We start from the raw sequence: 121,590 nt of genomic DNA on the forward strand, positions 1-121,590 counted from the left end.
CATAAAATGAGCACATTTCTTGATGATTTTAAACCCGAAAGTTTACAGCCGGGAACGGTGATCGAGACTTGAAAATGTCAGGACTTGTTATCCGCTTTGCCTCCGTGATGTGCCTGCTTGTGATGCTTACAGGACCAAGCTCTGCAGCTTTTAGGCAAATAGGTGAAAAAAATATTTGAAACTTTGAATAAATCGGTTAATCTTCTTTTTTTTTTCTTTAATAAAATAGTTTTCTATTGGTCAAGATAGGAAAACTCTGACCTTCAAAGCTTCTCTTACGAGTATGCTTTTTTGCCTAGTTCTCAGGCCTCGATGTTTCGCCTCGGTCAATCTTTTCGGGTCACGTGGGCCGACTCGGATACCTCACCGAAATCAATTGACTGTGAAGGCCCGGGAGAAAGCCGTACAGGAACTAGGCAACAGAGGTGTAACAGCTCTCGTAAGCTTTTAATTCTTTTGTTTGTTAACAGCTGTTATTGTTTTGGGGCTAGGTGCATTGTTTCTGTTGTTTGTCCTCTTAAAGAGTGGCAAACCAGTCATGTGAGACCTTACGAGATCTGCTACATTACCCTTTTCAAAGACCTCCCCTTTCTGTATGAAATCAGGTTGTCTAATCCTCAATAATTCCACTGTGGTAATGGCCAATTCACAAGTTTCTGCTCCTTTGGCCACCACATAATTTTCTCTAATTCTTATTAAACGTATTTGCATCTGATTTTGCGTTTTTGTTAATAGACCAGTTTACAGTTGTCTGTTCAGTGACCTGGCCTTTGAATGGCAGCGAGGCTGGAGGTGACCTTGTTTTGATAAAGACCTCACTGTTTTTGTTGTGTAAATCAAGTTGTTCTTGTCTTATGCTAACTAGTTAGTATTTACATGAGAAAAGTAGAGAGGTCTGTATCAAAGTAGACTACGAGTAGTCCCTCTATCGCTTAGTCCGTCGTGCGTGACGCGAAAGAAAACCGGGAGAAAAAGAATGGCCGCGTCAAATCGTGGAGGCGAGGATTTGGCGCGGCCATTTTTTTGTCGCGGTTTTCTTTCGCGTCACGCACGACGGACTAAGCGAAAGAGGGACTACTCGTAGTCTAGTATCAAAGCAAGGTCACCTCCAGCCTCGCTTGCGGTCATAGGCCAGGTAACTAAGCGCAGAGCTGTATGCTGCCGCAGTGAGTGAGCCTGAAGCGAACAAACGAGATTACACTATATCGGAGAAATCCACCACTTTTCGTGCAAAACGCAAGGAGTTGTGGTTATGCGGGAATGGAAGAATTGAGATGCGCTGTTTTCCATGTGCTTTCTTCGATCGATGAAAGCAAGGATGAAAGCTATCGGGAACAAGAGGAGCATCAGTCCATAATATCCAACAAAACACTCTTGTGGAGTCTCAACTAATACTAACACAAGTCATGTGGAAAATTACAGAAATGAAGCAGTTAATAGGTCAAAGGCGCCCGCCGTGATAGAGAACCAAGTCAGTTTTCAAAATTTTATCGTTAGCTTACCTTAAGTATTAAAACACAAGTGAATATATGAAAGATCACATATATGAAGACATGATTGATCATGGGAGTTACACACACAACTTGAGCAGTTGTGAAATTTTGAAAGCCTAAACGGGATTCGAACCAATTTCCCCCGCGATGCCGGTGCAGCGCTCCACCAACCGAGCCACCAAGCCAACTGGGAGCTGGAAAATCTCTCCAACAGATTAATGGATCGCGCACGTGGGTCATGTGGGGAGACGAACATGATACGCAAGGGGCGGTAACGGAATTGAATGAAGTCAATTAAATCAAATTAACAATTAAAACAGCCACGAAGCTACTTAGATATTTAACAAATTATTCCATGAGCGCGCGTTGGATATGAGATGGTAAATAGCCAACGAGGCCTGTAGAAGCCGAGTTGGCTATAACCAATCTCATATCCAACAAGCGCGAATGGAATAATTGTTTTATTAAATTCGGTGCGTTTGTATACTTGGAAATTATAGTTTAATTTTATTGGATTTTGATTTTACAAAGCGACCGGAAGTCGATGTGGCAAAAACAAAAACAAGTTGGAAATCACATGACATGCGCGCCGTTTGTAAAATTAGTTGAATGAAAAATTTGAAAGCGAAGCAAGCGAATTTGCTGAATGAAATTACAATCAAGTAGGATTCAAGGAACGTCTATCAAATGAACCTTGGTCAGAAAGTTTGAATAGTGTTCAAGTTCGAGTCATGGAGAAGAGCCGAATAATTGTGCACTTACACATTGCCATTGTAATAAAGCTGCGGAAAACTTTGATCGCCATGTGACACAGACGTTGTGCCAAAATTATTCTCGACAAGATCTCTTTCAGGATTCCCTTGCTTTGAAAGCCTGGGCATTTCGAGCTGTATGTGTGGAGCTCATTATTGGCCAGATTCAGAGTCAGGGACAGAAACTATCTTAGCGTCAGATTCATTTTCAGAATCTCCGAGGCCACCCTGATGGTTTTTCGTGGCTGGTAAAGAACCGGGCTTACTTCGATTCAGCTCAAAACACTCAACTTCTTGAGGTGTTTTTCGCAAGGACATCGGAATTGTTGGCGCTAGCTGTCGTTGATTCTCTCGTCCCCGTCGGCCAAAAAAGAGACCGGGATAAAACTAGGTCGTCCTCTGTAGCTGTGCGGGATTTTTGCTCTCGGCCGATTCGAGCTTGCTTCAGTCGAACAGTTTCCTCATCTGCTCATTGGAAATTAGTTTCTTATGGACTACGCCGGCAATGATGCCTGTTTTCCTGACGCCTGTTACAAATGTTCTAATAATTTATTTGCCTGGTCAGAGATAGTGAAAAACGGTTTGTTGTGTGGCGACGAGCGACAGTTTTTTGTACAGTAGAAAACCTGTTTGCCGGACAGGTCGGCGCACGCACGCAAACCTGTCACACTCTCCCTCTTCCACTGATAAATTTATTGACTACAGCAGTTGAATAATAAATCTCTTATTAGGTGTTTTGGTGTGTAGTATCGTTTTTATTACATAGACACGTGTGTTTCACTGGAAAATACACCACTCGCAAAATTCATACGAAACCACATCCGGGACTCTAGTGGCGTATTTTCCATATCCTCACTAGTGAAGATATCGATGATTTCACTGATATCAAGTTTGTCTCTTAAATTGTACTTAATTTCGTTGATGTATCATCGAAACATCTTCGGATCTTCCTCGAAAGTCCTCGGCAATCTTCGGTAATCTTCGGAAATTTTCGAAAATGCTCGACAACGTTCGTGTGATCTTCGGACAAGTTTTGGAGAATCTTCGGAAATCTTCGGAACGTGGTCGGAAATCTTCGGAAAATCGTCAAAAACGCCGTTATCAGTATGTCTATATAATAAAAGGAACATTACACGTTGGTCGAAGATGAGAATTTCATGCTCTCGTGGCAAGAACAATATCTCACTTGTTCGCTGCGCTCACTCGTGAGATATTGTTCTTGCCACTCGAACATAAAATTCATATCTTCTCGCCAACGTGTAATATCCTCTGTATATTTTTACTCGTTTGTATTTTGATTCGCCTTACGGGCTCGTCAAAATACGGCACAACTCGTAAAAATATACAGCGATACTACACACCAAAACGTCTAATGAGATATATATCTGTCCGATTTTCCAAAATCATGCCCGCAGATTTGAACCCCTCCATTCCGTTAGCTTGTGATTTTTTTTTTTTGAGGGGGGAGGGGTAGGGGCCTTTCCTAATTGCAGCAGCTTGTAGAGCTTACCTAGCATGAAATGTAGAGAACTTCTTGCTGCTATCTATTCTTTATTATTATTATTATTTAACGCTATCCACTCCCCTGCTTTTTTTTAATTGGTGAGCCCAGGCTACACTCGTCTGAATTTCAGTTCGCGCGGTGACCCTGACAAGGAGCCGACCGATTAGCGTTCTATAACTGCGCACTGTCTAAAGGAAGTCTACCCGAGGACATCCTTAAGTCCAATGAAGCTGCAAGTTTAACGATTAGCTAGCAAGCGTCGTCCATTATAGTACATGAGAGGGCCCTGAGATGTACTAAAACGGGACGTCATTTAGCCCCGTAATATTAAGCCGTTTGCACTGTGGTGGTAAAGGTGTGCTTGCTTTAGACAACAACGAGCTTTAGCCACATCAATTTAGGACTTAGACGTGCAATGGACTAGACATTTCTTGCTGCTGTTGGCGTTATTTGGTCTGAAATTTGATGTAGCTAAAGACTTCCAAACAAGACACAGGCTGTATCTGCCAGAGATCTTTCCAGTTGACATCATGAGTTTACCACAATACCTTTGTTCATATACAAGTTCAGTCGGCAGTCAACTGAAAACTTGACGAAAATTAGAAGAAGTGATACAACAGACCAGTAAGTCCAAAGAAAAACGACAACCAGGCCAGAGAGGTGTTAAATGTTATTCTACCAACTTTAAACCCACAACGCCTGTCCTTAGCGTAAGAAATAAACAGAGCGATGTTACGGCGATCCCTGAACGGATGGGCTTCATTCCAATCATCAGATGTGATGCAATTGATTCTCTCGTAGATTCCTTCAAACGTGAAGAAAGCAATCAATAATTGAAGCAGTTGTCACTTTGTACTTTGTTTTTGTTTGTTTGTTTGTTTGTTTGTTTGTTTGGTTTTTTGCTTACGATTGATAAAAGTAATTAATAAAACTACTGGGCAATATACTTCGGGACACTAGCCAGTCAAATACTTAAAGAATATTCGACCGCAATAGAACAATCTGATTGGTTAATCTTAGTTATTGGCCTTCTGAACTACCTTTTTGGTGGTGTAATAGAGTTATCTCCTGGGACGAGGTGAAGCAAATATGATGATTTGTCTAGATTTTGACCAGATTTATTTAAGCGTCGGTCCATGGAGGCACTGAAAATACTGTTGATGTCAAGTTCACAGAAACTGAGACTGTTTCAAGTAACTGCGCAGGAGAGCCAAACCTGAGAAGAGCCCAAGAGGGTAGTAAGGATGGAAATTCCCCATCACCCACCTTTTACACCTTTCCAATTTATTTTTGTTACCGGTAGTTATCAGCGATGGGAAGAGTAACTTTCTACAGGTATTCTTAGGTAGTCTGATATCAGACATACAATGCCTCATGACAATTTTTATCGTTAGTCACTGTTATATATTTTTTCGTTCATGCTAGATATGAGAATTTCGCGATAACTCAAAGCAATACCACGATTATTTCTTTATTCTCACCGCTGTCTGCTTGCTGCTACGAACTGACGCTTTTTTCAGGTCCAGTCTCGAATGAGTCGAGATCACTAAATAAAACAAATGTGATCACGAACGCATCTGCAGAGACTTAGTCTCATTCATTCGGAAGTATTTATAATTTTGTAATACCAAAGATAGTCTAGATGGCTTTAACTGATGCTGAGAAACCACGAATTTTATAACAGAGATCTGGAAAATCTACTGATAGCCGAGAAATGGTGTGAAATCCCTTCATCCATACCATCATGAGAGCACGAACTCTTTACCACTCTGCATTGTTTTATCATACACCATTGGTTTACCCTTGTATATATTAGTTAATATTTGCGTCTGAAGTATTTTCATTCTGCGGTCTTAGAGTATTTTCTTACCTGTGCAACTGCTTGTAATCCTGGCGGCAAACAAACAGGGAAGAAGAAACAGATAGAGATGGCATAGGAAGAACAAGCCGAGATACACTAGGTTTATGGTTGCAGTGCTATATTTGTTCCTCGAAAGCAATTCTTTGGATATGTAGATGACAGATAAAACAACGCCTACTCCGTAAGTAAACCAGTGCACCACGAACCACACGCTGTAAGCTGACACTGTATTCAAAACAACTGTACACAGCTCTTCGTGAATTCTTATGACGTCATCCAGGGTTCTATTCTGCTCGTCCCGGATACGCCTGAAGGCGTCTTGTGCAATAGTACCTGGAATAAATATCTAATTAGACATCGTTTATCGTTTGGCATCACACCAATGTTCAAGCTTCGTAGGTGTGACCAGTTTTGAGCTGTAAATTATTTTATAAGCTACTCAGAAACTAAACGCATTTTCGTTGATACATTGAATTTGCTACTACCCGCCAGTGAAAGTGCGGATGACCCTAAAAGCATCTTGTACAAGGGTACTTGAAGAATGTATAATATCAAAAGCAAATAAAAAGACAAGTTGTAGCAGTTCACTAGACCAACCTCAAAAGAACAAGCAAACGTTGAAAAGACCAGAAAATCAGTAACACCGAACGAAGTAACTAATAACAGATATTTTGCTACCGTTGCCTTAAATTACAATAGCTGGTGAGTTATTTTCAATCATTAGTCCTTTTTTGAGTTGATATCTTAATTTGACGTTCACGAATTAAAAATAAGCAGAGTGACCCTCCTATAACCACGTGTCAATCAGACGGAGATAAAAATAGCTATTACATCATTCCGATGATTACATGCATGGGTAGGTTCTCTTATTATCATTTCTGGAGAACACACCAGAAGGTACGTTTTAACTTACGACAAGAAACAAAAAGCGTCATGCGATATTCCGCACAGAAGGAAGCGTTGCTCACTCCCTCGCGGAACAAGGAATGTTATTCGCTCTGTAAAACTTGTTTCCCACCTTTGGTGCGGGTAGGAGCCCATGTGTTCGTGTAACTCCACCTCTGGTGCCAGTAACGTCTCTGCCCAGGTTCTCGTTTGTTCACTGAGTCGTTATCATTTTATCTAACGGACCGTTTTGATCGCTTATCTGGTTGCTTACCATTTGTCAGAATAAACCGGTTGGAATGACCTTTGGAATAATGGTAGGGTTTTTTTTTTCCAAAATCAGTAAACCAGACAAACCAACCGAAAGACACGACGCTTACCATTTACAATTCGATTTCCTGGGAGGATACTCCCAGAAAACTTTGGTGGGGGCGGTGTGCGCGGTCCGCTTGCCGAAACCCTCACCCTATTTATGATCAAAATCTGCAATCTTCCCTACCCTATTTATGACCCGACCAAAAATTCGATAACCTATTTATGACCGTTGCGACAGGCACAGTTGCTCTAAACATAATTTATGAAGGCCTTTTGTTGATGGTCTTATTGATAATGATGAAAAAGTAGCTTCTTCTAAAAAACATACTGAATTAAAGACCAGAGTGCAAAACTATACCCTATTTATGACCAAAACAACTGAAAAACCATACCCTTTGGGGCCGCACATGCATATATATAGCCCATATAAGGAAATACCTCTCCCGGTTCGATTTCCCGTTTTTGTTTTTGGCTGATAAAGGTCGCCGCACACAAGCCGACAAAAAATCTTCACTTGTCGGCTAGTGTGCGGTGAATTTAGACAAGTCTGCGACAAGATCGGGGTTTGTCGGGCGATATCTGACAGCGCTAGATCTCAAAACGTCTTGTCGGGCCTTGTCGGCTAGTGTGTGGTGGACCAAGACAATTTGTCGGGGCTCGCGCGCTCCTCAACCAATTAGGAAATGTTACGAGAGTCACGTCAGCGGAATAGGCGCCATCTTGAGTTTGGATGGCTCGGCCCCAAGCCTCAACGCGGTTAGGGGTGACAAAAATTCGACTAGCGTGCGGCAAGCTGATGGCCCGACAAATTTTAACGCGATTTGACCCCAACAAAAATCTGCAGTTCTACGGCAAAAATTCGTCTAATGTGCGGCAGCCTTGAGAGACTGCAAACTCGAAAATGTAGCAAATGGAAACGAAATTTCCGAAAACTTCCACCGTTCCGTTCTGAACGGAAAAAGAGGATTATCTCTGTAGGTAGCCTAACGATTTCCCAACGGATTTCCCGGAAAATTACCGTTCCATTTGACTTTCAACCGAAATTTCCAGCTTTTTGGCTTAATGGTAAGCACCCTTACACTCTACAATTAAAAACCGCTCTGTACGAACACAACTCACCAAGTGTAAAGGAACTGACGGCAAACACGTGACAAGTAGTTATTGCGGTCCACTGCGCCAAAAGTTGCATACCCACTCCTGTGGCAAGAATATCGAAGTACGAATTTCGTGGCTGACTCCATATGATGGCGTAAAACATAGCCACCGATGTTAAATAAAGCACTGTTATAATAACAAATGCAAAATACAAGCACCAGACATTCGGTGTCTCGAGGTCTTCCTGCAGTGATTCGGAGGGTGCTACTAAAGCCGAATCCTTGCGTCGGGCTACAATGAAACAACCTATGAAAAGGACATACGAAACCACAGCTGCGAGGGAAACTATAGTGTACACAGTATTGGCAATCTGACGGTCGTCTTTGTGGTGAGAAGGCTTTTTAGAATCCGTGGAGTTTTGTAAGAAGCTGCAATCAAAACCGTGACATCCTAGCACAACATAGAAATCGTAAACGACTTGATAAACGCAAATAGCGGTGACTAGCACGCGAGGAATGAAGTTCCAAGCCTGATGACTCCATAATCCAAGCAAACAGAAGGTAACTTTGAAGATATTTAACACAAATCCTTTGCGTTTATCGACATCATGTTGCTCTCGGCCAAGCCGGAAGTACACATAAGTTGGTGGTGGCGGAGGAATGAGATGTTGTTCTTCATCATTTGCTAGCGCATTATTACCTTCCATGACCTCATCTTGTCTAGCCATCCCCGCATTTTCATGTTAGGACCAAAGATTTAACGTATTCTTTTAACCTCTTAACGTCCATTTAACGGAAACATACACGTAAATAATTGGAAATCGACTTCCTTTGTATTTATTTGTGACTCAAGTTATTTTCATTTCCATTTTCTATAATCTCGTACGCGTGCGCAGTGGAAGAACAGGAAAATTATTCAGTCACGCAGTCAAATATCAAATAAGATCTATTTACTATAACCAGATCTTCCACGTTACGTCTGCCTAAATCAGTAATAACATCTTATACTAAGCGAGCGCGAGTGCTGCAGTGGAGAATATTGGCCCGAGGTCGTGGCGGACCTACCGATTGCAGTCGAGGAGCCAACATTCCCCAGTAAGGGTCGAGAAAGTAACGTTAGTGAGCAGTTTATCACGTGGAACTCGGCCCATACTTGCTTCAAATTTGCCGGCTTTCAAACCAATAACTACACGGCTTATGACCGTTTCCGTGAGGCAAAATCCCGACCAAGAAAGAACCAAAAGAAACGATTGGATTTACCTCAATTAAGACTGCTTTGCCATATAGCAAAGTACCTCTTCACATGAAAAACCTTCTTAGTAAAATTTCTAGCTTGCGTGGCAGTCGTAAATTTGGGAAGGGGAGAGGATAGAGGGGGGGGGGAGGGGGGGTTGGCTCGATTTTCGCTGCTCTGTCGCGTCCAGTCTTGGACTCGAGACTAAGGTGGAGGGGTTGGGGGTGGGGGCAAAACACGAAAAACTCTCCCACCTCTTGAATACAATCCCCGTCCTCCCCCCTTGTCTCCCCCATTTTATACTCTGTTTCCATTTGATCGCAGGGAGTGCTGAACTCTTTTCAGTAATCTTGGCGATCCGCGCAGCGATCATATAGAAACCAGCTTTTAGGGCATGCACATAGCTAGACTGGATCGGTGTAATCTTTAGAAACCAGGCAAGGGCCCTCTCTCCTTCGCAGAGGCTCAAAGGGGTTTTTCGGGTGGGGAGATTCCGCTGAACGCTATGAGCGGAGGCGTGTTTTTGCGCATGCACTCATCTCGCACAGCCGCCTTCTATTAAACGTTTCGCACCTCTGAGGAGGAGAAACTGTACAGCAATACTCTTAAGATGTCCGCTCAGAATTGTCTTTTTTTTTCTTTTCACAATTGTTTCATTATTTAGAAACGGTTCTGAAAAAACAAGGAAAAACTGTCGGTGACGGTGAGATTGAACTTCCATTTTAGAAGCTGTCCACAGCCTCCTTGATGTCTATAACTGAAGGCAACTGCTCTTTTTACAATATCTGTCTGATTTCTCGTGCGCTGGCTCATTTTTATCATCAATAAGAGTACAGATGGATGATAAAATTTTAATTTATGCAAGCTTTGAAGTTCAACTTACAGCTGTCAAATTGTCAACTTTTTAACCAATGAGATTTTGTGGCCTTTTTTAAGTAGCCAATCAAAAAGCGAGAAAAGCTATTGACAGTTCACGTAATTTTGAATAAAATTCACTTATCTTTGTTTTACGGCAGGGTTACGGCGTGTTTTCCCCTCATTTATTCCCGGCATTTGACCATTTTGGGGTCTTCTTATTGCAAAAAAATATATTGATGTCAGTTTTTTTATGCATCTGTCCTCTTATTGATGATAAATTTCGTCATAACATTGTCAAAGTTTACCGCGGAACCACTCGCCTGCGGCTCGTGGATCCACAGCCATTTTGACAATGTTATGACGCAATTTATCATCAATAAGAGGACAGACGCATAAAAAACTGACGTCAATTTGTTAATTTTCTGTAGTAGAAAAAATAAGATGTGAAGCAGCAAAGCTGGAAGTCCAAAGAAAAAGGAAAGTGTTAACGCGCACTTTCAGTTCTGTACATATCGGAATGTATTTGAAAAAGGAGTAAGTCTGCCGGTAGGAACCATGTGGCCCATCAGGCCGGAGTTTATCGCGGTTTCTGTGGCATGAATCGAAGCGACTAGGACTATTTCTGCAGCTTCCCCTGACTGGGATGCTAGTCTATCGCAGGGTTACCCCCAGCATTAAATTCACTGGTACCCATTTACACACCTGGGTGGAGAGAGGCACTGTGAGAGTAAAGTGTCTTGCCCAAGAACAAAACGCAATGTTCCCAGCCAGGGTTCGATACCAAACCGTTCGATGCGGAGACGAGCGCAGTAACCATGAGGCCACCGCGTCTCCGGACAAAGAAGTAAGATGGAACATAACTCAGGAGAATTCCAGTTTAAATTTAAACAGAGTCTGTCTAACGATGCTCATTAGTGGCCAATCAATGCCAATCTTAGAGATAAGCAGTCCAACAACTCGATATTCTTGTGTTAGATGGTTTGTCTCCAGCGTATCCTCGTCTTATAAAGAAAGGTACCAGGTATTGACCGTTTCAATCATGTCGTTTTCATAATCTAATTGTAACATACAAATTATTTATTATGTTTATCACATATAGATCGAAACAGCGATACACTCAACCTAGAAAGCTGCACGAGCAACTGGAAACAACCAATCGGATTCGACAATGTAGTTACTGACACGATTTTGTTAATACTATATACATTACCTCCATTCTCAATGACGGAAGGCATTACAAAGCTAACGATCTTCATTACTTCAAAGATCTATTACTCGTAAGAGAACTTTTGCATTTTTTTTCCAACAACCAACTTGGGATAGACAGAAAAACCTTCAATTTTAATAAATCGTTTCAAAGTTAATAGAGGGGAATGGTTAGGAAACCTGGCAAACTTCTTTGTTGTATGTTTTTGTTGTCCATTTTGGAGGTTGCCCATGCTCAAAACCGGGCAAAGTACAACAGATGGTTATGTGTGCTCATGCAACTAACCAGTCTTAAGAAAATACGCGCACTGATTGGTTAAAAATCGTGTTTCTATTTAAGAAATAGAAAAAATGTACCGTGTTTCTATCGAGTTTTAGTATAAATCTACTAGCGTTCTATCACCAATGTCGTTCGCTGATTGGCTACGCTACTCACTATCTATTCTGTGATAGATAGTGAGTGGCGTAGCAGTGTGCTCTTGTTAACAAAATGACGGCTGTTTCTTGGCGTTTTCGAAGTGTCTGTGAAGAGGATTTAGATTAAGTTTTGAACGACTGGTAGATTTATACTAAAACAATTAGATTATTCGCTCTCGAGTTCAATGCGTGAAAGTTGACGAAGGCGCAGCGATAGAAATTCGAGCTCATAATCTAATTGCTTAATAGAAATACGATTTTTAACCAATCAGCGCGTGTATTTTCTTAAGGCTGTTTTCTAAGTAACAATTAGATTGTGAGCTCGAGGTTTCTATCACGCATAGAAACCCTTGATGGATTTCCTGCTACTAACAAAATCTCGTTGGGCCTTTTTGGTCCTTAGCATCTTTTAAATTCAAAATGGCGGCTTTTTTAACCAACTGGAAATGATGTTTCGTTTACAGATTTTTCAATTTGCAACCTAAGGTTTCCTGACAACCCTAGCCGTCTTTTTCTCGATCGTGTTAGTTTTTTAATTGCAAAAAGTGAAACAGCAAAGCAGTTAGTCCAAGAAAAAAGGAAACCCAGGTCAGAGCAGTATCAAACGTGATTCTACAAACTTTAAACCCACAGCGCCTGTCCTTAGCGTAGGAAATAAACAGAGCGATGTTGCGGCGATCTGTGAACGGATGGCCTTCATTCCAGTCATCAGATGTGGTGCAGTTGATTCTCTCGTAGATTCCTTTGAAAAAGAAGGGAAAAGGCAATACAGTATTGAAGAAGCCAAATATAGAGCGATGACACAGGTACCGGCTCATCCACAGTCGTTCTTGTAAAGTAATTTGAGACGGCCAGAGATAAGAATAAAGACACGGGTATTAGAATTTTAAGGATCTTCAAAGCGGTTTATGTCAGCCTACTGTTTGCAATAGACCGCTTGTATAAATGCTGCCCAAATTTGAATAGCAATACTTTATCCTTAGCCTCGTAGGTATGTTTCCAGACAAAGGATTTTTCACATGAATGTGAGGCTTAGGATGTAGTAAAGAATTGGTTCATGCTTAGCGTACGTATATTGGAAATTTGGAAAGCACGAGAGAAGCGAAAGAGTTGCTCGAGGCAATAGCCGAGAGTAACTCTAGCTTCTTGAGTGCTCTCCAAACTTTCCAAGTGTATCCGTAACTCGATATACGCACAGCTGAAAGCATCAACCAATTCTTTTTTAACATGGCGACAACAACATGGGGGTTCTCGCGATGCACGGTGAAGGAAAACAAAGGTCATTAGAATCAGTTGAGTAACAGTTGAACGAAAACGCTTAACCTGGTTCCTAAAATTGTCAACGAAAAATTCGCTTCTTCGAATTAATTAAAATGAAAACGTAGACAAACAAAGTCAAAATGCTCAAGCTTAAATAAACATCTTAGCCAGGTAAAGGTCAAAGGCTCGAAGTAGGGTTTGGATTGTGCAGAATAATCTTCACATTGCCGAAACTTAAACAAAAGGAATTTGCTCTAAATTCGACGGAAATTTTGTACCTAAACTAAAACTGCACACTTCATGTTATATACGCACGGCCGTGCGTATATAGAGATTTCGTTCATGATGGCTCAATAGGAATTAGACAGGTTACAAAAAAAGTATTAGTAGATTTAGGATCCTAATGACCTTTGTTTTCCTTCACCATACATTGTGAGAACTTTGTAGTCAATCACAAACGAAACATGTTTTAGCGCCCAAGTTGTTGTCGCCATGTTATAAAAGAATTGGTTCATGCTTTTAGCTGTGCCCATATCGAGTTATGGATGCACGTGGAAAGTTCGTAGAGCACAGATAACTGATCTGCAAATACATTGACAAATCACGATATTTTGCGATAATGATAAATCGAGTCCAATAATTGTTTATCATTCGATCACCATGTTTGTTTTGATATTTACATCACTATCGTCAGCTCAGGGAAGCGACCTGCCATTTTTCGCCAAGAGTGCGGTTACAATTACCCATGAGTAGAATATTATTTGCAGCAAAACACATTTAGACGAAATTGCGCATGAGCAGACCATTTTTTGTAGGCAGTCATTGCAGGTCACGCGGTGGCCTCTCGGACAATGAAAAGGAAGACAAAATGTAACGAATGATAATATAAATTATTACTTTCTCATCGTTAATTGTTGTCTACATAAAAGCTCTTACCAGCACAGCTACTTGTGATCCTGGCCGCACAGAAACAGGGTAATACAAACAGGTATAGAAGACCAACAAAGGCTAAAGCGAGGAAGACCCTTCTGACAAAAGTATGACGGTAACAACGACGGCTGCTCCATAAGTAAACCAGTGTAGCACAAACCAAACGCTGTAAGCTGATACTGTATTGAAAACAACTGTACACAGATGTTCATGAATTCTTATCACGTCATCAAGGGTTCCATTCTGAACATCCCGGATTAGCCTGAAGGCGTCTTGTGCAATAGTACCTGGAATAGATTTTTACAGTAATACAGACATTATTTATCGTTTGGCATCATGCCCATGTTCAAGCTACGTAGGTATGGCCAGGTTTGAGTTGTAAATGCATTTTCTTTGATACTTTGAGCCTGCTACTACCAACCAGTGAACGTACATTCATGCAGGTATATATTCGCAAAAACATGCCCGCATTGAATCAAAGACAGTCCCACCAGCCAGAAGTCATCTGACCACTCCCCTGGCTAGGAGATTGGCCCCTCACGCATGCACGTGGCATGGACCACTCCAGCAGGGTGCCATGTCAACACAAAACCCTCAAACAAGGTTCAACAACTGAGTAAAATACAAAGAAACACAGTCAATATCAAGGTTATTTAACACTGAAAACTCAGTCTAGCTAGGTGGGGGTGTCAGTACAAGACACCCTCCCCTACCCCTACTTTTGACAGCTGGCTGCCAGCAAACCATTAGCAAATAGGCCAGTGACTGGGCCATGTGCCCTGAGCCATGCCGTGACAGAGGGTTGTGCCTAAATCCTACTGCTCAGAAGGACAACCGAGGAGTACTAGGAGCGAGTTTCCGAGTCGAGCAGTTTTCGGAAATTGTCGGCTATTCCAATATGGCGGACTATACCAATCACATAAATATGTGAATTGCCAGTGGTAAAACTATGTTGATCAACAAGACAAGTACGTTTTTATTCACCTGACAAGTTAAGAATAATGTGTAGAGAGTAAAGCAGTGAGTTGTTCGGCAAATGCTGTATATTTCTTTAGATCTCTTCCCGTCTAGTTCGTAAACCGTAAATTTGTAAGCCGGCTAACACATTACACTGTAGACGTCTTTGACTTATAATAGGCACAAGCGTTTTGAAATACGTCGTTCCTTCAGGACGAATATCTTTATTGATTCGGCGGATCCCCGAATTCAAACTTCCTTTGCCTTGTCCCTCTGGCCGGTAGGATCTTGGAAATACTGCCGTCCAGAGGGACAGCTTGTGTATAAGGTAATTGGACTTAAGTCCATGCACAGTTTTATTTGTAGAATAGTTTGATACATTGCTCCTTAGCCTAACACGACACTAGATTATCACTCTACAGTAATATTTCAGTTTTCTGTGATCTTGTCCCTCTGGCCGGTAGGATCTTGAAAATACTACCGGCCAGAGGGACAGCTTGTGAACAAGGTAATTGGACTTAAGTTCATGCTCAGTTTTATTTGTACAATAGTTTGATACATTGCTCTTAAGTTTTATACTAGACTAGAATCACTCTACAGTTGAATCTTTTCAGTTTTTTGTGATCTTGTCCCTCTGGCTGGTAGGATCTTGAAAATACTACCGGCCAGAGGGACAGCTTGTGTATAAGGTAGTTGGACTCAAGTCGATGCACAGTCTTATTTGTAGAATAGTTTGATACATTGCTCTTTAGTCTTACACTACACTAGATTATCACTCTACAGTAACATTTTCAGTTTTCTGTAATCTTGTCCCTTTAGCCAGTAGGATCTTGAAAATACTACTGGCCAGGGGGACAGCTGCTTGTGTAAAAGGTAATTGGACTCGAGTCCATGCTCAGTTTTATTTGTACAATAGCTTGATACATTGCTCTTTAGTCTTACACTACACTAGATTATCACTCTACAGTAGTATTTTCAGTTTTCTGTGATCTTGTCCCTCTGGCCGGTAGGATCTTGAAAATACTACCGGCCAGACGGACAGCTTGTGTATAAGGTAATTGGACTCAAGTCGATGCACAGTTTTATTTGTAGAATAGTTTGATACATTGCTCTTTAGTCTTACACTACACTAGATTATCACTCTACAGTAATATTTTCAGTTTTCTGTAATCTTGTCCCTCTAGCCGGTAGGATCTTGAAAATACTACCGGCCAGAAGGACAGGTTGTGTATAAGGTAATTGGACTCAAGTCCATGCACAGTTTTGTTTGTACAATAGCTTGATACATTGCTCTTTAGTCTTACACTACATTAGATTATCACTCTACAGTAATATCTTCAATTTTCTGTGATCTTGTCCCTCTGGCCGGTAGGATCTTGAAAATACTACCGGCCAGAGGGACAGCTTGTGTATAAGGTAATTGGACTCAAGTCGATACACAGTTTTATTTGTAGAATAGTTTGATACATTGCTCTTTAGTCTTACACTACACTAGATTATCACTCTACAGTAATATTTTCAGTTTTCTGTAATCTTGTCCCTCTAGCCGGTAGGATCTTGAAAATACTACCGGCCAGAAGGACAGGTTGTGTATAAGGTAATTGGACTCAAGTCCATGCACAGTTTTGTTTGTACAATAGCTTGATACATTGCTCTTTAGTCTTACACTACATTAGATTATCACTCTACAGTAATATCTTCAATTTTCTGTGATCTTGTCCCTCTGGCCGGTAGGATCTTGAAAATACTACGGGCCAGAAGGACAGCTTGTGTATAAGGTAATTGGACTCAAGTCGATGCACAGTTTTATTTGTACAATAGTTTGATAATTGCTCTTATTGCTTAAGTCATAAAGCAGGCTAGAATATTGAGGATTCCCATTTATATGAAGGTTATCAGGCACTTGAATTCAGTGCCTTAAGAAAATTTACTTTGCATTCACTCCAAGTGAAACAGAGTGCCAGGCAGTTCTAGGACACATTTCTGACATGTCCAGTGGGCTCAAGTTGTATACATCAATATTTAATATATTATTTTGAGACTTGAATACTCTGTGTAAGGATAAAGGAATCTCTTCAGGAGGATTGTTAAACTTAAAGAGTTGGATACTGTTCCTTAGCATTGTAAGACTATTTGTTTATGGAATAAACACAAATTAAAGTAATGAAAATGTCCTTCTATTATTTTTTTTTGTGAATGGTGTTTACCTTTAAACAAAATAGGTTTAAGGAATCCTTTATTTAACCAAAACATATTGCTTAAAGGACACTGACCTGACATACTCAGAAAGCTACTCTCATTGCAAAATTTCTAGTCTATTTCCGTCATGTTTATTAATCCTGTATCCCGCAAAGGATAAGTCACTTCTAAAATGAGGCTTTCTAAACGACAAGTGTAAATAAGTGTAACCCCAGTTACCCTAAAAATTAATCAGATTGAATAGTTTGCTGAGTTTGCATATTTGGGCACCCATGAGTAAAATTGGGGGGGGGGGGGGGGCCGAGGGGCAGGAGCCCCAGAAGATTAGGGGGCAGGAGGCAGGAGAACAAAGGGTGAGAAGTGGGAGTTCTACGAAGACGGGAATCATTTATTAAGCATTAAAATACTTTCAAAAACAAGAACCCAAATGTTTTTTGACTTACACTTAGCTTATCTTGAGACTTCTGGACTGAAGGAAAAATTAAATCTGTCCTTGGACTGAAAAACTGAGGCCAACTTCTGGTAAAATTGGAAACCCTTTTACAGTGGTTACAACATAGGTCATAAATGTTGTCATTTAAACGGTCAAAAGACGTGAAGAGCTAGAGGAGCAAGGTTGAAAACAAAGGAAAAAAGGAAAAGAAACGCCAAAGGATCGTGCAGCTAAAGGACAAGTATGTGTTTTGAGTGTCCTTATCTACAGGGGACAGGGCGAAAAGGAATAAGGCGGGAGTCAAGAGATGAAAGTACGGGAAGTGGGAGAACTGGGAGTTTCTGACCCCCTTTCGCGCTCCCCCCCCCCCCCCCACCACCCCCCGCCAAAAAAATTGTTCCACAACAACTTAATTGAACCTGATTAAAATTTTTAGTCAGCCCACAAAACAATTATACTGTAAATGGAACAAATAGAGCTACAGTTGCATTAGAACGCTTATAGGGGTCCTTATGATGTAGGTAACAGAGTTAATAATCTCCCACCCCCAGTAACTAATCGCAGACAATGTAAATGGCATGTGATGAAATTGGTGCGAAATAGGCAGAAAATTCAAGTGACAAAGACTCTGGCGGCCATGTTGGATGACAAGAACAATAAACTAGGCTAATTCTTTTGTTAATGGTCATCCAACATGGCAGCGATGGTGTCAGTTAGATATATGCCAGTTAGTTAGATTTATGGTAATATAAATGTGCCAAGCTCTTTGTCTGCACTTAGTCCACACAAGCTCGGGCTCTTTTGACTGAACATTTTCTTACACATTTTAATTCAATCCCTATACATGGGATACACCTAAGCAAAAAAATGATTATGATTGTGGTGTCTTTGTCTGTATGGTAAGTTGTGCAAATACCATATTCTATCAATTACCATGTCTCTTTAAATAATCAGCTTGGCTTGAGTTAATTCAAATCAAAGTGTTCATCTTTACCTGAACTGATCACTTGTGCTAGTGATACATTTTAAATTCATTGGTATTATCTATGTTTAGTTTCTACAGCATCTCAGCAGGGGAGAAACTCCTAATTTCAACCAGGTATTTTGAATCGAAAGCAAGTATCAACACTTCTCATTGCATGACAAAGTAATGGAAAATCAATTTAAACCAAACTACATGGATACCAACTACACATCTCCTATTTATAACACTTTCTTGCAGAAATTCACTATGTTTGTCTTATTTTCCAGGATGACATTCTCTCTTTCCATGAAGTGATGAAAATGCAGATCTTACAGCAAATGCTACCAAACTGAAGGAATGTACATTCAAAAGAACTCAAAAGTTTTCATCAATAGTAAAATATTAATTTTGCTTGAAAAGGATTCGTCTCCATATTTCCTTAACCAGTTGTACATATATATAACAGTTTCCCTCACTAAATAAACACTCTAAATCCATCATTCAACTTAAGATTCCACACTGATACTGTCATGTTCACTGACTTTTTACAGACACCATGAACTTAAGTCCAATTACCTTATACACAAGCTGTCCCTCTGGCCAGTAGTATTTTCAAGATCCCACCGGCCAGGGGGACAAGATCACAGAGAACTGAAAATATTACTGCAGAGTGATTGTAGTGTAGTGTAAGACTAAGCAATCAATCAAACTATTCTACAAATAAAACTGAGCATGGGCTTAAGTCCAGTTACCTTATGCACAACCTGTCCTTCTGGCCGGTAGTATTTTCAAGATCCTACCGGCTAGAGAGACAAGATCACAGAAAACTGAAACTATTACTGTAGAGTGATTCTAGTGTAGTGTAAGACTAAAGAGTAATGTATCAAACTATTCTACAAATAAAACTGTGCATCGACTTGAGTCCAATTACCTTATACACAAGCTGTCCCTCTAGTCGGTAGTATTTTCAAGATCCTACAGGCTAGAGGGACAAGATCACAGAAAACTGAAATGTTTCTATAGAGTGATAATCTAGTGTGGTGTAAGACTAAAGAACAATGTATCAAACTATGGTACAAATAAAATTGTGCATGGACTTAATTCCAATTACCTTACATGTATACACAAGCTGTCCCTCTAGCCGGTAGTATTTTCAAGATCCTACCAGCCAGAGGGACAAGATCACAGAGAACTGAAATATTACCGTAGAGTGATAATCTAGTGTAGTGTAAAGCTAAAGAGCAATGTATCAAACTATTCTACAAGTAAAATTATGTGCATGGACTCAAGTCCAATTACCTTACATGTATACCTACCTGCAGTTTTGAAAAAGGGGTCTGTTAATTGTGCTGTGAAGTTATTTTTGTTGGTAAACTTTTCAAACCAGTTTGACTTGATTAATAGTCTTTTGGATTTTCTTGTTTTCATTTTCAATTTGAGTCTGGTTTTTCTAGATGAAGGTAGGGGCTGTAGATCATAAACATGCCACACTGTCAAAATCAAACTGGTTTGTTATAAAGTTGAAGCCAAAGGTAAATTTTGTAGGCAAAACGGGGTTGCTATAATGTACTGATCTTACCTCTCCAAGCTGACGGGCGGGTCAACCCTAAATGGGCTCAGACAGTGACTTAATCTGAGTGCAAAAGGACATGTTGTTTTACAGAAAATGCATGACCTGGAAACATAGAGCCATTACAATTGCACTTTTCCTTGAAGTTTTGAAAAACGCATACCTAATTGTACTCCACGAGCTGTGCTGAAATCGATGGCGCAGGCATCGATTTCAGCTTAGCGTAGCACATTATTTTCCAGGGGGGGCTCCGTTACCGGAAAGTCTGGAGACATCTACAGGAGTGTGGCTAATTGTGGATACCTCTTTGGGGTCCCTGGCCCTTAATCCAGGGGGGTGGGGTCGGTTTGAACTTGTGTCCATAGTCTCAAGTCAGTCTGACGGCTGGGTATGTACTTAGCTGTCCGACGTGACACAATCCTTAAAGTGCACGGAATTTCCCAAAGCTGAGTGGGTTTATTGCCTTGGCAGAAGGTTCCACTATTGTCGTGAGGGGGGGGGGCTGCTATGTGCGGAGTGGTACCTGACCCCCGGGGGGAGGGGAAGATTTCAAGGCATTTTAGTTTGCTGTCATTAAGTTATGCTTGCAAAGAGCTTTTATCTGATATGATGACAGTTAAGCCTGAATTCATCCACAGGTGGCCCAGAGATTCTAGTGTCATTTCCTTTTTACACAAGATGAAATGTGGAGTGCAGAACTTGGTAAGCACTGCTTACATGACTCTATTAGGCACCAGCTGTTATTGGGCTGTTCGGACCTGGTTTTCAAAACATCAGGTATATACACAAGCTGTCCCTCTGGCCAGTAGTATTTTCAAGATCCTACAGACCAGAGGGACAAGATCACAGAGAACTGAAAATATTTAACTGTAGAGTGATTCTAGTTTAGTATAAAACTAAAGAGCAATGTATCAAACTATTCTACAAATAAAACTGTGCATCGACTTGAGTCCAATTACCTTATACACAAGCTGTCCCTCTGGTCAGTAGTATTTCCAAGATCCTACCGGTCAGAGGGACAAGGCAAGGAAGTTTGAATTCGGGGATCCGCCGAATCAATAAAGATATTCGTCCTGAAGGAACGATGTATTTAAAAACGCTTGTGCTTATTATAAGTCAAAGACGTCTACAGTGTAATGTGTTAGCCGGCTTACAAATTTACGGTTTACGAACTAGACGGGAAGAGATCTAAAGAAATATACAGCATTTGCCGAACAACTCACTGCTTTACTCTCTACACATTATTCTTAACTTGTCAGGTGAATAAAAACGTACTTGTCTTGTTGATCAACATAGTTTTACCACTGGCAATTCGCATATTTATGTGATTGGTATAGTCCGCCATATTGGAATAGCCGACAATTTCCGAAAACTGCTCGACTCGGAAACTCGCTCCTGGTACTCCTTGGTTGTCCTTCTGAGCAGTAGGATTTAGGCACAACCGTGACAGAGTCCCCTCTGGATTTAAAGTTGCTGGCTTAGCCTGGATTCGGGCTGCAATCCAGGCGAAAACCTAGTGGGCATGTTTTTGCGAAATCACTCAGATATATGACTGGATTTAAGAAAACCGTGTCATTACTTTGCACCAGAGGACCTTGATTTCAAGACTCCTAAAGACCTTAAAATCACATCAAGGGATAAGAAAAACAAACAAAAATAAGAGGAAAACAAACGCCTATGCGGGAGAGACGTTCTTTAACACTGTTTTCATAAATCCAGACATATATTATATATATCACAGAATTTATAGGCTTTCTAGCTAGTTCATTTGCACAATCACATGCCAGTAACTAACACACAGCCACATTCTTAGAAATTTTGTCAGGTTTCCCACGCTACCTTCTTATTTGATACTGGTATATGTAATAGAATTTATCATCAATGACAACCCTGGGTCGTTGCCTTCTTAATCTAGTATTGATAGAGATATCTTTTTGGTATACGGTAGTATTTCATTGTGACTAGTTTTATTCATTTTTGAGTTATTTTTTTGTAAAAAAAAAATACCTCTTAGTCGGCGCGTCGGGTATGTTATGGACGGGTCAATGGGTGAGTGAGTGAGTGAGTGAGTGAGTGAGTGAGTGAGTGAGTGAGTGAATGAGAGATGTATGTATGTCACACCAATCAGATTGGATCTACTATAAACAGCCAATCAAATTTCTTGTTGTAAAGGTAAATGGTATGCGAGAAGATTTGATCCCGATAGAGTTCAGAACGGCCATATTTATTCTTCTATAAAAGAGGAGGAAGTATTCATATATTGGGTTTACTTCGACATTTTCTGTTGGTTAGGCCGAGGATTTTAGTTAAATGAACGAGATGAGCCTTGAGGTTTGAAACAGTTCGTGAGTTAGTAGTATGCAAATGCAACGAGATATTTTTATTTTTGGTTACAAAGGTAATTTGATACTTTTGTTTTTCACAAGGAGTAAATTCAATTAGAGGTCACGAATCGTCGCGTCTAGTTCTTAGGACATGTTTTAGAGGGGACGAGACTTTAGATTTGAAACAGTTCTAACGTTTACAATAGTAAGTGCGGGTAACAATTGCTTTGTTCTTGTTGCATGCAAATATAACGAGACATTTTTGTTTTTTAGTTACAAAGTGTAATTTGACACTCTTGTTTTTCACAAGGGAGTAAATTCAATTAGAGCTGACGAATCGTCACCACTCTTTCCCACGAGGTGTTTGCTATCTTTAGTAACAAATGGTAACTTAACACTTTTGTTTTTTATATGGGAGTAAATTCAATTAGAGCTGACAAGTTATCGGCTATTGTTTCCAGGATATTAAACAAAAAAGAAGGTTTCGTTTCTGGACGGTTTTTACGTCTCTGCAGTAGCAGTTTAATAGTTTTATTTGATGACACTCATTTCAGTTCGATATTTTTAAAGGTAAAAAGTATGAAAACTGTTCAAATGTTCTTTGAAGACTGCGTGGCACCAAGTTAAAGTGCATTTAATTAGATCAGACTTTCAACGTGTCAGAGGTTTTTTTTCTCTTTCTTTCTGGTTTCGGTGAAGTTGTGTTGTGTTGTGTTGTGCTGTCTGAAAAGGTAAACTTACGACTTGTATAAAATGCGAAAAAGTCTCTAAATTAACTTGAGTATTTTTGAGCAAAAATTTCTCTTGGGGGTTGGAAGGGTTACGTGATCGGTGAGCGAGGGAGTTATGCATGTGCGCGTGTCACACCAATCACAGTGCGGGTTGTATTAAAGAGCGAATCAAATTGCCTGTTAGAAAATAAGATGGTATCTACATTAATCTGGAAACGTGTCAGATTACTGTAGTTTGTTCAGTCAAACATTTTATGGCTTACTATTTAGCTATCTTACCATGACCGATGTAACATCGCAACCAAAAAAACTTATCAAATTAACCAAATCATTACTGTACCATGAATGTTTCTATCTCCAAAACTTCACAGAAAAAAATAACTCTTGCACGCCTTGCGTGCCTATGTTTTTTTTCTGTTTGTGTTGCTGACCTAGTTAATTATTTATATTTTGTTGTAATACTGAGGCTGTCTTAGTTCAAACCCAATTTTGCAGATTTTGGAAACCTTTACAATCTTACTACACCACACAACAAAATTAGGTGGGAAAGTTGTAAAACTATTTTTGATAACAATACGTTTTCAATGTAACTGAATTTTAAAGTATACCATACACGGACCCAGATGATCCACAGTTAGTTTTTGCGCTATACGATGAGTGGGATCTGGGTACGATATAACGAGATCTGCCTCCCGCCTTTCTCCATTCTTGTCCCTCTAGCCCTGTAGGGCCTTGAGGACGTATGGAAACACCAAATCCAGAAACGGAAACAAAAACAAAAACGGAACCGGAATATAACTGAAAAGATTGAAAAATTCTATGTGCTTTTAATTTGTAGCTCAGTGTTTCATGCATTTCCATTAGAAAGAAAGCCAGCAGCAAATGGTGGCAGACTACTGATGTCAGTTATTCGATCCCAAGTTGCATCATTCACATGTAATGGAAATTCTCAAAGAAAAAGTTCGCCCCGGACAAAAAAGCAACCGTGACATCAGGAAAATGAATAAAACATATGGAAATGAAAAGTCTTACAAGAGCAGTTGTCAGTAACACCCTCAAAATATCTCCAATTTGTGGTTCCAGTTCCATTTTCGGTTCCAGTTCCGGTTTCGTTTCCGAATTCCGGATTCCAGATTCCCTTTTTTCTATACGCCTTTCTCCCTATAGATATCGGAGAACAATGACCAGTAATTATTTGCTCGAAGCTTTATTCAAGAGCGAAGGCTAGGGAAAGAATGAAATGGCCTGACTTCGTGATGCATATCAAATTCATTGCGACGTTTGCCATACACAGTATCGCGTGACCCCGACGTCTGGTAATTTTAAAATTGTTCCAAAAACACGCTACTTTGAGTGGAATATTGCTTCTCTTTCCCAAAGTAGTATTTCTTTCTCAAATGTACCACCAGAAATAAGTTGAAAAATATGTAACCTACTATCGATAATAAACTGAAGGATTTTGTCGCGATTTAAACATGGCATTTTTAACACTTTCTTACGTGGGTTTGACGGTAAATTTATAAAAGCGTCACCGGCCGGGAAACCACTGCACCGAGGAAAACTGGGCTTGTTCGATAGCGCATACTTGGAATAATAAATGTACCGCCAAATTTAAACACAGGAATAAATTTGCTGCATTTTGATATGTAGTTCGTGGAGGTTGGCATCAATTACGGCATAGCAAAATAACTTCGAAAATCTCCTATCTTGTTTTCTTTGTTGTATTTGCGTGTTGCATGGCGGTGACCGCCGTAGGTGATCATTCTGGAGGTCAAAATGACGATTCAAACGCGAAATTCAGCCGGCAGAATATTCCTTCGTATACTTACGAGATCAACAAGTAAGTAAACTTATAAATATTTATTATATTTTTTTTTCGAACATTCAATCGTTAAAATTTCCTCTCTCAATGTAACTTCCCGTTGCCTGACCAAGTTCAGTGTCAAACACATCCTGTTCTACTGGCAACTCTATTCTGAACTCCTACCGTCCGGGTACTTCTTTCCTGTCAGACCACAGTTTTCGCTTAATCGCGCTATATGAATTGCCGTCAAACATTTACTTTCTGCTTTCTAACGTTTCTTCGTCTGGAACATAAGTTTTTTCGAGGCGGACAAATGGTAACTGATCACTGTCGATTTGAAATCACGCCACTCATCAAATTCATTTCCATGGCCGACATGAATCTTCATGCATTTTTTGTCCTTGTCCACCACGGTCACTTCAACATCGTAGAGGTTATTGTCCTTTTTTGGCTTTTTTTTTTTTTTATAGCACAAGGCTTTGGTTGCTCAACTTTGTCAATAAAACTCTTCGGTGGTTGCGATTCTACTTTTGGACGAGCCGCCATCTTGAATTTTGGTCACAACGAGCAAGCGTAATAGTACCACCTTCATGCCTTCATGTAAGAGTCACCAATTTTGTGGGTAATGATTTTGATATGTAAATAAAGTAACTTACCGAGTGTAAAGGAACTGACAGCGAAGACGAGACAAGTGGTGACTGATGTCCAATGAGCCAAATACTGTACTGTAAAAGCCGCTTCATCAGGGACATCGGTGGGTTGTATTTTGAGAGAAAGGACCCACGTGCTTAAAAAAGAAATAATAATGAAAACAAAAGCGAGAAATAACAAGAAGATGTCCGTTCTTTGAATATCCAGCATCATCGTTTCAGATGGAGATACCAAGGCCGAGTCTTTACGCCCCGCTGCGATAAAACAATCAGTGAAAACAATATAAGAGAGAAGACCGGCAAGAGGAACTAATAATGTAAAACATATTATTTCAGCACTAGTATCAGGCGTAGTAATATCTTGACGAGAAATTCTGTTGAAATTGAAGATCCAAAAAACGGTGGGAAAAATACAAATTGCGCTGAATAGAACTCGAGGAATGTAGTTCCATGTTTGATGTCCCCACAATCCAAGCGAGCAGAAGGTAACTTTAAAAACAGACAGGACGAATGCAGTGAATCTATTAGCCTGCTGTGGTTCTCTGCCAGGCCGGAAGTGTAAGTAAGTTGCTGATGACTCGGGCCGAAGAAGTGGTTCTGTTTCATTCTGAGTTTCACTCAGTTCATCAAGCCTTTGGTCTTCCATTTTGTATAAAATGGTGTCGATGTTCATATCCTTTCAGCGTTTAAGTCATTCGGTGGAAGTATAAATCGTGATTCTTAATATTCCCGGAACCTGCGTCTGGTTTCGTTTTCAAACAGCATATAATCACGTGATAGATCACGCATGCATTCTGACGGCTTTCCGGAAAGGAAATTGTAACGTAAAGAGAGTCGTGACGTTACCCCTTTTTAGTGAACATTATCGCAAACTATCTTGTGTAACCGGTTACAGGGTAAATTTAAAAATTCCCTGTTTGACGAAACTATTATTAAACATGCAACACTGGAAGTTCCAGAGTGTGAGGCGTTTAGCCTATTTATGACTAGAGCAATTTTCAATTGAGAACCAAAACAGTCACTTAGCAATTTAGACTACTCGGTCAATCTGAAAGCGCAGTAAAACCAAAACCAAAACCAAAGTAATTGCTTGATAACTTTCGATACTCAATGTTGAAAACCGCTTAATAGTCAGGTCACGCTAGGTGATAATTGGACCGTGAAATAATAATAATAATAATAAAATAGATAAATAAACTGATAACTTTATAGGGTAAACACAACTACTGGTTTCTCAGTACTTTACATCGTGGCCCTTTTAGATAAACAAAACAAATATATTGTAAGTAAACAGAAACGCGTGTTAAAAACTAGTGGGAGGCAGACCAGTTGCCGGCTATTTACAAGACGTGGAGGAGTTGAATTCGAGACCACCGTCGCTTTCACTTGACAATAAAAGAACCCAAGACCTAAAATTACTAAAAACCTCACAGGAATATTCAGGGAGTAGAAATCTGCTATATAGATATTGAGCACTGAGAGAACGTAACATACACTGTATCCCGGGGTGACTTACCGTTAAACAATCGTTGGAAATTTTGAAAGCAATCCATAAAAGGTACCTGTATGATTGTTTTATGGACGTGTCAGTTCTTTCTTACAAACCGTTCCTTTCGCACTTTTTACCAGCTTACTATCAGAGCCAAAAGGTACTGGAATGTCTCTGGTCATCAGTTCATTTCATGTTTAAACCAACTAATCAACTTGAAAGATTGAAGGGCATGAGAGAAGCTATCGTAAATGTTAAAGTTGCTCTTGGCTGCGTCCCAAGCAACTCTTACGCTTCTCTCGTGCTCTCCAAACACTAACTCTTACTTGTAATAGGGAAAATAAGCAATTCTGTAACAGTCTATTAACTACATTTTTAACGAGCTGCTGGCAGATAATTAACTAACTTACTGATGTGCGGATAATTTTAGCTCCGTCATTTTTTTTTTTTTTTTTTGTATTTTTTTATTTACAAACACAATATACATACAAAAAAACTGCGAATAACGTCCGGTGGATTTTTAGAATTTTCTGGCAAACAAAATAACTTTATGCAAAAAAAAATTAAAACAGTCTTCGAATCAGATCGTTTTGCTAAAGCCAGGGCGTCACTTACGTGTTGTCAAACATAACTAGCGGAGGTAACATAAACTGTGTGAGTGCTTTTCCTGTAAGACGGAGGTTAGAAAAAATGAAATAGCAAAGCCGTTAATCCGAAGAAAAAGGAAAGCCAGGCTAAAGAAGTGTTAAACGTGATCCTGCCAACTTTGAACCCACAACCCGTGTCCTTAGCGTAGGAAACGAACAGAGCGATGTTACGGCGATCCCTGAACGTGTGGCCTTCCTTCCAGTCATTAGATGTCGTGCAGTTGATTCTCTCGTAGATTCCTTAGAAAACGAACAAAAGGAAAACTATAAAATAACACAATGTTACAGAAGCCTATGTGCCAGAGATACCGTTGTTAGATTTGTTTAAAAAAAAAACCCGAATTCAAGCTTTTAGATAAAATTAATCTAGAGAAAAGTTTTCAAAGACAGTATACTGACACATCTACTTTGTTCGGTAATATGGGAGGCTTCACTGAAAATTGTCCTCATATTCGAGTAATGTTAAACTTTTAAGTGGTCTGTATTGGTGCTGTAGTTGAGCGGTATATATTCCTAAACCCTTCATACTCCCTTGTCAGTGGATATTTTCGGAAAGGAATCCACCGTTGAATTTGTCAAAATCATAGTCCAAGAATGTTAGCCAATCAAATATCATGTGTCTCAGAGCCACTTTTCCTCGCGCCAAACAACTACTGGCTATGAGCAAGAGAGGATGATTACTTGCTAAGAGGGACGGACGGTTTCTGTCAGTAGAGTGCTCTGGGAGCTAGGTAAAATAAATAATAAATTACATTATCATTGGATGCATTTTCTTCCTTTTCATTATCCGAGAGCCAACCACATGCCTGCAAATAAATGCCCACAAATAATGGGCTGCTTATAGGTAGTACCGTCTAAATGTGTTTTGCTGCAGATAATATTCTGCTCACGCGTAATTGTAACCATGATCTCTGGTGAAAAATGGCAGATTGCTCCGCTGAGCTGCCAGAGAGTGATTTAAATAAGAAAACAAAACTGGTGATCGATTTATAAAACCATTATTGAACTCGGTTATCGCAAAATATCGTGATTTGTCAGAGTCTCGCAGACCAATTATTTGCCTCAGCTTCCGGCTTCGGCAAATAATTGATCTGCTCTCCACTGACGAATCACGATATTTTGCTCACTGCTCGTCCAATAATTGTTAAATATTTAGAGAGAAAGCCACATCAGTTTTAGCTGGTTTTCACGCATGTCCTCTGATCTATCCTGGTCGATTTGGAATTTGGAGTGTTTGTTTTGTATAGGGCGGAGGGAAACCTGAGAACCTGGAGAAAAACCCTCGAGGCAAGGCGAGTACCAACAACAAACTCAGCCCACTCCGGGTCGGAATCGAACCCAGGCCACATTGGTGAGAGGCGAGCACTCTCACCACTGCGCCAACTTTGTCGGACCTGTTGTAAGGGCATAAATTAATCGTCCAAGTAAGTGATCAATTCATCAATGTTTTGTACTCTTAATCTATACTTTTTTCCCTATAAACTTCTCTTACCGTTGCATTTACTTGTAATCCTGGCAGCGTAGAAACATGGGAGTGTGAAGAGATAGAGAACACCGACCAAGATTAAATAAAGGGAGATCTTGAAAGTAGCTGGGGTGTCAGCTGGGGTAGGATTACTGTCCCGGTCCGTCATGATTTCCTTAGATATTAATATGACGTCTACGACCATGCCTGCTCCAAAAGTAAACCAGTGCAGCACAAACCACACGCTGCAAGCTGATACTGTATCAGAAACAACTGTACACAGATTTTCGTGAATTCTTATGACGTCATCGAGGTTTCCGTCATCGAGGTCCCGGATGAGCCTGACGCAATCTTCCGCAAAAGTACCTGAAGTAAAAAAGCGATGAGCGCTCTTTTGACAAGGTTTATAACTGTAATTGGCACGTTATTTTATATAATCCTTCAATGAGCCAGGGGTTGTTTTACCCTACCAGGAAGCTCTCTCACTTGGTTTTTTGCGAGATTCTCAAAAATGAAATATAACGTGTTAATCCTACCTACTGGGACGCGGTGAAAATTGATGCATACTTACCTCCTTCTGTATTTAATTGCACCTGGTCATGAACACAAATTTTGAAGAAGGTGCAGTAGCCTATTCCTGTTGCGTAATCTAATCCATTCAGTGGCAAAGCCACATTTGTTTTAATCAGCAAGTACAGAATATCAGAGCCCACCATTCTTTCTTTTTACCTGAACTAAGGTCGAGAGCTGTTGTTTATCCCACATATTACTTGGAGTTTGCCCAGAGCATTTGTTTTCTTTTAGTTGCGATTTTCTCTTGATTTGTCTTTATACCGGCTACAGGGTGTAATCATGTCAGAGGAAAGATCAGTTCTGGTCTGGTCTCGTTCTCGCCACTTTGGTGCTGACTAAAACGGTAGCGGGCTCAGAGGAAGAGATTGAAAGAAACGGTATATGGCTTTGTTGAAAGTGCTCAGCATTCCAACCTTGAAAGGACTTTTCAGTTTAAATAGAATTGTCATACGGCTTCCTCAGAAACCTGTCGGATTTCGTTTGCTTCCAGAATGAATGCGATAACGTAAGCTTTCGCCCTTTCAAAGAAAAAGTGTTTCAGCACTGAATACTTACCGAGAGATAAAGAACTGATTGCGAACACGTGACAGGTGTTGAAAGATGCCCAGTGCGTTAATACTACTGCTGCTGCAATAACAGCGTACGCGGACTTTAAATTGTCTTGAATATCATTACTTTTAAGCTGAACGCTGAACAACAAGACCATTCCACTTAAAAACGACGCCATAATGATAATGAAAATAAAAAATAACAGGGTGATCTCCTTCCTGTCAACAACGTCCGCCATTGATTTGCAGGGAGACATCATGGATGAGACTGTACTCCTGGAGGCTGTTAAACAAACAAGGAAAATCGAATATGAGAAGAAAGCTGCTAGAGAAAACATAGTAAAGCACATTCTTCTTGTTTTAGGGAACTCCTCAGTCTTGTTATGATGTGTCTTGTTGAAGTAGCTGCAGTCAAAGTATGGGCAGCCCCAGTCAACAGAGATCTGGTAACCGGCTTGAGTTAAACAACTCATAACAAATAGGACACGCGGAATGTAGTTCCATTTTTGATGTCCCCATAGTCCAAGTGAACAGAACACAACCTTGAAAACAGGCAAAATAAGTCTAGAGCATACGGACCATCCGCCAGCATTCTGTGGCTGTCGACCTTGCCGGAAGAGCAAGTAAGGCGGCGGAATAAGCGGCTCACTCTCACTACGAACTCCATCCACTCCGCCACAGCCTTGTTCTCCGTTGTCTGCCATCTACGCTAAAAGCGTCAGTGCAACTTCACAGTCTTTTTGTCAACGAGTACGATGAATCACGGACCTAAGCTTTATCGCGATATTTCCGGAGTCAGCCGTGCCAAGGCAGTTTCGCTTTCGATTCGCCCCAGGTCACCCGGACGCCTTCAGTCATGGTGTCACGTATAACGCAATTTTGCATGAAACCCGAAGTGAATACACCGTCTTTCGAACACCTCTCCCCCTGCTCGGGGGCATTTTTTCTTTCTTTTCTTCGGTAACCGCACTGTAGGGGCCTAAAGTGGCTGAACTAAGACAACTAAACTGAACATTTGCAAAAGTTCAATTCCGAGAAGTAAAGTTATCTTTTACCTTTATTGACTCAGTTTCTTTCAAATGACTCGTGCCTTGTCATCGATGTCAATCGTCAGAGGAGATTAGCCAAGTATGTTACACTGAAGGCCATTGAAACAGGTCTATAACGCAAATGTTTCACGTGTTTTTCGCTGGCAATTATTTATCGCGAGTTCAGATTGCCAGTGACTTCTTCTTTGGCTCTAACGGAGGGGCAAAACTTGCCTTTGAAATTAAAACAGAAGGTTGCTTGAACAAGAGAGGTTATCTGTACCCCCGGGTGGGGGGGCTACTCCCAGAAAAATCGGGTTGGAGTCTGCGGCCCGCTTCCCAAAACTCTTACCCTATTTATGACCAAAATCTGCGATATTCCCTACCCTATTCATGACCTGACCAAAAATTCGAAACCCTATTTATGACCTAACCCTTAAATCAAAACCCTGTTTCAGACCTGCGTTATCATAAGTTCTCTAGTTCAGACCAATGTTAAATTACCGTAAACATAATTTGTGAAGGGCTTTTGTTGATTTTCTTTTCGATAATGACGAAAAAGTGGCGTCTTTTTAAAAACATACCCATATCAAGGCTAGAGTGCAAAAAGCATACCCTATTTATGACCAAAATGGCAAAAATCGGCTAAAATCGATACCCTATTTATGACCAAAACAGCTGAAAAACCATACCCTTTGGGGCCGCACATACCTATATAGCCCATATAAGGGATTACCCACCCCCCCCCCCCCCCACCTCGGTTCTGCATCATGATTCATGATCAAGAGACCTTTTTCGCTTGGGCGGTTTATTGTTCCATTACAGACCACGTGACATTCTCTAGAGAATTGTTCTTTTATCCATTTAAAAATTATTTATTCATATACACGCAAATATTTAAAAATCTGAAAGGAAGAATTCCCAAGAGTATCATCACGTGGTCTGAAATGGGGCAACAAACCGTCCAGTCGAAAAAGGTCTACACTATATAGGGCATTTAGATAAAGGTCGATACGGTATGTTTGTGTGATTGTTTGACGCTTGCGTGACATTTTAATAATTTAATAAGAGAACTGATTTTCGTTTAATTTAAGGAAATGGCTGTCAAAATACGTAACTAATTAATCTACACACAGGCGGACCACTATATGTGTTCGTGGTTAATAATTGTTTATATGAAACGAACAGAATCTTCGAGGGTTATGGCTAACGCTGAGGGTCTCCTAGGGGTTTTGGGGAACAAGGGAACATTGGCAAAATATCGAAGGGAACAAGGGAACATTAGCCATTTTTCGGGAACAGGGGAACAAAATTCGAAAAATTACAGAGGGGAACAAATAACGAAAATGTGTGGGAACATGGGAACATAGGGCAATTTTGGAAGGGAACAAGGGAACAAAGACCCCCCTGGGAGACCCTCAACACTCTGAAAAAGACCGGCCGAAAGTAATTTCGTAAAAAGACGCCTCAGACGGCCCAGGAAAGCGAAAAAACACCACACGAGTCGATGGGATATTCAGACCGAGTTGTAATTTAGATATGCAATTTTCAGAGCTTTATTCATAACCTTCATAGATTCTTTTCGCTTCATTTAAACAATTATTAACCACGAACACATAGAGTGGTCCACCCGTGACATGATCGGATTAGGTTAAATCATAGTATCGTCGCTTTCGGAACGTTCATGAGGTTTGCTTTTGCACGTAATCCTTTTGATGTTTAGATGAAACGTGGCATCCTTTCACGAAGTAAGTTTGCTTGATCTTTCTGTTTTGGTATTGTATGCTTGCTATCGAGCGTCGTTAACTCGGCAAAAAGCAAGTATTATTGACCGTGTATATATCGCAATTGTGTTGTACTTTTATTTTCGTTTTGCATAGCTGTTTTTTCGTTAATTACCGTTGTGTACTTGGTGGTGATTCAATTCCAGATCGAATATCAATCATTAAACAACATTATACGTTTGGAATTCGGTGGTTTCTTTGCTCTTTCTGGGATTTCCACCCCACTGGATCAGGTAAATTAATTAAAATGGTAAAAAAAAAAAAAAAAGTTTAAGAAATATAAAGCGGTAAGGAAATAAACTTTATTTGTGAGCGGTGGCCAAATTAGCAAGAGCTTTCTGGTTGGCCACCGTCAACATTTCAAAAACGTTGCCAGCTCTGGCTGTCAGGTCCTTTCTAGTTCAAACACTTCAGCCTTTAGCCTTGAAATTCAGGTGCTAACTACATTGATTCACAAAAATTCAATTAATGGAGAATAACCAAAAAACTAAATAACTTTCAATCCGAGAACTCAATCCTTGATTGTGTCCATCAGTTTCAGACTCTGAGGCGCTCTATCTTCTATATTACGACAATACAATACACTACAGACCTTTTATTTATATATACACGATAACAAATTAAAGCTAAAAGCTGTCGCTTGAGGGGTCGTGTTACTAAGTTAAAATGTTAATTTACAAATACTAATTAAAAAATACTAAAATACTGAAAAATGTTTATTATACTAATACTAAATTTACTTACAGATATCCAATAAATTTCTCCCTAATACACAATAAAATTGACTACTTTTCAATACTTTGATTCTCATGAATTTGAATGTCCGAGATGTCATGCCGACATGTGTTGTGTGCTCGTTCAAGCAGTCTGAGTGATTGGGAGCTATCAGTTTTAAGAACTCAAAGAGCTCGCGAGCAATACTGCTTTCCTCAGAGGCGTTCACAGCTTACCTGTGTACAGATGGCTAACGACCCAAACTCGTTTTTTCATAGGAATATTTTTTCTCCGGCCAAGGCTGAATATTCTTATTTCTCTACCGATTTTAGGCTGAAAATATTCTTGCCAATGTTCCGAGATAATAGCGTATGGCATTTTGTATTGACTTTGACGGTGTTGGAATCATTTTGGAGCTAGCCTGCAGGGAGTAAAGCCTGATCTGACACACATAACTTCTCAGCAGAAATGTTATTATAGCATCGAGCCTACGGCTAGTGTTATTCTTCTTGTTTTTTTTTTTTTTTTACTAGTTCTGCAGTTTAGAGGAGGGCAAAATATTATACTGTTTAATTAAAAACATGTAATAATTGTATTGTATATACAAATTTTCAACACACAAAAAATAAAAAGACATATTGAGTGATCATCGCAGTAAATATATTCTGCTCAAAAAATCTCAGCCTCGGGTTTATTCTTAAAATTTCTTAAATTTCAGCCACGATATTCTTACATAATATATTGTTATACAGATAAAGGGTGAAGCTATCCCTTCGCACTATTGCGTATTCTCGGTATTGGACTGGAACTAGCTCGCAATGGAGGCTCATGCGGGGGGAAAGAGTCTCTGCATTAGCCTCACTTGCAAGCTAGTTCCAGTCCAATACCGAGTATACGAATATGACCTATTCAGCTTTGTACTCAGATCCAGACCACCGAATCATCTCCCCCCTCTCCTCTCTTGGTGCGAGTCAGGTTTCAGTTGCCTTCACCGGCTGGAGCTAAGAGCGTAACGTGAAAGACTGCCTGCTGGAATAAAAACTGAGTTGAGTCTGATATTCAGGTCATACAGTCGAGCTTTATCGTAGCAGTCTGTGACTTGTTTCTCAGTTGACCTTTGGATTGCACATCGTTGTGAGTGAATGTAGCCAAGCAAACGCCACTCCATTGCGAGATGGCGTTTGTCGTCTTTGTCTGTGAGCTGTATCGCTGTTTTTACATAATCTTCCGCCTTTCTAAGGAGGGGGAACAGGTCTCTGCGTTCTCTAGCTCCTACTTTAGGCTCTCTGCTGGATGCTTTGCGTTGTTTGAATTCGAGGTCTTTCTGTGTATTTAAGACGTACAGGTTGAACTTACAGGATGCAAATTGGAAGGACACCGAGGCATCTGTGAGGGCAAGATCACCCATTGCCTCAAAGATTTTATGGGCGTTCTGCTGGACTCCCAGTTGTGGTCGTCCTTGATCGTCTTTCAGCCCGCACAGGTCAAACACCTTTGGTACAACACGAGAAACATCAGCGAAAACTGCATCTTCTTCCACAAGCTCCGTGACAAGTTTGACCGCGGTGGATATGTTCAGTGTTTCACTTTCACACCATTTGGCCAGTTGTTCTTTTAGAGGAATGCGTCTTTGCTTTCTCTCTGCAAGAAACTTTTGATACTGAGCGACGTTTGGATCGTCCTCATCATCCTCAACGTGCAGCAGTTCAATCAATTTGGTAAGTAAAGTTTCAGACCACATGCTTGAATTCTTCTCAAGGAATTCCTCGATGAGCTTCACTGCCTCTGCCTAGTTTCCCGTTGCACAGAGATAATCAACTCTACCTCTTATTGACTGAACAATGTACTTCGGGTGTCTAGGAAGACGTACACGAAAGTATCCTGGGCCAAAATCAAACTGAGGTTTGGGATTCTTGCTCTCTTTCATGGAAGTAAAAATAGTACCGACACCAGTATACATTCCTTCGGCGAGTTTCAATGATTTCAAAAAATCTGCTATCCTCCTGTTCCTGTGCTGTACAGGTGGTACTTTATTTTCTGAGAAGTCTTCGGGCTTCAGAGTTGGATCTGGACCAGGGTAGCTGATGATGTCGATGAATTCTGGTTTGACGTGAATTTTGACTGGATCGGGGTAGGAGACTTCATAGCTTCTGTGATAAAACGCATTCACGACTGCTTCACGAAGAGCTCGGTCGGGACAGGCAGAAAATGCATGGCACGCAACGCCTTTTTTTGGTTTCTCCAGGATAAAGGACAAACACCCTTCAATCTGTTGGTCTATTGGGCCAGTCATTTTTTTTCGCTCTTCCAGGTAATTGTCATGGGAGAATATTGCAATTTCTGCCCTTGCCCCTTTGAAAAATTTATGAGGTTCAGGATTAAAAAAAGTAGGGCCACATTTAGTGGTGCAAAAACTGGAACCAACTGCTTTTTGACTACCTTATCTGATGTACTCTTTACCAAATCCATTTTTTGGTAAATAGTTATTGGTTCACCCGTATGACGGGCCAGTTTACTGTCGGTATCCTTCAAGTACTTCAGCACAAGGCCTTTGTCTATATCTTCTTCAGACAGGATACGACCGGTTCCTATTGATGGAAGAGAGGAGAACAACTTTCATTACTATCCTGTATAATTGTGCCTGATCAGAAGCACACAAAAAAGGATAAATAACAGAATACTGAAGAGTCGATGTCAGGGTTACATGGGGGCCGCCCATGACGCCCCTTAAGGCTGGTTTTTACTAGCGACGGCTGGGAGTTGTAGTCGGAGTCGCAATCAGAAGCGTAGAGTAATACCATCTAGTGAAAAACAAACTGACAGAGTCGAAAGCAGAACACCGCATCTGCCTACAATTCGGCGTCGCTTACTATCCAGTGAAAACTAGATTGTCGAAGTTGCAGGCAGAAGCGGAAGAATAAACCAATCACAATGTTCGTTTCCGGGCCTTGTGATTGGTTGGTTCTTCCGTTTCTGCTCCCGACTCCGACAATGTAGTTTTCACTGGATCATAAACGACGGAGTCGTAAACGGGATCGGAAGAAATGGAAACGTTCTGATTCTTCCAACTCCGATTCCGTCGAGCTTATGACTCCGCTTACGATTCTGATTTTCAGTTTACACTAGGTCGTAAGTTCTCTTACGACTCCGACTACGACTCCGACTCCGTCGCTAGTGAAAACCAGCCTTTAAGTAGATCCCTAGGTGTTCCATTTCTTTTCATTTTTGAGACAAACAGAGATCCTTTTCCGATGCATTTCGATGCTGGCTCCCCTCCCCCTCCCCCCCCCCCCCCCCAAAAAAAAAAATGCTTAGAATAAGGCTCGAAATGACAAGGATATACACTGCTGAACAAGGATGATTACGGAGTACTTAGTTTTGCAATTTCTTAAAAGGAAACGACGAAAACACAGAAAGCAGTGAATGCTTTCAAGACATTTACAGCTGAATGTGATTCATTTACTGGGTCTCTTATAGACTTGCGTCATGTCCAGCAAGTAAATTGCTTTTGGTTCACTGCACTGTTTTCCAGGATGTTCTTTTTTTTTTTAACAAAGAATCGATTCAAGTTGAAAGGAATCAATGAAAGCCGATGCAATCATTGAAAGTTAAAGTCAATCATGTGTTAAGTGAAAAACAAATTTTTCTGGATCGTCGATGGGTCTTCCATTTCCAATATAATTCGATTGAGGTCGCGTTTTTACATGTGGAAAAACTCGTAGCGGTTGGAGTCTCATACTCGCTTAAAATGGCAGCGGCACATAAAATATAATACTTTATAGCTAAACTTGGTATTATAATTTGCATTTCACACCATTGTAAAATGGCGAGCACAGCACCGTGCCGAAAAGAGTATGCATTAATTGTGTACGCCACGTGCTCTTGCATAATAACAATAATAATAATAATGATAATAATAATAATAATAATAATATAATAACTTCTAGAGCGCTTTTTACATTTACTGATCAGCAGCGCTTTTAAAACTTAAAATACTACAATAAAATTAATATTTGTAAAACTAATTTCATGTATAATGATAAAATAGAATATTTTATAATAACATAATTTATGCGTCGTATTCTTCTCGGTATGGTACTCCATTCGGTATTTTACATGTGTTTTCAACTGAGCTATTCATATACTGCCATCTAATCTCAAGGGTGATAAGTTAATTAAACTTAATGTCAAACCCCAAAATTCAAGATAACTGAAAATAGGTAAATCAGACTTAGAGGAAGTTCTGAAATAATTTATCCACGGACATATTTTCCGAGCTCAACTACTCAGTTGAATCGATCAACCGCGCAGTCAAGCTCCGCCGAAGTTTTCGACGAGTTATCTCACACTTTTCAAGACCAGTAAAATAATTTATACATATGTTAGTAAATTCAATTTCAACACTTAGGTCTCCCAGCTAATCTCACAGCCTCGCATTTACAATTCGAAATCCTACTGCTAATGTAATTTCATTGCTATAAGTTTTCTTACCGCTGTCACTCGCCGTTCTGTCATCAAATGGAGTACTATTCTCTTGACACAGTCGCTTTATTTCCTGGTCTTGAGCTACCTTGGTTTCTGCGGCCTGTCTAATGTAATATTTCATTTCTCCTTTGTCGCTTTCTCTGCACATATGCGGTCTGGCTTCTGAGGGCTTGACCCAGATCACGAGAACTTCCTTTCTCCCTTCCTCGGAGTCGACGACTTCAGGTTGTAGTCTGGGAACATGCGGTGGCTTAATATTACCGCGGCAGGTCCCCGCTATCTCTTTCTGTATATTTTCCAGGTTCCCTTGAATACCATATGGAACAGCGTCTCGGTTATTTGGTGAATCCCAGTTTTCCTTTTCTTCTACTCCGATGATGATGTATCCGCCGTTAACATTGTAATAGTCGTTAGCGAGGGCGGAAATGGTGTGGATAATTTGCCAGTATGGACCGCCTTTAATTCGTGGATTGTTGTGCCACGCTTTTTTGAACTCTACTCGTTGTGACTCAACTCCCTGAAGAGCGAGGAGATCATTTATGTTTATCGGAATACATGAGGGGTACGATTGTGCGGCAGCCATTTGTCCGAAATTCCTTCGCTTCTTTCACGCGACCCTCGGGGCTTCTAGAATCCAGTTTAGGGGGGTGGGGTGTTGCTCAATTAAATTCGACAGTCTTATAGTGACACTCAGTTTATGACCCAGAACCCCCTTTTGGACTGCTTGTTTAAAGTTATTGTGACCTATAATGCGTACTTCATCTACTGTCGATCATGACGTGACGTCATGTATTTTGAGACTGGTGCAAGAAATAACAAAAGCCCTAATACCCAATGACAAGTCCACTTCCATTTACAACTCATTGTTCAATTTTCCGAACTCCAGCCTTACCTTACTTCTTTCCGAACAATGTTCAGCGCAATGCACCGGGGGGTGGGGAGGGAGAAACGTTAGGTGTCTCCGAGGGCCATTGTAGCTTTGCAATTATCGAAATATTAGCCACTTGGCTCAATTTGGTTGACAATGTCAAAATTAAGGCAATCGCGGATTTTTATGAAGTGTAAACAGGGCTTTAAAACAAGGATAACGAGGCTTGAGTGGAAATGGGAAAGTTTATATCAACGTGCCCAATATCCCGTTCATAATTTACGTGCTTTGCATACAATTATAGCAGGCCGATCACTTAATTAACATATGCAACCTGATGATTACTTGAGGCCAAAAGGTCCGCGATGTAATGGCAACAAAAAATATAGCAGGAACGCAGTTTTGATACGGTAAGAATTATCATATTCGATATTTCGCAGATCACATTAGCTCACATTACGAGCTAACGGTCCTACCGGTAGCAGATATCGGTGGAAGACAACTTCTCTGACTACGATCTTGAAAGGGAATAGCTTCTCCGAAGGTGATCGTAAACTCCCGCTACTGAACGCAATTGACAATATCCGTGACTATAAAACCTACGTACGATTAAAACATAAGACGGCTTGGCTAAACTCACGTGATCGAGAAAATGCAATTGGTTCACCTATATTACCTTGCTCGTTGGCCTCAGTTCGTTTCCGAAGCTCGTTTTCCTGTCAAAATAGTTTGACACTGCAGTTTGTTCTCAAAAGCGTCACGGATGAGAAATCACCAGAAAAATCGAAAGATGCAATTGAAATGCAAGAAGTGAGGAATAAAATTATTTTATAGTGAAGACTGAAAGAATTTAATGTATTTAGTGCCAAGATTGAATATTTAAATTATTATCAAAGTTAGAAGCAATGCAGTGGTTCTCTTTTGTTGCATGTTGACATGTTTTGATTATACGTGACACTAAAGCAAATGTTTACTGACGTATATGTACACCCCAGCGCTTTGATGTACTCCTTCAACAGTGTCAAAATTAATCACATATTTTTTAATTAATATAATGCCGAATTTTTTCAATAAAACCCGCTTGATAAAGGAAAAAAAAAATTTTTTCAATCCATCAATGACACTTTTTTTTTTCTAAATACATCTAATTTACTCGATCTTTCCTATCCTCGAAAGAAATGGTTTTGGCTAGCCGTGATGAGCACTGGACGGAGGGGTTTTTGTTCGCCTCCCCCGTTTCAGTTACTTAGAACATAGCCGGAATATAGCCCTCGTGGGAATGGTTTCCACTCGTTGCAGAACACTTGAATACAGCTAGGGGCTCAATACCCCCCTCCCCCTCCCCCACGTTAGTATACTCAGTCAGACTTTAGAGGCCTCTAGAGAAATGAAGAATACAAAAGCAAAAACCGACACAACGTAGGATGATTTTTTGAAGGTGTACTATATTTCGGCTGGCCAAACCAGCCTTCTTCAGGTACAATGGAAAATTTTCCATTGTACCTACGTTGTGTCGGTTTTTGCTTTTGTATTCTTCATTTTATATGTAAAGCCGATTAGATCACTATTGATCCAACGTATACCAGCAGGATCATCGTTCCGGTTGCTTGCTTAAACATTTTATAGTCACTCTAGAGAAACGCTCTTTCGCAGTAGTTGTATTGTCTAATTTACCATTTTTCACAGTTATTTTGTTGAAACGTTTTTCTTGCATAGTGAATATAGCTGCTGGTGATGAGTGCAATATCATGTGGTGTATCAATACGTACATTGAGTTGGCCAGGGACGGTTATAAGAGGTAGACACCTCGTCACATATGGTTATTTGTTTAAGGATGGCGTTATTTCTATTGATGGTCATTTGCGTGACATCGATCGCTGCTGTAGTCTCCGCCACTAACGTGACAGTCGTTACAGCCTGCGCTTCTCTAATCAATGATCAATGTACACAGAATCTCACGTCTTGCCTTCAGCCTCCTTGTTCACTGTCATGTGGAAGGACATCGCCTCAGTTTTCTTGCAGTCAAGACTGTGTTCCGTCAGCTAATCTCACAGAAGGGTACCTGTGTGACACATTGGAGTGCCAAGCATCGCAGTATTGCCACCAAACTTGCAACAATATCAATTGCAATTCATCGACCTGCACATCCAACGACTGTACCCAGCAATGCTTTGTTGCTGATTGCGGGAGGATGGTCTGCAAGGAAGACGTCTCCAACTGCAATCAAGTAGCAATTATACCAAAGACTGGCCAAGACATGCACTGTGCTGCGAGATCGTGCAATCAAGAATGTAAAAGTTGTAAGAAAAATTTCTTAAGTGAAATGACATGCTCGTCTTCAGTTGACACATGCGAGCAAAGAGGGCTAAATAGCAAGTTTCACTTGAAGTGTTTAGCTGGAGTGAAGAACTGTATACAGAAAACAGATCTTTTTTCCATCGCTAATATGGAATGCCATGGAGATAAGTGTGTACAAAGTTGCTTTCATAGCACGTGCGACATGAATTGCTCATCGAGTGTGCGAGAATGTGCACAGTCTGAAGATGGGCTTGGGTCTGCTGTGATCTCAATGAACTGCGATGCACAGGTCTGTACACAGCACTGCGGCGATAGCCGCTGTAATATGATGTGTTCGTCAAGTGTGAAGGAGTGCACGCAAACATGCAAAGGAACTTGTTCCATTAGGTGTGATGCAGAAGTGTGCCATGACGATTCAACCACCACCACAACGCGACCTAGCCTCTATCCCATACCTACTAATAACATTTCAAAGATTAGCATTAAGTTTGTAACTTTCTGTCTTGTGGGAACGTCTTTGGCCACTTTGTAAATGTTGTTTGGAACTGCAATACGTATAGTAAATGTTGTGTACATCATAGCTATTGCTGAAATCAAAGCTTCACGATATACAAACATCCACAAGGTAAAATCGCTGGTTCTTTTGTTTATCGGCAAAGACGACTCCTTAAGTAAATATAACTCCGAAAGTTATTATTATTTATTTCCATTCATACTTTTCTAAGGATAAATACAACACTAAAAAGAGGAGGCTTGTGTGATATTCTGTATGAGGAGTATATCGACTATGTTCTTATATACAATTGACATTTTGCCCGGATGCATTGCAACTTGATTTTTTTGTCCTGATCATAGAGTAAAGCTCGTAGAGTGTAAAGATCTTTATTTTCCTCGTAGACTTTTTTCAATTTGCTCTGGAAAGGATAAGCAATCGAATCGCAAGCTGCTGGTATCATACAATGCGACACAAAAGATATATGTCTTACTACACGGCTCTAATACATGACCACAACTAACCAGAAATGGCTTCTATTTGCGAACACCTTTGAAAACAAACTTACTTGTGTGCAGAGGGCTTGTTACGCCACAATATGTAATAACTGACACGAAATGTAATAGTAACGCAAAATGTAATAACTTTTGCCACAAAATGTAATAGTAACGCAAAATGTAATCACTTTCGACGCAAAATGTAATAACGTCGGTAACGCAAAATGTAACAACTTTTGACGCAAAATGTAATACATAAAAGTAACGCTAAATGTAATAGCACAAAATGTAATAATGTTTTGGTTGGTATATGTTTGTTGGAAATATTCATTTATTTATTTTTTAATTATTATTTTTTATTTATTAAGATCGTAATAGGCACCCATCAGAGACTTGCTCTAGGCAAGAGTTTCAATATCAAGGCACAATTGATAGCAAAATCTTCCCACTTAAAATGATTGAATTCCCATGCACATCTTTAAATTAAGCTGTACACTAAGATCTTAAAGAACCTGATTTTATACATAAATGATAACTCGGAAAATAATTGGAAGTAAGGGATGGCTTGTGCAAAAATATAAAAGAATATGCCATTTTATCAATGTAGGGGAAGGGATATAAATATATCTAAAATATATCTGCTTAAGACAATGTTAGAGCAACATTGCCATTTTGTTAACGTTAATTGTTTTATGTGGCAGGAAACGCAACTTTCCATCCATGTATGACAAACTTTCCTTAATCCAGATGCTTTGGAGAACATTATAGAAACAACAGTGGGGAGATATCCACAGATGCGGCAGACCCTGAGAGCTGTTTCGAGGTTTTTCAAACGGATCGTCGACAACGTACCTCTTCCACAAATTTACCTTCCAGAGCTAGCAGATGTTGCCGACATACACCAGCTAAGCATACGAAAAATAATAAACATAAAGGGAAAGAACAGTGGAGCAGTAATCGCTCTAAAACACATAATTAATGCTAAGAACTGGACAAACGCCTGGGTTCGCTTAGTAGCTTACAGCTATGGGTGGTACGGTGTCTCCAAGATCTACTGGAGAACCCGCAATTAAAAGAGCCCTGAAATAGTTTAAAGTTTAAGTTTCAGTTTACATTTTCAAGTTTCATTTTTCCTTCCTCAGAGTTGCAGTCAGATTTCGTTTGAAATAAGATTTTCATCAATTTAAAATATATATGCATAATTCTTTTACCAATTTTTATTTAAAAAAAAGGAGCTGACTCGCTTCTAGCGTGACATTGCAAGACGTTAAATTGGACAAAGTCGCTTGTTTGTTAGTACGTTAATTGGTGTGACAATATAACGGATAAAGAATTGATTGATATTTCATTGTTGCTATATAAAGTTAGCATATATACCATTACAAATCGTAGTTTTTGTACCTTAATTTCAAAATAAAGAAAGGCATGTGTTATTTGGAGGGCTTTTTTGTATGAAAAAACACTTTTCTACAGGAATTTCACGAGAGTTCACCTATTCACCCCTTTTCCCCTGGAAAAATCAAAGTAGCCTTTTGGAAAAACTCGTGGCGTCCGCCAGTTTTAAAAAAAGACAGATGTTCTGTCCCTTACCCACATGTAATTCCTTATATTTCGAACAAACATATACCAACCAAAACATTATTACATTTTGTGCTATTACATTTTGCGTTACTTTTATGTATTACATTTTGCGTCAAAAGTTGTTACATTTTGCGTTACCGACGTTATTACATTTTGCGTCGAAAGTTATTACATTTTGCGTTACTATTACATTTTGTGGCAAAAGTTATTACACTTTGCGTTACTATTACATTTTGTGGCAAAAGTTATTACACTTTGCGTTACTATTACATTTTGTGTCAGTTATTACATTTTGTGGCGTAACAGGGCTGACTAATCATAATCATCATCATCATCATCATCATCACCATCATCTTGATCAACAACGACTTTTTAAAACTTAAACAAGCGAATATTAAAATTAACACCCGACATTGTTATGATGATGATGACGACGACAACAACAACAACAGGGTTTATTTGAAGTGTAAAATTAACTTAATTACTAATTAATAAATAAATTAAAAATACATACAGTTGCTGGTCACTCAAAATAACTAAAGAGCTAAACTAGTTGGGTGACCACCATTTATTAATTTAAAATAAATATAAGGTCAGAAAAGAGGCATTTTACATTTTACATTTCACACACTTCATTAAGGAAATAGATTACAGAACAAATAATTCTTAAACATGTATACAATAAGAAGTAAATAATATTAAAAAAAATAATAACAGAAACACCAAAATGTAGCAATTAGTAGTAAAACTTAATAGAAATTAATGAAATGCGAAGGTAATTCTCTTTTGAATGAATAGGGAGTTAGAATCTTAAATCTCTCATCAGTTTCATTCCATAATATAGGTCCATTGTATCGAATATGATAATGATAATAGCATTTATTTAAACACGATAAAAATTACAGCAGAGCTGATGTGGTTGTGTATATAAATTAAAACCATTAAAATTAAAAAAAAAAATTCCGAAATGTCTGGACTGAGCTCTGGGTCTTCGCGTTCAGCCCAAAACCGTGATACATTTTCAACTGAAAACATATTACCCAAAATTACATGCAACTTCTTCGTATTTCCAACCTAAACCTGAATAGCCTGTTCACAGGCTCCAGCTGGAAGGGTCTGACCGCAGCTGGAAGGGCCGAGAAAGAACTGGGTGAGAGTGAAGTGGCTGAGGGGGAATGGGGTGTACTCGACTAGAGAACCTGTTCACAGGCTAAAACTTCCGACTGCCGTAACATGGGCACGAAACAACAGGCAGAGATCAGTTTTTCCAGTGACCTAATGCTGTTGCTTAAATTTCGAGGAACGGGATGGGGCTGACTAACTGATGGTAGCTGACTAATGGCGAAAATTGCGCTGGAAACCGTAGCCTACCTTTCCAATTCTTGCCATATCCTTGGCACGCCAGACGTGCCTGAGATATAGCGTGACATTGACGGTGGGAGTCACGCATTCGTAAAATTTTGCCTTCACTACACAACCGAACACACTGAAAGGTTGAGGCATGGGCGCGTTGGTCAGCCAGGCCCAAGATATGTTTTATTTGCGACAATAAGCTTACAACAAAGTGGATAAGAGATACATCAAGTAACGTCCTACATGCGCCAAAGCCGGACACGTAAACCCAAAAACCTCTTGCTAGGAAAAAATAGGGACCGTGTAGCCCCGACCAAATGCAGTGGCGCCACCTTTGGGGTTTTAAGGTTGACCTATAAACAACAGAATGAAAAAAACAAATCATATGACGCTAATTACTCAATAAAAATAAACCTTATGGGAAAGTACTAGTGGCAAGGCTGACCGTAGAATGTCACAAGTTTCTCAACCGTCTCTTTTTACAAACGTACTACCCATGAGCCTTCGCGTACTACTCTCTCACCCAGTTCTCTGTTCCGTGTCGGCAAAATATTAATTTATGTCAATACCGATTATCACAAATTACATAGAATGGTCGATGTCACGTTTGCCAATTTCTTCATTTAAACAATACATTAGCCCCACAGGGCGATTTATCAGACCCAATTCAGGAAATATGGAAAATAGTTCCATAGTAATCCTTTGCAAACGCATGGAAATATAGGACTCTAAACTTGAAAATTTTAAAAAGAAACGTATCCTGCGGGTGGTGTACATTTCTCTATAGACTTTGTAAGGCCCAGTTCAGACGTCATGCTTCTGCCGTGCCGAACTAAATTGCAATTAGGTTCGACTGTAGCACGGCAGGAAAACAACTTTGATTTAGACGTCGTGACAGAGTCGAACCAAATTCAGGATATACTGATGCCTCGTAACAATTCTCCTCCTAACTTCCCGTGGGAACGCAGTCTCGCCAAAATACATTAATACAATTTATGAATTTTGTTTAGCGCGGCAGAAGCACGACGTTTGAATCGCTGCCGTGCCAGAGTCGTGTAGCACGGTAGAGCTTGTCGAACTTAATTACTTGGCGAACTTAATTCAAAAGTTTGATTCAGACGCCGTGCTTCTGCCGTGCTTTTGTCGAACTTAATTCCTAAATTTAGTTCGGCACGGCAGAAGCACGACGTCTGAACTGGGTCTAAAAATTGGCAAGTTTGGGTCCCATATTTGGATGCGTTTTCGACATGAAACATAGGCACGCAAGGCGTGCAAGAGTTATTTTTTTGTATGAAGTGTTGGAGATAGAAGCATTCATGGTACAGTAATGATTTGGTTAATTTGACAAGTCTTATTGCTTACGATGTTACATCGGTCATGGTAAGATAGCTAAATAGTAAGCCATAAAATGTTTGACTGAACAAACTACAGTAATCTGACCCGTCTCCAGAATAATGTAGAGATCATCTTATTTTCTAACAGGCAATTTGATGCGTTCTTTGATACAACCCGCGCTGTGATTGGTGTGACACGCGCACAGGCATAACTCCGTCACTCGCATATCACATAACCCTTCCAACCCCCAAGAGGAATTTCTGCTCAAAAATACTCAAGTTAATTTAGAGACTTTTTCGCATTTTATACGAGTCGTAAGTTTACCTTTTTACACAACACAACACAACTTCACCGAAAATAGAAAGAAAGAGAAAAAAACCTCTGACACATTGAAAGTCTGATTTAATTAAATTGCACTTTAACTTGGTGCCACGCAGTCTTCAAAAAACATTTGAACAGTTTTCGAACTTTTTACCTTTAAAAATATCGGACTGAAATGAATGTCATCAAATAAAACTATTAAACTGCTACTGCCCAGACGTAAAAATCGTCCAGAAACGAAAGCTTCTTCTTTGTTTAATATCCTGGAAACAATAGCCGATAACACGTCAGTTCTAATTGAATTTACTCCCATATAAAAAACAAAAGTGTTAAGTTACCATTTGTTACTAAAGATAGCAAACATCTCGTGGGAAAGAGTGGTGACGATTCGTCAGCTCTAATTGAATTTACTCCCTTGTGAAAAACAAGAGTGTCAAATTACACTTTGTAACTAAAAAACAAAAATATCTCGTTATATTTGCATGCAACAAGAACAAAACAATCGTTACCCGCACTTACTATTGTAAACGTTACAACTGTTTCAAATCTTAAGTCTCGTCCCCTCTAAAACATGTCCTAAGAACTAGACGCGACGATTCGTGACCTTTAATTGAATTTACTCCTTGTGAAAAACAAAAGTATCAAGTTACCTTTGTAACTAAAAATAAAAATATCTCGTTGCATTTGCATACTACTAACTCACGAACTGTTTCAAACCTCAAGGCTCATCTCGTTCATTTAACTAAAATCCTCAGCCTAACCCACAGAAAATGTCGAAGTAAACCCAATATATGAAAACTTCCTCCTCTTTTATAGAAGAATAAATATGGCCGTTCTGAACTCTACCGGGATCAAATCTTCTCACATACCATTTACCTTTACAACAAGAAATTTGATTGGCTGTTTATAGCAGATCCAATCTGATTGGTGTGACATACATACACCTCTCACTCACTCACTCACTCACTCACTCACTCACTCACTCACTCACTCACCCATTGACCCGTCCATAACATACCCGACGTGCCGACTAAGAGGTATTTTCTTTTTACAAAAAAATAACTCAAAAATCGATCTATGGAGGTGGTTTTTTGTTTATATAAAAAACACGAAATTCGTTGATATTGCGTGACATTGTCGAAGTGCTCTCTCTTGAACCACGCGTTTGGGATCAGGCACTGGATGGGTGGGAAAGTTGATACTGGTAGTCGATAGCCAGTGCCCTGCTGAGAATGATACTGATGTGAGCTAGTTAATTGCCAATGAGCCAGCCGAGCGAAGACGCGAGGCTGGCGAGACAGCAGCATTATAGAGCCGTGCGAAAGGGGCGAAAGTACTGTGCAGGCGGAAAAAATCTTGAGTGATCGAGAGACATGTTTGTAAGGTAAGATTCCTGAGATTCCAATGACGTAATGAAGAGGTCGATTGTCTTACAACGGACCAATCGTAGCGCGCAGAGATTGTGACGTTAAGCCCGCATGGTTGTGATCGTCGATGCCCAGCAGTTTTGGCATTCATTGAGCAGAGTTGTGATCAGTTGTGATCAAGTTTGAGGTAAGAGAACCGTAATTTTCACCTGCTTTTGTAAGTTTTATTTGCTATTATTTCCAATTCTACTTAAGTGTACTTTAGTTAAGTGCCATTGTGGTATATTTATCGAGCTAGCAAGCTCAACAATCGGCCAGCGAGCCAAAAGAGTACTCGGCCACCGCGTGCCAAACTCGGCCAGTGTGCCAAATTCGGCCAACGGGCATAAAGCGATCAAAGAAACTGAGAAACCTCTTTAAACTGAATTCAATCAGAGCAAAGCTAAAACAAACGACAACTGAAGCAAACTATCGGCCAGCGAGCCACACGAGAGTAAACTCGACATCGGCCAGTGAGCCAACTTTGTCACCGCCAGCGAACAAAAAGCAATCAAAGCAAGTGAGATTTAAGGCCCGGTTCAGACGTCGCATTTCTACCGTGTCGTATTCAATTCAACGAATTAAATTCGATAGAAATTCGACGTCTGAATCGGCTGCTGCATTTCTGCCGCACGTTCGACTGGTCTTGCTGTAGATCCGACAGAAATGCGACACAGATTCAAACATCGAATTTCTGCCGTGTCGAATCTAATTCATACATTATGTTAATTTATCTTTTTCTCAGCTCGTGAGTGGGCCCAATTCAACAAATCCTGCAATCTGATTGGCCAGTGAAATTTCACACCTGGAGAAATTTCACACCTGGAGCGGGCAGAATTTTCTCATCTGGACCACCGCAGCGGGCGGAATCCGTCGAGTTGATCTATTTTCGTGAACGAAGTAGCGGTAATTGTCAATCTTTCGCCCATTGCACACTTCCATAGCCGATTAATCAACTATTCACCTTTAAATGGCAAGCAAAGTCACTGTAAGTAAATTCAATCAAGTTTTTTGAAGTTGCGAGAGTTTGTTTGGCTGTTTGTAGCTCGGCGCTGTAATGGCGCGTAATCCTGTGTCTCTCTCTGTACGATTTTAAGTAAAAAATGAGTCAATTTCAGTCAAGTTTACCTCTCCGATCGTTGCCATATTTGAGAGAATTTCTGTGGAATACACTTCACGAATTTCCTCGCTATCTGCTACTCCATTTACGGTAGAAAAGTCTGATTTCGAGTGATTTGCAACGACTGACAGAAATTGTTTTTGTAGTACACCTTCAAACTTTGCACGAAATTTCACACCGGAAAAACACTTTTGGAGAACTTAAATGGTGAACGAAATGCGACTAACATAAAGTAGTTCGGTATAAATCTGTTCTTTAATACATCTTTCTTTGTCTAGTATCTGAGTTACTCGCCCGTTCGCTGGTTAGATTTTTTACAAATGGTTTGCAGAGTCTGCAGACGGCACGTAAGCCAATTCAATGACAAAGCTGTGAAAACAAACCCACTTGTAAGCCAATTTACCGCAAGAAAAAAAGATAAACATGTTATTGTCCGGCTTAGGGTCGGTCCATATAGTGAAAAACTGTGACCTCGGGCTTGAAAATGCTGCCCTCGGCCTATGGCCTCGGGCAGCATTTTCAAGACCTCGGTCACAGTTTTTCACTATACGGACCTCCCAGCAAGCCAATAACATATATGTATTGAGCATGCGTAAATTTGGTCCCTCAAATAGAAAGAAGAAACTTGGCCATTCTCGTCCCAATGCAACCTGAACATATTGCAAAACGAACTGCTGCATTGTCAGCCTTCTCCTTCTTGTTCCATTGGCGGACAATTTTTCGCAAAATCTAAGTCCTTCATCCCTCAGTATTTCCATCCGCCATATTGAATACTCCACGTTTAAAACATTTTCCACTGACCGACATACCCGACAGTATTAATTCTGAATTAAATTTGACACAAGTGCGACGTATGAATCGACAGTCGCATTTCTGCCGTACTTAATTGAATTGAATTCGACACGGCAAAAGTGCGACGTATGAACCGGGCCTAACTTAACTTAACTTAAGGTTAGGGTGGCCGAGCACAGTTTTCAAGAGCCTATGCCTAATTCACCGTTACTTTTAAGTTATTTATGCTTTGGCGCTCGTTTTTTGCAAGAGTCAAGGTTAACCACAGAAAGGTTTATTCTCGCATTTTGGCTAAGGTGTGTGCTGTTGCCATGGCAACGGGGTTGGTTAAAAACAAGGCTTCAAAAATGGTTTTTGTTTATTTAAAAAAAATCCAGTCGTTAGATTTTTTTCATCTTTTGCCCACTACGAATTGACATTAAATCCCTTCTGTCAACACTGTTCTAATAAAATTTTGACATAGGCGATTTCCGTAATTCGCCGTAAATCGTTTTCACCGCATGTTCTGTATTATTAAAAATTCCCTATGTCAAAATTCAGATTTTTTGCGATAGATCATTCACGTGGTTTCTGAACTATTTTTTTTTGCCAAATTTCTTGAAATTCTAACGACTGGATCGTCAGAAATCCGCAAGTTTCTGCAAAAGCAATCGGTCTCAATTTTTCGAGCAACTGCGCATGCGCTGCATTTAACTGGGTTCTTTCGGTAACAAAGAGAAAGCTGAGAATTGCTGGTTTCTTTGCGTCGTTACCTTTTCTAACATATCTTTGTAATAAAAGACTAAAGCCATCAATACACTGCGTTCAATAATAGAGAAAAAATAGCACAGATAGTGTGGGTGTTAAGTAAATAAAATGATCGCTCTTTGCAATCCTTGTGCGCGCGCTCAATTGCATCAGCAAAAGCGCGCGCGAAAACTGTGTTCGGCCACCTTAAGTTAATCAAATTCAAAGCAAACCTAACGTTTAAGCGGCGAGCGTGCCTTGGAGAGCTAGCACGCTGCAATAAACAAAGTACTTTGTAAATCAATTGTAATAATAATAATAATAATAATAATTTACCAATTTATATAGCGCATATTTACATATTCTGATCAATAGCGCTTTACAATCAGTATAAAAATAAAATAAAATTAGAAATTAGAAAAATACTTCTTAAAAAGATAAGTCTTAAGTCGAGATTTAAAACTGTCAAGTGATGTTGCTTGACAAAGCTCTTCAGGTAGGCCATCCCAGAGTTTCGAACCTGCTGCTGAAAATGATCTGGTCCCCAATGTTGGAAGCATCTTTCCCTTGGGATGGTCCAGTAAGAGCTTACCAGTAGACCTAAGATTATATGATGAATTCGATTTTATACTAATGAGATCACTAAGATAAGTTGGTGCAAGGCCATAAATACATTTAAAAGTCAAAAGTAAAATCTTATAATCAATACGCAAAGAACCCGGCAGCCAGTGCAGTTCATAAAGCGCTGGTGTAATGTGAGAAAACTTTCCAATGCCAAGAATAAGTCTTGCTGCTGCGTTTTGTACACGTTGTAATTGCCAACTTGATCAATCCATTCAACTGTTGTCAAGCTTATCATGTGTTTTTCAAACCACAGACTTTTTGCCCATTGGTGCAAACTTAAGTACAAGGTGCACGTAGAGCAATAAAACGCACAAAAATTTGGAAAATGATGTGTTTATTGTTTATGTTGTTACTCTTTCCCAATCTTACTGCCCACAATGATCTATTAAAATTAGGGAGTGTGTGCCGAAATTACAGCATCATCTTTTTTAGATTTAGGGGGAGATACTTGTCAAGGCGAGTAGCTTATCCTTCAAATGATAGTTTCAATCCCTTCATTATTTCAAACAAGGAAGCACACATTGTGAATGGGAACATAAATTCAGAAGCTACTAAAGTCTTGAAAGAAAAACACAATGCAATATGTGATAGCACTGATAGTATTTGTACATATATGTATGAAGGGTCAAATGTGAGATTACTTTCGTAATTATTGTTTGATAAATGTAGGTAAATTTTCTTTTGCAGTTGATTGCTTTCTTGAGCTATGTTATTTTGTTTTTCGCAATCATCTTCAGAACATTACATGTAATGATTTTTTTCAAGTTATCTATGAGTTGTGCAATCAAAGGGAAAATCTTGGTGCTGTTGAGATCAAGCGAAAGCCTGTATGGTCACTGATCAGAGGTCGTTGTCCATCATTTTCTACCTTAGGCTTCAGCAAAAATTTTGCATTACTGAGTCCGAGGGAAACACCAACCAAGATATCTGGATCCTGGCTTTCACAGAGCAACTAGAAGCCCTGCTGGCTGGATCTAATTTGTCGTTAAAAGATAAAATCAATGACATGGAAGTATAGCTGATGTCTCTAGAAGATGTTTGTTTGGTTTACAATGTCCAAACAACAAACATGACAAAGTTCATTTCCTTTAAATGTCCAAAAGAAAATTCTGATTAGCAGGCAAATATAAGTCTGTACAAAACGCATTTCTACATTTTGTGTGAACAGTGCAATACCCTTGTGTGACCATTACAATGTACAATTTGATTGTTTGTTCTCAGAGGACGTTATATAATTGAAATTGTTTAATACCGTTAACGTCGGACTGGCCCAAGCATCCCAAAGTAAACAGTTTGTGCATGTCCTTTGCCAGCTACTCGACTACGAAGGACGTTATATAATTGAAATATTTTGTTACTGTTTATGCTCATATGTTAGAGATTTGACTAATCTATACAACAAGCCTTGGAACAAAATGCACGTATGTTTCTGTAAATCCTCAAACCAAGCTGTTTGTCAATGAAATGTAGACTTCTATTGTTCTTTGTCCAAGGACATTATATAATTGAAATTGTTTCTGTTTATAGCTTAAGGTGGCTCAAAACAGTTTTCAGCACTTAGATTTAGATGGGTCGTTATAACCACTCTTTACCATTTGATGCTACAATCATGGTATCAAAAAACTGCCCAATCATTGGTGAACACGTTGTTATCTTTTTCGTGACGCAATAGGGTACCATAGCAAGAGTATGACCTCCTAAAAACACTCTTAATTACAGCTTTAGGGGCTTATAATTCAAAAATGGCGCGGTGAAATTTTTTTTATATATTACAGGGCTCGAAATTGCGACCGATACGGTCGCCAATGCGACTAACATTTTCTCTTTGGCGACTAAAAATTCTGGTTTAGTCGCCAATGTGGCGACCAGATTTTTCTATGATTTAGATTTAAATTAGAAGATTAAAGGTAAAACAAACATTTTGTCTCGTCTTGCTTTGCTTTCGTCGTTAAAAAAAAGGGCCAAATCGCATAAACAAAGCGAGTTTACCTCCAAATTCTACCAACTTCTGTCCGCGATATTTTCGATGCCATTACAGCTATTCCCTTGGTACCGCGGGCGCAGAATTTTGCAAAAAGACCGCTGGAACGAAGTGTTTGATTTTCACATATTCACGTGGTTTCCGCTTGGGTTTCCGCCGGTTTCCGAGAGAACACGTGTGACACAATGTAAATCATCATGCATAACAAATTAGCAAGCGAGGAAGATTTAAAATGTTTCCAAACTTCTCTCTGTAGTAATGAAGAGGATGCCAAAGGGCTGCTTAACATCAAGCAGGAGGCTTTTAAAGAACTAAATTTGCTTGTTCCCGATATCGTAACGGGACAGCTTCCAGAGGAAGTTTTTGCATCAGCACTGATTCCAAGCGATTTTAACGGAGGTAAAGTACAGTATGGGGCCCAGTTCTCGGCCACAAAAAACGTAAACTTGTATTTCTTACCTTAGAATAGCCGTAAGGACTTAAAATTTCACGGATAAATAGCTTCAGCATTCAGTTTACACATGTAGAGCTATCGACTGCTCAACGCTGTTTTCTCCCGAATAATAACGAAAATGGAGGCTTCGTTCGTGGGCCCAGTTATCGGCCAGCGGGCCCAGTTCTCGGCCACAAAAGAGTGCATGCGATTCCTCAGAATAAAGAACGCTTTATTACCATTTTTTGTTGTTAAATCACTTATAAGGCTTGTGTTTTGATATTTCGATCACAAATTATCCTTAAAGAGCACTGTTTCATGTTAGAAAAGGAAGTTTTTTGCACACCTAGTTTTTCTCTTAAGTGCAGTCAAGCGAGGCTAAAAAGAGTTGGGTATTTAAAACGGGGTTAAGTCAGAGCTCATAGTTTTCAGCATGCCACCCCATTACAGCGTTATTTTTACAACTGACCTGACACGAATACTCCACACAAAACTATGAGCGCTTTTGGTGTTGAAGGCGAGCAGGGTGGCCGAGAATAGGCAAATATGCAAAAGTACTAAGGAAATATTGAGGAGTGAATTTAGGTCAAAGAATTAAACACGCCAGGAAAAGTTTATATTTAACAGATAGCTTTATCACTCTACATTTTTTATGCCAAGAATTGGCTCATTTGGGCTTTCTAGACGGACAAAATATAAACTTGAATTAAACCATGTAATTCGAGTAGCCGTAAACAAACACGTTTTCGGGGAAAACAAATTCACCTACCTTCGCGTCACCTCGACGTGCTGACAGAAAAACTCGGCAGGACGAAACAAAACTTGACAGAACGGAAGACAAGGAATCAAGCTACCTTTGGAAACGATTGCTTTTTATTCAGATTCATTTGTGGCGCGAAAAATAAACGCTGAACAAAAAGTGGCCGAGAACTGGGCCCCACACTGTAGTTGCTGTCAAAGCTAGTGATAATGGTGATTGTCTGTACAATGCAACGTCCATTGCTCTTTGTGGGGATGAGTCGCTGGCATTGTTGCTACGACCTCTTGTAGCTGGCGAATTGTTCTTTAATGCAAAATATTATGCCGAGCATCCAGTCTTTTGCGAAACGTCCGGCGATACCGACATCTCCGTGGAAACACTGTTTTCAATCGCACTTAAACGTCAAGCAGAAAAAGCTTTTTTTCTTAAAATAGTCTTCGATCCATCATCAAGTTCTTCTTCTGAGCTGTATTTAACTTCCACTGCCATTCGTTTCCTTTAGTAGCTTTTAGTGAAGTCCATAAAAGATTTCCTACAAGAACTCCAAAAAAACCCAATCAAATGAGATTTAACTTACGCAATTTAACGTCCTTTATCCTGACGTTTTTATCTCTGATGACAGCTTGAGGCCCATCAAATCCGTATTACATGCAAGTTCTGTCTGTGAAATCTTGATCTGAAACTAACGTTCAATCACAAATCTGATGGATCGCACCATAAAAGATCTGCGTCATTTACTGCGCCTTTGTTTCAGTGGCAAGCGGTTTCCTTACAAAGAGGAGATCTGGTAATGAATGGAATCGGCCATGTTGATTCCGTCGTACGTGCTATCTCCATACAGTCGTGTTTGGCTCCCGTAAGCTACAAAGATAGCGGCTAGAAACTCTTATTTACTAATTAAGTTTGGGTAAGATTGTTTTGTATAACTATGTTAGTTTTTTGTCCTCGTTTTTTCGTAATTACTTGTGCGAGTGAGTTCCACGCGACCAGAAACCGGATGATGAAGTTAAACAAGCTTAAGGTGGCCAAACACAGTTTTCGCGCGCGCTTTTGCTGATGCAATTCAGCGCGCGCACAAGGATTGAAAAACAAACATGCCTTCAATAGAGCGATCATTTTATTTACTCAACACCCGCACTATATGCGCTATTTTTCTCCATTATTGAACGCAGTGTATTGATGCCTTTAGTCTTATATTACAAAGCTATGTTAGAAAAGGTAACGACGCAAAGAACCCAGCAATTCTCAGCTTTTCTTTGTTACCGAAAGAACCCAGTTAAATGCAGCGCATGCGCAGTTGCTCGAAAAATTGAGACCGATTGCTTTTGCAGAAACTTGCCGATTTCTAACGATCCAGTCGATAGAATTTCAAGAAATTTGGCAAAAAAATAATTCAGAAACCACGCGAATGATCTATCGCAAAAAATCTGAATTTTGACATAGGGAATTTTTAGTAATACAGAACATGCAGCGAAAACGATTTACGGCGAATTACGAAAGTCGCCTATGTCAAAATTTTATGAGAACAGTATTGACAGAAGGGATTTAATGTCAATTCATAGTGGGCAAATGATGAAAAAAATCTAACGACTGAATTTTTTTTAAATAAACAAAAACCATTTTTTAAGCTTTGTTTTTAACCAGCCCCGTTGCCATGGCAACAGCACTCACCTTAGCCAAAATGTGAGAATAAACCCTTCTATGGTTAACCTTGACTCTTGCAAAAAATGGGCGCCAAAGCATAAATAGCTTTAAAGTAATGGTGAATTAGGCAGAGACTCTTGAAAACTGTGTTCGGCCACCTTAAACACTTTCAACCAGCCCCAAAATTAATATTCTTTTAATTATACAAACTGGCGACTAAAAATTTGCATCTGGCGACTAAATTTCTCCAGTTGGTCGCCAAAAGGTGACCTTACGATTTTTTTAATTTCGAGCCCTGTATTATCAACTTTTGATAAACATGATAAGACACAACTTTTTGCAAAGTTTAAACTAGTGAGAAAATTTCAGATAGTGCAGAGTGTAATTTACATCTCTGATGCAGCAGTCACACAGGTCCTCACCCCTGCTGTTCTCTCCTTGGTAGTCACCAAGGCCTTTTCCCAGAATATGAGCGGACGAAAACTTGATAAGACGTGTTATGCCCAAAAATAACTTACAATTACCGATTGTCAAGATGGTTTTAAATTTATTGTGGTATTTTATCTTGAGTTTCGTTCATTTTGTAGCATCACTTTTCACGCCAACGTTCGTAATTTGATACTTTTGTTTTCCTCGCCAATGTATGCAACAAGACACCTTTGTTTCCACGAAAATATAACAAAGATGTGTATTTTTTTAACTTACTGCTGGAGATAAATGGAATATAAAAGTTAAATATCTGCTGAAAAGTTGAATAGGAACGATTTTGTTTTATTCAAAACGTAAATTTTCATTTCACCGATAAACAAGAATTAATCTAATTATCAAATAGTCACGTCGAATCACGGAATAGTGCGTTCTAATTCTGTTGCCAGCTGAGTTGGTGTAAACAAAACCACATCAAACTAATACACAATGCCACTGAGTAATACAACTGAGGAGCGTTTCAACGAGAAGTATTGAAGGTCGAGATCTTTACTTGACCGAAATTATATCCCATGTCGGTGAGCAAGTCACCTCATCGACTGATGAAATTAATTGGAAGTTTCAGTAAGTGCTACGGAGTCTGCGGCAATAATAACGAAGTTTCTTTTGTCACAAATTTACTAGTTTTACATATAACTAACACGGGAAAGTTTCGGCTGAATATGATCTTTGGGTTCTCTTTCATAGAAGAGGAAATAAACAAGCTGCTAAGGAGAAGCAATATGTTCTGATTCTGTATTTCAACGCTGGCAAACACACAATAGTTATAAAACAGCAGACGACATTTCCTGAATAGAGCTAGGGAAGATTCCAGAAGATACGCAGCCACAGTAACGTTCTGTGGACTAAACTAGTGAGACAATCTCAGATAGTGCAGAGCGCAATTGATAGCTCTGATACAGTAGTCCCATAAGTACTCACCCCTGCTCGGTCCACTTCCGGTTTGTGTCTACCTTGGTAGTCTGCTACGGCTTTTCCCCTTTGCAGTGTGTATGTTTCAAGGTTGTATTTTCATTCAAGGTCCAAACATTACGCACAAATTAATTACTACTGGTGCTTTAAGTCGATTTTCGTTCATTTTAAATTCAACAATACGCTGAAGCAGCAAACGTGACAATTTAGCTCTTCACGCCAACTTTGTAACTTGATACTTTTGTTTTCCTCGCAAAGCCATGTAATATGAAACCCCTGTTTTCTCCAAAACATACGGAAGATGTCCTTGTTTTTTGGAGATAAATGAAAGAAAGTTAAATATCTGATGTAGTGATGAAGAAACGGAACAGAGACGCTGTTTTACTAAAAATGCAAATTTTTACCGATGAACAAGAACTAATTTAATTATCAGATAGTCACGAAATACCACTTTCTTTTTCTGTTGCCACCTTTGTTGTTAACAATAAAACAATTCAAAATTAACACACAACGATATTGATGGCTGAGAAGCTTTTCAACGAAAAGTATTGAAGATAAACAGCGCTACTTGGCCGATATGAATGAGTCTCCTCAAAGACTGATTAAATTAATTTGAACTTTCATTAGGTGCCACGGCGTCTGCAGCAATATTTGAGCATTTTCCTGGTTTCTTTTGTTACAAATTTACAATTTGCGGAGTATTAAAGCCACTAACTTGAGAACTTTTTGGTCTCTCTTACAGACACAATTAAGGCAAGAAATAAACAAGTCGCTAAGGAGAAGCAATATATTTGAACCCTGACAAGCACACTATTGTAGATTGAAAACAGCAGATGACATTTGTTGAACCGACCTGTTTGTAATTCTAAAAGCTACGCAGCCACAGTAACGTTTCACTTTTGCAATAAAAAGGGACAATTGGCGCTACCTGAAAAATAACTGCCGTCCTTGGTCACATGACACGATATATAAAATACTGCGTGTAAAGATAGTGTATAACACTAACAATGCTAGAACGCATGCGTCTTACATGTTGAGCTCTACCATAAGGAAAACTACTCAACATTTGTGCGTGATTCCGTATGCAATGTATCCTTCACCTAATATAGAGGCCACGAACCCTAACTAATCTACGCATGCGTTTAGGGCAAATTAGTTTTGTTCTAAGGAGAATGGTACCACAAGGAGAGCAAGGGGTTACCTGAAACAAATATATAGCTTTGCGATGTTCAAAGTTAAGCGACGGCGATGGAATGTGTTTTACGTGGAGTACACATGTACCTTTCCCACCCTACTCCCACTACTTCCTTGCCTCTAGACTAATTAATTAATTGAAATTAATTAATTAAACAAACATTAAAGTTTACACCTTAGCGCCATAGTGCCATACCGCCATAGCGCCTTAGTTCCTTAGCGGCAGGCAACCCCCATAACCATCCCAATAGTGCACTCTGCACTAACTAGTGAGACAATCTCAGATAGTGCAGAGCGCAATTGATAGCTCTGATACAGTAGCCCCATAGGTACTCACCCCTGCTCGGTTCACTTCCGGTTTGTGTCTACCTTGGTAGTCTGCTACGGCTTTTCCCCTTTGCAGTGTGTATGTTTCAAGGTTGTATTTTCATTCAAGGTCCAAACATTACGCACAAATTAATTACTACTGGTGCTTTAAGTTGATTTTCGTTCATTTTAAATTCAACAATACGCTGAAGCAGCAAACGTGACAATTTAGCTCTTCACGCCAACTTTGTAACTTGATACTTTTGTTTTCCTCGCAAAGCCATGTAATATGAAACCCCTGTTTTCTCCAAAACATACGGAAGATGTCCTTGTTTTTTGGAGATAAATGAAAGAAAGTTAAATATCTGATGTAGTGATGAAGAAACGGAACAGAGACGATGTTTTACTAAAAATGCAAATTTTTACCGATGAACAAGAACTAACTTAATTATCAGATAGTCACGAAATACCACTTTCTTTTTCTGTTGCCACCTTTGTTGTTAACAATAAAACAATTCAAAATTAACACACAACGATATTGATGGCTGAGAAGCTTTTCAACGAAAAGTATTGAAGATAAACAGCGCTACTTGGCCGATATGAATGAGTCTCCTCAAAGACTGATTAAATTAATTTGAACTTTCATTAGGTGCCACGGCGTCTGCAGCAGTATTTGAGCATTTTCCTGGTTTCTTTTGTTACAAATTTACAATTTGCGGAGTATTAAAGCCACTAACTTGAGAACTTTTTGGTCTCTCTTACAGACACAATTAAGGCAAGAAATAAACAAGTCGCTAAGGAGAAGCAATATATTTGAACCCTGACAAGCACACTATTGTAGATTGAAAACAGCAGATGACATTTGTTGAACCGACCTGTTTGTAATTCTAAAAGCTACGCAGCCACAGTAACGTTTCACTTTTGCAATAAAAAGGGACAATTGGCGCTACCTGAAAAATAACTGCCGTCCTTGGTCACATGACACGATATATAAAATACTGCGTGTAAAGATAGTGTATAACACTAACAATGCTAGAACGCATGCGTCTTACATGTTGAGCTCTACCATAAGGAAAACCACTCAACATTTGTGCGTGATTCCGTATGCAATGTATCCTTCACCTAATATAGAGGCCACGAACCCTAACAAATCTACGCATGCGTTTAGGGCAAATTAGTTTTGTTCTAAGGAGAATGGTACCACAAGGAGAGCAAGGGGTTACCTGAAACAAATATATAGCTTTGCGATGTTCAAAGTTAAGCGACGGCGATGGAATGTGTTTTACGTAGAGTACACATGTACCTTTCCCACCCTACTCCCACTACTTCCTTGCCTCTAGACTAATTAATTAATTGAAATTAATTAATTAAACAAACATTAAAGTTTACACCTTAGCGCCATAGGGCCATAGCGCCATAGCGCCATAGCGCCTTAGTTCCTTAGCGGCAGGCAACCCCCATAACCATCCCAATAGTGCACTCTGCACTAAAAAGGAGAACTGACGTTACCTGAAATATAACTACTATCCCCAGCCAAAACGAGAGTGTGATATCACTCATTACAAAAAATAAAAAAAATGTGCATCTGAACTCGAGAACGGAGTTTATCACACTAGCAATGCTAGAACGTATGCGTCTTATATGCTATGAAATGTATCTTTCACCTAACATATAGTCGACTTTGACGCTAACTAATCTGTGCATGCATTTGGAGCAAATTGCTTCTGTTCTTGAGAGAATGGCACCACAAGGATAGCATGAGATTTGCAAAACCATATATATATTTTTGCCATGTTATCATGTTTTGCGTAGTGCACTCAGGAACCTACTGCACCCAGCCCCCCTTCCCGCAAGGCTAATTGATTAATTGAAATTAATTAATTAATTAAACAAACATTAAAGTTTACACCTTATGGCGTTAGTGCACTAGTGTCTTAGCAAACAGCAGCCCCCTAAACCATCCCAATAGTGCACTCTGCACTAAAATCTCTGTACATAGGGTTCAGAGCCACCTTAAATTTTCCAAAAATTTAAGGTGGCTCTGAACCCTATGTACAGAGTTTTTTTAAACTTTGCCAAAAGTTGCGTATTACCATGCTTATCAAAAGCTGATCATATAAAAAAATTCACCGGGCTGTTTTTGAATTATAAGCCCCTAAAGCTGTAATTAAGGGTGTTTTTAGGAGGTCATACTGTTGCTATGGTAACCTATTGTGTCACAAAAAAGATAACAACATGTTCACTAATGGTTGGGGAGCTTTCTGATACCATGATTGTAGCATCAAGTGATAAAGAGTGGTTATAACTATCCACCAAAATCTAAGTGCTGGAAACCCTTTTGAGCCACCTTAAATACATTGTTTGAGACAAAAGACATGTAAGTTTGGTAAATCTGACTTGCATAGTACTATATAAAAAGTTATTGTTGGGTTCATTTTTGTTCTGTATTCTTTTGTTATATTATTCAATTTTCCAAATGATTTTTAAAAAAGGAAGAAAACGATGTCAGTTATCATTACAGCCGAAACCGTAGTATCGCAATGATTTAAAACCAAGAATCTTATTTTCGTTTTGGCGATTCTGCACTGTCAATCAAAATATTTACATGAGAATTTAAGACATTTGACGTTGTTTTGAATACTTGACTACACAAAAATGACGTGCACAAAAATGACTGTTATTTTTGAGTTGCCAAGTAGTATTTGTTTTGATTGGTTGCTCGTTGGCACTTAGCGAGAGCTACATCTAGTTGATAGTTACCTAGGCTGTGTTTGTTTAGATGATCCAGATCAGGATCAGTGATTCAAGTTCTCTCGGGATCATGATGTATCAAGAATCCTTGTTCAGAGTGGATTCATTGGTTCCTTTGATGATCCAAGTGATCTTCATCCGATTTCAAAGAAATGCACCCTGCTTGAGTTTCGAAGTTAAAACTGGTGGAAAATGAGCAGGGAAATGATTTTTTTTAATTAAAATGAAAATGAGCCTTAATAGTATTTATATTCTGGTAATGTAATTTGTTCTAATAAGGGCATACCCTTTTACCTTTTCAGTGAACCACAACAACCCTGTCACGTCAAGTCACGTTACCTTTACATGACATTGTAATGCAAAAGATGGTGTTACTTGTGTTGGTGTTGACTCTCGTGACAAGCATTACTGCTGTAGACTCTGCTACTAACATAACAAGTTGCACTTCTCTCACCAATAATGAATGTCTACAGAATCTCACATCATGTCTCCAGCCTCCTTGTTTACTGTCGTGCGGTGGGCCATCACACCAACAAACTTGCATTCAAGACTGTGTTGCATCCCGAGGTTCCAATCTCAGCGAAATATACCAATGTGATGCTTTGGAGTGCCAAGCTTCACAGTCCTGCTCTCAGATGTGTTACAGAATCAACTGCAAATCTTTGACCTGCACAGCCAAGGACTGCAACCAAGAATGCCATAGAAACAGCTGTGGGAAGATGGTGTGCCACAAAAATGTCACCAACTGCACTCAAGCAGTATACGATCCAGAGAATGCCCAAATTATGGAGTGTAATGCAAAATCCTGCAATCAGGATTACACAATAAGTAGTAAAACTTTTTCCAGTGAACTTACTTGCTTTTCTGCCGTTGAGAGTTGTACTCAAAGTGGCAAGAGTGCAAAGTTCAACTTAAAGTGTTTATCTGGGGTCAAGAACTGTACTCAAAGGGCAAAGCTTCTTTCCAACACCAACATGCAATGTGATGGAGACAGCTGTGAGCAAAGCTGCTCTTCTAGCACTTGCAACATGAGCTGCTCTGCGAGTGTGAAAGAATGTACACAATTTGAAGACTGGTATTTTGCATCTGTGGTGACAATGAACTGTGACGCAGATGTCTGTACACAGAAGTGTGATGGTGGTCAGTGCAACTTGACCTGCTCATCAAATGTGAAAAAATGCACTCAAATATGCAAGAAAGGAACTTGTTCTACAAGGTGCAATGCAGAAATCTGTCTCAGGGATTTTGGAATTTCCACCACTGACAGGTCAACTTCCTACCCTACAACCCCAACTGTTAGTTCAAAGTCCAGTGGTAACTTTTTAACTTTCTGTCTGGTGCTCATCTCTCTTGTCATTAGTACATGTACATAATAAATGGAAATTCAACATGTTCCAGGTGAACAACTGGGCAAAACATATCACAAGAAACATTTTGAACATCAGTCAAGGATAACATTTTGTTAAATACTTTTTAGGCATCCATAATGGATAATATTGCACGCTGGAAGCACTCATAAGTGGATACTCTTTGGATGCCAAAAAGGTGCTAATGTTACTGGAACCGGACACTTATAAGAATTGATCTTTTACGGGGAATGTCTGCTTGCAGGAGTAAACGCAGAGTTTGTATGGGAGTTTAGGGCTTTTGTGAAGGCTGTCATGAGTGGAGCTGCCTGCTAGCAAGTGTCTGTAAAGAGTCGGCTTAATTCCTCTGTATTGTTACAAACATATACTGTAAAATTCCAGTTACATTAGCCCTAGGCTTATAGAACTTCATAAGGGTTTTAGTTTGGTTTATAGATCGGGGGGTATGTCCAGGGGTTAAGGGGGGGGCTTATGAGTAGTATGAAAAACTGTTTCGAAATGAATTGATAAAGACTAACATCTAGCATAACAACTTGCTGATAACTTACTGTGGGTTTTAAAAATTTTTGTCATACATTTGAAACACTTATAACAGTTTTTTTAAATGTATTTTATAAGGTATGTGACAACATATATTGTTCCACACTCTACTTGTTCTGAGAGAGTGGTGACATTGACTACAAAAGTAGAGTAGGGCTTTTAACCAGGGCTGGCTTAGAACTGGTGTAGTTTTTAGGTGTACGTACTGAGGGGCATATAACCAGGAGAGTTAAGAAAATGGGTAGGGATTATAACCATAATTATACAGCAGTCAGTTAATCCAGTACTGTCGGCACAGCTATTATCCTTTAATTTCTGAAAACTGTCCAATATGGGATTCAATTTGAACAGTTTTCAGTAAGGACTTTGAGTAAAAACGCAGAAACTGTCCAATTTGGGAAAAAATAGGACAGTTTGTCTCAGCCAATAAAATGAAGCTATTAAAACCTTCCGACGATTATCGAAGGCCACATGAAACGTTCCGAAGATCACCCGAACACTCCCGAAGATTTCTAAAGATCTCCTGAACACTTCTGAAGATTTCCGAAGATCACCCGAACAATTCTGAAGATTTCCGAATATCAATCGAACATCTTTGAAGATTTCCAAAGATCACTTGAGTACTTCCAAAGATCACCCGAACACTTCCGAAGATTTCCGAAGATCACCCGAACACTTCCCAGGATTTCCGAAGACTTATGCCAATCTCTGGTGATCTCTGAAGATCACCGGATATTTTTGAAGCTTTTCCGAGTTTCAGAAGATCGAGGGCCCAGTCTGTTTTCTTCAGACAGTTACTGAAGTTTTCCTTGCAAAGCTGTATTACCTCACGAGCTATATAATTAATAAGTAACAGGACTACATGCTTGTCCAATTTGGAAATAATTGGATTCAAAAAATTCCTCTGACAGCCAAATTGGACGTGGCCTGTGGCCTCGTCCAATTTTGGCTGTCCTGAATTTTTTTCACCCAATTATTTCCAAATTGGACAGCATGTAGTCCTATTACTTATACAAATTGTACAAATACTAATTTAATTTAATTGGCACCTGATTTTTAAAAAAAATTAGTGTCTGAAATGTTTCCAGAAGCAATGTAAGGGAACTTACATTTTAGTAAGATATGAAGTATCCCCTGTGCATGCATTAGTTCATCTAGTGTTCTTAGACACTTCTGATTAGCTGAAACCAAACACCAGCCTAATACAACTAAGTTGTTCAATAAATTTTCAGGAGCAGTCTTAGTGAAATTTGCACATGCTCCATGTGGTCCACTACTGTGTGGGTTATACTGAGAGGCCATCACTAAAAGCATGCAACTATCCCATATTCATGTCATGGTGTTTTCAATGACAAATCTATTTTTAGTGTGAATTTACCGTGAATTCAGACCCCCACAGGAAGCTCAGTGACCAATCACAAGCATGGACTTAATTTTTGACTAACGCCATCATTTTACTGGAAGATTTAAAAGAAAAATGCCATTTTTTCCTTACCTATGGGCGTTCATGTAGACCGATCACAGTAAAAGCAGCCTAAAAATAGACCAGTTTGTAAATTTGCTGTGACATAGACTTAGTATGGGAGTACCATGCTCCTGGTTATACTATACATGATTTAATACAACTATGAGGATGAACTGGTACTGGGGTGGATGAGATCATGAAATTAAATGAATGATTGTATAACCATTGGAGTGAACTGAAATCAATTCTTTTATTCGTCATTCTTAGGAAATTCAAATCCAATTTCCCTGAATTTGTCATAGCTATAATTTTAATCCAAATGATACTTCTGTACAGTGAATCACCATGCCTATTTTCTTTCAATGATTGTTTCCCTCTTTGCCCACTGCAGCCTAGTACCCAGGCCTTACCTTGAACAGTAACATCATGAGGTATTTAAGGGCCCATTAACCGATCTTTTCGAGCCGTTGCTAAGGAAAATTTATTCTCATATAACCTCATCATTTTTAGTTAGTTCAGAGTTATTTCATGTGTTTTAACTTTGTCATGATTAGTAGCACTAGTGATGACGTCATCAGGCCACGCCCATGGTCATGTGACTAATACTGAAAAAACGCAAAGGCTCTTAGGCAAATTACTTTATTGGGATTTTTTCCATTGATTTAATATTTCAATTTAAGTCATCATTACACTATGCATAGATTTTGTTTCATTTCTAAAAGGTCAGATTTTGAGAGAATTTCAAAATATTAAAAAATTCGTAATTTTCTGAAAAGAGCATGATTTTGAAAAAGGAATGCACAGCTATCTTTTCAACGTTGGCTTTGATCAAAATCCGTCGAAAAAGGCTGGATTTAATGAAAAACCGCGTTTCCTTTAGCATTTAAAGAAACCGGAAGTGCGCCCGATAGATATTGGAAGTTACCCTATCAGCGCGTGCGCAATTTACATTACCAGCGTTCTTCGGTAAGATCAAACAAAGCCACACAGAGTTAGTTTTTATCTTTCTATTGCTGTTGTTTTTCTGTCTTTTTCTTATTTTGTCTCTGCTTGTACTTTTTTTACTTTGCATTTTGTGAAACACAAAGAAAAACATCTAAAATGTAAGCAAATTTGGAAGTTATTGAGTTGTTTTTATTTACCGTGCTCAGGCTGACGTAAGTAACCGGAAGTGAAATTTCACCTCCTTAGCAACGCGCGCAAGCGCGCACATAAATCGGTTAATGGACCCTTAAGTTACAAAGTTATGTCCAGGGAAATCCTGGGTCAAGGCTGAAGATATTTGAACACAATAAAATATCTGCTGAAAGGCACTACATTACAAAGCCTGCTTGTACAAATGAGGGTTAATACCACAAAAATGTATTAATAATAGATGCTTACTTTTACATTTACAGCATTGAACAATTAACCTCAAAATCAAGGAATCTAAGCCGCAGTGGTTTGTGTTCATGTTTTACATGGTTCCTTTCTGACAGATATTGTTCTCCTTAGAAGATCTTTTCCCATTGTCTGCATGGTGAAATACCCTTGAAACATATGGCCAAAGAATAACCATGAATGGAACTTTTTATCTCTGAAACTTACTCTTGTCAGACCACTGCAAGGCCACTTGACCTCTACTGTGGTCTACAGTTACTTCTCATGCTACTCCTGCACTCACATGATATTCACATGCTGTCCTCAAACAAAGCCCATGAACAGGCTTCCAGGTAGGGTTCAGGGTGAAACAAACAAACAAAAACAAACTGGCAAGCCAAATGAGTTCTTGCAGAGCAACAGGCCTTCCCTACAAGATCTTCCTCACCGATTGTACTCCCTGCTTATCAACTGGTTTCCTTCTATAATGTGGTGGGGAGCCTGTTCACAAGCTAATGTAAGCATGTATTGTTGCACCTACGCAATTGTAGCTTGTATATATAAACAACATAGAAACAGCAAACAAGCATTTCTGAGACTAAAGTTAACAGGACACATCAAAAAGCCGAGATTTCCATTAATTTCAATATTGGTGTCTACTTAGATGGACCAAACTAATACATATTCACACTAGAGGCTGTTCGTCTGCTTATCATACCTACAACACCATTAACATCTTGAAAAAATAAATGTTACATAATCAGCCTTACTTAGAAAAAGAGCTCTGAAAATCAGTCTGACCAATATCCAAATTCCCCTAACAATATTAATACACTGCCGAGCAGATAGGTGATGAGAATAAAGAAAATCATCAAGTACATGTACGTGTAGGGTTGTCTTTGTCAGCCTTTGTATGGAAATTATATCAGCATTTTAAAAGAGTTGTCTTGTTATTAATCAAGACTATGAGAATTGACAATGAGTATTTCCTCTTCACTTAGTTCATCAAGCAGGAAGGAAAAAACTGTTTACAAAGCTAATTTTTCCTCAGCTTTTTCTCAACTGAGAGAAACGAGGGAATGTTTGTCATCTCTTGTGAAAAGAGGACAAGAGAATGAAAAAGAACTGATGAATGGAACTTTAGAAGAACATATTAATTGCCCTGCCAACATTGTGACTACAGCTGTAGTTGACAAATTAAATACATTATTTATAATAATTTATTCTCCACTTAATGTTACTTTACACTCAGTAACTGTAACCGCTACCCACTACCGAGCACTACACATGTTATAAAATTCTTCATTGTTGCACAATGCTGCTGCTTGTTGCCAAATAAAAACCCACATTCACCAGCCAGTATACACAGGGTGTTGTCTTTCTAGCAGTCGCTGTCTCTGTTCATTATTTCTGTTAACAACAAGGATAAAGACAATCACTCTTGGGCTAAAAAAACCATCAACAATTTCCCAAACATCCAAACAGTCACAGCCAGTATTTACATCCTCAGTTAATATGCTACTCCAAGAAAGTTAAATGACAATGGCATTGCATGACAATCCATTTAAAAGCATCGAAAGGGACCAGAAGAAGCCAAGTAATTCCAAAAATCACTCTTCCACTTAAATGTCACACTTACCGCCTGTATCTTCTGACTGCTACAAATCCTACTCCTGCTGCAATTACTGAAACAAAAACACAAAAAGCCAAATTATTTTATGTAGTCAGTTCTACCCTGCTAAACTACCTCACATTGAAGGTTCAAGTACATCCTGCATCATTATCTGACAGTAAAATAGATCTAGAGAGTGGGTTGTAAATTAGGTCCTTTTAAGAGCACAAACTGATAACAGCTAGACTTAAATGACTTTAATTTTGTTTGCCTTCAACAAGAAAGTGCAGTATCTTTTAAATTAAGACAAACTATATATCTTGCCAGAGTCTAGGACCTGTGATTGGTTAATTAATTAAGATGTTATATATAAAACCATGCACAGGGCTACTTCTTCTGAATTGTCTTTGATGGAAATTGTCTTTGGGTGGGTGGATAATCAGTATAATAAGCCAGGGAAAAAATAGTCTTAAACATACAGTCATGTAGACTACTCTGAAAAGGAGAAAAGGGAAGTTAAATTAGCTGGCCAGTCTAAGATCAGTCACTGAAGAAACCCAGTACGACATGTTCACAAGCTACCTACATTTAACACTGGATGAACCATGCATTCTCTAAAGCTGCAAAAACAAAACTAGAACATTCACTTTTTTAATATGTACCTGCCAATACTACTCCAATAACGACATAAACAATGGAACTTAGTTCACATTTCTGTGAAGAAAATAGACAGTGTAAAATTAAATACCTAAAATACAGATATAAATGATTTACTTTTGTTGAGATTGCCCCTTTGAATTTTCACCAAGCTAAATGTTGTAGTCCAATTAAATCAGCAAGCAGAAAATAAAACATCATTCATTACTTTATTCACAGTTCATTATTTTTAAAATTATGTTTGCCTGATACAAGCTAAGTCTTAGTGAGCACATGACAAACATGAGCGATACAAAACAGACTTTGAGGAAGTCCATGACCATTATGTCCAGGCCAGTAACTAATTAAACTAACGTGGATAAATCCTGATCTCCACCTGACTGACAACTTATGTAAGAGCTTGTAATAACCAAAGTCCTTGGCCATCATGTCCAAGCCAGTAACTAATAAAATTATTAATTAAAAATAATGTGAATAAATCCTGACTGATCTCCACTAGTAAGGTTAAGAAGAGCCTGTAATTAAGACAACCTTGAAAATTTCAGTCTGCCCTTTTCAAGATAATAATACAACCCAAAGTTCATAAATGTACACAACCGTCCTCTGATTGATTGCTACTGAATGATAAGCAACTTGTGTTACCTCAGTTTCACTATTTCTCTTGTACAATCCTTTACACTCCTCCAAGGGTTTCCAGCTGCCAGCGGGACAAATCTCCTTGGCATCACAATGCACTGGATCCTCATCTGGCCACTACATCATACACCCAGTAAATATATGTTTAGCATCATGGTTTAAGATTTTCACTCAATGAATGTCCTTTATGACTGCATATTCTATATTAGTATATACCACACAAGTGAATGGTGCTTTCCGTACACTCTGACTGGTTAACTTGGAGGTGATTAGCAAGTACTATTCACCTCCGAGCAGCCAGCGTGAGAGATTTTAAAATTTCTGACTGCTTGTCACACATAAAATAACGTTTTGGTCCGCTAATTATTCAGCTTGTGTGGTATATACTAAAACAATTATTCACCTCCGTGTCGGTGAAAGTGATGGATATTTACCTCGCTGCTTCACAGCTCAGTAAATATCCACTACTATCCACCTCCTCTTCGGTGAATAATTGTTAACTATTGAATTTACTAGTTAAAATATTTGCTTCTTTTAACTTTAAAATTATTTGGGGCTTGCCAGTAGAAATGCATGGGCAAGATACAGTTACATTTTGGATTTTTATTACTTCAGCCTTCTTCTACACTGGACATACATCCTGCACCTTGCATATAAACAGAATCCTTTATCAAGTGATCATGAACTGTAAATAATATGTTGGAAAACAAAGAGAACTAAAGAAGATTTTTGAAAGAGCTTAGTCTGAAAAAACTCTGACACATGATACAAATGATATTTTAGTCAAATATAACAATAAATATACAGTCAAATGGTATGACTTTTTTGAGATAATTATGATTTCATACTTTGAAGTGTTGTAGTTCAACAACATGTAGATCAACAAACAAAAAACACCTCCATTAATTATTAATAATTAATTAATGTTATTATTAATAGTTCAATATCTTCAAAATTATGTTTGCCTGATATAAGCCAAGTCTCACCAAGCCCATGACAAACAAGAAGAGCTTTATATATACAGTTTGAAGGAAAAACCAAAAAAGCTTTGTGCCATGTTTCCGTACTTGAGAAACTGAGCTGATATTTTGGATGTCCAGCATCTCTTTACACAGTGTAATTACACCCACTTTCAGTGTTACGTGCACAGGCAACATCTTTCGACCATCTTTCCACATGCCATCTTTCAACATACACTGTACCTTGTAAACGGCTGAATAAAAGACTGTTAAACTGTGAAACTGGCCATTTTTGTGGTTATTAGCAGAACAAATGACAATTAAATGATAATTACTGACCTCAAATGAATGAAGAAGATTGTGGACTTTGCATGTTTCCCGATATACAGGATACATTTAATTCAAACGATTTTAGTGTAGTCGATCGGCTCTCAGCAGTGACTTCCGGTAGAATTTGGCTGCTATACCACTCAGTTAATATTCGAAAGATGTAAACATTCAAAACAGTCGATTTATCTCTCAGAGAATGACTTGATATCCCCAGCCTTAGTTTGATGTCAAATAAATCCATCTTTCACAGCTAAACATCGAGTTCGACCATGAAGAAGCCAGTAATTCTCCGTACATTTTGACCTAAGCCAGGTTACATAGCATGTCAAGAGATGGCATGTTGAAAGATAGTCACTACGCACGTAACACTGAAAGCGGGTGTAATTAAAGCTCCACAGGTACATCCCTGGGCATACTAGCTACAGAGTAAAACCAACTTACAGGGCAAAAAAATCCCTTAGGACATTTCTTGCAGGTTGTTTGCCCAATGTTATCTTGGAACCATCCTTTTTCACACTGTTGACAAACATCAAAACTTTTGCCGGCCTTGACAAAACCTGTAAATTAGCAACAGAAAACTTTATTTTAACCACAAGTTATCCTGACTAAATAACACCACTGTTTCCCAGGAAAAAGATTTTGAATTTAAGCCATAGAGCACTTTTTCAGTGTTTACATAATGTAGCCTCATCTAAACACGAGGAGGGTTGGGAGATTTCAAGGCAGTTACATGTATGCAAACCTGAGATGTAATTGAGGGTTTGCATTACTTTCAAGAATTCTCCCAGCCCCCCAAGTGTTTAGATGAGGCTATCTAAATGTGGAAAAAGTGCTCTGTCTGACTTAATTGCTTTTATAAAGTAATTCACAAAAATACGTGCAAATCTAAAACGTCACAACCGTGGTTACATACTCTCATCTAAACACACCTATCGACCAATGAGAGCACACATAGTAGTTCAGTTATTTATAAACCTGCTTTAACTACATGGCTGTCAGCACCGACCAAAGTATAAAATAATTAACAAAAGAAACAACTACTAATGTGCAGTGGGCCAAGAGATAGTCTGACTTGCCAAGTTAAGCTTTGAGGCAAAAACAGGTTGTTTCAAGTCGTGCTAACAGGACATCTTGAAACTTTTCAAGTCCTGGCTAACAGTCCAGTTTCCAAGTTTGTACAACTGAAATCAATAACAGGTCAAAATAACTGAAAACTATTTACACGTTTGATTAAATATATCCACAGTCTGGGTGTACATAAGGCCTTTCTTGTGCCAGTTTTACAGAGTATTGTCCTTGGCTCAGAAGCGTTTAAGTCTCTTCACATTTTCTTCTGATCTCTGACTCTGTTTGAATTTAGTTAACATTGCAAGTTCCACACTAAAATTGAGCTAAGGTATATACCTCTTGGACAAAGTGTACAGTTTTGTGCTCCCATACTGTCAGCCTGTGTTCCAGCTGGGCAAGGGAGACATGACGTACACCCAAGCTTGCTAAATTACCACAAGAAAAGACATAAATATATTGATTATTTATTTATAGTTTGGAGCATTTACTAAATGGATCCAATGCTTTGTTGTCATAAAATACAACACCATGTACTGTACCCTGTTAGTGTATAATATAACTGATAGCATTCTCCTAAATAAGAAATTTTGTTCTGTCTCTTTTCAAAGAAGATATGTTTTTAATATAAACACAATAAGCAAAACAAAACACAGTTAGATCCAATATGTAATCCTTCCCCTTCCTCCAAAAAGAAATAAAAAATAAATATATTTATAACAAATATTATAATAAATAATTAAAAAAAAAAACATTAACAGAAAAAAGACCATTTGAGTAAAATAGATTTTATTATTGAATATTTATAGAATGATATAAAATCCACAAAATGGTCCAAAATATAGCCTGTTAAAGAACTAGTGTAGGTTTCAAAGAGTTCTCACCTGCAGAATCCACCATACTTGCATGAAATACATCGTGGACTCCCAACTGACCTGTCAATTAAAACCAGTTTTAATAAAGGAAAAATGCCACTTAACAATGAAGGTAGGTCTCCTTGCCTCCCATGAGAGATAGACGGGTCTCAAAATAACTACATTTGTACACTAATAACAAATAAAAAAACAAATTTATAATTAAATTACAATATTAAGAGAGGAAGCCACATCAGCCTTAGCTGGTTTACATGCGGGTCCTCTATCCTGAATCGGATTGGAATTTGAAAATGTTGGTTTTGTGATGGGAGGAAAACCAGAGAACCCAGAGAAAAACTCTTGGGGCAAGGCAAGAACCAACAACAAACTCAACCCACAGATTACACTGGGCAAGAAATGAATGCAGGTCACACTGGTGGGAAGTGAGCGCTCTCACCACTGCACTAAACCTGCAACCCTACAATCATAAAAAGAAGTTTAAAGAGTAAATAAAAATGTTGTCAAAGCAAGAGACAATTACTCACTTGGAAAAGAATCCTTTTCTACAAGGTTTACATTTAACTCCACCAGAAACATCTTGGTATTCACCCTTTTTGCAGGGATCACACAAGACATTGCCAGGTTTCTCTTGGTAGTGTCCTACAGGACAAGGTAAACATTCTGTCTTTCCTGTTACATTCTGGTAGTGTCCTGTAGGACATGGTACACATTCTGTCTTTCCTGTTTCATTCTGGTAGTGTCCTGCTGGACATTTAGCACAAAATGATGTACTGTTACACCAGCCTTTGTGAAGACAGCTCTTGCATTCAGGGACACCTGAAAAGTATATGCAATCAAAAAAATGTCATTATCTATAAAACCTTGAATTGTGATGAATCCAGAACTTGACACAAACATGTCTACTTTGTAATGAAATTTTGGGTGTGTTCAATCATTGTTACTCTCAAATAACAACATAACAACATAATTTATTTCATGCGGCAACTTGTCATCTTAATAAAAAAGAAATATCAAGGCACTTAAGCTTGCATATTTCAAATACTTAAGGAATACAGTGAATACTCACTATTACTTGCAAATGTTCCTGTTGGACAGGCTTGACAAGTAATATTGCTGTCAGCAGCATGAGTCCCCAGAAGTCCAAAATTCCACAGCAGGTCAGCTGCATTTCATATTTTATAAATAACAAAATATCATCAGTATTATAATTTATGATCATAATTATAATAGAATTGGATAGATTTAGGGTTGAAAAAACACTTTTTTGAATCAATCACAACTGTAGAGCTCTTACTTTTATTCACAAAACAATAATAGTACTCAAAAAAACCAAAACTCCACGTCATGGGACATGCCATTAAAGTATAATTCAAACAAGCGCTGCATTGTTGTTCTGGGTGTGGTGCTTATTCAAGGGCAATGCTTACTGGGCAATTCCAGAAAATAACCATACCCAAACACGGACGGCTTCCATGTTTTAACCCCCCCTTGCCTTCGGAAATTCCAGAATGCGTTATCCCCCCATGTCCTCAGAATTCCATAATCGTGAACCCCTCTTACCCTTCGGAATTTTCGCTTTTTTTGGAAGTACATTTTCGACTTGGCAACGCCAATATGAACAAACCAACAAGAATTTATGCCTCCTCAAGGATGTGATCTAGCGGCGCCAGGCAACAAGCTCTACTCTTCAGTGACAAGAAAAACAAACTGCATGTGGCCACACTGTGCAAACTCCTTTTTAAGTCTGAATTTAGCTATAAAAATAAACACCACTTATGGTAATTTTCCTCCTCTTTGTTTTCTTGTGTTGTTTTGACGTTTATGAAGCAAAATAGCTCAAGTTTAGACTGTTAAAATCTCTCGGCCATCAAAAATACCGTCGAGTCTGACGGTTTGAATGCTTAATAATCTGGCAGGCGTTCCTTAGAAGCGAGGCACTGGTGCAAGTTTTTTGCCATTCATCGGACAGGAGACGGGAGTAACAAGAAAACAATGGATTGGTATCTTTTTCATGAAGGCAAGCTAAGTAAGGGTCTGCTTGACATGAATACATACATGACTTCACCGTGCTGTTTTCACTCTACAGATTCAGTCCTTAACAGTGAATTATCATTATTGATTAAAGAATATATTCACTAGAAAAACTTAGTTTGAAAACTCATTTTGCAATAGCTACACTGAAACCATTGAAAATCATACAAAATCTATGATTGAAGCTAACCAATCAACTTAAAGTTTCCAAGACAAAGTTTCCTGGTTAACTCTTTTCTAGGTGGCGTGGTGACTTAAGTACAGTGTAACGTAGATGCATTGTTACATTTTGCCATCATATGTGGTGCCCACTTAAGGGCACCATGATGAAGCACTTCCCTTTATCAAGGGAAAGTCACTTTGAGAGCTTGTTGACTTCATATCCATTATTATGACTGTCTGAAACTAGAAAGTTTTAACAGGGGCACCCAATGACCGTTTTCTCTCAAACGCTTTTAAACACTGTTTTGGGCTATCTGGAGTACTTTTAAAGCTCTGTAGGTTAATTTTAGGTTGCGCTCAAAAAAATTTATCTGTTCGGTTATTCTAGGGGAACTTAAGTATTCTCGAATTTATTAGGGCTTTTTTGTCCATTCCCCAAAAACCTTAGGTCTTATCGCCTTTCCGAAAATGATAGCTGACCTTTTTTCGGTACCCAAAACGACATTTTTTACAATCCGAAAACAACAGACATTAAATTTCTCATATCACGAAAGTTCGAGGTGACAATTCTATTCAGAAAATCAGAGGGGATTAAAGGCCTTCCGAACAGATAATTTACCGAACCGATCCGTTGGGTGCCCCTGTTTTAAGCCAACATGCCTTGTTGTTCATAACAGAACAGAAGGAAAATTGACCAGGAAAATTGGATATGAAGTCAAAAAGCTCTCAAAGTGACTTTTATGCTCCAAACAATTTTTAACCATGTTAAAAAAATTTTAAACATGTACTGATCAGTTCATTCTTTTTTTCATATACATTATAAAGTCCAGAAAAAGGTAAAGCACGTTTTAGATGTGTCTAAGCTTGCTTAACCAAGTTCTAGATCGTTCTATTAAATTAAATACAGGGATTACTGTACCGGTATCTTAAATTTAAGCCAGACTAAACAAATTAGAGGAACTGAAGAAAGGTTGTAAATATTTTTACAAACTTAAAGACTTATGCAAATAAATAATACAATGCAAATAAATAATACAATGCAATTATGTAACTCTACGATGCCTACAGTACTGAGAAGATCGCGATTGACCTCAGCTGTAGCACCAAAAGATAACCTGGCGTCTGTAGCCACTTTTCCGATACAATTACAGCTTGATTCTTATGGAGAAGAAATGTTAAAACTTGCGTAACAAATGAGAGCGATTAGTGTGTAGCCTCACTAAATTGATTGTTTGCCACACAACGTTAACACGATCAAAATGTCACGTGAACTACGAGTAAGTTACAGAGTATGTCATATACTAACCTGCGAAATACGACAGTAAAACGGAGAAATTTAACAGGGTATAGCACTGTACCATTTCCAGATACTTTTGTCGTCATCTCATTGACATTTTAAAGGTATTGCTCTCTTCGATTTCGTAACAACGATATTCGACCGCAACTCGTGATTCTCAAAAACATAAACAAAGCTCTTCGTGACTGCTGCGTTTGTGCGCATACTCCTTGATGTGAATCCGCTTTCCAACAGTTACCATGGCGGATCACATGGTGGATATGAGGTGGATGCTTGCCTGCTTTTAGCTAATTTAACGCGTTCCCAGGAAAAATAATAACAAATTTTGCAACAGACAGATAAGCTTACCAAAATGCAGTGGGCAAGAACGTTGTTAAATGCCTTTAGCAAGACAAGACGTCTTGTTGGAACCGATCTGCATGGGAACCAGTATTATGAAACCATCCGAGATGGAACAAAGCCTAGAAGAGAGATGATTACAAAACTGAAACCTTCAGAATACACGCCTGATTTGATCCCCATAGAGTGGGAGGCGTGGATCAGAGGGAAGAGAGATAACCCACCGACACACGAAGAGCTTCTAGCTGAACAAAACAGAATAAAGACTCTGAAAGAAAGGGCAAAACAAGTTGAAGAAAAGGACAGAGAACAGCAAGCATTGGAGCAAAAGGTGCCTCAGATAGCAGCCCAAGTTGGACATGCTGCTGCTCCTTTATACGAAAGTTTAGACAATAGAACCCAGCCCACAAGCACTGGTACAACATTTCAGCCGGGAGAGTGGTTCCCAGGGTCAAATGGTAAGCGGAAGGATGGTGAAGAAACTTATGAGCCCGAGTCCTGGGTACCACCTGGTAATCAACCTCCATCTAAATAATTAAGAGACAGAGGAGTTGTTCTTGGATCTGTCCTGAAAGTCATGATAACAAATAATATTTACAGAGACCACAGGTTCATGTAGTGTCTGAGGTTTGAAAAAAAAAATACAAACTTATTTATGATCTATGCAAACTCTCTCAGATTATCAGGGTGTCACCTGAATACAGACTAAATCTTATGCCTGGGGAGAGGGGGGTCGGGGATGCAGCATGCTTGCTGAAAAATTTGAATTCAGCACCCAAAGGAGACCAATTTGGGCATGGCTTCAGCTCTATCTAACCCCTCAAAGATACCACTTAAATGGGATAGGCTCAATTATCAGCCACTATTCAGGAAAGGAGCCTGTGCTAGTAGATCAGACTCAAGAGACCGGCGGAAATCAAGCCTAAAAATGGAATTAAGAGCATTTCTGTTACTCTTATATCTTCGAGTGCACCGTAAAATATATTTTGACAGCTATGATCATGCTAAGTGAGACCAGAATGCTTGATTTATACCCCTAAGCTAGAAGACAAGCATCCCCGACCTTTTCATATGTGAGTCTCTCCTGGGTATCTTGTGGCCCTCCATGTGGGTCAGCAATACTCTGGGATTCAAGGGAATCAATAATGTACTAACTGTAAGAGGCAAAATCAACAATCTCCTAGAATTTTAGTTTTTCAGGTTGGTATCTCTGCATATTCCCTACCTATTCTTAATTTGGCTCAGTTATTTTGGTCAAAATATTTCCTTTTCTTGTTGTAAATGTATAATCAGGATGACTTTCCAAGATTCATGAATCACTCGTGATGTTAAAGGCTGCCTATGGCATGCCTATTTTAAGGCCTGTCATAAAGAATTGAGTGGAGGATAGACTCCTGTGACTGAGAGGTGAGAATGTACTAGGGTCCTTGGATTGGAGTGAAGCCTTGTGATAATTCCCCCAACCCTAGACAAACAGTGTGTCAACTCAAGTGGAAATATTCAAGTCGATTTCCAGTTATAGTGCAATACAAAAGTATTGTGATAAATTTTGAAGTAAACACAGTTAAAAGGAATGGTTCAGTGATGAGAGTAATCTGATGCTAGAAAATCCTTGGAGAACCATCATGAATCAACAAATGAAGATGGTTAACGTCAGTAAATGTTTTTCTGTAAACTGAAGTCATGAAGTCTATCATTTGATATTTAAAAAAATTAATTTCAAAAAATGTTCTAGATAAATTTGCATAAACTGTAACACAAATTTAAGTAACATGGCATATTTCAAGCAAATTGTTCATCAACAGAGAGCTAAACTCCGATATGCCTGTCTATATTTAATAAAGAGCAAATGCTGGAAAAAATCAGATGCCCTGAGTGGTACCGGTATTCAAACCCTTGACTCCCTGATCTTATTGTAACATGAATGTTCCAAAAGTAATGACTTTTATTGCTTTGTGTAATTTAGATTGACGACTCTTTTCTTAACAATGCTACTTTTGAAAGGTGCCTACTTTTTGACAGCTAAAACATGCACCCTATGCTAGGCTGCTGGTGTTCTGTTTTTGTCTTGAAGTCAGGTAGGGAGTATGACACAAAACAATTTAGGTTGAATGGGATTGGGATGAGACCTTGATGCAGCACTCTAACCCCTTTCCATCCATGGCACCCCTTTAAGTGATTAACACTAGATGGACCCTAACTGGCTGCAAGCTGCTCTAACCCTATGCCAGCCAACCCATCAAAATTTAAAAAAATTTCTAAGATTTCATGGGTCACTTTGTGGAAGGAACTAGTCTTTGTTTTATGTATAAAGATGAAAAGGATAAAATTTGTTTAATGAATTTGTACTTCACCAGAATGGTGAGTGATACATTTGGAATGAGGGTCATTTAAAGTGCCTATCAAGTAAAAAATAATTCCTGTTTATTTGAAAGGCTTTTCAAAGTAAATTAGAATGGCATTTTCCTTTTTGGCATATCTTTTTTCGTTTTAGAGATATTCACATTTTTGTATTATGCTAATGAGGAAATTGATGACATCATAGGTGGTTCCTCTAAACAGCACAACACTCAATCCAGAATAACTCTAGAAATATTACAGCAGTGTTCTTCAAACTCGGCACCAGCAATGTACATCGCAAAAGAAATAGAATGAAACCTACTATGCTTTTTCCATGGCAACACTCTTGGCTCCTGTCTTTCTGTGAAAAACCAAATATCCCCATTTGCAACCTCTTAAAGTGGGACAGAGGGTCTTGCTCGGAACAAACATGGTTCCCATATTGTCTTAACTCTCCCCATTAGATTGGGGGAAGAGGATGATCCTTGTTTAAGATAAAATCTGGAAATTTTAGTCTTAATTAAAACAGAACCAGCATAATAACTGTTGTCATGGCAATGGCACGACAGGTGTCATGTTTCTTTTGTGATGTGCATTTCTGGTGCCAAGTTTAAAGAACACTGCTTTAATATTTCTAGAGTTATTCTCGATTGAGTGTTGTGCTGTTTTAGTGGAACCACCTATGATGTCATCACTTTCCTTACAAAAACGTAAATATATCTAAAATTAAAAAAGATATTCCGAAAAGGAAAACGCCATTCTTCTTTACTTTGAAAAACCTTTTGAATAAGTAGCAATTATTTTTTACTTCATAGGCACTTTAAAAGATCGCCTGCATACCAGGCTATTTGGAATTGGCAAAGCAATGCTGCTTTTTTTCAGGAACTGTTCTTATAGTGTTAGCGCCCTCGGCTAACTTAATCCGAGTTCCGTATATCTTCAGTTCAGTTCAGTCCAGTATCAAATTTCCACCGGTTGACGTTAGCAACACTTAGCAACGAGATTCCAAGTCATCAAAATGGCCGCGGTCCACCGTGGTTATTCGGTAACTCAAGCGAGATCTAAACCGAGCGAAGTAGTGCAGCGACGGCGGCGAAGACAATCCATAAAAATCCAGAAAAACATAGATGACGATGTTTTCATGGCTTCAGCGATCGGCGATGTTACATGGCTTCAGCAAAGCCTCTACGACACGCGGAAAGCGTATTCTGTTTCCAAAGAACACGTAAGTAGAGCTATCCAATGTTCTGTAAACCACTTGAATTGACATTGAAATTTGCTTAGATTTTGCATAGTTTTAGCTGCGCGTATTCACCATTGAGTAAAAACGATTAATTTAGACTCGATCGTCATCTCTAAAGTTCCGGAGATCACACGCACGCAGAATTGTAACAAGTTATGGCGAAAACGTTCGCCCGATTGTAACTCCACAGCGCGCACGCGAGTCTAATTAACGTTACGCTCGTTTTATTACACAAGTTTCTTGCCATTTGTTTGTTTCTTACCACAGTGTATTCATGATGTACAGTGTAAATGATAACAAAAGTTGCTTTCTTTCCAATTTTAAATATCCCCTGCTGTGAGCAGTTTCAGGACTTAGGACATTTGTTCGCATATGGCTCTAAAATGGGGCTGTGACTAAAAGTGGGACGGGGACTTGGGGACTGGAACGTAGGACTTGGGACTTGGGACTTGGGGACGCGGGGATGTGGGGACGTGGGGACTCGGGAAAGTGGGACGCAAGGACGTCGGGACTTGGGGACGCGCAGGGACTCGAGGACATGGGACATAGGGCTCGTTTTTTAGGAAATCTATAAGACCAGTTTTTTTTTTGCAGCGGTAAAAGACATAATTTGCAAAAACTAAAAAAAACCTGCCTCTCCAAACCCTACTTTTTTCGTGTTTAAAATTCGTATCCTGCAGGATGCGATATGCTGTAAAAATTTTGGAAGATTTCACCGAAGGAAATTCAAGAAAATCACAAATAAAGCCATAAAAGAGTAAAAACACATTTGTTTGGACAAATTATAAGTCAAGACTAAAACCCATAATTTTAATTGAGATAATAGTAAGACACTATTTACATGTAATCATTGCTTGTTACATGTAATAAGTTTGAGAGGACTGGGTGTAAAAACGAATTCAAAAACGGCATTCAAAACATAAACGATGAAATGATTACCCTATGGAGCCACCTTAAACCTCGTGGGCAGCCATGGAGGACTTTCCTGGCAAGCAACTGTGTTTTCTTGTCAATCCTTGAACACCTGTGCGGTATCCTTGCTAATTTTGACACTGATGTTTACTTCAGAAAAACCATTGGTCCTCAAGTCCCTACGTCCCACGTCCTCGAGTCCCCGCACGTCCCCGAGTCCCGACGTCCCCGAGTCCCCACGTCCCCACGTCCCAGAGTCCCCGCGTCCCTGAGTCCCGACGTCCCCACATCCCCACGTCCCACATCCCATGTCCCCGAGTCCCAAGTCCCACGTCCCAGTCCCCGAGTCCCCGTCTCACTTTTAGTCACAGCCCTAAAATGGGGCATTTGAACACCTCCTTTAATTGCCGGCGAAAAATAATGGGAATTTGACTGACTGAAAATTAAAAATGTCATTTGCCGGGGGGGGGGGGGGTGGGTGTAGGGGTTACGAGGAAGTTTCAATCCCAAGTAGGAAAAAAGATGGCGGCTGTACATTCTACCCAGATTTCACAATACCGTGCAAGCCTTACACAGTGAATTGCAACTTAGCCTCTGCATGGAAGCAAGGTTTGGGTTGACCTTGGGTTGACCTGGTCGGCATGATAAGACAAACCGCTTGGCTTGGCTTGGCTCCTGTTACCAATGTGTCAGGGAGCTGGGGTCAAATTATCGAGAAGAGGATGTGATAGATTTTGGGATCTTTTGCCCATACAGTAGTGAGTTAAAACATTTTGTGACATCATTGCTGGTCTGAAAGAAGACCATGGGAAAATGCGATCATCTACAGGTTGGGTAACATGCTCATGACTGTTCCATAGGGCCTTGCTCCAATTCATCTGGCAGCCCAGAATGGTCAACTTGAGTGTCTCAGAGTAATGATAGAAAGGTATAAAGTAGATGTGAATTTCGAGAGTGCGTCTGGTTGGACACCCCTTCACTTAGCAATCAACAAATCCACTAAGAAGAGAGGACTGAGGTGTATGCGTTACCTCTTGGGGATAGGCGCAGATCCTTCAAGGTAAGCTGTGGTGACTAGACCGAATGGTGATATGTCTTGTGCTACATACTTGAATGTTTTGGAACAAATTACATAATACATGTATTACCAACTTAAACAAGCTTTTCTTGGGTGAAAGGAAGAGGCACACAGCAGTCTTCTTACATGTATATTGTATATATTTATGTACAGTAGGATGTCTCCTTTAAGACATCTCCATATGGACACTTCTATGTTACAGACAGCTCACTTAGTCCCAGAGAAACCAGAATTTGTACTGACATATAGTCTTTACCTCTTTAATACAGATATCACTGTAATGAGGATTCTCCTCTCTGCCCCCTGTGTCTGTATTACAGATTATTTTCTGGTAATCTCTCTCTCTCTCAAAAAAATATATTGATAAATATAGGGAAGTAGGCCCCACTGGAAGAATTGGATGGGATGTGCTGTGTGCATCTGGAAACCCATACTTTATTTCGGACCAAAATGTGTGATTTTCCCTGCCCTGTTTCAGACCTGATTCAAAATGCAATCCCCTTTTTTCAGAACTTAAAATTCTAAAAACATACCCAATTCATACCAAACAGAACTAATTCAAGACCAGAGTGTGCAAACCATACCCTATCTCAAATTAAAAATGGCTAAGATCTTTACCCTACTTGAGACTAAAATGGCTCAAAAGCCATACCCTTTGACACCACACATACTTATAACCCCTGAGGGAACTTCAGGGACAGCCAATCGCGATTTAGTAGGAAGCCATATATATAGTCATTTCATTTTTCTCAGGCCTACACATTCAGGAATAACTCCAGTGCACCAGGCAGCAAGTGAGGGACATGTTAAATGTCTGCAGGAGTTGATCAAATGTGGGGCGATCATTAACGCTGTTGATGGAAACGGTCACACGCCCATGGCATTAGCTCGTGTGTGGGGCCACAGGGAATGCGCGCGCATCCTCGCTGATCAGCAGTGGTACTTAGATAAACAGCAGCACTTGAACGAAAGACTCCAGAAAGAGCAAGAATCTAAGCAACTCGAGGAGGAAATGCAAAAACTAAGCCTCATACGACTGGCTGAGGGCAAACATGAGAGTCAACTTGCTTTTAAAAGATGGCTTGCCGCGAGAGGGATTCCTGATGTAGCAACTATGTACGGACCCATCCCTACTGCGGAAAGAAAGGCTGTGGAACAAATACGCGCAACACAATCACTCCGCCCCACCCCTGTCCCCATGACGGAGTCATCTATTGTTGTTCGATCTAAAACGGAATACGATTCTTTCGATGGAGCGCCATTGTTTGCTTCCAAAGGACCCGCGGAACATCACGATAGTGACTTTGATAGAAAACTTGAGTTAATTCCGCTCGAGAGAATTTCTGCTTCTAAGCGAAGAAAGGGTCAAAGAACTGAAGGTTTACGGCCAAACAGGTCTCGAGCAGCGAAAACTGTTTCAACTGTTGTGAAGTGAAAATCTTTGAGGCAAGGAAGGTGTCTCAGATAGAACTCAAAGCCGAACGAAGGAATATAAAGCTACCACTGTCGTAGTAAAGCTACAATGACTCCTTAATCTGGCTCAGTTGTCACAAACATTTTGTAAGTTCGAGAATTTTAAAGGGTGTGCTTTTTAAATGTACAAGAAATACGGTGAAAGCAGGAAAAACATACAGAGGGAAAATGCCTTGGACAGGTTGAGGGTTTTATAATGAATACCTAGTAAATCTAAACAGATGTCAGTGCGTGGCAAAAAGAGCTCGTTTCACTGAATGAATGCTAGGAAGTAAATGAACCAATAATGATGCTATTTCGCTCAGAATCAAAATCGTGCATTTTATTTAAATTCGATTAAAGGACGCTAATAAATGTTCTTTTTTTAACTACTCGTCTCTGCTTGTTTTGATAGGGTCACTACATAATAGTTTTCGAGTGTTATACCATAGAATATCCCACGAGTCACTTATATTTTTCGGTATACCGGTGCATAAATGTAAGATTTGCAAGGCTTATCTTTTTGGATACAGATTAAACAACAATTACATCATTGCTAATCTTTTCGCGTTCCGTTTTCTTTCTTCGGCGTTGTCATGAAATAAACGTGAAATCAACAAGTGAAAGCACGTGACTCAATAGAAGGCTCACAAAACGTGTGTTTGCCTTTGTGCGCTTACTCGTCTATTTTGTTTGTTTTTTGCTGGCGTCTTGTCGGGTTACAATTTGTATAATTGCTTATCAATCATGGACACGAAACAATTGAAGAGCTGTGTATAATTTTTGGTTGTTGTTTATCGTTAAGCTTGATCGAAAAGCCATTTCAAAAACTCTGAGGTCTAGCCAAGCCATGTGGCATGCTTCAATTACACTGTAATTAGTGGAAGTACAAAAAAATAGCTTATAAAACTAACTTGATTTCCGCACTTGTGCTCAGCAACGGAACACAACCTGTTTGATTCCTTAGCTAACAATGTTTTGGGTCTCGCCGTACCATAAATATATGGAGACTTTGGAAAACTTTAAAAAAAAGCAAAGCAAGGAATGTTTATTTCAAAAGTTATAAAAAAAGCGCACTAACAACTAATTACAACGAACGTACAACCAATTAGAGACAGAAATCTTTCTCTGCACATTTTGCAAACTCATAAAAAACTCAGACAGTAATAGACATCTTGACGTTAATTTATTACACAGAAAAAACTTTCCAAACTTAGAAAGTATTCGCACACTTTCTAAAATGAATACTACTATATGTACTTGTGGCGAATGGTTAGGTTTCTTTTTATATATATATTTTTTAAGACATATATTCCTTAAAGGAGCCATATATTGCGAAGTGACTAGTCAGGCTTCATTTACACATTATCTGAATAAAACCTTAATTTATTAGGTATCTGACCGTTTCTGGGCTTTGAATTTTCTTCAGTGGAAAGTTCGAGGTTAAATAATAAATAATCGAGAGTTGAGCAACCAACGCGGACGGCCATTAAAAAAAGTTAACTGACATTTAAAGTACGAATCTCGTCGCGATAATCTACAGTCATTCAGTTTTTCTGTCATTGTCAGCTATCTAAACACTGACTATGTAAGACAGCCTTGAATTCGAAAAAGACATTTATTTGCTTTTTGTCGTTCACGCTCTCCAGATTAAGCAGTGTTTGGTCCTTTCACGATGGCTGAGAGCAACAAATGCGCTTATGTTTGTAACGCACGTGCAGAGCCAATGAACCGTTAATTTTTAAAACCTTTTATTTACGATGATTCGTCACCTTTGCCGTTGTAGTTAGCTTAAACCCCATGTGAGCCGAGACCCAACTGACCAGATTCGCGAATTTGCCGTGACTTTTTAAGGTAACTTGACAAAATGTTGGGTGTAATTGCGATGGGTAAGCTTTACACCCTGATGCGTTTGATGTAAGCGCAAACACATCACAAACACAAGCTAAAACACGCGTGAACTTGCACAGCACAAGCACCGAGGAAATCTCGTGGAATGGAAACTGTTTCATTTTTTTTTGCAATTGCCACACTTGGACAAAAACATCAACTGCGCCCCCATGGTTTTCCTCTAAAAAGGTCAAGCGCAAAAAAAAAACCACCGCATCTTCGTTTTTGTTGTGTCGAGGATTTTAAGAGTTTGAAACGAAAATAGGCAGAACGTTTTGTAGAAAACGCCGGAAACGGGCAGCAAACTATGAGCTAAAAAACTGAACGGATCGATGAAAATCATTAAATTTACTTTTACAGTTCGTGTTAGTGTTAGAAAATGCTACTGAGGAGCAATATCCAACGATTATTTAGAGTATTTTATATGTTATGAGCTATTTGTACATCGTCGTACATCAGATTATTAAATGCGTCGGCATTCTAGATCTCCTGATTTACCCCAGTTTTTTCCTCGTTCGTGCATTCATTAAACTATGGGTCATTCGTTAGCATGGCAAGCTCGTCATCTTCGCTAGAGCTGCTGGGGTTATCAACAAGGGCACAGTAATCATCAAATTCGGCGCAGTTCACGCTAATGTAGAGCTCATCTTCTTGTTCTTCCAATAATTTCTCCAAGTCGTTTCTCAAATCTGTGAAGCTTGGTCTGCCCTCTGGATTAGCTGTCCAGCACGACAACATCATCTGATAACTAAAGAGAAAATTAATAGCAGTTCACTTATTGTTAAGTACTATAAGTAAAGGAAACATTAGCTGCCTTTCATAGTGCAACTATTCCAGCGTCATCTTTTCATCATGAAATTATTGCTACTCACATTTGCTGACTACAAGTCTCTGGTTTTTCCATTCTGTATCCATTCTTAAGCAACTTATGAATTTCCCGACCAGATATGCCGGGATATGGAGAGCCACCTGTAATAAATACAAACATCGTGTTACAGTATTGTCAGGTGCTGGTTCTACAATGTATTCGCTATTCTTATGTTGTGGATTTTTAAAAGTAGGAGGAACTAACATAGCCTGAATGGTTTTCAGGGAGCGCGTAACAAGGACTAATTGATCCATTATATGACGAATATAGGTTTTTGTTATTTGTTCTTAGTTTGTAAAAGGAACGTATATAGGTAATGATACTTGCTGAGCCAAAGAGAGAATTATTATTATTATTTGGAAGTAACAACATACCAAGAGTAATAAGCTCCCACAGAACAATCCCATAGGACCACCTGAAATACAGCACAAATAATACCATCCTCAAAGTATAGAGACAAATAAAGCTTCTTTCATGTTCAGTGTTTGAATTGTAGAGGTACAAACAAAGAAACTTTATAAGAAGCCATGTATACTAAGTTTCTTTCATGCTGACTGAATTGTAGAGGGACAAACAAAGAAACTTTATAAGAAGCACTAGCCATCTCTACTAAGTTCCTTGCTTATTGAGGGTTTGAACTGTAGATTAACAAACAAAGAAACAACAAGAAGCCATCTCTACTCACACGTCGCTTTGTGTAGTGTATATATTCTCGAAGAGTGACTCTATGGCCATCCACTTGATGGGCAGTTTTCCTGCACTCTGTGCCTTTTGATATTCACAATTCTCGTACACATCTCTGGTCAAACCAAAATCAGTTATTTTCACCAAATTGTCATCGCAAACGAGAATATTACGAGCTGCGAGATCTCGATGAATGAACTTTTTCTGTGACAGATATTCCTAAAAGAAAAGAAGTGTTAAAAAGTTATTTAAAACATATTCTTAGATAGTAACATTTCGTTTTGTACTGAATCATGCAAGTCACCAGGGGCCCGTTTCTCGAAAGCCCCGGAAACTTTTCGGGTCCGTAAAGCCATTTTTAGTTCATCTGTATCTAAAAACGGAGAAGTGTATACGCCTGAAACTTCTTGTATGAAGGGAACCTCTGTTCATATTAAGAATACGTGAATAAAACAGCTCTGTAATCATAAGGTTTGAGATTTTGCAATGGCTTTCCGGGTGCGCAAACTTTTTGGGACCTTCGAGAAATGGGCCCCAGAACCCAGAAGAAAAGCCTCAATTTTAGACTTAAATATCTTGATTTGCATGCTAAGTTATCAGATCGATGGTACATTTTCTATTATCTACGTTAAATTCAAGAATGTGGCGTTGATCTGGAATGCACCTGGCCTCGTTTTGAAGCAGAGGCAAAATAGTTAACACCCCTGATTTGTAATCGTCCTCCCCGAATTGGCATGCAGTTGCGCTTGGCAGTTGCGCTTGCAGTGAAACGATCAGTTGAGAAAAAGAGTGACGCAGTGTAGGGTTTTGTAGTGCACCTTGGTTTGTAAGAGCATAAAATCATCCTAAATTACTTTGCTCCGCTCGTTTAGGGACTAGAACTTGTAGATAAAATGGTGGAATTTGGTTACCATGCCAACAGCAATCTGTCGTGCAAATGACAGCAGGACTTTTTGTGTAAGTTCTTGTCGAGTATCCTGTTCCAGGCTCGTCTCCCTGCTGTCATTCAATGATCGCTCCTCGTTTTTAACTTGACCTAGAAAATAGAACCAACCTATTAATACAGACTTTCACTCAGGGTTTATTAACCGTACGTGGCCTCTAACATAAGGAGGGTCACTAAGGATTTTGTGTTTCCTGTAAACTCTCTCCCTCGTAGCCTCCCTAAAATGATTTGTGCATCTTGAAAGGTTAGCCTAAATTTTCCTTTATGGTTTATTACTACCTCTTTGGTGTTTTTCCTTCTTAGTGAACTACTATTTTCAGGTTCCTGCAGTTTTAATTTATAATGATACCTATATGGATTACAGTCATTGCGACCAAAAGAAACTCCATTAAATAGGGAGCACGTTAATCATTTTTATCACCAGTGAGAGAGTATGCAGTAACACTTGATTCAAAGATCTTTGTCAAGTAAACAAATCTAAGAAGCCAATGCTTCTGACAATCTATCGACGCAATTTAACAATTTTAACAGGTTTTTTAGACAGGTACTTGCCTGGAGTCGAAGGTCTTTTCTTTGGCGAGTTTTGCTCTTGTTCGGTAATTGGGATAAAATTTGCCGTCCACATGTCGCCGCTTGCTCCTTTATCAGACCCACCCCAGGGACAGGGACTTTTGCTTGGTTCGGCATCTGTCACAACGATGCAGATGTCATCGCCCTTCTCTTGGTTGCTGTCACCCCCCTGAATAGAGCTCAACTTGCTCCCGTTCCTTGAAAGATTTGGCGTTACACAGGGCGAAAGATTCACTGGCGTTGGGGGAGCTGAAGTGCCGACTTTTTGTTGACTTTTCAACTTAGGCGTTTGCAAGGAATGACTAGATCCGTTGCTCCAGCTGCGCTGGCGATTCACGTAGTCACTTCCGGGGGATATCGCCTGGTGGGCTGAGCAGTTGCAAGCCTCATTGCAAAGGCAACTGTGATTAAAGAAAACGAATTGGTAAGGATTGCAACCCCGTCGCTGTTCAATACAGGCTAGCAGGCGCGCTTTTTTAAGTTATGACCCAAGTTATTTTGATGTTGTTTTCTGAATTATAGATCACCCGTTATTTGAGGTCTGCATTTTAGTGCCAAGTAATGAAACTTCGAGGAGTTGAACCTTGCTTTTGGCATATTTTAAAGGACTTAGTGACCCAAATAATACTAGTTTTAGGTCGCTTTTCACTTGATTATCGAAAGTAATCCCATTTCCTTTGGTTTGATTTGCATTACCACGTTTTGTGATTGGCTAATAAAACCATAGTTATGACCGAAACCAATCGTTACTCCTTTGCACACGCTTTCGTCGGCTTCACATAGTTGCTTCGCGTTTTGATTAGTTCACTGGATTGTCTATGTCCCGCGTAATTGGCCAGAGTGATTACTTTGGTTTTGGTTTTACGATACTCGATTGAAGATAACCCGAAGTCATTTAAAACCTATTTATTGTTGTCACAAGGTTTTCTGAAAATATACACACAACTCCATCCCCACCTGACTGATGACAACAGACTGTTGCTACTTTCAGCTTCTCGGGGATTTAAACAGTAGTTTGAAACTGAAACAGAAGTATATCAATGTAAGTGTTCGATTTGACCCCCACACCTTCAACCTCAGCTAAACGGCGCATGTAAACTCCATTTCCATTTCACGTAGTGAAATTTTCAATAGCAGTAGAGTTGCTTCTTGGATTTACTTACTGAATGTTCCCTCAGTATTTTCCGGTACATTCTCGTCGTCACTGTTTTGAACTTGTAGACAGCTCGCAGAGAAAGCTTGCTGTCGACGAATAAAAGTTCAACAATTAAAATTGAGATGAGAAGGATACAGCCGCGTTTTTGCTTTTTACAATTGGCCGGACTGTGTCATGTTTGATGGAATACAACTACCTAAGTACCGAAATGTAATTATCATGCCAACAAATGGCAAGAACAGTCTGGTGAAGATCTGCCATTAGAGTTTGCATTCAAAGATTCCAAGGTTATACCACTTACAGGAATCAGAGAAATATCCAAGTAGGATGAGGGGAACTGGATCCGAACATATTCAACGTAATTCCGAGTAAAAGGGACACATTGGGACGCTTGCTTGAGGAATAACAGGTTTCGTGGCAACGTCATCCTCTCTTGATAACAGTTAACTTACTTGTCCCATCTTGGTTGCTATTCTACGTCCCTAACTTCCCAGCTTGCATAATTGCTATAGCTAAGAGATAGGCGTATGGTTAACAATATACAGCTTCAGTGTTGTTATGAATTGTGCACCTTGAGTTTCTTCACTGGACTTGGGCTCTTGGATCCTTTACTACCAGTCGATCCCTTCTTTCTTCTCACCGGGCTCACAAAATCACTTGGAAGAATAAAGTGCGGATTCTTTTTCTGAAAAAGAAGAGCAATAGAAAATTTGATAAGTTGTTTACCGCTGCAAAATTGTGCAGCACTGTAGGTACGGTCTGAACTCAATTTGCTGGAGTTACTATGAATCACGATCGAGATTGCAGCGGACTACACTACATTCGCTTAACAGGCGGTTTTTTTTTTGCCTGAAACAACTGAAATAAGTCCCATTTCAGATTAACATCCCTGTTTCACAAGCCTACTGTGCGCCTACTGTGCACCTACTACTACAGCGTGGTTAGTTGCTTGTAGGATAAGTTTAAACTAACTTCACGGCTGTTTGTGCAACGTTCGGTGGTGCTTGTTCATGTGTGTGTTACAACCCGATTAACGATGGTACAATCAATCAATCAATCAATCAATCAATCAATCAATCAATCATAATCGTTGCTTCAATCAATCATAATCGTTGCTTCAAGGTGAGCTTCGTGCGGTAACGCTATTATTACTCACCTTATCTCTAATAAGTCTGAGATAATTTCTGAGGTCTCCATGTGGACAGTACTCAGTGATAAGACAGAGCGGACCGCCAGTTGTCACACAGCCCAGCATGCTGACGATATTTAGATGTTTACCGATACTCTTCATCAGTGTTATCTCTGAGAGGAAGTTGCGTCGGTCTTCTAGGTTGGCGTTTGCTGATAGAAAGTACAAATTTAGCGAGAAAACGTTTCTTGGAGAAGTCATACAGACTCCTCATAAAGAATCACATTATCAAAGGAAGGGCCAGCGTCACATTACTGTGAAAACAAATTGAAACAATTATCAAGGTAAGATTCAGCTCCTTTACCTTTCAGTTTCTTGACTGCTACAACAACCTCCTTTAGCGCTGGAAAACCCATTAAACCAACCACGGTTGCCTTGGAAACCGTTCCAAAAGCGCCTTCGCCAATTTGTTGTCCGAAGGCCACCCCACTGTACTCCACTTCCCATTCATCCGGCTCAATGCCGGGTAGATCATTGTAATATGTGTCTCCATTCAACAATAGCCTGAAAAATAAGCGACAATAATTAAGACCTTCCTTACCTATTTATCGATTTATTATGTGACTGAGAAAATTACTTCTTTGTGAATAGCTGCAAGCAGGCCATATTGTTGTTAATTTTTTACTTACGATTCAATTAACGCGCGCGTTTATAACAAATAAATTTCATATAATAAATGAGTAATCGTATGAAAGCTCGAGCATGAAATTGACGGAGTTTCACTACACGTGATACTTGATAAATCTTTCAAATCGTACTCGCCTAAAGCGAGGCTCCTGCAATTTTGAGAGAATTTTCAAATATCATTCGTAGTGTAAGTCCTCAATTGCACTTGCACTCATAGGATTAGCTATACTTATAGTTCAGAGATAAACGTCGAATTATACCATTTGTCGAAAGCTCTGCTGACATAAAATGACTTCACTATAACTTCCAGATAGCTCTTGACGTCATCACTTTTCATTCCCATCACTTTCATATCACTTTCCATTATTTAATAAGTGTCATGCCCTTAGAAATGCGCTCCTAAGATATCTCTTTTCTCAGACCAAGTTCGAAAGAATATCATTATACTCAAGGTCGTACAGCGTTGATAAATCATTTTTTGAGCGTAGCGGCTTGACTTACACAGCTCGCCGTCCATTACTGTACTGAACCTGCATCTGTTGCACAGCTGATGACATGCTCCCGTACTTCCGCTTGATGTACAAGTAAGTGGCACCGAAAAAACAGGCAAGAACAGCCACCACCACAAGACCCGTCACTAGCAGATACGAGGTATGTTTGCTCTCTGGGCTGGGTCCTCCTTGGGCGTATTCCGTACCTTCCTTAAGAGGGTCTAGGGACGAGAAAACACAACATTGAGCTAACCTTCAAGAACGACTCATCCCGTAAGGATCAATGTCAAAATATGAATTCTCCTTCCTGGCATCCATACATTTCTCACTCTTGTACTATTTGGGACAATCTGTTTCAGTTTCAAAAAAATTCTCAGGTTATCTTACCGTAATTTTAGTTGCCATTATTCTTTTATGGAAAGCGATGTCCATCGTTCTTTGGACAGGTGGGATGAGAATTGAGCACGTTTGTGGACGTTCTTTTAATGAATTGAAATTTACCTGTCGTGTTAAAATAGAGTTTGGCTTCCTTTCCTTTCCTTTTTTTGGGTGACACTGCAGCTACCTGAGAAGAGCAAAAACAGTCAAACCAAACTGTGAAAGGGAGACGGGACAGGACAACAATACAGTCGTGTGCATTCATTGCAGGCCTACTATGCTAGATTATAACGGAAGTAGAACTGGTAGATAAAACACGAACTACTCGGTCTACGCGTGGCCTGAAAGAGGACGAGGAGGAAACCACTGAGAGATAGAGGCAAACAAAACCGACCTTTTTCCTTTGCAAGAAAAAATAGAACAAAATTTAGCCGATTTTAGAATTAAATGATTTGCATCTACCTTCAAAACGTAGGTGAATCCATTGTGAAGACCAACTAGCTGGAAGGTGGTGTTTTCCTGAAACAAATAACGATATTAGCATTACTCAGCTCCGAGTTTATAAGGAGCCAGTGCCGTAATGAAACGTTGACGACCAGAAATGATGAGTTATGATTTAAAGAGTAAACAAATGCTCTCGCAATAATATTTCTTTATTATATCTTGAGAGACGGAGCGCTTGAGAGCTACTAGAAACATAAGTTTTGTTCGTTTTGGTTTTAATATCATTTCCTCTTTGGAATTTTTTCAGTCTATCTCGGTAAAGGAAGGCTAGGACATGCTAGCAAAATCAAATCGTTTAACAAAGCGAAAAGGAAACTCTTATAAAACTTACTGGTGGTAACGTTGCAGAGTCTGAATGAGGTTCAGACATTTGTTTGCTCATTATAGGCATCTTTGTCCACGCGAGGCTGTATTCTTGAACAGCATCTATATCCGTTAAATTGTGGGGCGGCAACCACGTGACCATGGCTGTTGAGGTATTGTGTGACTGGTGCGTGACGTTCAGCAGAGTTAGGTTTTCCGGTGGCCCGAGCTCTGAAAATGCATAGAAAAGGTGTCAAGTTTACAAGAGTGCTTCATCCCGGGGGGGAGGGGAGGGACTCCCATATAACTGAAAAGGACGGGGGGTGCTCGTCGTACCTTTTATTGGAGAAAAGAGTGGTTTCGGTACCTCTTGGGGTGGTCCACAGCAGGAACTTTAGCGGTACCTTTTAGAGTGTTGAACCCAAAGAAAATGACAGGAGATAATGTGTTGTTTTAGAATTGATACCTGGAGGGTAAAAGAAATTTCAATCCAGGCTTAAAAAACAGGATTGTGATATTTTTTAGGAGTTCTTATCAAAATTTCCGAGGAGCACCTCGTCCTTTTTATATGAGAGTCCCCCCCGGGGGGGGGCCTTCATAGTAGTAAGCCCAGTTATGATCAAGGGAACATGAACCATCATGCACTGTACGCTTACTGATTTAATTTGGTTAAAACGTGAACTTAGAATAAATTCTTAATTTTATTGTGGTGGTGTCAATGAGTTGGGAAACTCACCGCAGATGAAAAAGCCAGTTTCGTTGAAGCAGTCTGAAAGGAAATCACAAATCAGTGGTTGACTTAATTCGTGTAAGATTGTACTTATTGAGCGTATCCATGGTGAAACAACTTCTTTAAAACCCTTCCGTTTGATGCCCTCTAGCCTCACCATGATCTCCAGGCAAATTGTCCAAATCCCCCTACCCCACCCATAAGCACATGACTCATTTCATACTATCGTGTACAACCACTGGTAACTCAGTTTTTGTGAATACTACTGAACTTACTGATACAGACAAATCTCACTGATAGACAAAAATAACTGTATGCATGTATTAGAGATGTTCGTAGTACTGACAGTGTTAGTACAGTTCACAGGAATTTTGGTTTTTCAGGGACAACTTGGAAGAAATCTATCCGTGATAAGGAGGCTTTGGAGGCATAAAGGTGTTCGTTATTTTGTAGTGGAATAGACAGAATATTCCAGCTTCTCAGCGATCCGGAATCCTAAATACTTGAATCTGATTGGCTATTCGCGTGCGCTCCAGCGGTCCGGATTTTCCTATCCAGACTCCGAGTACAGACCGCTCCGGAATTTCCAGCTTTGGCAACTTTTCAAGCTTTTTGTTACACCGTATAACAACGTAAAATATAAGCATTCGACACAGCAACTTTTCAAGCTTTTTTATCGCTTTTTGCGCCCGAAATGTCAAACGCATTATTTTGAGGAGAAAAAAGCTCTAACAATAATATTTACCTAAGAGAGGCGTCACAAAATACACAGTGCTTCCATTCTCCTTGCCTCCAGCTACAGAATAAACCTAAAAGTGACAATAGTCAATGGAGATAAGACTCACATCTGATTTCTGTTTAAACTAATTAAGTTCACGGCACAAACCGGAATTATGTCTTGTAATAGACTCTTTATACGTGGTCTGTGTGTTACGTTATTGTGTATGAGTTACAAACTCAACAGTTTGGTGCTCAGTTTAGTTCTATGTAATATAGTGCTGCTAGTAGTGCTATGCTACTGAGGCACAGTTTAGTTCTATGTAGTTGAGTGCATGTAATACTGTGTAGAATTTACAACCTCAACAGCTTAGTGCGCTAAGAAAATTACTAGAAATCCTATTCTTCCCTAATCACACGCTAATCACACTATACTGTACAATTACTTAAGTACAGTACTTAGGTACCGCGGTGTAAAAATAGATTTAAAAGATCCCTACGAGTCACAGGTATCAAATCTCTCATTTATCATCTCTTGATACGTTAAAAAAATTTCTTGTTACATCAAGCGAGTACTAGTCGTCATACTGAGTAAATCTCACTCACATCCAATGTGTAATCATCTCCTGGCACCAGATCTTCTAGTAGGTAGGAGAGTGTAGTGCTTGCGTGTTGCTGATAGATAAAAGCGAGAATAAGAGAGGGATCCATTGTTTTAATAAATTAGCAGTCATTTAGTCACACCAAGCGATGATTATTATAAATTTTAAAACCTTTGCCATGATATTAGACAAGACTGAAAAGCCTTCTTTACCTAAAGATGTCGATATCACTGATCTTATGCTAATAATTAGAATCTCCTCGTAAGGTTTGTACCTTGGGTTTTTTACTTCATCTCCCACAATTGTTAAAACGAGGTGTTCAATTTACGGACTCAGTCCAACTAGGTTTTAAGCAGTTTTGAACACGTTGTCCTCCTTATAGAATAAGGTAAAGAAAGAATGCATTGATTGGGCAGGAATCAGTGGTGTGTGTCTGTGTTTGTGTGGAGGGGGGAGGGGTGCAAATCATGATGATACTGGCTCACATCACACGCTAGTCTAGAGTAATCAGTACGTATATACCTTATTTCGATCGACACGAAATTGTTCAGAGGACGAATGGTGTGCTTCAACGGCTCGCCAGTAAATATCATAGTCACACGTTTTACCTACAAAATGTTCAAACATGGGTCAGCGATTTTTATCGTAGGCGTTGGTTCGTCACACAAATCTTTAGAGAGCGTTGCGTGACGCAGGATGACCAACACTGATAAGTGCAAACGAGACTATAGTTCAGTGAGAAAAACTTTCTTTTCACGTTTGAGAAATGTGTGAGAAAAGATTTACACATTAGCAGCTAATGAAATGAAAAAGAGTTCAAGTGAAATCACCATCCTCCACCAAGCTTTCTATGGCCACACACTTTTCCAAGCATGGATGTTTAGAATATTTCCCCAATGCAACATTTACGTCATTCGACCATCGCATAGATTTTGATAACTCTAGTGTCATCGACAAAGGCTCTTTTCGCATTAGAAAAACTTTGGAGGCTTGGCACACCTCTGCTACCAAGCATGCTGACAATAATTCTAAGCCGATTCCAAACCAGTATAGTATTCTTTTTAAACAATAGTCACTTAATTTACACATTTTTACTTTGCTTTTGTTCTTCTTCTTATTTTTATCTCGCCTTTTTTGCATATATTTTATCCTTTTCCATTCCATTTTTATCCGTCGAAGGCTATAGATCGACAGCCGAAAGCTCATGTTCTTTTTGAAATTTTTCAGCCAGCGAACGTTTTTATTGAAATTTTTAATTATGTCTCATCCTGGCTGCTATTTTATTTACATCTTCGTTAGCTGTTGCACGCAAAATAAATGACAAAAATATTCAATAGAAAAAGCCAGCACAAAAATTAACAGACGATACTTACTACTTGAGGCTATACTCCAAGTCAGTTGTCCTTGGGTTGGGCTTAAAACTATAACGTGGATATCTTTGGGAGGGTCCAAAAGATCTTCATCTAAAATGCAACCAAATGATCGATATGCGAAAAGAATTGTAGAAGCAAGAGATCGGAGTAACCAGAAAAATTGTCATGGGTCCAGAAGCAAAGACCGTATCCCAGATCAACGGGGTTTTTGCAAACTTTTTCCAACGGTTTTCCTTAATAGTTTATTACGCATAGCCTAGAATACTAGAAGAAGGAGAACCGAAGTTAATTAAAATTTGTTTGAAAAGGCAGCCTTTCTTGAGTTTTGCTTAGAACTTACGGTTGGAAATTGAATCTGTTTTAGATTCAGCTTCAGCAGCATTCATGATCAAGAGTTTAGACAGAGACAAATAATCCATGTTCGTTGAGAATTCACGTGACAACGGTGGCCAACTTGAACCAACTTCCGAATCAAGAAAGATGATCTGTGGTTGTTTAAATAAATTGGGTCGAATGTTATGCAGGAGAAGCGGTTGCATTGGTTTTGTGTTGTTAGTTTACCATGCAATGTTGCTTCTTCCCTATAGTATATATTTTAAGTCTTAAATCTAGAACAAGGCACCAGAACAACTCACCATTTAACGTGGTCATCCATTCTCCTTCATGGCGGGACACGTTTGAGCTCTTTGAAAGATGCAGTCCGTTGGATGTTACTACAGCAACAGCCACTTGCATGGACTGGCCTTTGTCAAGGGTTACGTGTAACGGTAATTCATTCCCCTGCTAATCGAAGGAAAAAAAAACAGATTTCAACGATTTCATATTGTAATAAAAGTAGAGTATCAGTTTGAAAACAGACAAGTTACTCGTTGTTTACACAGACCTAAGATGGAGAGGAAAAGAGTATGATTGCATGAAGGAGAGAATTTATACTGCTTACTGGCAAAGTTGGGAAACAGTGTAAAAATTCGAAGCAATACAAGAGTAGCTGACGTGGGAAAACGTATGCGAGTGAGTCACGCCGACTAGTTTTGACCCGTGATTGGTTGAGAAAGAGTCGCGAGTATTTTAACCGATGCGAGTGAGTCACGACTAGTTTTGACCCGTGATCGGTTGAGAAAGAGTCGCGAGTTTTAAAAATCACTGAATCACAAAGCGAAGTAATGCAAAACCAACGCAAACGCGAATTAGTTTCGCCGCTCCAATTGGTTGCATTTTCTTAAGTTCGTTCAGGTGGATTATTTTTACCATCTAAAAAAAGAAATAGATACTTACTAACAAGGTTCCCCATGGTTTCATTTTGTTGAATCTATGGTAAAAAATGAACCACACAGGCTCAACATGAGAGCTTTCACCAAGAAGTTGAATCTCAACGTTAATCACCAATTCAGAATACGTCCGACAGAAGAGGTAGGGACCTTTAACAGCTATGTTCCTCGTGTCGTACCAAATACCATCCGGTTCGCCACCTGTAATAAGAAAGTATACATTGCAACGAGAGGGACATTAGGGTTTGCGGCGTTGCGGCATTGCATAACTTTTCACGGGATATGTTTGTAATTTTAATTTACTATTGAATAGCGTTATTTCGGGATCTCCAAACTTGCGGTATATGCGTTTTTCAGCGTTTTGGTCAACTTAAGTCGGTTTAAAAACTTATCCTTTTTTCAACAACCAGTCGAGGGTTTCCGGTCGTTTTGAAACAAGCTGAAATGCCATACTCCGTCATACGATTAGTATATTTAACAATTATTCCACGTGCGCTCGTTGGAGATTAGATGGTAGATAGCCAATGAGAAGCGTAGCGATGAGTTGACTCAGTAATCACCTCACATCCAACAAGTGTGAGTGGAATAATTGTTTTATTATTAACTCCCCAAAAACATAGAAAACTGCACTAAAATTAAACTACAAACGCCCCGAAAAACTACACGCGCACTTACAATATTGTAGAGCACGGTTTGATGGCTCACACCCCACGATGGCTATATATATATATATATATATATATATATATATATATATATATATATATATATATATATATATATATATATATATATATATATATATATATAGCCATATATATATAGCCATATGTAATCGACAGCCATAACAAACGCATCCTAACTGCATCTATGCCGACTGATGACACCGCCGCCGCCGCTACCATCAACAACAAAAAGTCATGTAACTGCCGACAAAAGAACGCATGCCCGCTCGACGGAAACTGCCTACAATCATCTGTGATCTACCAAGCCACCGTAACACGCAAAGACAACAACACGGCAGAAACGTACATTGGACTCACAGAGAGCGACTTCAAAACTAGATACAGAAACCACACCGCATCATTCCGCCACGCTAAACACAGAAACTCGACCGAACTCAGCAAGTACATCTGGAGCCTCAAAGACAATGACATCGAACACTTTATTTCCTGGCGCATTCTCTCCTCACACCCGCCGTATAACAGCTCAAGCAAAAGATGTAACCTTTGCCTTAAAGAAAAATTCCTTATCATCTGCCAACCCAAGCTATCAACACTTAACAAACGTAATGAACTCGTATCATCTTGCCGCCACAGAAACAAAGCCCTCCTACGAAACAACTAACCCGTTAAATTTCGCGCTGCATATATTATGTAAATTATATTGTATATAAACGGTGGTAAAGATTGTTCTTATTAAATCCCCTGATGAGTGGGCAACCACGAAACAGGCTTGTAGGGATGAACTTGTAGTTTATTTGTGTTTTTCCTCCCACATTATATACTTCGCTCTACTCTGATGTATTGAGCACTGTTTTACGAAAATCAAATTTAACACTTTATATATATATATATATATATATATATATATATATATATATATATATATATATATATATGGCATCCTCGTCTCGGAGAGGCGATGGTCAGCGCGTCACTGTCGACAGGCTCTTAACTGACTCAAAAGCCCGATTCTTGAGTGGCAGTCTTTGTTGCAGCTGGTACAGATGTAGTTGGTGGCCTCACGAACTGATACTTGTCGTTCCTTTCTCGCCGCCCGCTTAATTGTCGCCTCGGCCCTGGCCTTCGTCTCGGCCCTGAGTGCCCCCTCCTTCACACCGTGACGCCAGGCGGCGCGGTCTTGCGCGAGGACCTCCCAGGTATTGGGATTGAAATCAGCGAGTCGCAGGTCACGCTTGCAAACATCCTTAAAGCGAAGGAGAGGTCGGCCCACGCGTCGGGCGCCCTCCCACAGTTCCCCGTAGAGGACTTGCCTTGGCAAGCGATCGGGTTCCATACGGTGAACATGACCGAGCCACCGTAGGCGTCTTTGGATGAGTAGTGTAGGGATGCTCGGCATGTCGGCTCGTTGAAGAACATTGGTGTTGGAGACTCTGTCCTGCCATTTGATCTGAAGGAGACGCCGAAGGCAGCGGAGGTGGAACCCATTGAGCCGCTTCTCTTGTCTGGCGTATGTGGGCCACGACTCGCTTCCGTAAAGGAGAGTGGAAAGGACACAAGATCAGTAGACTTGCAGCTTGGTCCTCTCGCTCAACAGGTCGTTAATCCACACTCTCTTGTTGAGTTTGGCCATAACGCCGGCTGCCTTGGCGATCCTTGAACTGATCTCGACATCTAGCGACGCCTTGCTTGACACTGTTGACCCTAGGTAAGTGAAAGAGTCCACGACCTCCATTTCAGTGTTGTTGATGGTAATGACGGGAGGTGTCTCTGCATCTTGGGCTAGGATGTTTGTCTTCTTTAGACTGATGGTAAGGCCGAACTCCTTGCAGGCGTGAGACAGCTTATCAACCAAGCGTTGAAGGCCTGCCTCGCTGTGGGATGCCAGGGCATAATCATCCGCGAACAATAGCTCGCGTATGAGCACTTTAAGGGTCTTGGTTTTGGCGCGGAGCCTGGCAATGTTGAAAAGCTTGCCATCTGACCTCGTCCGAATGTATACACCCTCCGAGCAATCGGCAAAGGCGTAGTGGAGTAACATCGAGAAGAAAATCCCGAACAGGGTTGGCGCCAAAACGCAGCCCTGCTTTACTCCACTGCTGACTGGGAAGGCATCCGAGGTGGCTCCATCAAAGCAGACGGTGCTCTGCATGTCCTTGTGGAAGGCGGTGATGAGGGCGAGGAGTTTTGGTGGGCAGCCGATCTTCTGATCTTCTGATCTGATCTTCTTCCACGATGGCTAAGCCAATGAAAACTCTCGAATTGCATTATCCAATGATCCAGTTTTTTATAAACTGCGATATAGTGAATGATTGCAAGTAGCCCTAATATATGTTGTTTGGCACCTCAAGATGTCCTCCTCTCTTAGATTTACAACGTAAACATTAATTTTGTTTCCCAGGTCTATATGCTAATATAGGTTTATCAAGATAAAGATACCTTCCCTACCCGAGTTTACAATGCGGTGAAGGAAGTCACATCCCTGCTTACATGGGTCTCCATGGTCGGTCTGAAATAAATTTTGTAGGCAACATAATAAGTATTTGACGAGAAATATTTTTCTAGACGTTGAAGGAGATATTTCTTTGTTAAACCCTGGTTAAAGACTTCTCTCTACCTTAGAATATATAATCAGGACAAGGGATACCGTATACCTAGTTTGTAATATAACAGCAACTATTTCGTGTTATGCCCGAGTTTTCAATTTGACGAGAGCAAGTTTTGAGTTCCATGTATAGATTTGTCTTTCATCTTATTTACTTTCGCGTGATCGTCTGCCAAACAGTAAAGTTCTGTTCAAATTTCCAATAATTCAAGATATATTAAATACGGTCCCTATGGAGAAGGGCTCAAAAATGTGAGGCCCGAGGGGGCGAAATTTCGCTTCTCTCATTTAAGCAACAAAATACCCACCTCCGTCCCGCTCCCAACTCAACCCCACCCTATTCCATTCGCCTCGAACAAAGAGAACCATTTTCACTTCAGCTCCCTCCCCTCCCCTAATTTTTAACTCCCCCTGATCCACCAGTAACGTCATGTTAAGGAAAAGAAAAGTCTCGAGGTTCAAGACTTGTTTACAAGTGACTCCCTTGCAGACAATACCTCTTACAAAATGTGCTTTACTTCACAACCAAATGATGACATACTTTATTGCACTCTCCTATGCAGTCAGCGAATGTTTTCACTCCTTTTTCCTCAAACTCTAATGGTTTCACACACTGCAAGAAGGAGAGAATGGTTAAGGCTCATTAAAAACTGAGAAGAGTTGTTTCTTCTAAAGAGGAGGAAACACGGGAACTCCTAAAAATTATTTTTCGCCATCGGACTAACAACAGATTTCTGAAATGTACATGTAGTCAAATCGAGAAATTCTCGTCCGCAAGTAAAACATCCCCATACTGATGTCTCATGAAGATCTGACTACAAAAAGGGGCACTATCATAAGAATGGCATCGAAATGGCTAATTTTGTTTACTGTACAAGTACAACGCAAGTACAATGCTGTTGCCAAGTGTTGCACACTCACGAGGTATTGAGTCATATTGAAAAAGTCGGACAGACTTATTTAGACAAGTCTGCCGTCGTGTCTTAGAACAACCACCAAAAACTACTTACAATTTGCACTCCTTATATTGCACAATTTGCTGAGTATCTTCATATTTTAGTGCTCTAGGTGCATTTTGTGTATTAAACAGTTATAATGCTACCACCGTGTTTTCGAACAAAAATTAAGTGAAACACCCATGGCACTGCTCCTATACTGTGAGGGAGTAAATCTGACGAACCATTAAGACCGCGACCACACTACGCGGAGAAATTTGAAAACGCAACAATTTGATCACCGGTTATTTCGGATTTGTTTTTGAGGAAAACTCGGTCAGGGAAATCACACGATTATCGTGAAGCCGTTTTCCAAATGTTTTCCGCCCACGCCAAAACGAAAAGCCGGCATTTTCAAATTCCTCCGGTTTGAAGAGCGTTTTCGAAAAGCTACGTTTTCGCGACAGATTTGTGCGGACGGTAAGCCAAGCCATCTGAGAAATAAAGCTGCGTTTTCAAATTTCTATGGCTAGTGTGGACGCTGCCCAAGCTTTCATGGAATGGAATCTTCAATTTCATTTTAGATATTAAATTCAAAAATGATGGCTAACTTCTATCAAATGACCTACCTCTTTGCATTCGTCGTCGCACTTGTAATGGCGAAGACTTCCATTGATCCCCGTTTCCTGAGACATTAATATAAAAACATAGCCAGTAAACCTGCAGTGCGATCTAAATCAAGAGCAAGACCCTGCATGCATATAAACTGGATAAACGCACGCCCGTGCTCTGTAAAATAACATCAGTAAATGATATCGCCCTCAAGCAATTTTTTTTTTTTGTTCGCTCTACGTAAGAAAAATCCTTGTTAACTTTGGTAAATAAAGAGAATTTTTTTTAGTGAAGGTTCTTCGAACTTTTCTGATAGTGTGAATTTTGTATTCCTATGAAGATTTGAAACTGAAGAGAAAAGACGGGGCATAGTAATGACGATTTAAAAAATTTTCTGAGACTCAAATGCAGCCTTTTTTGGGGGGCAGACGTTCAGCCAAGATTCTCCCCCCCGGCGATCCCTGCCGAAATGATACGGAAAAGAATTATTTCGCGTCTACCGACTCATGGATGAGCACGAGACAGGCGGAAGGTTTATATTGCTGGAGGCGAGGCATGGGACAATTCCTACAAGTAAATACACATCACTCATGTAATTGAACTACTAGGGAATTTTTTCATAGTTTCTCATGACCCCCAAATCACAAAGATGCCATCAAACCGTTCGCAAAAATAGTTTTTATCTTCGTGGTTGTTTCACTCAACGATCACGGGGATATAATACACAGTACACGTTTGCGGACTTTCCCTTGTCAAGACAGAAACGTGCAAAAACATGAAACAAGAATATCTCTTTTACATGCTTTTAACATGCTTAAATTGGCGCTTGAATTTCTCAATTGCTTAAAACTGGGTTTTCGTTTGTTGAGCTGATCAACGACATAAAATTGCCCACACCACCGGCCACAATCCTCCGACGATTGCTCCGAAGCAAGTTTCACTGATAACAGGAAAATTGACCGAAAATACCGAAGCGTTCAAGTGAAAACTGATGATAGCGTCTATCGCCATATAAAAACGGACAACTTATAAATCACCCATATCTTGGCCAACAACATACTGAATGGTCAAAATGTGAAACTGAAATGCGATGAAAATTTGTGACTACCTCAACACGGCACAACTACCAATTTTCTACGACAAGTATGGAGCCTAAACGGCTTATTGGGGAGCAATTGTTTCAGTCGGCTGTAATAAAAAAGAAGATAAGATTTTCATATTGCCAGAAGCATTTTAGCTAGGAAATTCAATAAAAAAGAGAGAATACAAGAGTGATCTCCGTTGCTCAGTTGCTTGGTCAGTTAGACCGTTAACTGTAATAACCTTCTTTGTTGCTCTATCGCTGCCCCAAACGATCGTGTGGTACCACAATTCTGTTCTCCAGTAAAAAAGAAACCGAAGCTGCCTCGTTTCGGGTGTGAAAAAATCTTAGTATCTGAGCTGTTCAGCATCGATCCGATAAGGAGAAATATATCTTTTCTCGAACAGAAGTTAGGTATGCTGAACCCATGCCGTGCAATGACAGTCTGAATCAAAGGCACCGGCTTTCTATTGCTTGGGGCTAGATCGATAAATATATTACTCTACCGTCAGATAAAAGTCTTACGCACTGAAAATTATCAGCAGGATCATGCTGGTTATGCTAGAAAATTTTCTGTCATAAAAACCATGCAAATGCTATTAGGTTATTTGAGTGTTTTCAGGAAGATTTCAAGCCACTTTTCATTAATTATCAAAGGGTGTTTTCCATTTCTTTTTGGAGTAGCGGATTTAAACTAATTCGCCGTGTTTTTAGCTATGTTACTAACTGACAAAAAAACACAACAAAAAAAATCAAAATTGCTGAGATGGGAAAGGATAAAATCAGGGAAAGGCTTTTCAGTGAAACAAATGTTGATTTTAGAACAAAGTTGTAACGATTTAGATTGTTGTTGACATTTCACAGTGCCAGTGTATATTTCCTGTTTTCTTGTACTTTTCAAATTCGTTTCTTTTAATTACTGACACATCGCTCTAATACAAAAAAAATCGGCAAATGAACTCTCTGTTTAGGAGACATGTCAGAAAGATTCGCAAAGTTGAAATGACAGGAAATTAAAAAGATTCGGAAACTTCGGGTCATTTGGTTCTCAGTCATTATTCATTGTTATTCACCATTGCAAGAACAGGAATTCAGCTGAAAATTTACAATGTGTTGAGATCGGCGATGGCAAGACTCTACCTTCATTATGGTAGAAAAGCAAAACAAAATTAAAACCATTACCATTTTAACTGCAAAATAAAGTTCATATTTCTTTTGAAAGCAATAGTTTCTAACCAATTAAATAATGATTATCTCTGGTCCAGCGAGAACAGAAATACCTCTCTGATGGAAGCGTTAAGACTGCAACACGCTATCATTTAAAAGAGAAAAACTGCGGAACTATGAACTCACTCCAACCAAAACAACATTTCACCAAAGTGCCCTCGCTCAGGCTACGCAGAAACAAAAGAAATGGATGAACATAATTTTAGAACGAGATTAAGTGTTCTTTCTTTGTAAATACACCCTTCCTTTTCAGAATGATTAGGTTATGTTTTGTGAACAATCAAATCATGCGGTAAAAACACTAGAATAAAATGAACCATTTAAATATTCGGCGGCGAGTGTCATTTTCACCGTCTGCCGATCTAGCAGCTTCGTGATCAATTGTAAGGCATGAAAATTAACCACTCCGGCCCTGTAAACGAGTTGATTACTTCTAAGTACTTACATTCGACGGTGATGGTTGACCATACTTCGCGAAGCGAAACAGCACATGCAAAGATAAAAATTCAAATTATAACATTGTCAGAATTTCAGATCAAAGAGAACAAATGACTGAGCAACGCTAAAAAATAAATTGATGCAGACTTAGTTATTAACAGTTTGTTTATAGTAAATTTAAGATCACACTTTGAACATAACACCCACCATCTCCTCGCATTTTATCTTGAAATGTCCTTCCATTACCAGTGATTTTATATCTTCATCAGCACCAAAAATTGGCTTGGCACACACAAACATGACAGCAAGGAATACCGCGGACATCTTTCCATCCGTTGCGAATCTAAAATTTCTGTTTGCCAGATATATTTATGCTTTTTACGATCGGCGTTCTCGAAATCGAGACCGCCCGTAAAAAACAAACTTGAGCCTTGTGTTTCCACGAGATCAGCTGAAACTCATTTGGTATCTTTCACGGACTGAAAATGACAAATTTCCTTTTCGCAATTAAGTGCTTGCTCGGATAGTGTGAATGTGTTTTTCCTTCTGGCGTTCAACCTCCGCTGCTTTATTTTCAAAATGTCGGAATTTCACAAAACGCAGTGAAAGAAACGGGCGCAAAATAAAGGTCCTTTTCAAAGCGCCCGTGACGTCATAGCTAAAGGGTTCGCATTTGATGTACAGTGGCACGGTGAGCCATCCGGCCGCTGAATACGCTCATCACAAAAGACAGGAGTGAACCGTAATTGAAAATCTCTTCGATTTAATTAAGCAAAGGGAGACTGAAAGAAATGGCCAGGAAATCTAAAAGTGTCTCATTTATCTCTTGACAAATCACTTGGTGATACAGAGAAAAACATCGTCAGAAAATAAAATTTGACTCAAAAAATCTGCAGTAGAAAACTCAAATTGCTGATGGCATCTAAAATACTATTTCAATAAACTGAAGCAAGAGACTAGATCATAGTTTCTCGTGAACTACGTTATGTCGCAACATTGTTACATGTGGACAGTATAAGAGATTTAATAGCCATCATGATGTGCCGTTAATTACGTTGTTTATTTGTATTTTCCACTATTATTCTTTTGAACGGAAAGGGCTGATCAACGCGCTCAATTGAAAATAAATAAGTCGAACTTGACCGAATGGTAGAGTGCGCAGAGGACTGGACACGAACAGTAGCTGGTGCAGGCGGTGACCAGACTGCTGCTAATCGCGCTTGCGTTTTAGCGCCTAGATTAATTAGCTAACATTAATTGAAACTGAAAAATACTCTTTACCTAGTTACACGCTGCTGTTAGTCCGATTTAAAACAGAAAATTGAATTTAAGCCAAAACAAAGCAAGCAGAAAAAGTTCCCAAAAGATAGTAGAAAAAGGGTGAGGTACATCATAGAGGTGAGCATTTAATGTGCATGCAAACCCCCATTTGCGTTTTAAGGGTAAATGGGTGTGTGGTGTCATGCGTTCGATGCATGCGGCAGGTGTCTAAAGTTTTTTGTTTTCGTTTCTCAGTTTTTTAGAATGGGATATCGGCTTTATTTACAGAATGCAGGCAAATTTGCAGAGGAATAAACAAACTGAAACTTAAAAAAAAAAAAATCACAGCGACCGTGACTAATCTAGATATTGTCATAATTAGGTCGATCAAATCGTAAATCTGATCGTAATTCGACTCGTAGATAAACGTGGACGTGACTGATCAGAAAATCTGTGATAATTGCTCTCGCGAACTGTTGATCATGAAATCTTAGATGAAATCTGCACGCATTTCAGTAACGGTTCATACCACGGGCAAACACCTCAAATACAGTTATTTCACGAGCGGTTAGATTTGGGCAATGTTTTCAAAGCCACTGTGACGCTGAAATAAAACTTTCCGTGATATACGAGAAATATTTCCCAGAGGAACATATCAGTCTGAATTGGGAAGCCAGTTTTTAACGGAAATTAACTTGAGCGTGCCCGCAGGGCTTTTCGGCAACTTATTTCATAACCTGTACATTTAAAAAGCTAATTATCGGGGCTTTTCAAGGATTTTACTCTAACCCTAAAACCTTAATACCATATATATTGTTTTCTTCATGGAATCACTGCATTTAAATTTCTAAACGAAACAAATTGTAAGAATCAGTTTTTTGTTGTCATTGATTTCAGTGTTTGCGTGCGTGGCAATATCATTATCGAAGGAAACGCGAATTTGTTTAGGTCTGATTATTTTAACTGAAATAGTTTTCTTTTTTTACACTGCTTGGCTCGTAGACGCTTTTGTTACGCTTGCTTACAGTGATTAGGATCGGTAGTTCTTGAATTATGAAGACTGGAAAAGAGTGAACATACAGACCGAGTTCTAACCTTTTCTTTATTAAATATGGAAATTATTTTCTGTTCTCAAATATAAGCCGCCAAGTCAGTGAAAAACATTTAAGAGTGCCTGCCTGTAAAAATCAGACAAATTCTTAATTTCGCGGCAAGGGTCGAAAATTCGATTTCGCTCATATTCTTATGGTAGATAGGCTAAGGCATAACAAAAACTACTGCATAGTTTTTTTTGGCAAAATATCCTTTTATTTTAAAGAAATATGCAAAGTACCAAATTCCGTTAAAATCGTCATTTGACGCACCATTTTATTAAGCAAGTTTGAGAGCCTCGCCGCATGCAAAACCACATCATTCTTTCGTCTTTAAAACACTCAAATATTTTTGTGCAATGTTTAAATGTGTACTGAATTAATTTTTGGGAATGTTGTGTTGTCTTTAAGCAAATCACTGCGGCTGGTGCTACTACGGCTGCCGTGACTGAAAAGGTCTGGGGAGAGTACGTCTCGGTGGTTTGCCAAATTTTACGTTTAGCAAGCAAAGCGAAATACAAAGATGAAAGAAACATCGGCTGAGGGGTTTAAAATCTCTTTTATTTAGTTTCTCACAGCCACATGGCTTCGCTCAAAGGACAACGGCCGTTATTCGCCTTCCTAGGACGAACATGCAGATTATTTCTGAGCGAAAGCGAATGCCATACACTTTGTACCATAATTACAATTTGATGGATGAAATATACAATTTCAGACACAAATATCTCAAAGAATATTAAGTGAAGAGCACAAATATCAATACTCAAAGAAGCAAAATACCACCGTATAGTTATCCGGATATAAAACATCTTGACTAAACCCTCAAAGCAAACATAACCGAAGAAAAACAACCTCGTGCTCAACACGAATATTTCACTTGACTCACTTCGCCATTCCAACACCTTTGCCAAAACTTATCGTAAATTCAAGATACTGATTTACAAGCCTATGAGAGGCAACCTTGACACAATCTTTGACTTAAATTGACTTTAAAGGATATAGTATCCGATGGAATTCTTAAAATGCCGAGAGGTCCGTTGAAAAGGGCCAGACAAGCGAAATAACCCTGACGTAGTTACGGCAAAACATCCCGATTCGCGTAGTTAGATGCCACGGCGGGGCCCGCTACGGCTGGATGCAACCGACGCACATGCGCAGTGTCTCATTTTGGCGGAAATTTACTTCCGGCAGCCGTATCAACGCCAGCCGTAGCGATTTCCTTAAACTCCCTAAATAATTAAATTTCGAAGACATGTATTTCATTCACTTAAAGGTACTTCGTGAATATAATTGATTTTCACCATGCGCAAAACCTTCAAATGGATTAAGCTTCTGGTGGTTGAATCGCAGAAGGATGGTCTACAGATTCCTGTAAAAATTTCTTTGGTCAAATGATTGTGAGCGACGCGAGAGCTTTTCAAAGTACGTCAAAAATGCAAATATTTGACCATTCGTCGTCAAATTTCAATTTACGGGTAAGACATATATTTTAGCATGCGCCACATGACTTGACCTATAATAAGTTGAAATAGACACAGAGCTGATAATTTCAGGGGCACCCAACAGATCATTTCGGTAAATAATCTGTTCGGAAGGCCTTTAATCCCCTCTGATTTTCTTGAGAGAATTGGCACCTCGAACTTTCGTGATACGAGAAATTTAATGTCTGTTGTTTTCGGACTGTTGAAAATGTCGTTTTGAGTACCGAAAAAAGGTCAGCTATCATTTTCGGAAAGGCGATAAGACCTAAGGTTTTCGGGAAATGGACAAACAAGCCCTAATAAATTCGAGAATACTCAAGTTCCCCTAGAATATCCGAACAGATAAAATTTTTTTAGTGCAACCTAAAATTAATCTACAGAGCTTTAAAAGTACTCCAGATAGCCTAAAACAGCATCTAACAGCATTAGAGAGAAAACGGTCGTTGGGTGCCCCTGTAATTTCGAAATGTTCTAACCTTATTTGTTGTAAAAGGCGGGTCCAGAGCCGATTTGACGTGTTTCTAGTCGATCTCTCACCATTCGTCGCACATACTGAGCAGAAGTTTGCTTTTGTTTACACAAGGTCAACGTCCGATGTACATCGCCCACTGTCAACCTATTATTGATCGAATACCATGAATCTGTGACCATCTTTCTGCGCTTATGAACATCACTGCATCTAAATCAAAAAACGGCTGAGTCATTTGTAGATCGTTGCTTGCTTTGCACTGCGCCAAAATATTACGTTTGATCGATTGCTGACCATTGCTGATAAGCGTGTCGGGGCAGCACAATCTTACAGCCGTTTTTTGTTAGTCACGCAATACTGTCACGGCATACGCTGCACCTTTTGATATATTTTGTATAGAGCACTCTCAGGATAAGTGAAACAATTTAATCATTGTTCATCTATTTGTTCATATATATAATAATATGTCAGTGTATATTTATATAATCGTATTCTATGGTGTACGTGGCCTCGGTCCAAATCAGGTTTGTTGTACGTTCTGATGTTTCAGACAACAGCTGATAAAGCTAGTGCCTGTACTCACTAGAATTTTAAAAAAATTGCCATAAACAAATTATAGATTAATGAAGCAAGAACTAGCTAAAATAAAAATAGGAAATCACAACGTGTCTAATTTGTGAGAAAAACAGACTAAATTTAATTAGTAATTACGTGAGTAAATAGCCCTGGCCATGCCATTTTATTCGGCGTATTTTGTTTGCTTAGTGGCGAGGCATTGGTATGCCTGTAACAGAAGAGGGCTGTTGTCAATACAGTCCAAAATTATTGTCAGTAAAATATTGTAAATAAAACACCTATTGACCGGTTACCTCCTCCGCCACCATTTGGTCGTTCCCATAAGGGTTTCATTATTGTCTTTACCCCTATTAAGCGGCTACCCAAAATTTAAAAACTTTGTTTTGGAAAGGGCGATGGCAGATAAGAGTCTGAAACTGAAGGTGTATGACGAGTGATAATTCAAACACATGTCTATCACGATTGTCTTGAATTGACTCCATGTTCACCAAGAAATTTATAACCCGATAGTGAAAAATTAAATATTCAAGGTACACCAACCTCTATTTAAGCGGCTAGCCCCATTAAGCGGTCACCACCCATTTCCCCGAGGGTAGCTCACTGTATTACATGTAAACCAAAAATAATTGCACAGCGCGAAAAGACCTAGGTACGAGTTTAACGTTACAGTGTTACGCAGGGCATGTAGGTAGCGGTGGTCGAGTAAAAGATAACAACAGGGGCAACGGTAAACTATTCATTCTTTTCTTTTCTTAATTTAATCTCTTCCTACTCAACACGATTGTGTACTCCCAGGGGTTCCAGCCTTACGGAGCCTTACGTATTAGGATAGAAATTGTCCTACCCCTATTAGTCTGGGAGCAAATGTCGTAAAATTAAGTCCCGTGGGAATTTCGTGCTGAAAGCAAGCCACCAGTGTTCATTAAGGTCTAGTAAACATGAAAAGTTTTGGTAGCAACTCTGCAACTTGCTAGGACGGGTTTTAAGGAGGGTTGAAAATCGGACGTATGTCAGCCAACATGAAAACGAGGCTGGTACATTAAATTCTTTATAACCTCATCAATTACCATCGGTTAACCGCCAAACTTGGCAGATATTCGCAAGCTGATTATTTAGTGACAACTGCTGATTATGAAGTGGTGACGTGATTTTCTAGCAGGAAAACGAGGCTGGAATAGAATATTACATATTACTATATTTAATGTTTGTAAAAGCTTGTCAAACTTACCCAAAATTGGCAGAGATATGCAGAGTTGTCATGACAGGGATCCACTCGTTATCTTCCATTGTCCAACCATACCCTAGTGGTGACGGTAAAACAGGATTAGGTACACAGTCATTGTTCCAAACCATCAACTGGTAGTGTGCTCGTAGTATGGCTTGGTGCAGAGCTTCCTCAGTTGGTGGTAATCGGTCAGATTCAGCTTATCTCTTCTTAAACAACGACCACCTGAGCTCTTCGACAGTTTTAATTGTGGCCTTTGGCTGGTACAGCTGGCAGACGAATTGCTCAATCCCATCAAGGGTTTCTTCGTCGGGTTTTTCATCTTTACCCAGATTGGCTAGGGATCTAAGGATCGACTCATTGGCCTCTTCAAATTATTTCCAGCTAGTCGGTTTCCCTTTTCCTGAGAAACTACCCGTGTTACGGAACTGAGGCAGCTCTGCACCAAGCCATACTTCGAGCACACTACCAGTTGATGGTTTGGAACAATGACTGTGTACCTAATCCTGTTTTACCGTCACCACTAGGGTATGGTTGGACAATGGAAAATAACGAGTGGATCCCTGTTATGACAACTCTTTCGCCCGTTCCCGAGGCTATAATACAGCTTGTGAAGTGCAGATGTGCAAAGGAACCATGCTCGATGAATCGCTGTCAGTGCCGCAAAGTAGGGCTGCTATGCACGGACCTCTGCAGCTGTTCCGATGATGATGATGGATGTGAGAATCAACAAGGCGAATGAGACGATGATGATAGCGATATTGAGGATGAAGAGGATGACGATGATTCGTTAAATTAGATATGGTAAGCGTCCTTAGACAAATACTTCGCCAACGAAAGGTGAAAAATATGGCCATTTTCATTTTTACTACTGCTGTTTTTAAGTTGTTGTTGCGTTCCTGTCTTTTTTTTAATTAAGTAGGTTGCTACCAATGTAAATTTATCGTAAAATGAATGGTTGCTTAGAGCCTCGTTTCTGTGCAGGAAATTTGACCACGTGACAAATGAGAATATCATCAGTGCAAACGTATCATCGAGGGATTAATTTTGAGAAAGTTTGACAAGCTATTGTGAACATTTAAAAAAGGTTAGACGCGTTTTTCTGGTCCAGCCTCGCTTTCATGCTAGGTCACGTGATCACCTCATAATCAGCAGCTGTCACTTAATGATCAAATTGCATATTTCTGCCAATTTTGGGTAAGTTTGACAAGCTTTTACAAACATTAAATATAGTAATATGTAATATTCTATTCCAGCCTCGTTTTCCTGCTAGAAAATCACGTCACCACTTCATAATCAGCATTTCTCACTAAATAATCAACTTGCGAATATCTGCCAAGTTTGGTGGTTAACCAACAGTAATTGATGAGGTTATAAAAAATTTAATGTACCAGCCTCGTTTTCATGTTGGCTGACATACGTCCGATTTTCAACCCTCCTTAAAACCCGTCCTAGCAAGTTGCAGAGTTGCCACCAAAACTTTTCATGTTTACTAGACCCTAATGAACACTTTTAGACTGGTGGCTTGCTTTCAGCACGAAATTCCCACGGGATTACATTTGCTCCCAGACTATATAACCCCCTAAAATGGGATGACAGCATTGCGTGACGAACAAGGAACCGCTGCAAGCAAGGATTCAAGCCATCAAACCATGATGATCAAAAGTTATATTTTGGTGTAGTGCAAAGCAAGCAACTATCTACAAATGACTCAGCCGTTTTTGACTTAGATGCAGTGGTGATCATATGTGTCGAAAGAGGGTCACAGATTCATGGTATTCGACCATTAAATAAGTTGACAGTTAACAATGTACACAGAGATTCCAACCCCTTTTGAAGGAAAATAGGGAGACTCTTTTAGCATCGAAGGCGGCAACCTTTAGGGGGGGTCCGGGGCCATGCTCACCGGGAAATTTTGCAAATTTAGGTTTTCTTAAATGCCTTTTCCTGCATTTTGGAGCTGCTAAATGGAGTAAGACTGCTGGCCTGATGAGTCTGCACAACACACGGCGAGAGACTGGGTGAGATGATATGAGAAGAAAGTGTAATACATCGCAAAAAAATACTTAAGATTAGCATTTTTTCCCTTGTTTTCACAATTTTATTATAAATCGGGAGAATTTGATAAGAATCGGGAGAGCGGGAGGCAACACATCAGATCGGGAGTCTCCTGATCAAAACGGGAGGGTTGGAATCTCTGTGTACATCGGACATTATGTAAACAAAAGCAAACTTCTACTTTATGTGCGATGAATAGTGAGAGAAACACGTCAAATCTGCTTTGGACCTGACTTTTACAGCAAATGAGGTTAGAACATTTCGAAATTATCAGCTCTGTGTCTATTTCAACTTAACATAGGTCAAGTCATGTGGCGCATGCTAAAATATACGTCTAAATTGAAATTTGACGAGGAAATGGTCAAATATTTGCGTTTTTAACGTACTTTGAAAAGCTCTCGTGTCGCTCACAATCATTTGCCCAAAGAAATTTTTACAAGAAATTGTAGACCATCCTTCTGCAATTCAACCACCAGAAGCTTAATTCATTTGAAGGTTTCGCACGTGGTGAAAATCAATTATATTCACGAAGTACTTTTAAGTGAGTGAAATACATGTCTTCGGAATTTAATTATTTTGCACCCAAAAAGACAACGCAACATTCCCTAAAATCAACCCAGTACACACTTAAACACTGCACAAAAACATTTGAGTGTTTTTAAGACGGAAGAATGTTGTGGTTTTGCATGCGTGGCTCTCAAAGTTGCTTGATAAAATGGTGCGTCAAATGACGATCTTAACGGAATTTGGTAATTTACATATTTCTTTGAAATAAAAGGAGATTTTGCCAAAAAAAACTATGCAGTAGTTTTTGTCATGCCCTAACCTATCTACCATGAAAATATGAGCGAAATCGAATTTTCGACTCTTGCCGAGTTATTTTCCATTTTTATGGACAGGGACTCTTAATATGGTTTTGATTGCGAATAAATTTTGCCGTAAGAAAACGAATACAAATGAGACAACATTTTTTTTAACCAATGCGCAAACTACATGTACAACACTTAGTCAATGTTTTCCAGATATTAGTAAAAATTAATGAAGAGGGTTTTTTCTTTAATCTTGTTAATCTTACTTGTGAACTAGATTCGAGCCAAGGAAATAAGAAACCCTTGACGTAGAGCTCATCTTGGTATATGCTTCATCGTATGTTGTGGTTTGTTTCGAAACAAAACTTTGATTTTCTAGGCTTTTCGCTGAATGTCTCTCATTTCAAGTACAGCATTTTTGTCCCTTTAAGGTATTGCAAATTCAAAAAGGTGCGTCTAAAGAATCAATTATGGAACTATTTAGTTCAGTAAAAAATAAACAGAAAAGCGTGACTACTTAGATAAATGAAAGATTTGTGGGGGGACCCGATATGTAAAAACCAGATAGAGATGAATGAAAAAGATTGTTCCATAATGTTTGCACGCATGCTGATTGTTTTGTTGAGCTCAGTCATCTAATTGAATCTGAACTGACCAAGATACTGTAAAACAAAATACTGTGTTTGTTATTTCGCAGTCTCTTAGCGCGAACGAAAACTGGGCACTTGATCGTCAGTAATTATGCATGCTATGCGGACCTATTGGATTGAGGAGCGGTTGCTAATCTAAGGAGTGGCTACATAGCCGAACAGTTTATTCTCGCACGTTTCGTGAGTTTTACTTAATACGTACAAATTGTCAACGTGGTCCTTCCAAGATGTTTCTTTATATTTTAAGCTGGATCTCGATGATCTTCCATGTCCTCTTCTTGACTCTAGCTTTAGGTATTTGCAGGTCAATTCTTGCATTCTAGTGCTGTATGACTGTACATGCAGGCCGATGTCCTTCTCACCAAAATATGTGCATGGGTGTTTACAAAAGATTGTGCTTTTTGTTGTGCAATTTTGTTACAGCTGCAGCTCTCTTTTACCTGGCTGAACTTGTAGAGGAATACACAGTCCTAACAGCTAAAGTAATCAAGGGTATGCTAGTGGTGAGTGGGTCAGCCTTTGCAGTTTTTTGTGTACGTAAAATATTTATCATAGGCAGCATAAAAGCTATTAAAGTATTTACATTACAGGTGTCTGTTGAACGCAAGCTCACTGTTTATTGCAGAACTCGTACAGTCCTGGATGCCGATGGCGCAAGATTGCAGGACACCTCATCGATCATGCTATGCCTTTATGATCAACACAGAAAGGCTTTATGGCCATGTGTACACGTATAGTTCAATTTTCAGTTGATTATAATGCGAGTCAGTGTTGAGCTGCAGCTGAGTTTGCAGTAAAATCCTCGCTTGAAATATTTATGAAGTAAAGCAAAACATGCCAATCCACAAGATAATTGCAAAGATGGAGAGTTTTGTTTAGTTATACGTGAAATAATTCTTATTTCAACTGAATGTACTGTCTTGAATTATATCATTTGTGCAACGTCTGATTGTTTTGAATGTATTTTCATATGCCCCTTTTATTTGCAAGGGAAATAGATAATATTAACTTGCATTTATAAAAAGGGTACAAGCACTTGCAATGTTTGATGGAATTTGCAATGTAGATATTGCACAACCATGGCTGCTTTGCAAAGCATGTACTGATTGAAGCGCAACATCTAAATATGTGACTAAACTAGAGGCAAACAGACTCAGCTGTACTTAACCCCCAAGAACAGGAGTGACATGCATCATAGATTAAATGCGTTGACTGATAATCTAAAGAGATCCTTAGGTAGTAGCCTATAAGTGCAGTCAGCAGCGTCTCAGCACTCATCACCAAGATGAACATTATTTTGACTAGAGACAAATCTTCTTTCCACACTGATGAAGCAAGTCTCTGCTGATTCTGAACAGGAGCAATGATTTGTGGACTAGATAATTTTTTTGTCACGAGGGGAAACAGGCAACCAAATAATGGGAATCTCCTAAATAGCACTATAACAGCCTGTTGATAAAATTGATATATTCTGGTTTTGAGACTAGAGATACATTGACAATATTGATTCATGGTTTCGCATGCATCTCTGAGTTATGATGCTTGCAGGAAGTTTGGAGAGTAGGAAAGAAGCATAAAAGTTGCTCAAGGGGTAGCCAAGAGCAACTTCTTGCGTGCTCCCCAAACTTCCCAAGTGCATCATAACTCAATGATGCATAGCTAACGGCATGTTTAATTGAATTATAACATTGCCAGTGGAAATATATTTTTTTTGTCTTGCAAAATAAATTTGACTTTGCTCATACCATAAGAGCACTGCCGGATTATTATGTACACTTAACATGTACAATGCCCCCTGATAACTCCAACCAAAGGTCACTTCCCATTCCTCAGTCAAACACTGTAATTTTTCTCCCAATTTCCCAAACTATCTGATTTTTCGAACCAATTTTTGTTTCCCTTGGAGGATCGAAAAATCAGGATTCCATTGTAATACTGAGTTTGATAGTGCCACTTTGCTAGCCATGTTATTATTTAGTATAGTTCCTACATAGAAGTCTCCTATTGGACATGAACAAAGTGAGCAGACAGCTTCAGTTACATGTTATGGATACTGGTGTCAGTTAGAGGTGGGATATCAGATAGGAAAAAGGAACCCTGCACTAATAAATTGGCACCTCTAGCTCAGGCTTATATCAATATTTTATTCGTTTTTCACAGTTAGAAAGGTTAACACACTCTTAAGTTTAAATACATGTAGCCTGTTTCAGATGATGCTAATTTAAAATGCCTGCAGGCGCATAAGTTTAGTGAGTAGTTCCACCAATAATAGCAATAAATAAGCATTTCCTATGTTTGCACTATATCCATAGTTTCTACTAGAAACTACATTTAGCTTTCAGGTAGGGGTATATTTGATTAAAATTGCTATAATTTATTTTACATTTTTTTTTAACATATCTCCTATTTTCCCTTTGTTTTTGCAGGTAACAACAATAGTTTATGTTGGACTTCTTGTGTTGGAAAAATTCCCTATCACAGTGATTATCGGAGGACTCATCAGCAATGGACTTTACTTTCTACTTCTCAACGATTTTCCTTTTATTGAACTTACATCTCCTGTGTTTTTAGGAGGAGTAGGTAAGAGTCCTTTACCATAGTTTATTGAGGGCTGAGTGTGGAGTTCTTATCATTTTACCATACACTACAGAATCTAGAGTTGTGAATGCACCCTGTATATACAAACTGGATGGTTATTGACCAAACATGAGGTCAAGATGGCTGGATATTTGCTGAGTTATTATTATTATTTTATTATTTTTTTTTTTTTTTGCATGTTTATGGACCAAGATGGAGTCATGGACCATAAACATGCAAAAATAGAACAGGGCCAATATCCAGCCATCTTGTCTGAACAAGCTTGGTCAATAAAGGATTTATTACATGGAAAAAGAACATGTGGTCTATGGGGCACAGTGGGTAATCCCAAGTGGGCAAGATAGAGCCATCTTGCTTGCTCCGGTAGGCAATCACAGTGCAGAATTCGGTTCATCTTGTCAGCTCACAGGGCTAAGCTCCATAATAAATAATATTCATCACCTGGTGAAGAAATCTTGCATCAAGTGAAATAGTTTTCCGCACTTATTTGTTTTCCCACACACTTATTGCAAAGAGTAGGGCACATAGTTCCCAGTGTTGTGGTCTGGCGTTGTCTCAGGGGTTGGTGCTTCACATAGGGTTAACTTCATTGCGCCTTTTCCCCTTGGACGGGATTGTCCTAGAAAAATTGCTATGTCATTGCTATGTCAGCAACCATAGAACAAATTTGGATTTGGTTGTACTTTATTCACAGAACTATGTGGCCCAAAATCTCTACTTAATTCCCCCCCCCCCCCCCCCTCAAACAAAAATACAGTTGAACTTCCAGTAAGAGACCACCCAGGATGTCAAGCCTAAGTGGGAGGTGGTTGCTTATGAGAGCTTAGACCATTATGGGTCAAATTTTACCATATGGTAACTGCGGAGAAGTTTCGAGAAAAATCCAGTACATCCCATTGAGCAATTTCCATCTCTTATACTTACAACACCTTATTTTCCAGTTTCCCCTCTATTATTTGTCAAGTGGTCAATTACAAGAGGTTAAAAACAAAAGAAAATTTCAAACTTTTAGCTCTTAATGTGGTCACGGTCACTTAAGAGAGTTGGTCGCTTACAAGAAGTTCTGAATATAGTGATTTGACTTGGAAACTTTTGGCATTTTGGAAAACTGGTCACTGAGGAGAGGTGGTCGCAACTGGAGGTTTGACTGTACTTGTCAAATTTTCTTACCTGAATAATACCTGGAATAAAAAATTTCAAACAGAGAAACATCCTTCCATCAATCCCCACTAGTTGAAATCCATAGTAACCCCCTGGGGGTAGAGCACTTCATTTGTATCACACAGATCATGGGTTCAAATCCCTTTCAAACCTGACTTGGTTTTTCCAGGTCTTATTTTCACAACTGCCTGACTTGCATAGTGTGACTGCCACAATACATGTAACTTAAATTCTTTGCTTCTTGTAAGTATTTTCTACAAATGGTGCTGGTTAGACTTGAAGGGTCCTTGTTTAAATGGAGGCACTACATGAAGTTCTCACAAACTTCTAATGTGGGGAATGGGCAGACTGGGTTGTTTGCAACTGTATATGATAATTGGCATTTACTGGAAGAAAAGTTTTAATCAAATCATTGGAAAAAATTAAATTGGTAAGGTCTTTTTATGTAGCTTGTAAAATTATTTTTCAATTTATTTGCAGCAATGGTATTTGTTAATCACTACTTGGCATTTGACTACTTTTCGTCTGTCTGGTATCCATTTTCTGAGGTATTGTAGTATTTTATTGTTTTTATTATTACAGTGCAAACTGTTATTTGTGATTAGCAGGGTGCAAAGAAAAGCAATTTCCAAGCCTCACTTTTTTTTTGGACTTTACTCTCTTCAGATCCTAGCTTACTTCACAATCTGTTTATGGATTCTGCCATTTGCTTTTTTTGTATCATTATCTGCAAGTGAAAATGTGTTACCAACAGCATCCACAGCTCCCGAAGATACAAGAGGTACATAGACCATTCAGTCACCAATAATAATTATACAGTATATTATTGTTTAGACCATGAAATTCAGAAATTCATTTTTCACTCCCTCTGAAAAACATATGTTGACACTTTTCAGCCTAGTGAATGATCAACTTGAGAACCTGATCAAATGAGATCTTTGACCTACTGAAAAGGAAAACAAAACTATTTGAAACATTTATTTTTGACCTCTAAAACTCCATAATAAGTGAAGTTTGACCATACATGTACATTGTGCATGATTATTAATTTATTGAATAAAAACCATTCCTTAGTGAAGGAAATTTTCACCTTTTTTTTCTTCACAGAACCAAGCTATGCCTATGCAGGCCAAAGGTCAAGTCGCAGGCATGGACTCCTAGCAGTTTTTAATTTCTTGTCCAGGAAAACAGAGGGATATTTACCAACTAGAACAAAAACATATTAAGCACCTTTTGTAAAATATATATGCTGTGTCTGATCCATGTTCCTATTTCAGAGGTTATATTCATATTTTGTTCCAGGCAAGTTGGTCAGTGTGCTAGAAAACGTGCTACTCGTAATGCAGAAATGGCAAGATGTGCTTCACATGTAGGCAGCTGAGAGTCTGAAGAAGACACCAGCTTAGCCCAAGTGAACAGATTTTCCTGAATACCTGAAATCCCTCCTAAAGGATTCAAGAGTATTCAAGCCTGGTTCCTCCTGTTTGTTATAGTTACCCTTTATGTCACACTCATTGTTATATTTTCAATTTAGATCCAGCAGTGTCACTGATGATTCTTAGGCTGTAAGAATCATTATTTTTTGTCACTTAACACTAGGCAGGCTGGTTAGATTTTCTGTATTTAAACCTTGTGTGGGAAGTGATCATTGCAAAACACATTTTAACCTTTTTAAAGGGATTTTTTGCTAAAAAAAAAAAAACAAAGATGCTGCCTGTAGGTCTACTGTATATTATAAGAACATACAAAGTTCACAGAAAAAGAAATAATATAAATATTATGGGTTATGTGAGGTTTTTCAGTCTACTCTCTTCAGCCCAAGCCTTCACATCAATTATTTCCCAAGCAAATTTCAATAAAAATAAAACATTTCTAGTACAAGTATGGTTAGTGTATAACGTGTTGTGAGTAGTTATCCTATTGGCTTACTTGAGAGTACATTACGGTGCGCAAGACGGTCTGCATGTTTGCCGGCTAATTTAATTTAAGAAGTAGAAAACGTTTTCTGTGTTTCTATGGAGTTACAAAAACACGAGTGGAGAACGGAAAATGCTGTGGGAACACCTGTCCAGCTTTAGACAAGTGTTTCCGCAGCTTTTATCGATTGCTGCATGTCAACATGACCTGATACAAGCAATTGAAGAGCCTGAAAGTCCTTGTCAATATAATAACGTGCTCAGCTATCAGTGAAAAAAAGTTAACAAAAAGTAAATTTGTTGAAAAAATAACTTTTTGGGAAGTTATTACGGGACCTACATCAGGACATACAGACAAACACTTAAGTGAGCATCTCTAAAAAGGACTTTTCGACATCTAGATTAAACGGTTAACATACAGAAACTAGATAAACTATTTACCGGATAAAATGTTTAAGCAAGAAACCGGAACGATGATCCTGCTGGTGTACGTTGGATCAGTAGTGATCTAATCGGCTTCACATACAAAATGAAGAATATAAAAGCGGAAACCGACACAACGTAGGATGATTTTTTAAGGTGTATTATACTTCGGTTGGCCAAACCAGCCTTCTTCAGGTACAATGAGAATTTTACATTGGGACG

General features: G+C 39.3%; 10 protein-coding genes, 1 long non-coding RNA gene and 1 pseudogene across 16 annotated transcripts; 5 read left to right on the forward strand and 7 right to left on the reverse strand.

Moving 5' to 3' along the window:
* Nucleotides 1–3,776: 3,776 nt before the first annotated feature.
* Nucleotides 3,777–8,780, reverse strand: LOC149118128 (uncharacterized). Its single transcript, XM_089289720.1, has 3 exons — nt 7,930–8,780; nt 5,620–5,943; nt 3,777–4,554 (listed from the first exon to the last, which is right to left on the reverse strand). Exons 1-3 carry the CDS (start codon nt 8,630–8,632, stop codon nt 4,349–4,351), a joined length of 1,233 nt encoding a protein of 410 aa, XP_089145846.1. The 5' UTR covers nt 8,633–8,780; the 3' UTR covers nt 3,777–4,348.
* Nucleotides 8,781–10,872: 2,092 nt separating this feature from the next.
* On the reverse strand, nt 10,873–26,637 carry LOC110055886 (uncharacterized; annotated as a pseudogene). The gene is made up of 3 exons (XR_002297404.2): nt 25,448–26,637; nt 13,816–14,096; nt 10,873–12,361 (listed from the first exon to the last, which is right to left on the reverse strand). The product of XR_002297404.2 is annotated as an uncharacterized LOC110055886 (transcript).
* LOC149118129 (uncharacterized) lies at nt 18,797–22,612 on the reverse strand. Its single transcript, XR_016207244.1, has 2 exons — nt 20,718–22,612; nt 18,797–19,674 (listed from the first exon to the last, which is right to left on the reverse strand). It is a non-coding gene; the product is annotated as an uncharacterized LOC149118129 (long non-coding RNA).
* Nucleotides 26,638–27,368: 731 nt separating the features above from the next.
* On the reverse strand, nt 27,369–31,016 carry LOC110055882 (uncharacterized). The gene is made up of 3 exons (XM_089289733.1): nt 30,171–31,016; nt 29,070–29,408; nt 27,369–27,817 (listed from the first exon to the last, which is right to left on the reverse strand). The coding sequence occupies exons 1-3, from the start codon at nt 30,865–30,867 to the stop codon at nt 27,612–27,614; spliced, it is 1,242 nt and encodes a 413-aa protein (XP_089145859.1). The 5' UTR covers nt 30,868–31,016; the 3' UTR covers nt 27,369–27,611.
* A 2,239-nt stretch (nt 31,017–33,255) lies between these two features.
* On the reverse strand, nt 33,256–39,107 carry LOC110055883 (uncharacterized). Its single transcript, XM_020762305.2, has 3 exons — nt 38,181–39,107; nt 34,595–36,277; nt 33,256–34,497 (listed from the first exon to the last, which is right to left on the reverse strand). Exons 1-2 carry the CDS (start codon nt 38,755–38,757, stop codon nt 35,979–35,981), a joined length of 876 nt encoding a protein of 291 aa, XP_020617964.1. The 5' UTR covers nt 38,758–39,107; the 3' UTR covers nt 33,256–34,497; nt 34,595–35,978.
* A 260-nt stretch (nt 39,108–39,367) lies between these two features.
* LOC110055884 (uncharacterized) lies at nt 39,368–43,763 on the forward strand. 2 transcript variants are annotated; one of them, XR_016207246.1, is made up of 3 exons: nt 39,368–39,452; nt 40,759–41,965; nt 43,032–43,763. XR_016207246.1 is itself a non-coding variant. In XM_020762306.2 (2 exons), the coding sequence occupies exon 2, from the start codon at nt 40,859–40,861 to the stop codon at nt 41,870–41,872; it is 1,014 nt and encodes a 337-aa protein (XP_020617965.2). In that variant the 5' UTR covers nt 39,368–39,452; nt 40,759–40,858; the 3' UTR covers nt 41,873–43,763. The 2 variants fall into 2 exon arrangements, 1 of the variants encoding a protein (XP_020617965.2); XM_020762306.2 differs by having other exon boundaries at nt 40,759–43,763.
* Nucleotides 43,764–48,317: 4,554 nt separating this feature from the next.
* On the forward strand, nt 48,318–64,414 carry LOC149118130 (uncharacterized). 2 transcript variants are annotated; one of them, XM_089289765.1, is made up of 2 exons: nt 48,318–48,474; nt 62,358–64,414. In XM_089289765.1, the coding sequence occupies exon 2, from the start codon at nt 62,412–62,414 to the stop codon at nt 63,426–63,428; it is 1,017 nt and encodes a 338-aa protein (XP_089145891.1). In that variant the 5' UTR covers nt 48,318–48,474; nt 62,358–62,411; the 3' UTR covers nt 63,429–64,414. The 2 variants fall into 2 exon arrangements, with proteins under 2 accessions (XP_089145891.1, XP_089145894.1); XM_089289768.1 differs by lacking the exon at nt 48,318–48,474 and adding an exon at nt 55,498–55,669.
* Nucleotides 64,415–65,658: 1,244 nt separating this feature from the next.
* Nucleotides 65,659–76,602, reverse strand: LOC110065318 (uncharacterized). 2 transcript variants are annotated; one of them, XM_020772446.2, is made up of 10 exons: nt 76,420–76,602; nt 73,987–74,082; nt 73,445–73,736; nt 72,930–72,980; nt 72,385–72,473; nt 71,422–71,537; nt 69,698–69,808; nt 69,061–69,112; nt 68,426–68,471; nt 65,659–68,196 (listed from the first exon to the last, which is right to left on the reverse strand). In XM_020772446.2, exons 1-10 carry the CDS (start codon nt 76,472–76,474, stop codon nt 68,136–68,138), a joined length of 969 nt encoding a protein of 322 aa, XP_020628105.2. In that variant the 5' UTR covers nt 76,475–76,602; the 3' UTR covers nt 65,659–68,135. The 2 variants fall into 2 exon arrangements, with proteins under 2 accessions (XP_020628105.2, XP_020628107.2); XM_020772448.2 differs by lacking the exons at nt 65,659–68,196; nt 69,061–69,112 and adding an exon at nt 68,985–69,018.
* A 9-nt stretch (nt 76,603–76,611) lies between these two features.
* LOC110065319 (NADH dehydrogenase [ubiquinone] 1 alpha subcomplex assembly factor 2-like) lies at nt 76,612–78,688 on the forward strand. The gene has a single exon (XM_020772449.2). The coding sequence runs from the start codon at nt 76,763–76,765 to the stop codon at nt 77,282–77,284; it is 522 nt and encodes a 173-aa protein (XP_020628108.1). The 5' UTR covers nt 76,612–76,762; the 3' UTR covers nt 77,285–78,688.
* Nucleotides 78,689–79,851: 1,163 nt separating this feature from the next.
* On the forward strand, nt 79,852–84,163 carry LOC110065329 (uncharacterized). Its single transcript, XM_089289756.1, has 3 exons — nt 79,852–80,314; nt 82,105–82,304; nt 83,076–84,163. The coding sequence occupies exons 1-3, from the start codon at nt 80,108–80,110 to the stop codon at nt 83,755–83,757; spliced, it is 1,089 nt and encodes a 362-aa protein (XP_089145882.1). The 5' UTR covers nt 79,852–80,107; the 3' UTR covers nt 83,758–84,163.
* A 778-nt stretch (nt 84,164–84,941) lies between these two features.
* LOC110065328 (uncharacterized) lies at nt 84,942–110,289 on the reverse strand. The gene is made up of 27 exons (XM_089289796.1): nt 105,859–110,289; nt 105,659–105,682; nt 102,923–102,979; nt 101,900–101,971; nt 101,202–101,262; nt 98,078–98,271; nt 97,438–97,582; nt 96,803–96,892; nt 95,952–96,037; nt 95,434–95,502; nt 94,856–94,919; nt 94,117–94,149; nt 93,409–93,611; nt 93,036–93,092; nt 92,697–92,760; nt 92,206–92,416; nt 91,382–91,581; nt 91,045–91,229; nt 90,460–90,573; nt 89,896–89,974; nt 89,690–89,753; nt 88,715–89,133; nt 88,128–88,252; nt 87,218–87,435; nt 86,907–86,947; nt 86,537–86,633; nt 84,942–86,412 (listed from the first exon to the last, which is right to left on the reverse strand). The coding sequence occupies exons 1-27, from the start codon at nt 105,973–105,975 to the stop codon at nt 86,196–86,198; spliced, it is 3,306 nt and encodes a 1,101-aa protein (XP_089145922.1). The 5' UTR covers nt 105,976–110,289; the 3' UTR covers nt 84,942–86,195.
* A 5,137-nt stretch (nt 110,290–115,426) lies between these two features.
* LOC110065384 (protein TEX261-like) lies at nt 115,427–120,910 on the forward strand. Of its 2 annotated transcripts, XM_020772515.2 has the most exons (6): nt 115,427–115,564; nt 115,694–115,773; nt 117,697–117,850; nt 119,510–119,577; nt 119,696–119,810; nt 120,137–120,910. In XM_020772515.2, exons 1-6 carry the CDS (start codon nt 115,498–115,500, stop codon nt 120,253–120,255), a joined length of 603 nt encoding a protein of 200 aa, XP_020628174.1. In that variant the 5' UTR covers nt 115,427–115,497; the 3' UTR covers nt 120,256–120,910. The 2 variants fall into 2 exon arrangements, with proteins under 2 accessions (XP_020628174.1, XP_089145929.1); XM_089289803.1 differs by lacking the exon at nt 115,427–115,564 and having other exon boundaries at nt 115,574–115,773.
* The last annotated feature ends 680 nt before the right edge of the window (nt 120,911–121,590 follow it).

Source organism: Orbicella faveolata, unplaced genomic scaffold (genome assembly GCF_042242905.1).
Source record: "Orbicella faveolata isolate gen_17 unplaced genomic scaffold, um_ofav_v1 contig_1, whole genome shotgun sequence".
Lineage (NCBI taxonomy): Eukaryota > Metazoa > Cnidaria > Anthozoa > Scleractinia > Merulinidae > Orbicella > Orbicella faveolata.

Coding starts and splice junctions, on each gene's coding strand:
- LOC149118128 (XM_089289720.1), bottom strand. CDS start 8,632: ATGGCTAGACAAGATGAGGTCATGGAAGGTAATAATGCGCTAGCAAAT. Junction 5,944..7,929: donor CGTCAGTTCCTTTACACTTG/GTGAGTTGTGTT, acceptor TATTTATTCCAG/GTACTATTGCACAAGACGCC. Junction 4,555..5,619: donor GATTACAAGCAGTTGCACAG/GTAAGAAAATAC, acceptor TCACGTTTGAAG/GAATCTACGAGAGAATCAAT.
- LOC110055882 (XM_089289733.1), bottom strand. CDS start 30,867: ATGGCAGACAACGGAGAACAAGGCTGTGGCGGAGTGGATGGAGTTCGT. Junction 29,409..30,170: donor AATCAGTTCTTTATCTCTCG/GTAAGTATTCAG, acceptor TTTTTACTTCAG/GTACTTTTGCGGAAGATTGC. Junction 27,818..29,069: donor GATTACAAGTAAATGCAACG/GTAAGAGAAGTT, acceptor TCGTTTTCTAAG/GAATCTACGAGAGAATCAAC.
- LOC110055883 (XM_020762305.2), bottom strand. CDS start 38,757: ATGGCTGCCGCACAATCGTACCCCTCATGTATTCCGATAAACATAAAT. Junction 36,278..38,180: donor CAGAACGGCGAGTGACAGCG/GTAAGAAAACTT, acceptor TTCCATCAATAG/GAACCGGTCGTATCCTGTCT.
- LOC110055884 (XM_020762306.2), top strand. CDS start 40,859: ATGGTTATTTGTTTAAGGATGGCGTTATTTCTATTGATGGTCATTTGC.
- LOC149118130 (XM_089289765.1), top strand. CDS start 62,412: ATGCAAAAGATGGTGTTACTTGTGTTGGTGTTGACTCTCGTGACAAGC.
- LOC110065318 (XM_020772446.2), bottom strand. CDS start 76,474: ATGGTACAGTGCTATACCCTGTTAAATTTCTCCGTTTTACTGTCGTAT. Junction 69,113..69,697: donor AGAGAAATAGTGAAACTGAG/GTAACACAAGTT, acceptor TTTTCTTCACAG/AAATGTGAACTAAGTTCCAT. Junction 68,472..69,060: donor TATTGGAGTAGTATTGGCAG/GTACATATTAAA, acceptor TTTTTGTTTCAG/TAATTGCAGCAGGAGTAGGA.
- LOC110065319 (XM_020772449.2), top strand. CDS start 76,763: ATGCAGTGGGCAAGAACGTTGTTAAATGCCTTTAGCAAGACAAGACGT.
- LOC110065329 (XM_089289756.1), top strand. CDS start 80,108: ATGGCCGCGGTCCACCGTGGTTATTCGGTAACTCAAGCGAGATCTAAA. Junction 80,315..82,104: donor ATTCTGTTTCCAAAGAACAC/GTAAGTAGAGCT, acceptor ACTGTTCCATAG/GGCCTTGCTCCAATTCATCT. Junction 82,305..83,075: donor ATAGGCGCAGATCCTTCAAG/GTAAGCTGTGGT, acceptor CATTTTTCTCAG/GCCTACACATTCAGGAATAA.
- LOC110065328 (XM_089289796.1), bottom strand. CDS start 105,975: ATGTCCGCGGTATTCCTTGCTGTCATGTTTGTGTGTGCCAAGCCAATT. Junction 97,583..98,077: donor AACCATGGGGAACCTTGTTA/GTAAGTATCTAT, acceptor TTCGATTAGCAG/GGGAATGAATTACCGTTACA. Junction 94,920..95,433: donor GAGATGATTACACATTGGAT/GTGAGTGAGATT, acceptor TGTCACTTTTAG/GTTTATTCTGTAGCTGGAGG.
- LOC110065384 (XM_089289803.1), top strand. CDS start 115,600: ATGACTGTACATGCAGGCCGATGTCCTTCTCACCAAAATATGTGCATG. Junction 115,774..117,696: donor TAATCAAGGGTATGCTAGTG/GTGAGTGGGTCA, acceptor TTGTTTTTGCAG/GTAACAACAATAGTTTATGT. Junction 119,578..119,695: donor TCTGGTATCCATTTTCTGAG/GTATTGTAGTAT, acceptor TACTCTCTTCAG/ATCCTAGCTTACTTCACAAT.